We start from the raw sequence: 121,896 nt of genomic DNA, 5'->3' as shown, positions 1-121,896 counted from the left end.
TATTAAATTTTATCTGCTTAGCTTGCTTAATACAATATATTTCGTTCAAGTTGTGTTCTTTGTTGAGAACAGAATCCCAAGGTAGGGCCCGGCTTCTTACAATCTTTTCATGAACTACAAGAATACCAGTTACCCACTATTGCCTAAGAAGTCAGTCCTTTAAACAATCTGCAAATGGTCATTTCTGACTTAAAAAAATAGAAACAGTAGGATGCAGAGATCTTTAAAAATGAATAGATATAAAAGATGAGTAAAGAAAGCTATGGATGTTCAGAAAATCTAAGGGAGAAAATATGCCAATTAATTTAAATAAGGCTTGACACCCTCCTGATACATTGGAATATAACCCCCAGAATCGTGGAACTATTAATATGATGCATCGAAAGCATAAAATTTACGGAAGTTCACTTTGAAGATTTGCTCTGCTTAAAGTTTTGTCATGAGCCTCTTCTGAGGTATATGCCTGATTGGGTTTATGAGTTATAGCTGTTGGATTCAGAGGACTAAAGTGGTTTATGTTGTAATATAATACATTGTTCTTGTAGAGTGAAAGATCCAAACCAGCACCATGATTCCTTGGAGTCATTGACATATTAGGTAAAAATATGACTTTCTCAACCAAATGAGTACTTTTCAAACTGAGATGCCTTTCAGTTATTTGAATGACTAGCATAGCCTGGTCCTCGATAGCCACTAGCAGTAAAACTAAAAGATCGAGTATTTTTTCCTCCCACCAGCCGCTTCTTGGTGTTTTGATGCCTTAAACCAATTCCAGATTCTTGTACTCTGGTCCGTTCTAAAGATGGATCCTTTAGAAAGGCTTGGGCAACCCGGGCTGCTCTCAGCTCTCTACACAAAAATAAGACAATAGGATTAATAAACAATCCAGTGGACCATAATGAAATGAAATGAATGGAATCTTTCCCAAAATTAAGAATGCAGCTCAGTATGTTCAGTTTTCTTAATAGATGCTTCCTCATTCTGGAGTAAAATGATCTCTTACACTAAAACAGAGCTGCTGAATTCAAAATCAGTATGTTTTCTTGTCATGGAGAGTGCCTTGCAATGGAGAATGGCTTGTGAAATAAATGCCAATTCATCCTGTATAACAAGGGCATAGAGTCATGATGCCATGGAAGACTTTGAGGGAATCATAAGATCTCTTAACTCTGCTTCTAAAAATTAACTTTATAGTAAAAGCATTACTTTATTAACTATATTCAAAATTTAGCATTTAAATTCAATATATTTTTGTCCTGTTCTTGCCTGATTTGCTAGATAGCCGTACTCTAATCAAAGAACAAATATGGTCCTTTATCTGCAAATGTGAGTTGCGCCAGCACAAACACTACACTTAATTTAAATTAATATTATTCCCTATATGTAGTTTTTTTTCCTGTCACGTAAAATTAGAAAGATGGTTTGTCAATTTTTTTAAAGAGGCTGTTGCAGACACCTGACTTGCCACTCCTATATAACCAAATGGATTGCTACCATCTCCAGCTTGTTTCCTGCATGTATGGTGTGAAACAAAGCACTTAAAAGGAGATACATAACAAGAACTCATGAAAAAGTCAACAATAAACAACTGTCCTTTCAAAACAGTAGTACTTTAACCTTTCAAGAGAAATTTCCTCTGTGTAAGGTTTTGTTAAAGACTACAAAATCAGCATATTTATATTCTGTAATGGCTGGTGGGATTCAAATACGTGAACAACTGGTTCTCTGTGTGGATGCTGCTTCCAGAAGTCCATTCTGGGCCTGGGCAACAAAAAATTAGCTACCGGTTTTGCCAAAGTGGTGCAAACCAGCTGAATCCCACCACTGGCTGAGAGTGATAAAGGGATCAGGGTATGAAATTCAAATAGAGGTGTAAGTAGCAGCTAGAATAAGTTCTCCAAGAAAGGAGTTAGCTTCCAAGACACTTTGTACACAACTGTACCATTTACACATCTTTCTTTGCTATTAGAAAGCACAGGACTTCACCTTTCCAGCATAGCAGTTTTGAATTTCTCCACATTGAGCTGTTCCTGAAGCTGGGCAGCCTTGCCAAGAGAAGGTCGGAGGAGAGGGTGCTTGGTTAGTGCAGCAGCTGATGGCCTCACTACTGGGTCAGGATGAACCATAAGCTGATATTCCACAAAACAAAGGAGAAAGGTCTTTCACCACCAAATTTTCAATGCCAGCATTCTTCCTGGCTCCCCCAAAAGGACTCACCTTGAGCAGTTCTGTAAAGTCACATGACAGTTGCTGAGGGATACATGGAAGGTTGCCTCTGCGGATGTGGTGCCACGGGGTGTCATTGGCAGGCAACGGAGCAGCACCTGCCGCCAGAGCAATAGTTAAGGCAAGAGCAAAGATGTCTGCCTTGGGCAGATAGCAATATTGCTATGGAGGAAATAAGAGAAAACCCATACACCCATGTCAGGTCACATTCAGTTAAGAAAACAATATTTTTTAAAACTATAATGCATAGGTTTACATAAGTGGCATTCCCACAACATTCTATACATATTTCTAGAAATTACAGTATTGGCTCTGGAACAGAAGATGCATAAGAAATATTTTCTTTAAATATAAATCTGGTTACTAGGTTTTCATTGACATGAAATACAAAGGTCAAACACAAGTAGCAAAAATACTAGAATATGCCCATATTAGCTATAATTCTGAAATGGGCAACTCATTACTCTGTAGAAGTGCAGAGCTACATCAACCCTTATCAGAACTATAAATGATGAGGGATAGAAGAGTGTAACAGTGTTTTGTGTTCCTTTGGATTATAGTCATATTGGCCACATGACCAAGGAAGCATCTTCAGAAAACACTGGCTATAACTGCGAATCAGGAATGAGCACCACTCTAGAGCAGGGATCCTCAATCTTGGCAACTTTAAGACTTGTGGACTTCAACTCCCAAAGCTGGCTGAGGAATTATGGGAGTTGAAGTCCACAAGTCTTAAAGTTGCCAAGGTTGAGGATCCCTACTCTAGAGTCAGTCATGACCGGCTTGGGGAACCTTTATTTTTTTACCACAGCTGAACACCAATTGATTCCTGACCTAGTTTCAATGTATTCTCATTCCATGCTATTAATTTTAATTTTCTTATCTAAATGTACCCAGATAGGTTTCTAATAGCTGCATTAAGCCAATACATTTGGATCTCTTAAGAACATAATGCCTCAATTTTTGTCTGGGGACTTTTATTAAGTTAAGATTAATGTATGAATCTGAGTATAATAAAAGGAATAATATTGGAAGGGTCAGGAGAAGTTTCTTCTGCTTTGAAGATTCCAGTACAACCCTAAAGTCCTCTGAGTTTTACCTCTTGCAAGACTTCATTGGCCAAGAAGCGGCAATCTCCCTCCTCTACTTTTGGATTGGTTATGGATGTCACATGTCCAAGATCCCCTGCCAAAAGAATATTGTCAACAACAGAAATCATTACATGCATTACTGATTTTCAAAGGTTTTATTTTTGGACTTGTCCACTATAAGAACCATGAACATACAGTATGTCTGCCTTTTCTCAATCTGCTGTCTTCTAAATGTATTTGACTTCAGCTCTCCATACAATTTCACCCAGGTTTTTTCCTAAGAAAGCGAGTGCCTAGAATAGCACATCTGAAAGTGCAAGAAGAGCACTGCAGAGTCAGGACTGAGTTTGCATTCCAGCAAACTTCTTAAACAAATATTGGACAGCTCAGCCACCTGGATCCTTTTCTATATAACATTATCCTTCTCTAAACCTCTTCTTATCACAGGCTACTTATGACTGAATGTACAGTATATCTGAATTGCTGTTAACAACGTACTATAGAACACATGCCAAAAATAGAACAATTATCATTTTGGCTATATTTTTATACGGACAGTGATATTAGCTAACAAATTTCAAACATTTCCAGATCACCAGCCTTTACATCTCCCAGCTCTTCTGATTCCAATATTAAATACAGCCAGGATTCAGTCAGGCAGCTTTAATTGTTTACAGTTCTGTTTTCCTTCTCTTGTAATTTAGCTGGGCCTGCAATAGCCCAGGCAAAGAAGCTGATCACATTTAACTAGCAATAACCTAGCTCAAACCCATTCACATATAAATATGGTAGATTAGAAATGTATAATGCAGCCTGCTCTGATATAGCAATTGATAAACATGCTATTGGCAGAGTGTATGTCGGAAATCATTTGACAACAAGTGGTCCCAAAGAAACCAAGTTACACACCAATTTTATATACCACATTTGAAGTAGCAATATCATCATCTTCCCCGTCACTCTCCTCTTGACCAGCAGACCCAGGTAGACTGCGGCATATAAAAATATTGCCTGCAATGAAGAAAGAATTGTGCTAACTTGCAATATGCATTCAGATAACTTATATCAGCTACAGTCAATGTGGCTTACACATTATAAGCATCTGCACATCATAAAAGTGTCCATTAAGAAAAATACAGAAGTATGAACTCTTATTTGTAGTGAAAAATAATTTTGTCCCAAGTGGCAAGATAAGCAGAAAGGATGTGAGCAGAAAGATAGGATATATATTACCATACATACAATAGACCTGCAGATATTCTGTTAGTCTGCATACAGCAAGGTACTAAGTAATTTTTAAAAATAAACTACTGTTGGGTGGTTTATACAGCACATTAAAACCAACCAATTACATTACTGCATAATATTTTTAAACCCATGGCAGAAAGAGACAAGGTCTATTAAGGGTCGTGCAACTTGAATCATAGTCAATGATTTATGAGTGAACTTTAGTTGAGAATCTGTAGTGACCTTTCAGAGCTCTATTCCAGAATGCTTACAATTCCAAATAAATATAAGAGGAAGTCTCAAAACCTTAAGTGTTAATGACCACATGCTAACTGCAACATCAAGTCTGAATTTGGCCTAGTCACTCTAAGCAAAATCCATACCTTAGAGTTGTTGAAAAAACTGGAGAAGGAAGAATTCTATATATCATGATGAGGTTCTGAAGCAAAGGTGGACTAAATAATCACTCTAATGATCTAATTACTTTAATCAATAGAGCATTACTGACCAGACACACTTACTGGGTTTGATATCCATATGAACCAGGCCAGAAGTGTGAATGTATTTCAGTCCCATGGAGACTTGCAATAAAATTTCCTTCAGCTCAGATTCTTTGAAATAATCTGCTGTCTTTGAATTTTCCAAAATCACATCCTGAAGGCTCCCACCTATGGAAAACCAAGCATTCATTTCAATTCAATTCAATTCAGTTCAGTTCAGTTCAGTTCAATTTCTATAGCCACCCATCTCAGTCAATGACTCTGAACAGGTTACAATTCAAAAATATTTTACAATTAAACACTAAATAACATAATAAAGAGAATAAAATATTCATACATAGCAAAGTTATTCTGTGTTCTATCTGATAGCACATAGACCCCCTGAATCACTCATCTGGGGGCCCTTTCACACAGATATTATTACCAGTTTCCACATCCTCAGGGCTGTTTGTTGCAAATCCTGCAGTTATACTTGCTGTTGGGATAACAGCCAGAGATGACCCACACCCTTTCTACCTAATGAAAAAAGAAGTGCAGATGACATCTATTCCTCCTTGCCCCACATTTATCTTCTCGTCTAATACTGCCACATTCAGTTACAAGATGAACAAGAGAAAGAAACCAATATGCTTGCACAAAGTCTCGTGCAAGGGCATCATGGCACTCGGGAGGGAGGGAAATCATGGAGCTCCCATAAATGGGAAAACTGCCTAACCCAAAGTCTTGAATAATTTAACCAATTAAAATTACAAAACAGGAGATTTTATAAAATCCCAGTTTGCGATTTTGAGCATTGAGCCAGAAGAAAATTAGCTTCGATTTGGTTCCAAAATTCTATGTTAAAGTACCCATGAGATATGAAGATTTAACCAGCTTCTCTAAATTCGATTCTTCTTTATTTCTGGTGCTTGTCTAGGACAAGAACTGACTTGAATTTTGGAAACTTTTTTTATTTTTATTTTTTTTATTTTAATTCCATTTATATCCCGCCCTTCTCCGAAGACTCAGGGCGGCTTACAAGCTTAGCAGTAGCCTTCATTCTATGTATATGCCTGCTTATTAGGGCTTTCACACACACCCCAAGCGGCATTATTACAAAGTCAGCTTATTGCCCCCAACAATCTGGGTCCTCATTTTACCTACCTCAGAAGGATGGAAGGCTGAGTCAACCTTGAGCCTGGTGGGAGGCGAACCTGCACTAATTACAGGCAGCTGGTGTTACTTAAGGAGGCATTAGCCCACTGCTCCACCAAGAAACTGAAGTCCAACAAGTACAAAATGCACCAGGTTGGGAAAGGGTGAATAATGAAGAAAGCTGATGTGAAAACGTCATGAAAAGCAATCACATTTGCTATTCTTATCAGGTTTCCAGTAAAGATTTTGCTAGGATACTGAACAAACCGGTTTGAATGTACAACTAAGCTGTGATGTTAGAAAATGGTTTCAGGTAATTACCAAAGAAAAGCAATTTGTTCTAATTAGAACCAATATTCATAATTTATAGGCTTAGAATAGCAGTACACTAGCCAGGTTTCTTAAACGAAAGTCACCTCCATATATGTTGCAGGAAAATCCAACTGATGGCCAAGCCAACAAAGCCATAGTACCTTGATACAGCTTGAGCGAAGGAATGATGCTGAGCTGATTCTCAGCTAGAGCACTTTAAAAGAACTAGCAATTCAGAAGCACATCTATTTTCTCTCATACCTTCTCTCATTACAATTCTTGATACCTGAACTCATTAGTACTAGACTTTTAAAGTTCATAGATATTAAACATAATTGTTACAGCCTCTCTCAACCTGAAATCCTTTGCCCCATTACAAAGTAGTAAACTATAAGCCCCATAATTTACAACTAGCATGGAAGTCTGGTGCAAGACATATGTCATCTTATCCATAAGGCTGCACTGCATGAAAGAATTCATAACGTTTCCTGAGTTTGGCACTGTGAAGCAAAAATCTTCAGAGGGACCCTTCTCCTTACCATTGCAGTGCTCATTCTGTATGATCATGTGATCATCTTCTGCCCAAGCAGAGTAGTAACGGACAACATGGGGATGATGACCAAGTACTGCATGTGCATAGACTTCCCGCAAAGCCATCTGCCTGCAGGCAGACACAGAAAAAAGAGAGCCACAATTCCAACTAGGATACTGTTATGAGATTAGAATTTTGACAGGAAAGGGTTTCAGAAATTGTTCTGGAGATACCTTATATTGGTTCCCACAACAGCCTACACTAGTAGCTGGGTCCAGTCAATTCACTAAGCAAATCACTTTGCTTACTGCAACACAGGAATCCAATTTACAGAAATATCTGTGGAGATTTTCAGTCACCCAAGTCATGGTTGCCCCAAAGGTGCTTTTCCAAAAGGCAACTGGATGTTCTAGTTTTTTCTTTGAAACTGTTTCACTTCTGTTAGATACTGGGTTCATTGCGTAATCGATGACGAGGCAAGTGACTTCAGCAAAGAACATTGTTTATTGCTTTCAGGAACTGAATAGAGAAACAGGGCTGCGAACGCAGCAATTTATACCCTGGCCTCTAGGCGGCGGCCAATAGGTTTAAAGCAACCTATTGCCGCCCTAGAGGCAGCCAATGGCGGCGCTGGAGACGGGTTGTCTGAGGAGTTGTGAGCCGTTAGCCAGTTTCCCGGCTTGAGCAACCTTCCAGCAATTAACCCACGATTGAAAGAAAGCTTGGACAGATGAAATATAAATGGGTAATTTTTACAGCATTGAACATAGATTTAATAGAAGTGCCCAACCTGTCAACTCACAAGCTGGAATAGGTTTTACACAGCACATTGTTAGGGTGAGGGTTAATCTCCAACAGTGAGATTTCAGGTATTTTAAGGAATAAATGAAGGTCTCAGAGCTTTCACTTTTGATTTTAATCTACCACCCCACATTTAAAAATATGTAAAATTGGGAGCAAAGTATTTAATTTAATTTAATTTAATAATTTAATTTCTATACCGCCCTTCTCCCGAAGGACTCAGGGCGGTGAACAGGGCAATACACAATAAAAATCGAATACAAAAATTAAAAAGTCATTAAACATCATGCCCATAAAATCAATACATATTAAAGTTAAAACTAGTTTTAAAAACCCAACCCCATCCCGTCAGACCAGGCCAGCTTGTTCGAAAAAGAATGTTTTGAGATTGCGCCAGAAGGAGCGAAGGTCGGGGGCCATCCGGAGCTCAACCGGTAAGCGGTTCCAAAGGTCTGGTGTGCCCACAGAGAACGCTCTCCCCCTGGGGGTCACCAATCGGCATTCTTTGATCGGCGGCACCCTGAGGAGGCCCTCTCTGTGGGAGCGCACTGGACGGAGGGAAGTTGACGCCGGCCGCAGGTGTTGCCGTAGGTAATCCGGACCCATGCCATGAAGGGCTTTGTAAGTCATAACTAACACCTTGAACCTCACCCGGAGAGCAACCGGTAGCCAATGCAGCTCGCGGAGCAAAGGTGTAACATGGGAGTATCGGGAAACTCCCAAGACAACTCGCGCGGCTGCATTCTGCACCAGTTGGAATCTCCGGGTGGACCTCAAGGGCAGCCCCATGTAGAGAGAATTACAGTAGTCTAGACGAGAGGTCACGAGCGCATGAGTGACTGTGCGCAAGGCATCCCGGTCTAGATAGGGCCGCAACTGGCGCACCAGGCGAACCTGGGCAAAGGCCCCCCTAGTCACAGCTCCAATATGCTCTTCCAAAGACAGCTGTGAGTCTAGAAGGACCCCCAAGTTGCGGGCCCTATCTACGGGGGGTAATAGCTCACCCCCCATGGCCAATGATGGAATGATCGGAATTTCCTGGGATGCCGGCACGAACAGCCACTCAGTCTTGTCAGGGTTGAGTCGAAGCCTGTTCCTCCCCATCCAGACCCGGACCGCCTCCAGGCAACGGGACATCACGTCGAGGGCATCACTGGGGTGGTTTGGGGTCGAAATAAAAAGCTGGGTATCTTTAGCATATTGGTGATACCCAACTCCAAAACCACGAATGATCTCACCCAGCGGCTTCATATAGATGTTGAACAGGAGAGGCGAGAGAACCGATCCCTGAGGAACTCCACAAATGAGAGGTCTCAGGGTCGATCTCTGCCCCCCTGCCAACCCCAGGCCGGAATCAGAGGATCGGAGCGCATCACCGCTTGGAGATAGCGGGGACGCGCTCCCAGATGTTGATACGGCCCTCTGTTCATACACCTGCGGCCATTCCCTACCGCCGTGGGAATAGGCAATCCCACATCCCGCCCCGGGGCCCCGTAGGCACCCAACCCAAGCCCCATCACGGCGCGATCAATCTCAGGCCTGGTCTGAGTAGCGGTTGGTGGAACCCCCCCAGTTTCCAACCCAACCTGTAAACCCACCCCCCTCCCTAACCCCACAAAAACCTTAGCTAAAAAGCGCACTAGAGGACTCTTATTAAATTTATGATAGAGGCTCCTGTCCCTGCCAAACCATCTCTCTGGGTCCCAATAATTGGGCCCGTCATCAAGAGGAGCAATGGGAACAAAGGCGGGTCGCGTCCAGGAGGGGGGGCACCCCTGAGCGCAAACAAGTCTGTATTTACTCTTTAAAAGACGTGTGGCCATATACTTTTTGTATCGATGGACCAAGGAAAAGCTATTTTGAAGCACAAGATGAAAACTATGTTTACAGACATTTGATGGCTTTTAAAAAAGTGTCCTAAATTGTTTAATGTCACCTTTTTTTCAAGGCCCAGTTGTAGTAAACAGCAACATACAGCTGGCCTTGGAAAAAGCTAAACAGTCCAGTTTAATACTTGAATGGGATCCAGGGGTGGGATTCAAATATGTGAACAACCGGTTCTCTTTGTGGATGCCGCTTCCCAAAGTCCATTCTGGGCCTGGGCAACAAAAAATTAGCTACCGGTTCTGCCGAAGTGGTGCGAACTGGCTGAATCCCACCACTGATGGGACCCCTCCAGGAGTTCCCAGGATTATAGAAAAAACTAAGGTTTGTTTTAAAATATCACAGAAGGCTAGGGCAAAGCCATATCAATAGGTTATCAAAAAAACAACATGGATGGATTCAAGAATAAAGCTCAATGCCAGAGAGGCATTTTCAAAACCTAGCTAAATGATACTGATCTGTATACTGTCAAGAAAACATAACAGAAGAAGTACATCTTTCTCTACATAACAGAAGATGTACTGTTTAGTTTCAGAAATTCAGAAGTAAATGTTGTCTGGAAGACATGGTTTTAATCTATCGTTGGAGGAGGAAGGATGGCATGTCCAGAGATATTTATAATTTTACACTGTACACTTACTCATCTGAGGACCCAGCGAGGGGTTTCTTTGAGCGTTTGATGGCATAGACACAACCATCCAGTCTTTTGATGCACTTATAAACAGAACCAAATTCCCCCACACCAATCTTCTCCAGCTCGAGGAATTCCTTCTTGTAGCGGGAAACCATGTTGCTCTCACGCAAGAGGAATCTCTGAGGATAGATGAGAAGGATAGATAAGGCTGCCCTGCTCACCAAAGATCAAGGAGAGCTTGTTGATCTCCTGTAATACAAAATCTTACTTCAGGCTCCTCTATAGTCACTGCCATTATTTACCCAAACCTTTCAAAACTTTATAGTTTCTAGATATAGAGGACTATGTTCCATCCTCAACCTTCTTTTAAGTGTAGTTTTTTGGACAGTTACAGTTACCTGAGTTTATGCAATATATAAAGTAACAATCCATAATTTTCAAACCATAGTAACTGGGTTCCAGAGCTTCTAGCCTGGAAACAGTAGCAACACCATGGAGCATACAGCAGTGGAAAGCGTTTTATGGCAGTCCAGTTGTTTGTGAATTACAATATCAAGCATCCCTAGGAAACATGGCTAAGGAGAAAGATGCTGGGAGTTGTACTTCACTATCTAGCCACAATCAAATTCTAGCCACAATCAAATTCCTGTAACTGTCTTCTATTTCCCATCATTATACTCTGACTAGGATTACTTCAGCATCAAAGCAATCTCTTTTCTACTCCTTTTCTCCACTCTTGATTTCTTTAACTAGCTTGCTTGAACAAGAAATCCAGGGATCTTCAACCCCTGCATATTTCTGATTATTTAATTTTTATTTGGTGCTTTGTTGAAAATACTGTTCTTAAATGAATAAGGTTCATTTAAGGGTTCACCTTAACCTTTTCGTTTTATTTCTCAACGCCAAAGGGGAAAAAAAAAGATGCTAAAGAAGACCAAGTGGTATATTTTAAAATCAGCCTGGTTTTCCACCAAAAGAGGGCAATGTTGCTTTATCCCTTCTACATTTCAAGTAGTAAACAAAAATCCACCTTGTAATCCTAATAATTTTGCTGTGACTCAAGGGGAAGAGAGGATAATAGGATATTTGAGAAGGAGAACACAACAGCAGAAGGTATTTACTGCTCAGTAAAACTGTTTTTCTCTTCCTCACACCATAATACTCTTTAAGGAGCTTTGTCTTCATTAGGTTTTCAATTAGAGACTTTTAATTGCCTAATTTATCCTGCAGTAATTAATAGTCATTTGTAACAATGGTAAGAAAAGAATTCAGGGGTCAATAAACTAGTTTTCTTCCCAACTTCCAAAATCTCTTCTCCTTTAACAGGCCATAGTTTTCCATATTTACAGATTGGAGACAATGTTGATTTCATTTTAGAAGCTGCTAAAATGAGAACATTTTGCTTGGAAGACTAATTAAAATATGAAACACGTGTTTAATTGATTTAATAAAAATGAGGCATAATCAAATAAGGAACGGTTTTCGCAAATGGGATTTTCTTAGCCTTCAGAATATTATTTTCAGTTGTATTAAAATTGTACATATATTTTGGTTTCAAATTGTGTTCCTCTTAAATGGAAGCAACCCTAAACATTTACAGAAAATAACTATACCATTAGCACTAAAGTGTGATATGGATATTAGAACAGTGTCCTTATCACACCTGAAGACAGGTGATGAATTCACAGTACCTGGAACATTTCTGCCCTGCAATTTAGCAGAAGTGCAGATAGCTCCTATACAATGACCATCTGCCACTTGAAATAATTGCCTCATTTCAATAGTTGGGCAATCTCTCAGACTGAAGTCTACAGGTGTTGCATATCATAGTGTATGGATATGCAATGCTTTGGATCTGATTCTAAGTGATATGGTACCTCCTTAAAGCAGTTACGGTATATCTTTTCTCAGGACCATAGGGAGCCATAGGATTATCTACAGCCATTACAAAGACAGACACATTGCACTACTGCCCACTTCGTTTCTTTCTTCCTACACACACTAAAGCACATATTAACATGAATTAAAGTGTAGATTTTCTTTGAAAATGTGTTCCAAATCATGATTTCTCTATTGTTCAAGGGTAGTGCAGATATTTTTCTTGCAAGCAAATTAAATAAAATTGGGTGGTATTACTTATTACTCACCTTGGCAGGCATTCCCAGCTCCATTGGTCCATCTGTTTGGTTGGGATCCTCTCTAAAATGGTAAGTTTAATCACATGTGTTAGTTTCCTATTCCAATGATATTAGGTGTAAACCTTCTAAATATTTAAATATTAGTAGTTTCTATGGATATCATATCTGTGAATTGCTGTGAATCCAGATCATTGGTATATGGTAGCAAAGAGTTTTCAATAATTTTGCTACCATATAATTATCATTAGATTTATTTTTCAGCCAAGCTCTGGTAGCACTATTATTTTGGAGATATGCGAACCTAAATGAAATAATAAAATAAAATAATATGGGGAATGACAGTATGCTATTCTTAGCTGCCTTGGAAGGAAACCTGTCTCCAGCTATGGCATGTTAGCAAGATCAGGTCAGACATCTTTTTTGTCCAGTGTCTGTAGATGTGTGGTAACTCCTGCAGTGAACAGGGGAACACACCGTAACAAACAATAATGAGAGACAATTGTTGTGATATTCAATGAGGACTCAATTTTTTCTTTCTATACTAGGCCAACAAAGCACAAGTGGATCTACAATCAGGCTTAAATCAATTTTATACCCAATTTTTAGACAACCTGGGAATTACAATTCTGCAAAAAGATCTATTTAATATCTATATGAACCTGCTGGGTAAAGTCAATCCCGGCATGGGGTTTGGTATCATCAGAGTATGAATGATACTCAGTTATACATTTCTACTCCATGCCAAGCAATTGATGCTATTCAAGAGCTGTAAGGATCGGGATAAGAAGAAAGTGGCTGTGATTGAACCTTAGCAAGAAGGAATTGTTGTGAGTGTTTACCCCTTACCACCACCACCCCTATCTCACTCCCCCCAAGAGGTAGCAATTTTGGGGTTTTTCAAGAATCATAACTCTTTCTGAAAGAGCAAGTGCCAGCCATGGCCGGGGACACATAAATTCTTCTTATGCACTAATTACATCCAAACTGGGTGGACCTGTTGATGATCATGCATGACTTATCAATTCCCAGTTGGATTGATGCAATATATGGGGCTAGCCTTGAAGATCATCCAGAAGCAACTACTCCAGAATGCAGCAGTGTATGCAGTTTTGGACACTCCAAATTAGACTGCTGTTGCATGAGCTGTACTGGTTCCCAATTGTTTTCCAGGTGCAATTCAAGATGCTGATTATTTAAAGCCCTATATAACAGTGCCAGATCTCCTCCCTTAAATATTGTCATCTCATGGGAGGGGTGTGGAGGGGACGGGTGTGGAGGGGTATCTTCTCTGTATACCTAGTCTTTGGAATAGTCTCCCACTCAAAGAGCCCCTACTCTTTTAGTCTTCCAGAAGGCTGTGAAGATCTGGTTATTCCTACAAGCATTGGGTTATGATAGGGCTTAGTCAGGAAGTTAATAGTTTGGTTGCTTAGTGCAGGGCTGAACCTTTTCACCCATTGTACCACTTTTAGGATATGGCAACATCTGAGTACCACCAGTCGCCTAGCAAGGTGTCAAAAACTTGATGACACCCCCCCGAAAAAAGGAAAAAAGTGATGAAGTACAGGTCCTCGACTTACAACAGTTCGCTTAGTGACTGTTCGAAGTTACAATGGCACTGAAAAAAGTGCCCCCCAAGCCACAGCCGAGCAAGACACCTGCCTGCCTACCCAGCAGTGCTCTTCCTCCTGTCCGAGGTTTTCACTGTTGTGAGCATTTCTGTTGAGGATTGGCAGCAGGGGTGGGGTGGGGGTGTTTGGTTTTTATTCCCCCCCCCTCTGCTGGGTGGTTGTAGCAGGTTTTAGTCACTTCACATGACCCTGGGACACTGTGACCGTCATAAATATGAATCAGTTGCCAAGCATCTGAATGTAAATCACAAGACCCTGGAGATGCTACAACATTCCAGCTGATCAGTGTTTCTTCTGGGCTCAGCAGACATGCCGGGATTAGCACCGAGCTCCAGCTGAAGCCTGGTGCTGATCCTGGTGCTTCCGCTGGGCCCTGACAGCCCTGCAGCTCCAGCCGTCTCTCGCTCAGGCTTGTGCGGTGCTGCCACTGGTTCAGCTCATTCCCCTCCCCTGCTACCACTTTTCTAGGATGGTTGTGTACCACCTGCCAGGTGCCAATGTACCACAGGTGGTACCTGTACCACTGGTTGAAAAGCCCTGGCTTAGTGGGAAGGATTGTCCTGTTATTCTATTTTTATTGTTTATTGTGAACCACTGAAGATCACTACCACATAAATTCATAAAATGAAATATGTGCAATAGAAAATCCCCTTTCTTTGGGGAAAATCATGATTGTTTATACAATGTGATTAACTTGGATAGATTGCTATGGTAGTGGCCTAGAAATCAGGAGATGATGAGTTCTAGTCCCACATTAGGCATAAAAGCTGGCTGGTTACCTTGAGCCAGTCCCTCCCTCTCAGCTCACTCACCTCAAAGAGTTGTTCTTGTGAGGAAAATAGAAGAAGGAAGGAGTATTGTGTGTGTTTGCCACCTTGAGTTATTTGTATTAGCAATAGCACCTAGACTCATGTACTGCTCCACAGTGATTTACAGCACTCTCTAGGTGGTTTACCGAGTCAGCATATTTGCCCCCAACAATCTGGGTCCTCATTTTACTAATCTCAGAAGGATGGAAGGCTGAGTCAACCTTGAGCCAGTCAGGATTGAACTCCTGGCAGTGGCCAAAGTTTGCCTGCAATACTGCATTCTAACCACTGCACTACCACTAGCACCAATAATAAAGGCAGGATATAATTAAATATAACAAAATAATACCATTGTTTGCTTTCCTCTTACCATATTCCTGTGGCTAACTGCAAATTAGTATGGATGTGTGTGTAATTTAGTTTTATTTAATAGTAAAATATAAATATGGTTCCCCCACTCCCCAATCCCATCCTAATTCCCAGGTGGTTTGGCAATTTAGCTTTGAAGTTTAGGCCAAAGGTTTCCAAGAAATATATATAGACATTCTTAACGGGAAGCTTTTGCTGAGTCACACAATTCTTTTTGACATATAGCAAAAGCAACTATTTCAATTAAGGTGATGGTATTGAGAACTTTCTGTCTTCAGAGAATTTTGCCTCGGTGATTTATCCTTTGACACCTTGTAGAATCAAATTAAACGGGGGACTTATAGACCAATCATCCTACTGCATAAATGAAAGATAAATTCAAAGTGAAAATATTAGATGGTTGTCTAGCTTTCTCTAAAAGACATACACTTTATGTTACACCGGTTAGCCCTTCTGGGCCTCTTCATAAACTACAGCAATATTTTTGGGAATATCCTGTCTCTTGCAAAGTATGTTTTGGGGGCAAGAACAGAAACAGTAAGCAAATTGTTCTGAAAAACATGTCCATCATTTCTATTCATCTTGTTGATGAGTCCAACAGGCTGCTGAGAATATTCAATATTTCTTGAAACAGAGATTTTGAAAGCCAGTGGATCACTAATACTTCTTTAATACTAAAATAATATTCTTGAAGCACCTGGATGTTACACAGTGGGAATCGGGACCTGCTCTCTATCCTATTCATAAAGAAAATAGAATAGTTTTCTGTGTTATAGGAAGGCAGATTCCAGATGAACATTAGGAAAAATTACCAAACAGTAAGAATAGTTCAACAGAGGGGAGCTGCGATGTTTCGATTGTGTTGAATATCTCTAACCAGAAACTAGACAACTATGTGTCATGGATGCTTCAATTTAGATTTCTCTTTGGATCAGTGAGTTACATTAAACAATCTAAATTCTAACCTTATGATTCTACAGAGATGACTACCTGATCATCTTATTTTGCATCCTTTGAGAAATATCTTAGGAAGAAAACACTCACGACTCCCCTCTGGCTTTCCTCTTGCCGCTGGGATGGAAGACCATCTGTCGATACGATTCAGGTGTAAACGGATTAATATTAACCAAAGAAGCTGGAGGAGCCTCCTCTGGGTCAGGACAGGAAGTGAATCTCAAGTTCCTCATCCCTTTGGAGGGAAATTTTCCCACAGGTGAAGGGAAAGCTGTCTTACTTAAGAGACTCTAGAGCAAAATACAAATAAAATTGCCCATGGGAAAACCTCTGTAGCATGAGGATTTTACAACTGGTCAAGATCTAATATTCCCAATATCAAAATACATTATGCAGGCTTTTACTGTATTTCAGAACTGTTGCAACATGCTCCACACACCTTTTTACTAAACCAAATTTGATCTAATGCACTCAGGTGGTCTTTTGAGACTCACGTTGGGGGAAAACCCAACATCTATCCACTCTGATCCCACCTTGCAGAAAGCAAAGATTTCCCTCTTCACTTTGCAGAGAAAGAATGAAGAATGTATTTTTTTTAAAAAACAAAAACCTGTAGTAGCGTGGCATCTTCCAAGGAGTCCAGTAATGCCTTCCTACATTCACCCCTACGTGGCTCATTCCAGCAAGGACTTTGTCACTTGATTCTGTTTAATCAAGGACATTGGCTGGAATCAAGGATATTTCCAAACAGAAGGGCTGCACAAACAAAGACCAACACTATCCTTTCATGTCCTTACAAGCTTTGGGGCTTCCAGTGGCCATTGCAATGACATTTCCCTACAGTTCTATGATTATTTCCCTTGTCATGTTGGGCAAGTGCAGCTATTGAAACAAGCAAGAGATAAGATATTGGTTTAGCTGCAATTTTTAGCACTCTTCTATCAAAGGAGATAATTATAGAATAGTTTTAGGGAACTGCTCATAAAGGGATACCTAGACTATTAGTCCACCAGTAAGTATTGGCTATATTGAGATCTCAAGCTGGAATCTTTCCCAGCAATGCATGACTGAAACTCATCCAATCTCTGAATTAAGCTTTGAGCCATTCTGAAAGGCTCTTCATCATCTGCAGCCTGAAAACCAGAGGTCAGCTATGAACCTCAGTTTCCTGTTAAGCTGTTCTTTGTCGGTTGTACAGTTTTAGAAATCAAGGAAAGAAGAATGTCTGATTGCTTATCTTTGTTATTTCACCAGTAAGTTATTTCTGACAGCAAAGCCTCAATCAATGCTCTAGATGTTCATGCAGTCTTTAGACATCCATCCAAATTAGCAGAAAGATAGAATGTGGAATGTTCAAATAGTTCCATTTCACATTTTAAGAAAGCAAAACAGAATGAAATAATGCACCAGGATCATACTCTATATCCTGATGGGAGTCTACATCTAAGCCTGTATGACAAAAAGTCAGGTGCTTTGAAGTATAGCTCTATCTGCAGTGCTGTATTGAGTCATCTTGTTAAAGAATCAAGAATAAAGGTGAACATATTCTCTTGATCCCTAGCTATTCATCCAGAAAAATGTAGGCATTGCTTTCATGAAGATAGGTAGAATGGAGCTCCCAAAACACATTGGTACCTAGCCTAGCATCACCTCTGAAGCATATACTGTACACATTTTTATTTCCCCCTTTCACTGTGGAACAGTGGAACTTTCTCTTCCCTGTTATTCATTTTATCCTCACAGTAATCCTGTGCAAATAATCTAAACAAGTGACAGTGACCAGCCCCATGATTGTGAGAGCAGAAATCCAACCCGTCCAGTTGTTGGAGGCTTACAATCCAAACGTACTGCCACATTTTACAATTCCCGAAGAGTAAGCAAGGGGTAAATTATGTTTGTTTAGCATAACTTGAATGCTGCTCACTACTATGCATACACTAAATATACATGTTATGCAGTAGAGTCTAATAAAACATTGTTCATGCTCTGACAGATATAATACATCATTTAATTAAAATCTCGAAATGTGCCTTTCAGTACTCTTCAAGTAGCAAGCTTAGATTCATCCTTTTGAAGCTTATTATTATGTCTGGGCACACTATTTGGGATTCACCCAAAGAATTCAAAGCTGAACAGTAATGGAGGAATATGTAACCTCTGCCTCTCCTCTAAGGAACTCGTGAAGTCTGAGCTGACATGACCAATTTCACTTAAAATAGCCTATTTGTTTTATGGACCATAAATCCAGAAACATTTAGCAATATTAAGTTTCAAGCATGATGAAAGACTGAAGATAAAGAATATGCTCTTACAGTAGTTGGCTTGGATACTCTCAGAAGAACAGTTTGTGAATTATTATTGTCATCATCACCATACCTTTGGAGTATTCGGGGTATCACAGAGTTGCAGCTTCTGCCAAGTAACATAATGCAAAGGAGTTCCAGGATAATCTTCCAAAGAGACAGTTTTCTTTCGCGAAGATTCCCTACATCCCCTGATAGGATTCACCCAAGAACCTGGGCGTGCCGGAGAGCAATCATTCAATTGTCTCTGAGGGGTCACTGGGAAAGGAGAATTCGTTCTCCAGTTCTGAAACTCACAGTTTTTCTGTGGAGTGACATGCTTCATATCTTCCACTCTTAAGCTAATATCCTCTTCCAACTCACTGTCTTCTCCACATCTGGAAAAATCCAGCTTCTGTATGAGTTTGTTACTGCTGCTCCAATCATCCATTGCAGCTGAAAAAGGCAGGAAGACATATTATGCTAAGACATAATTTAATTAGTGTGCTGACCATGGCTTAGAGAGGCTTATCATGGCTCACATATAGTGGTAATAGATAAGTGCAACAGATACACCCAGTCAAAATCATAGTCTGGATTCAAACATCAAATTATGATTCAATTAAACCCCAAGCAATTGTATTTAAACAAAATGGCTCACAGATTTCAAAGTTAGATTCACAAACCACCTTAAGATTTAACATGTATGAATTCACCCAGAAAGTATTTCACAAAAAGATACGATCTCTGTATAGTAACCATCACAATCCTGAAATCAGATATGCCAAGCTTGCATCCTAGATGATGAGTTTGTTTCTTCAAATCAAGCCCAATTCTTTAAAAAGCTTCTAGTCTCTTCTTCAAGGACTTGGTTAGCCTTTATAATAAACTGTCTTGATTTGTTCCTAATCAGATAACTACTGCTAGCTGTTCAGAGGCAAGCTTTATATACAGAGCACCATTTTGAAAAGGCCCATATTTTGTATTCAGATTCAAATGAACACTATCTGGTATGGTAAATAGCCCTTTAAAAAAGGACAGGCCACTATTTTTCAGTGAAATCATGGCATAATATTCTATTACACTAACATGCTGTGTAGGCTAAAAAGAAAATAACCCCATTTGATAAGTACACTTCAGCACATTTTCAGGTAAGCATGAATGGGATAAGGTATATATGATAAGGTTTGCCTCATTTAAGGCAAACACTTGTCATACAAGGTTTAAGTCATCCAGCTGATATATAAGTAAATTAAAGGTTGGACATAATGTCTTTTTATGTAGTCTCCCAGTAAAGAGAACAAAAGGTTTCTGTAGATACAAAAACATCGAACGAGGTAGCAAATATTGCCTTACTCCCAACCCTTTTATGACAGAAAAACTTATTCACTACCCCAACAGCAGTTGCAGCAACTCAACTGGTACTGAAGTTAAAAGCACAGTAGTATCTATTCAAAGTTATCCTTGAACTTCCTGTTAAAACCACTCATTGGGCCTTATGGATTATGCTGGAGGAGTTTACAAACATCACTTCCTGCATATCCTGTGTTCTCTAAAGTAATTCTGTAAAAACTTGCATTGCTCTGTGAGTCATTCAGAATTAAACAATATTGCAAGATGAGTTGATGGACCTTAAGCAAAGACAAGATAAGGATACCTTTAAACAAAATCACAAATCACTGAACTGTAGCCCTTGGGAAGGGAATCTTACAGTTTGGAACTAGTTTGCAGCTGCCTGCTTCCAAAATATCTTTTACTATTCACCCCACTGTACAGCTCAATAATTTTCTGGTCTCTGATCCAATTCTAACTAGGTTCATCTCTGCTTAGGTGGCATATAACACAGGACTGTAAAATATGTTACATAATAAGTAGTTGCATGATAAGGAGGCCTGTAATCCTTAAAGCGACTGCTCACTATGTTACAGCCATAATGTGGTTTTAGTCATAATGGTTTGTAACACATGTTTTATAATTTAAAATATCTGTGTGAACCCAAGCTGGTGAAGAGATCATTCAATAAACCATGCTTAAGCCCATCCTGAGTTAGGATAAGGGGTGAGCCAGCCAACTGATTACATTTTGGTTCATTTAGTACAATTATGACAGCTCTTTCACCACGTTCAGGTGCCTTGTCAAGCTTGCTTAATTTGAATTTTGGTAAATACTTTTTGTGGCTGATGTTGTGAAACCCGAGGCTGTGTGGTTAGTTTAACGTTATTATGTAAACCCCACGATTTAATCACGTTTAAAGATGCTGTGCCAAAGTACCCAGCAAGTGAGTCCCTGACCGTGTCAGTGATGGATTTGGTTTAAAAAAAAAATCTCCTTGGAGTACGTTGCAAAACTCTGCATGAAGATCCCATCGGCCCCATCTAGTGGTCGTCGGAAACTTGGCAATCCAGATCTGGGTTTCCAGTCCGAGGAAACGCATATGCAAGATATAAATAGTCAGAAATTACATTTCCCTGATTTAATCAATACACCCCTGCACGTTTTTAAAAAACGATGGTCTTAGCGGATAATGGACCTTACAGGGAACTGTTCTGAATTTCAGTGCTACTGAGCGGATTGTCAGCTTTAAATTCTGTTGGCGGTGATTGCTTTTATTAGCTGAAGTGAGGTTTACTTCTGGCCGAAGCTCGAGTAGGATCTTGTTTCCAGCGCTGCAAAAATTTAAAATAAAATAAAAAAATCCTCCTATGCCTTCCCAATAAGCCATGCAGAGGCCCGGGCTCCACCTTTCAGATTCGCCCAGGCTTGCATCCGCTCGCACAAAGGATCGGAGCGCCGGGAATCCTTTTCCAAGCCGGGCCTGTGAATTTCTCTTTCGCGGCTCGGCCGGGGGGGAACCCAGCCAGGCAGCCGGTGACGGGGGAGGCGGAGATCGGGCGATCGCGGAGGCTGCTCAAGCGCCGCCCTTCACCTCCGCGCGCCGCAGCTGGCCGGCCATGGTGGAGCAAGCCGACGACGCGCCGCTCCTTTTCTGGGCCGAGGGCCCGGCCGTTTCCTTGCCGGAGCCCGGGGAGCCCGGCGGCTGGGGGGGCTGCCGCTCCTCCTCCTCCTCCTCCTCGACGTGGAGGAGAGCCGGCAAGGGGGAGCCGGGGTCGGCCGGTCTCGGGAGGCGACTCCAGGAGCAGGAACCGGCGCAGGTAGAGGAAGACCAGATCGTGGCAGTGTTTGTGGTCACTTTTGACTCCCGCGCGGGTAAGCTGGGCAGCGTTCCACCAAGCTGGGGATGGGAAGTTGGATCTCCCTTCGTGGGGAGGGGGAGGACGAGGGATCCCCTCAGTCCAATTCTGCACCCAGAATTGCAGCTAAAGGATGGCTTGTCTTTACAGCAGCCGACTCTCTGTCAGCATTTTCCTAAGAGTCAGGAATTTGCACCAGAGTCCTTTCTGTTGGAGTTCAGATGTCAAGGTTTCCCAAACCGAGTCTTTCTGACCATGTCCAGAGTGCAGCTCTATCTTCCTCCGGATTAAGTTTTTTTTCTCTTTGAGCCTGGGAATTAATGTGCATAAACTACCTTTGATTTTTTCCCCCCAGAGGTTGAGAAACCATGGGTGTCCCCAGCTTCTTCCTGGGTACCTAGAATTGAAAATACATTTGGTGCATATACATTTCTAGCCGCTATGCAGGCAGGGAAATCCTTTGGGTAGATGGCTTCTTTGCGGAATGGTTTTAGATCTGTTTACACAAAGAGAGAATTCTTCCTTATTTTGCATGCATTAGGTGTTGAAACCCAGGACTTTCTCAACTTATTCAGTCCACCAGAAGTTGCTTTCAGACCAAAATTATATGATTGTTCCCTACACATGGCCTACACATTGGCGAGATAAAGTGTCTTGTTTTGGAGTAAAACACACAATTCTAGGCCTCATGTGTTCCATCCTCCTTATTCCTTCTTTCCCCCCCTTACACTTCAGTTTTTAGAAGGGGGGGGAGGTTATTCAGGAACGAGTAGATGCTGGGCCTGTCCAGTCTGTTTGGTTTTTAATCTTGAGATCCATCAGCAGATGCAGGCCAATGGATGTGAACATAGATATGGATACAGAATAGGGTATTTGTGTTCAGATGCTATTACTGCTAATAGTCTCAGTGTGCAAAGAGCGATAGGAAGCTTGACCTTCCCTGTACATTTATCCATATTCTGTCATCTTCAAGTGAAGAGGGCAATTGAAGGTAAGGATGCTTCTTGAGAATCTCTGGAGGTTTCCACACAATGCAGAACCTAGGAAAATCATGTAGATATGTTCCAAGCCCAAGAATTTGTTTTCTGAAGAGCTGTGGACTTTGGTGGTTTACTTGTGGTTTCATCCATACCCTTTTTTTCATTTTTTACACAGCTTCCTGGGTTGGGGTGGGAACATTAAGTTGCAGCCAGTGATAAAACGTTGGGAGTCAATCTTCTGGACATCACTAACATCTCATCATAATTCCTTTTCTCTCTCTCTATCCATGCAACAGGATAAAAGTTGTGCAATAGCACATGTGTGCAAAGTCTTGTTGCTTTCCGTCCTCCCAGTTTTAGGAACTCTGTTCGTATTAGAAAATACTTTATTTACAGAAAGAAAAAAGCCCCCCCCTTCCAATATTTTCCCCTTCAGCTTCTGTAATAGTGAGATGATGCAAACGGTGATTTCTGCCCTATTTTTGCTGAACAAGTCAAGGACTATATAATAAAAACCATCCCTGGTTTGTGGTCTTGACTTGAATAGGAACAAGCCAGGAGCCTTGGCTTGGGTGACAATATTTTGATTCCTAGCTGGTTTAAGTGTTCCACTTGGCAAGAGGAATAGACTACATGAAGGGTAAATCCTGATCCTTTTGGAATCTGTTACCTTTGCAGCCATCGTATGGACTTTAGCATTCTATGGAAATAGAGACCCGTGTATGATGTGTACGGTGAGGTCTTGATAATGTTCACAGGTCACAGAAAGCTACCGATTTGGATGTTTTGCTCCCTATCTCCCAATAGTCTAAAGATCAGTCAGGATGGTTCCTCACTAAAGAAAAGAATCCTGTGTATCCAGAAACTTTATTTCAGTACTGCCTCGGTCCTCATGATGCTGTTGGCAGTGCACTTAGATGCCAATCGTAGATATCACATTACACTGAATCATTCAGTGACAATTATACAGGCATCCAGAAGCAAGAGTATCTGCAGGTGCGCGTGTGGGAATGACTCAAATGGTCAAAGTCTTGCCCTGTTTTATGTGCCTATGACCATTACAGACGCAGAAAAAGGTCACCCCTGTCTGAAAGTGTTGTGGAGCAGCCAGGACGTGTATATGTATTAACTGCTGCTTATATTCCTGAAACGAGCCTTCAGTTTTGAAACAGGTTGTGGGTAAAGTTATCTCTGGTTTCCTTGTAAGAATTAAGTCATCATTATTGCAACATTTGGCTGATGTAATTCTTTTTTGTATTTGCTGTTCTTCAGAACATCTAAATACTTCCTTTTCTTGTATGGGTTGGTTTGTTTTCTACTCTGTCCCCATCTTTTGGCAGGAATATGGATTCCCAGTTGCAGTTACGCTCTTTGCTAACATATATGGCTAATGGGGACTTGACGCCATCATTTTAAAAGGTAGCTTCTATATAGGCTAAAGTTAGGCAACCCTTTTCCAGCCCTCTTTGACCAAAGCTCAAAAAAAAAAATAGGCTGGCACACTTTTTCTGCTATTTCAAGGCAGGATACTGGCCAAAAGTAGTGCAAAGCTTAAATATTACATTAAAAAAAATCAAAAAGAATTTCTTAATGGAAGGGGGTGGAAACAAGAAAATTGTGGCTTTGCCTGCATGTCTGGTTTGACTGGGCATCATCACCATTATTGCCTTCCCCAAAATGCAAAGCATCCCAAACCACTTGGGTGTCTGCCCATTGCTGAGTTAGATGGTTGCTAAAATGAATGGATTTGCATACTAGCCTTATATGAGATACTTACCACTTAAGTAGATCATCTTAGACCTTTGAGTGCTCTTTCATTTATTTATGAAGTCATTCAAGGAAATGGCCATATATCAAACATATTGTCTTCCACTCACCTCATTTGGGAAGCAGTAGAATGGACTCTTGGTTATCAGAAGTTAGTAATAAACATTTCACTTTAAGAGCACTTAGCTTTGCAAATTCTCAGCTTTGCAAATTATAATGATGAAACCTGTAGTAAATGTGTTTGTGACTTCTATATTTTGACTTGGGAATGTTGGTTCCCATTCTTCTGGAATTGCTGTTTGACAACGTCTGAGTGGTGGTAGGGTGGTAGTAAAAGTTATTTTCAAAATTCTCAAAGTGGCAGCAAATATTCCAATTTGGAAGGATTTGATATGGGCCCTATTGTCTCAGGCGATATTTGTATTTCAACAGCTTTTTAAATAAGCCAACCAAAGTTGCAACCTGGACAAAAAAATATTGCTATGAGGCTAGTAGTAAGCATTCTTTCCATTCCTTCCATATGAGAATTTAAGCCATGGGTGGTGTGGAAATTTAGCTTCTTAACTTCTGGAGAATTATTTCTATCAAAAGGGGAGAGGCCAGTTTGACCTTTCATGAGCAGCGCTTTTGTTTGGTAGTAGGAAAGGATTTTTTTCCTTCTTTCATGATAAAAAAATCAAGTGTGTGCCAGAAAAAGGAGATTATTCATCACTTTCCCCCCCTCTCTGAATGAAATTCCTGGTCACCTGTGGTGACCAAGGCAGCTGTTATACACAAGGGCCATTAAGAAGATTCAGATACTAGCAAAGTCTACAGATGTAGGTTTGCGTAACTAGCCAGCTTAATTGGCTTTCCATGCTTTCTTCTGTGCATTTCAGGAAGCTTGAGTTGCATGTCACATTGTGTTGACCTTTATGAATGAAAGTGGTTGGAGAACCAAGCCTAGGTATACTTTTGGGGTCAGTTCTCTGGACCAAACCTGGATGGCATGGCCTCACCACTCTTTCCATTTAAAACCCTTGAATGAGCTTTAATATAGTTCATTCTGGAAAATTAAGGCCTCTCTTAGAACATTTTGCCTGCTGAAAAGTTTTCAACCACTCCCCTGTGGCTACACCAGGGATTGAAAAGGGAATGAGGTACCACTACTAAGTCTGTGATGGCGTGACTCCAGTTTACCCATGTAGATGAAAGATGGAAGAAAAGTGTATATCCAGGTAAGTACAAAAAGGCTCAGGTTTTAGCAAAAGGAGAAGAACAAGAGTTGGTAACACAGGTATGATTAAAAGGGGGAAATCTGAAGAAAAAGATGGGAAACAAGATACAGGAGATGGAGTACCAAGTATTATGCACAGGAAATGACTTGGAAGTATGTAAGTAAGCTGCCTGCAATTAGTGCAGGTTCGCATCCCACCAGGCTCAAGGTTGACTCAGCCTTCCATCCTTCCAAGGTAGGTAAAATGAGGACCCAGATTGTTGGGGGCAATTAAGCTGACTTTGTAATAATGCTGCTTGGGGGTGTGTGTGAAAGCCCTAATAAGCAGGCATATACATAGAATGAAGGCTACTGCTAAGCTTGTAAGCCGCCCTGAGTCTTCGGAGAAGGGCGGGATATAAATGGAATTAAAATAAAATTAAATAAATGTTGCTTATAATTGTAATTTTTGGCAAAACAGTAGAATAAATGAGTTCTTAAAAGAAGTAACACTTGAGAGATTTTCCTGATTGGTAATCAGTGTAGATAGATTTGCTAAGTATGCCCACTTGAATATCTAAATGGCTGTAAGAAAATGCATATTTTATACTATAGGACTCTCATCCCTATTGTATGAATACCCAATGGGCAGAGCCATCCAGATACAAAAATATCAATATATAATAAAAATACAAGGATGTAATTTTAAAAAAAGTTCTTTAAACTTAACAACAAAAGGGCAGTTTAAAATGTCTTCAATTTACAGCCATAATTGAACGCAAAATTTATTTTGCTAAGTGAGAATTTTTTAAAGCGAGCTTTGCCCCATTTTATGACTTCTTGCCACATTTGTTAAGTGAATCACTGCAGTTGTTAAATTAATAGCACAGTTGTTAAGTGAATCTGGTTTCCCTATTGACTTTGCTTGTCAGAAGGTTGCAAAAAGGTGATTACATGACCCCGGAACATTGCAGCCATCATAAATGTGAGTCAATTGTCAAGTATATGAATGTAAATCACATGGGGATGCTGCAACACTCATATGTATGAAAAATGGTCATAAGTTACTTTTTCAGTGCCGTTGTAACTTTGCAACAGTGACTAAGTGAATTGTTGTAAGTTGAGGAATTCCTGTACTATATATCCAACAATAAAAGATAACGAATTTCATTATTAATTTTTATTATATACCAGGTGCATTATTCCTTCCTATTCTCTGTGCTTTTTGCTGATTCTTTGATAAGAGGTGACCCAGGGGAATTTCAGACTTCCTTCCCGTGAACTTTGCTTTGCTAATTCTCCCTGACCGCATATTTGTAGTTTGTTCAAGTTCTCCTATTTCACTTAATTGAAAGTCATGTGGAAGCCACAGATTAGTCACATTTTGCTTTACAAACATATGCTGTATGACTCACAAGTATCTTATCTGTGAAAATGCACTTGACTGGACCCCACTGCTTTTCTTGGAAAAGATGGATTCCAATACCATTTTTACTTGGAGGATATGCAAAGCAAAGATACTGCAGAATGTTTGTTGTGCAATAAAACTACAGATGTTACACAATGGTATTGCAATACCTAGATGCTTTCCTTTTAAGCAATTGATCAATCAGAATGGAGCTCAAAGGGACCTTGGAGATCTTCTAGTCCAACCCGCTGCTCCAGCGGGAGAACCTATACTATTTCAGACAAATGTCTGTCCAGTCTCTTCTTAGAAATCTCCAGTGATGAAGCACCCACAACTTTTGAAGGCAAGCTGTTCCACTGGTTAATTGTTCTCACTGTTAGGAACTTTCTCCCTAATTCTAATTGCTTCTTTCCTTGATTAGTTTCCATCCATTTTTTCTTATCTGGCCTTCTGGTGCTTTAGAAAATAAGTTGACCCCCTCTTCTTTGGGGCAGCCCCTCATGATTTATTTTTTTATTATTTATTATTATTTTATTTTTATTCTATTTATATCCCGCCCTTCACCGAAGACTCAGGGCGGCTTTTACAAACTTAGCAGTAGCTGGTATCTGGTATCATGTCACCCCCCCCCCCCCCACCGTCCTCCTTTTCTCTAGATTAGCCATACTCAGTTCCTGCAACTGTTCTTCATATGTTTTGGTCTCCACGCCTTTAATCTTCTTAATTGCTCTTCTTTGCACTTTTTCCAAAGTCTCAACATCTTTTTTTGTAATGTGGCGATCAAAACTGGGTGCAGTATTCCAGGCGTGGTTTTACTAAGGTTTTATAAAACGGTACTAATACTTCACTTGATTTTGATTCTGTGCCTCTGTTTATACAACCAAGGATTGTATTAGCTTTTTTGGGCTGCTGCCGCACATTGCTGGCTCATATTTAAGTAATCATCCACTAGGACTCCAAGTAACTCTCACAGTTACTTGTTATCAAGCTAGGTTTCACTTAATCTGTACTCGTACCTTTGTTTTTTTCCTGTCTAAGTGTAAAACCTTGCTTTTCTCCACATTAAATTTCATTTTATTAGATAGGGTCTTTTGTTCAAGTCTGTCTTTTTGGATCCTCAGCTTGTCTTCTGGGGTGTTGGCTATTCCTGCCAACTTAGTGTTGTCTGCAAATTTGATGAGTTCCCCTTCTATTCTCTCATCTAAGTCATTTATGAAGATATGGAAGAGTACTGGGCCTAAAAGGGAATCTTGTGGCACCCCGCTGTTTACTTCCCTCCATGTAGATGTAGTACCATTAAAGATTACTCGTTGAATACGATCTGTCATCCAGTTACAAATGTAAATTGGTGATGATGCTGTCTATCCCACCTTTTTTCAGCTTACCAAGAAGTAGGATGTGGTCTACTTTCTCAAATTATGAAAGCAAGACTTGCAGTGATGAAATTTCAGTTAAATTTTCCTGATCAAGCATGAGAAGAGATGGGAAGAAACTAATCCAGAGCTCCTTTGTGTAGTGTTCTATGCAGCCCCAGTGTTATTTATCCCAATTCACTGGCATACTTGAGGAGACAAGGAATTGTCGGAATGTTTTCATTTTAATGCAAGGTTGAATAAAAGTAATTGAGATAGTTCCTCAGATAAACCATCTCTTGCCTCTCTCCTCTCCCCACACAGGAAATAACATCCTGGTCTTACAGTCAAATATGTTTGGGGAAGACCAAGTTGAAAAAAAGTTGATTTATGCCGTATCAGGAGCTCATGGGACTTTTTGCTGCCCCCAAAGTCCTGCAAGAGTCAGAAGAGCCACAATGTGGGGCTTTTTTCTGATTGTTTGGAAGGACATAAGGATAAAACATGTGCCTTAAACCCCATAGAAAGGTTTTGGCCAGGTAGGGACATAGTACTGTCCCCACAGCCTTTAAAAAAACAAAAAACCCCAGCCTCTGGCCACAAAAAAGTTGCCTGCCCTTTTTCTCTGTCAACATACAAGCAAAGTTATGTTTGCAATTAAATTAAAACAAGAACTGACTTGGTTTGCTCTACCTTCTTTGTACTGTATGACTTGGCACGGCTGCCTCTTTTCCCAAGAAGGCCAGCCATCTGTTTAAGGTCTTTGCCCAAAAAGTATCTTTATTTGCATGGCAAGCTGCCTCCCACTGCCTTGCTCAGAAGCAGGAAAGAGATGACGTGGCTAGAAGGTAAGCACAGAGGGAAGAAGAGATACCGATCAGGCCAGCCAAATACAAGAGCAAACAAAGGAGTGACTTTGGGGACAGGGAAGAGATGGAGGGGGCAGGGAGAGAAAACAAAAAGGGGGTAAAAAGAGGTTGCGCTTAACAAATTGTATAGCTTTATTTAGGGAAACAGGATGCATCCAGTACTTCATAACAGAACAATGGAGTTGGAAGGGTCCTTGTTGATCATCTCTAGTCTAACCCACTCCTCAAGCAGAAGACCCTATACCATTTCTGACAAGTGGTGCCCGGTCTCTCTTGAAAGCGTCCAGTGATGAAGCACCCACAACTGTTCCATTGATTGATTGTCCTTTCCTCCATGCAGGGTTTTTTATTATTATCTATAGCAATCAAGAGGGACGCGGTGGCTCAGTGGGTTGAGACGCTGAGCTTGTCGATCAGAAGGTCGGCAGTTTGGCGGGTCGAATCCCGAGTGCCGCGTAACAGAGTGAGCGCCTGTTACTTGTCCCAGCCTCTGCCAACCTAGCAGTTCGAAAGCACATAAAAATGCAAGTAGAAAAATAGGGACCACTACAGTGGGAAGGTAACAGCGTTCCGTGCGCCTTTGGCGTCTAGTCATGCCGGCCACATGACCACGGAGACGTCCTCGGACAAGCGCTGGCTCTTTGGCTTTGAAACGGAGATGAGCACCGGCCCCTAGAGTTGGAAACGACTAGCACGCATGTGCGGGGGAACCTTTACCTTTCTAGCAATCAAACAAGTGCCTAAATTGGCCTTCCCCAGCTTGGTAGAATTCAGAAGTGTTAACTCCAACTCAGCTAATCCTCAGCCAACTGTCTGAGTGTCTAGAATCCAAGTGGCACTTCAGCAAGTGTCAAAATGGAGGAAGGTTTGCTTAAAGATTGAATTCAAAATAAGGTTGATAGGAGTTGGAAAACCTATAATATGAGTTAATGAGACTTAAAGAGGCTTTCCAGCCAGCTTAACTGTTTTACATATCCTAGCTGACTCAGGCATTTTCAAAATAATATGTTCCCTAACACCTGTCTTTTAAAAATACATTTTATATTTAAAAATAAATATTGTTTTATCATTGCATTCCACATGTTTTATGATGGATGGTTTTACACTTGATTATTTAACTTAGATTTATATAATTTACATATATATTATACCTCTTTGGACTCCTGGATATCTAAAACACATCTAATACAGTCATCATAATTCCAGACAAATTAAGTATGATTCTAGTTGAGCTGGTTGGCTTAATGCCTTCTAGTCAGAGTCCAATTTTCTGTAGAGGAGCAGCAAAATCTCAGAGCAAGGTGCTACCACACCCATGGATAAAACCATCATTGTCCCATTTAATTTCCCTGTTCTATTCTTTTATATTTGCTTTTCTTAATATAAACAATATTTAAAATCCTGTTTCACAACAAATAAGCTTCCTTTTCTCCAAGCATGTGGGATGATGTCATCAAGCTGGTATTTTTTCCTGGAGTTTAGTCATTTTATTTATATATATGTGTGTGTGTGTGTGTGTGTGTGTGTGTGTATTGCTGAGATTCCATGTTTGGAAGACAAATTGGGTCACAGAACTTGTCTTCAACACTATTGCTTTCTGTCCCTCTTACTTTTTTTCACTTGAGGGAGCCAGTTCATCTTATCTTAAGGCAGGGCCAGTGTAGGTGTTTTTTTTCTTCCTAATGTTTTCTCTCAAGTGCAGGGTCTGTTTTTCAGATCAACCAGAAGTGGATCCATCAGTTGTGGCAGGAATTGACTGACCAGCTTGTTGCCCAAGCCTTATTTCATGGGCTGAGAGAAAGTGACTAGCCCAAAATCACCTAGCCAGACACTTGAGAATTATTCAAGCAGAGTAAACTTAAAGTTGAATGAAAGCGTAGGAGTACATAAAAATAGAGATCCATTTTAAATTAGAGAAATGGATACAAGTAATCCCCGAGTTACAAGCGTTCACTTAACGCTCGTTCGAAGTTAAATGATAAGCGCCACCTAGTGCTTACAAGCAAGTCCCAAAATTACAAATATTGCAGCACCTTACGAGCAACTGCAGAGGCTCTGCAACGTTCACCCTAGTTATGCCCTCCCTCCCCACCCCCACCCCGGGTCTCCCTAGGCACCAGGCCTTTAATACCCTGCGAAGATCAAGATCCTTCACTTTCTTGGCTGCTCCAGGCCTTCGGTGCATTCGCAGAGAATGGAGGCCTAAAGTTATGCAAGATCACTCGAGATCAGTGGAGCGTGATCTCATGGTACTTTAGGCCTGCAACAGAGAACGGAACTAAAGCCAGGGGACCCTTTCATGTGCCTCCAGAGGCTGGATTGAGACATCAGAGGCCTTTTCTAGACTGCTGCTGCCCAGATATGAGGCCAGGGGATGCTTCCACGTTCCTCCAGAGGCTGGATCTGGATGTCAGAGGCCTTCTCCAGGCTGCTGCCACCCAAAATGGGCCACCGGAGGGCCGCGTAAGCATCCCCTGGTATCAGATCTGGGTGGCAGCGGCCTGGAAAAGGACTCCAATGCCCTGATCCAGCCTCTAGAGGCACATGGAAGCATCCCCCAACCTCAGATCCGGGCGGCAGCAGGAACCACAACAGAAAGGAGATGGATCTTTTGAAGGTGAGTCCAGCGTGGCAGGAAGGGAGGGGGAAGCATGAGGTATCTTGGTTGGGGAGGCCTTGGGTGCCTGCTCCATCACTAGGCCCTCCACAGCTTTCCCCACCTTGAGGTACCTCATATTTACTTAACATACTGCATGCATCTTAATGAGGTACGAGTTTCACTCCCACGAGTTTTCGAGTTACAAGTGGAATGAGCAGTTACACTCGTAACTCGAGGACTACCTGTAATTGGTCTACTCAACAAGCTGAAGCTTAGTGGGAGGGCACAAGTGTTTTCATGCAGAGAATGCAGGGCTAGTCCAAAGACAGGATACTGGGCACATTGTCCTGTAGTTCAGTGGTTCTTAGCCAGGGATCATATTGCACCCTGGGGCCTAGGGTATTTCAAGAGAGCTATAAGTGAAAGTGGGAGGGCCATAGTACATGTCATGGAGACACAGAAAAGCAAAGTATATTACATTGCACATACTGTTGTCGATGCCAGAAAATGCACAAGATGTTATATCAGTATCGTTAATAGGACAGGTGGCCACAGGAGAAAGGTTGGAATGGAGCCATGGGAGAAAAAAAGTTGAGAAACACTGCTCTAGTTGACCTCTTGAATATTAACAGGCCCCAGTGAATAGTTCTGAAATCCTGCCAATCAATGCAGATTATGAACACTCAAATAGGCCAATTATCGGATTCTGCACTAGCTAGCCTCTTTGATCCTTCCTCTTTAACTGTCTCCTAAGACATGTCATGCTGAAACATCAGGTCCTTAGAACAGTATTCCTCAACCAACTATCCCTTTGATGTATTGGATTACAGCCCCATTATCCTGATTTAACAACTGTTTGGAGTGACTTCCCAATGCATTTGGGGAACAATTGAAAATATCTTGAAAAGGGACTTGGGGAAAAAAAAGAAATAGCTTGTTTGAGAGATGGGATAATTCTCTAATATATTCAAGCAGCCTTTGGATATTTTCCCAAAAAACAAGCTAGTGCCCTACATTAAATCAAAACAGATAAATATTTTCATAGACATTTTTCTCTCCATAAAGCAGGAACATTATTTAACTAGGCATAAGAACCCTCAAGATTTATTTAAACGCCTGGAAGAACATGACAGACAGTGTTGTACAGGTCCAGAATGCTTCATTTTAAAATTCCAATCACACATCTTACTCCTCCTCCCTATGATAGATTTGAATTTAATTTCTTTGTTTTTGTGTGTGGTTTTGTGCGTGTGTATAAATGAAGCTCTATAAATCTTAAGCCTCATGATAATTTACTATTAATTGTTATATAGCATTTATATCCTCGCCTTTTTCTGGAAACTCAAGGGAGTAGGGGACTGGAGACTAAAACACATGATGAACAGTTGCAGGAACAGAATATATCTAGTCTAACAAAGAGAAGGACTAGAGGTTGGCAAGATAGCAGTCTTCCAGTACGAAGGGCGATCACAGCAATGAGGGGGTCAATCTATTCTCCAATTCACCTGAAGGAAAGACAGGAAATAATGAGTGGAAGATCATTAAACAGAGATCCTACCTAGAATTAAAAGGAAATTTCTTGACAGAACAATTAATCAGTGGAACGGCTTGTCTCCAGAAGCTGTAAGTTCTCCATCACTTGAGGTTTTTAAGAAGATTGCACGTCCATTTGTCCAGAATGGTACAGGGTCTTCTGCTTGAGCAAGTAGTTGGACTAGAAGACCTCCAAGGTCCCTTCCAACTCTGTTAATCTGTCTGTGTCTCCCCCCCCCCTTTGGCCTCACTATGAGTTGTTTGGATTGAGAAATACTGATCTAAAGAAACAGTGCCTCTATTTCAGATATTAAGATGCTGAGCATTATTTGTTTGTTCAATCAAAAGATCCTACTCATTGCAAGAGAAGATTATTGTGGTATAGTAGTCTGTTGAACTAGGATCAGGAGTTGCAAGTCACTGGATGTCCTTGGAAAAGTCATTGCTGGCCAGTCATAATGTGCTTTGTTTGGTTTTGAGTTAGCATGTTTTGTAAGAAACCACCCATTGTGTTGCATAGTACATGGCTTCTGGCTCACCTCAGTGGATGAACCCAGTCAGTGATGTTTATTCATTGACTTCAGAATACATTCAATATTATGACACAGGCAGGTGACAACGCTGGACATTTGTCCTTTTGGATTCTTCCATATCCATCTTCCCCCATCTCCTGGGTCTTTCCACCAATGGGAAGTATCATGAAAGTTGATTGACTCATTTTAATTAATCTCTGTGATCACTTGGAGTTGAAAGTAAGTTGATAGCACATAAAATGTTTTTGTGAGTGCTTTGGCAGGAATGTCATCTTGAATAATGGGACAGAAATAATTATAGTTGTTTTGTTTGAGTATTGTTTACTCTTATGATTTATAGTCATTTTAAGGTATTTCAGGAAGTTTGTCATCCTGAAAGATGGAATAAAATAAATGATAACGAGGAGTAAACTTGCCTAACCAGAATTGGGATAATATGGGTAGAGGAAGGAAGAAACTTGTACTTGAAACCTTAGGAGGTAGGATAATATGACAGCATAATCCACAGTGATATCTGAAAACAGAAGCTCCCAGAGAAATAGTCATGGATCTGAGGAAGAACTAAAGGTACTATATATGGATTGCAAACAACTGGATAATCACTATATTGCAGCAAAGGGGATACAGAATAGTATGCTGCTTCGCTTCCATCAAATAAATGGTCTTTCTGATTGTATCAACTCGGATATAGGATGCCTAGGAAGAACTGCAGCCTGAAAGGGAGGACAGACGTGCTTTACACGCAAACGTTCCCAGACTTAATCATTGGCATCTCCAAAGTAGTAGTATAAAGATACCCTCCCCACAGAGACATGTAAACTGCTTACATTGATAAACCTATGAAATCCCCACCCCATATATATGGGGACTGCTTAATTTTTCCTTGTAACTAAACATTCATATAGAAGGTTGAATTGATCCTAGATGGCCACAGGAAGAAGAATCAATCAGGAAATCAGTCCAGTAAACCAAACTTTCTATTCACTGACCACGGCTCTGGTTTTGGAGCCCAATATGTACTGTACGTGTGCTAATAAAATTACATTGCATCTTCAAAGCGATTTGGTTGCTTTAGGTGAGCCAGGTTTTGGGCACAGCACCAGTTAACAGACATCAAGTAGTAGGTGATGGGAAAGACTTCTGCATGAAACCTCAGTCAGCAGCCAGGGCAGAAAGCCACATTTTGACCTGAAATGGTGTTTCTTAAGTCTGATATCTACTTAAATTGGAGATGTCTCATTTCGTAAGGCTCCCAAGGGCTGGAATAAATGTAAATATTGCATTTAGCAAATGTCTGGAGGTAAGGCATAACCTCTTAGTCTTCCTGATACTTAGCATAGTAAGGGAACACTTGCACGTTTGAGATAGATGGATGGATGGGTATTGACGCACATTAAACAATAAAACACTTAGGGAAGACAGCAGTGCAATTATAATGACGTGTACTATAACATTAACTCAATAGCCCTTACTGAATTTTTTAAAATGTAAAGCACATTTTCAGAAGATTTAGAGAAATTGATTTATTTATTTCAGGGGAAAAAAAATTCAACTAGAGCTAATCTGGGTGCCCTAAGAATTTTGGTTATGAGGAAGAAGTAGCTATTTCTGTAAAACCTATGAGGAGTCCTTGGTACCCTTTGAGCTTGGTTGTTTTCTTGCAGATGTTTCATTACCCAAACTAGGTAATATCATTAGTGCTATCATCACTAGCATTCATGATGTAACCTAGTTTGGGTAACGAAAAGTCTACAAGAAAACAGCCAAGCTCAGAGGGCACCAAGGACTCCTCAGTTTCAATCCTGAGCTACAAATATCCTCCTTTGGTACAATTTATAATGTCAGACAATGGGGGCTCTGCTTTCAGTAGTTCAGAAGTAGAAAGGCACATATGTGTGATTTTATGGCCTTGGTCTTGTCCTGGATCCATATTAATGTTTTGTTTTCCTCCTTTCTGCACAGGTAATATGGTTGAATGGTCTTTGCCACAAGACATTGATCTGGAAGGTGTTGAGTTCAAATCTATGGCCAGTGGATCCCATAAAATCCAGTCTGATTTCATGTGAGTGCATTGCAGACTTCCTGCACCACTCAGTTATACAGATCTTTTGGCTATCTGGAAAGGGTAAAATGGGTACAGTGGTTTTCATTATTAAGACAAAATGCTCAGTATTAATGTCAATCATATGTATAGGTGACTGCAGATTTGAGGGTGAATGTAGCATGCACAGCACCAAGGACCAGGATTTACTGACCATAACCTCTTACTCACTGCTATGCCTGGTAATATTAAGCCACACTGGGCAGTCTGTATATGTGTGATTTCTTCAGAGTCAAATTCACCTTTCAAAGTGCCTGTCCAGGGCTACCTGAAGGAAGACAAAACAGTCAAGCTGCTAGCTGCACCTATGCCATCAAAACCCCATTCTTCTTAATGTGTGCTATGCATATGAAGCACATAAAATATGGACATGTTGCAGCTACAAATCTTGACATTTTTGATGGTCCCAGTGCCCCTTGTCTCTCCTGGCTGCAACTGTTCATTCTTCTTATAGGAGTGAATCGTAAATTTGGAAAACAAGGTATGTTAAACATTGTATCTGCCTCTGGTAATGTCTATATCTTAGTATATCTTGTAAGACCCAATGTTGGAAGATTGATTTATAAAGAGACAGTAAACATCTCTATTTTATCATATTATAAGTGCAGTTGCTCTCAGAATAGTCTGGCAGCTGGAATACATCTGGAATACAATTGGCATCTGTGCTGAAAAGCAAAAGGGAGTTCTTGACTATTTCCCAGCCATGTTGAAAGCAGCAAAGTGCCTTCCAGATTTGTAAGTTTGTTCAGTGCAGGATCTACTCCAGCAGTGTTTCTTAACGTGTGGTCTTAGGACCCCTGGAGGTCCCCCAAGACCTCTCAGGGGTCTCCATAATTAAAATTATTTGCCTGATTATATTCTCCTGATCTATTAAGCTAGTAACTCTAAAGAAAGACATATAGTTAAACATACAGTTTGGTACAATTTGTAATAACCCCATGCTGGCTCCCAAAGACATGATGATAACCAGCTAGATCTCCTTTTCCAGTCTGAGGAAATGTAAACACAAAATAAGAGAACATTTCCACTTGTCATTGCCAGTTCACCACTTTCTCTACTCCTCTAAGGTCCAATTTGATTTTTCTCAATATCTCAGATTCAAAGATAGCGTAAACGCTTTTCCCAAGGTGCCAATTCCTTCAGTTAATTCTTCCCTGACAATGAGGATGAAGTCCAGGATAGCAGATGCAATTTCTTTTTTCTTCCACTTTCTGACAGATAAAATTGTCAGCAAGAGAGGATAAGGATTTGTTGGTCCTCTTGGTAGAATTAGATTCCTGTAAATGTCAGGATAATTTATATTTCTCATTAACATTTATTGCATCCATCTTTGAAACATCGATCATCTGACACAGAAGGGCCTACATCCAGTATCTTCTGCCTGTCCAAGTGGTCTGTAATAAATTCCCACAACAACATCATTTTTGTTTCTCTCTTCAATTCTTATCCTTTTTTTCAGTATTTCTTTGGAACAGAATAATAATTCTTTTACTAAGTTGCCCACAAGTTGTAGTCGTTTAATGATGGTTTTCTCCATGGGCCTCTGCTATCAATCAATTGGTAGTCCAAGAAAGTATACCTGGTGCTTATTTTGCTACCTTTTAAGTGCCAAATAAAGACTTAACAAAATAGAGTATTTGGGTATTTTGATATCTACCTATCTTCAGGTAGTTCTTGCTTAACAATCATTTGTTTTAACGATCGTTCAAAGTTATGACAGTGCTGGAAAAAGCGACTTATGACTGGTCCTCGCACTTAACAGCAGCCCTGTTGTCACATGATCAGGAGTCAGGCCCTTTACGACAGTTGGACTGTCGTGTGGTCACATGATCACCATTTGCAACTTTCCCAGTTGGCTTCCTACAAGCAAAGTCTTTGAGGAAGCTGGCAGGGAAGGTCCCAAGTCATGGTCATGTGATTTCTCAGTTAACACCACTATAATTCATTTAACAATTTCAGCAAAAAAGGTCATAAAATCAGTTACATGATGCTTAACGCTCACACCTTTTAGTGATCCAGGGAGTCCATATCGTGTGGGTGTAAGTTCAGAACCTATATATCTTATTTGTCTTGGTGAAACTGGTCCCCTGCAGTACTTAAATATTGCAGTCTGGAAGGCTTCTTGGAAGGCCTCTATATAATTGATAAAATAGTTTATTTAATCCTAGAACTGGAGCTAGGATTGAAGGAATAATATTCTTCCCAAGAGGCGAAAAAGCAGCATAAGGAAACTGTGCTAGTGCTGTATTTTAAGGATAGGTTGCAAGTTAGTTCTCAATCCCAGAGTTGAAGAGCAAAGGCATAATTGCTATGTGTGCTGTAAATTCTCTGGTTCTCCCATGACCTGTTTTCATAGTCCTTCTTGATACCATCAGGCTTTGTTATGTTTTTAATCATTTGTCTGCTGAAGCTTTGAAGATGTATCCTTATTCTTTTCTAGTTACTTCCGGAAAGGCGTTTGCTTTGGTTTGGCTTGTTTTGCCAATATGCCTGTGGAGAGCGAATTAGAACGTGGTGCGCGCATGAAATCTGTGGGCATTCTTTCTCCTTCCTACACTCTGTTGTACAGATACATGCACTTCTTGGAGAACCAGGTCAGGTAAGTCCTTAGATAAAGGAAGCACGTGGGGATGGTGTTTCTTCTAACACCTCCAAGTGTCCTACAAGCAGTGTTCAGTTCATGATGGGAAGCCCTGTTAGATCTTCTAGATCACTGCTATGGTTTTGGCTGTGACAGCGATGAACCAATGTTTATTTATTTGTTACCCAAATGAAGGTATTTCCCATAAAATAGAAATAGGCGAAATCCAAGTGAAAATGGGACATAGCCACATGGGGTGTGCTCCAGCATGAATCTGATTCCGAATCAAGACCTGTCTGTGCAAGAGAAATGCCATGTGTGTGATTCTGTGGTGGTGCAGTGGTTAGAATTGCAGTATTGCAGGGTAATTCTTCCGACAGCCAGCAGTTCGATCCTGACTGGCTCAAGGTTGATTTCAGCCTTCCTTCTGAGATTGTAAAATGAAGAGCCAGATTGTTGGGGGCAATATACTGACTCTGTAAGCAGCTCAGAAAGGGCTATAAAACACTATGAAGTGGTATATATGTCTAAGTGCTATTGCTATTCTTTCTGAGGATTTGCTGGGAAACTCAGCCTTTTCCCCTCAAAATTGGGCATATCTACCAACCAACCCACCCTCCCAAACAGAGGGGCTCCATCCAGGCCTCATCTGGACCACTTTGCTGTCAGTCTTGTTATGCAGATAAATAGGAAAGGAATTGTGTATCTGGTAAGGGAGGCTGTATAGAGGGACCACTCCTCAGCTGCTTGTCTTGTTTATTTGTTTCCCTTCCAGGCATCAGTTGGAAATGCCGGGACATTACTCTCACTTGGAAGCCTTTTACGATGACAAGAAAGGGGTCTTCCCAGCAGGCACTCTTGTTTCACAGCAACCCATCCACTGGCTGCCTTCCATCCACAAATATATGTATCCAGAGATGAAGGTGAGAAATAATTGGGACTGTTGAACTGTGTGCATTGGTTTCATTATTATCAGTAGATGTTAAAAAAAATTGGTTTACTCTGGGTTCTAGGGGTATGGGTAGTGTATTTTTCTCCCTTCGGTTATGGAGTTTTTATTATATTGTTTTTGTGCTTCTTGCTGTGGATGCTTATGTTCAATTTTTTTTGTTTTACTGTGGATGTTTCCTCGCATTTTATTTGGTTGGGAGCCTACCGCATCAGACTAATTTGGCAGCAGCATAAATATTTAATGAAATAAAACTCTGGGTGTCTGTTCATCACAGCAGTCAATTCCTTGCTGGGAGTGAGAGAGAACGACCAATTTTTCGCTATTTATAAAGAGAGAGAGAGAGAGAGAGAGAGAGATACCAACCCTGGGTAGCTCCGCAATTCCCAGAGCTTTTGTTGAAATTGCCATTTCTGTAGCCCCTCGCTTCCCTTGTTTCAGCTTTGACCTTGGTTTCTTGCTGTTTCCTCTGGCTGCAGATCACCCATCCTGCAGGCTGTATGTCTCAGTTCATCAAGTTCTTTGGAGAGCAGATCCTGACACTCTGGAAGTTTGCCTTGCTTCGCAAGCGCATTTTGATATTTTCCCCACCTCCCGTCGGTGTGGTCTGCTACAGAGGTAGGAAGAAGGGTACAGTATGTGGTCTTTGTTACAAAATCAGGCAACAGAAAAAAGCATAATTCACCCATTTCATATTACAGAAATTTAAGAAGAGGAAGAGGGAGGAAGGGAAAGAGAGAGAAATGTTTTTTAAGGAAGTTACTCTCTTGCAGACTAAATTATAATAATACTTTGCCATTTTAATTGTTGTTTAATAAAATATTTTCCTACTACACATGTCCTCAAGTTATGATCGTAATGGAGCCTGCCCATAATGTTCATGTGTTATGACAGTTATAAAATATGTGACCTTTTTTGCATAAAGTCATAAAGTGAGCACCATGGCCATTAAATGAACCAGTGGCTTGCTGTGGGCTGGTTTTGCCCCATACTGGAAGTAAATGCTGATTTTTGGCAAAACCTTTGAAAAACGTGACTATGGATTCCAGTTTGCACGTGCGGCACTTGCGGACATGCAGGAAGAGTCCGCTTCCTGCCATCTGATCTTTCTTCCTTGGAGGACCCTGAAAAGGGTTGAAAGTCGCCCTGGAGGGGCAACCACCATGAGGAGGCCCTCCTTGTGATCACGGAAGGGCAGCAGCCCTCTGCTTGAATCCGGAGCAGCTCCTTTGGCCCGAAAAAGAAGAGATCGGCCATTAAGATGGCCGATCATTAAGCCGCTCCCTTCCGAAAGCCCAAAGCACTACCTAGCACTAAGAAGCAATCTGGAGGACCTGGGTGAGACTTTACCTTTCTTATTCCCCTAACCATTTTCCTGTGGGACTTTTCCGAAAATTTCCTCCCCCTCCTTTGAAAGAATGGTGATTGTACACTTAGGGAACAAATTTTTAAAGCCTTAAAAGAAATCAAGGAACTAAGCAAAGAAATCAAGCAATCTTATTTGTACTTATTAAAAAGCTTCTATTTTTGTGGGGATCTATTTTCTGTTTAAACTGTGAATTAAGGAGAAAAAGAAATAGAGTAATTGTACAAAAGCTTTATATTAATTTGAAAAAAAAACTTTACATCTTATTTTATACGCTATTGATGACATCTTGTGGCAAAACGTGGTATAGCAAGTAAACCTTTTTCCTATTGTGAGAGCTGACTGAATAACAGAGCTGTCCTTGACATTATTTTCAAGATAAGAGTGGGAACACCTGGCACTGAAAACAACTTTTAGGAATATTGGAGGTGGATAGTCATTGACTTTTATTAAAATAGCCTCCATGGACGACTTAGCTGTAAACACCAACGTAATGGATGAATATATCCCACCACTTAATTACAAACAGATACGGGACACAATCTTGGCAATAACTGAGCAAATTAAAGCCAAACTGCAAGATAAATCGGACAACTTAAAGTCACCAAATCAAACTTTGACCTTAAATGATGAACTGACAATCCAAAAACAAACAGAAGTGGAAACTAACATTAAAATAGGAGACTTCAAAGAACAACAAATGCAACTTACAGACAACCTTGAAGTCCAAACTTCAACTTCAACTACAAAACCTACAACTCAAAAAAATAATAGCACCCGAAGAAAGCAACATTAAGATTGAAGATATTAAAGTCCTTCAAATACAGTACGTTGAGGATTCAGCTAATCAAATGATAACCATAACACCAGCTACTACTTTCTATTTAAGCCAGATGGAATTGGAAGAAGAAAAAGACCAGACTGAACTAATGACAACTATATTACATCAAACATCAAAAACTGAGCTATTAAAGAAACACTTCAATGATTACAAAGGGGACACTGGTCTCCCTGGATCCAAATAAGGGCTGTAGGAAGAAAGCGAGATACATTTGAGAAGTTAAAGGCACCAATATGGAAGCTTAATTGGCACAAAAAGAAGGCGAGAGCTAGATTAAAAAAATTAAATTTGTCTCTTTTTTGGGATTTGTAAGGATAGAGCTTAAAAAATTTTTTTTAATGGATTAAGGGGAATCTCTAAAAAATATAATCTGATTTTATATTTAGGTTTTAGATCTTTAAGGGAAAACAAAATTAAGCTTATACAATATAACTCTGAACTATATTATAGAATCTGGAATGATATAACAAAAGATAGTATTTTAATAATTGATGTACAGTTAAGATGACATATAACATAGATTAGTTGTAATGATATTGATAGAAATTCATCTTATATTTAACTTTTAAAGGAAAGTTGGCTATTAGAATTGATGTATATTACAGAATTTGGAAAGGTATAACAAAAGATATTTTTCTAATAATTGGTGAATTGTTAAGATGATAAATAGACTTTATTGGTAAAAAATAAGAATGCTTTGAAATGAACAATGTAAGTTTTGTAGACAGGATAATTACTCTTTATTGAAATAGGGAAATGTGGGTTACCCAAAAATTAAGTTTTCTTCGATATATGATAGGCTACTCTAGATTATTTTTTTGTAATTAGGTAAAACTTAAAAACAGAACATTGATATGTATTAGTGAAAATATATTGAAAATTCTTTTACCGGTAATTGACTAGGTCACAATTAGAAATGTATTAATTTAATTAATTTGACTATGTTATAACTAAGGGAATCGGAGAGGGAATCCTTGTTGATGCAACCTGAGCTATTTACAAATAACTTGTTATTTGATATTGTTTACTTTTGATTACCCAACCACCGTATTGCTCCATAAATATTTGAATGTAAATATAAAAAAAATTAATAAAACTTGTACAAAAAGAAAAGAAAAGAAAAACGTGACTATGGGATGCTGCAAACAGTTACCAATGCAACCTGGTTGTTGAATTCCCAAAAGGCGATCCCATGACTACCAGTGGTGTGTGGCAGACTTTCAGAACTTCAAATCTGGGTGATAAGTATCACCCAGGTTGATCTGTCGGAACTTAAAATGGTTACTAAGTGACCAGTCTTTAAGTTGAGGTCTTACATAAGTTGAGAACTGTGTAAGAAAAGCTCATTTGCCAATGACAGATATTCCACACCCAAAAGCACAAACTTTTTTTACATATATCTTCAGATGCAGATTTTCAGAGAAGAGTGGATTAAGGTTTCACTTTAGGTTTTGTGTAATATCCAAATTAGCTGTCAACTCATATGTTTTATAAGTGGAAAACAGAGTTGTTATCTAGCATAGTATTTTTTAGCATGTTGACAATGTAAATGTTATTTTAAACAATTTTTATGTATTTTTAATTTTAATGAAATTGCATTCATATTGCACCTTTGCTCTCGGGTGCTTTAAATCAGAGGTCCCCAACCTTTTGGGCACCAGGGACCAGTTCCATGGACAGAGGTTTTTCTGTAGACCAGAGGATGTGTGGTTTTGTGTGCATCCTGCAGATGGGGCCTTGCTTGTTTGTGCGGCCCAGTTGCTGGCATGCTGTGGCCCAGTACTGGTCCACGGTAGGGAGGATGCCCCTTCCCCGTGTTTTTCTTCACAACAAAAACCCTGTAAGTTAGGTTGGGCTCAGAGAAATGGAATAAGAGAGCCAGTTTGGTCTGGAGGTGAAGGCACCAGGCTAGGAAAGCAGGAGACTGTGAATTCTAGTTCCGCCTTAGCCATGAAAGATGGCTGGACAACGTTGGGCCAGTCACTCTCTCAGCCCAACTCACTTTACAGGGTTGTTGTTATGGGAAAAATAGGAGCACGAAGGTGTGTTGGATATGTTCGCTGCCCTGAGTTATTTGTAAAACTTAATAAAGGCAGGATATAACTAAATAAATGAAATGTCCCAAAGTTATCCAATGGGCTCTGTGGTTTAGTGGGGACTTGACCTTCAGCAACCCAAATCTGTCTAGCGCATTAACAGTTCATTACATTCTTAGTAGATAATTTAACAAGTTACATTATTGGCAAATTCACACTGTTGCCTCCTGAGTTCCTAAGTCATGCAGGCATACGTGGGTGTGAGGTAGAGAAAACTAAATTGTCTGTTTTTCAGCTGCATACGCCGTCAGTCAGTTGCGGCTCACTGAGTTGACATTCTTAACTCCTGAAGAGAGAGGCGATGGGTTCCATGAAAAAAAGAAAAGCAAATCTACAATTCTGGAAAACGAAATTGTTAAATTAGTGTCTCTATTCCTGAAATGTCTTTTTATTCATAAATGCATTTTTAATTTTGGAGCTTCCCTGTTTTTTCCAAAGGCATTCAGTGAGTGCTTTTTTGATTTTGGGAATATCATTTGATTGCTCTGGGTAGGGACATTTCCTTCCGTGGCAGGTTTCTTCCCAGGTTCTCAAAGAAGTTCCGGAAGTCCCATTGCCTATCTTATGCCTTGTTGGTTTCTTCCTGTTCTTGCCTATAGTTTATTGCTGCTGCTGCCTTGCCAATGTCTCCTTGCCGGGTATTGGAGGGACTGTCCCCGAGTCTAGGCCATTTTTCTATGTCAATGTAGCCGACATTGAAATGCTGGAGACTGAAGTATCATATGTAGCCTGTAAGTATATAATGGTCCAGATTTACTTCCTTATTGTATTTGTGGTACCTGGGATCAGTTTGGCTGTTTTAGAAGTTGGACTTCCAACAATTTTACATGAAACATTTATACATTCAGCATAGCTGAATATTAAAGATATTTGAGGAATGTACCCTTTCATTTTGGCAGATAGAGGTAGCAAATCTGGTTCTGTGTTTTGAAAAATCCTACCACTTCCATGCAAGAAGTATCTAAAAATTAGTATATCACAGTCTCTGTATACTATCGCAAGCATGTGGGCCAGACATGTCAAACTCGCGACGTATCGGAGTTTTTTCCCCATTGCCGGCAAAGGGGTGGGCATGGTATCCTTGTGACGTGTCCGGCCCATGGGCTGGCAGTTTGACACCCCTGATGTAGGCTGTCATCAGCCATTTCTGCAGAGCCAAGGACACTCTTTTTTAATGGTTTGATTTTGTCTAGTTCTTTGGTCAAAATAATCAAAATACATGTATTAAGTTTCTGAAAAACTTATAGCAAGGGTGTCACACCGTGGCAACATTAAGACTTGTGGATTTCAGCTCCCAGAATTCCCCAGCCAGCCATTTGGACTTGCAAAACTCCTTGCAAAATACACTAAATATTTGAGCCTGCCCACTCGATTGGTGTTTCCAACAGCCTTGGAGGCTGAATATAAACATCAATGAAACTTCAGACCATGTTCACCGTGGCTGTTTGTATTTAAGTGTTGACATCTCATTGAGTTTGTTGGAAAACCCAAGCGCATTTAACTTAATTTGGATCCAACCCATTCTCTTGTGTTTTTTTCACCAGGCACAACAGAAAAAATCTTTGAAGAGAAGCAGGATCTCTATGATGTTTATGTAGATAACCAGAATGTAAAGACACATCACGAGCATCTGCAACCACTCCTGAAGATTAACAGTGCAGACAAGGAGAAGTATCAGAGACTTAATGATCAGAGGTAGTACCAGAAATTGGTTAGGGCCTTCTCTCCAGGTTTTATGGGGAGCTTGAATGAAAGCCTCTGCTTTAGTTCTAAATTGTTCAAGAGTTTTGCTCATTTCTTTTCAGCATGTTTATGCAGAATCACAGGGAAGGCTTCACTCAATAAGTTTGAATATGAAAATTCTTATTTAAAATGCTACAAAATAACTGAGATTAAGAAAAGTCTAAGCCTAGGTTTCCTTGACTGCAACCTCTGACCAGATATTCACTTTGATGTTGTAATGATGCCATGGATAGCATGTCCAGGAAGTATTGGATCAGGTTGTGGATATTTTGTTTGGATTGCTATAGGGCACCAATTGTGGATCAGTCAATGTGATGAGTATATATGTTTCCCTCATTCAGACAGATGCTGATGTACTCCCAGGAAGTAGATGGTGACTGTAGTTCTTGTGAAGAGGACCTATTCATCTTGTAAGTTGTTGAGATGGGATTCTTCACAGTACTGCTTGAAATTAGTGATGAGCTACATTTATTTGAGATGTTTCCAAGCATTCTTGTGATTATTTGGAGCTTATTTCCTTTGCTCTCCTTTTCTCATACTCTGTAAGTCTCCTGATTACCTAATTGCAGTTGGATCTTCATTGATACTTACCCAATCTGGGGCAGCTACTGCTGAAAAATGTAGTTTTTTCATGGACTTTTGCAAGTCTCACTAGCTATTAGGGAATCCATATTTCATGAGGCCACATATTCAGAGAAGCATAGTAGCATATCAAAGTAATTTTAATTTTATTTTAATCCCATTTATATCCCGCCCTTCTCCGAAGACTCAGGGCAGCTTACAATCTAAGCACAAATGTGCTTAGCAATAGCCTTCATTCTATGTATATGCCTGCTTATTAGGGCTTTTGCCCCCCCCCCCAAGCAGCATTATTACAAAGTCAGCTTATTGCCCCCAACAATCTGGGTCCTCATTTTACCTACCTCGGAAGGATAGAAGGCTGAGTCAACCTGATGCGAACCTGCAATAATTGCAGGCAGCTGGTGTTACTTAAGGAGGCATTAGCCCACTGCTCCACCAAGGCTCTTGACTTGCAAAAGTAAAGATCTATTACAGTCAGCTGAAAGTCTGAACCCTCAAAGTTATACTCCATCTCCTGTAATCAGGTTGTAGCAATGGCTATAATTTATGCTATTGATGGGGCTATGAAAATTGAAACTAAATGTAAGCAGTAAAACACTCTGAGTTTGAAATGTTATACTTTCAGCATCTGCAAGGAAATAAATATCAAGAAGGTTGGTGAGAGAAAACTTGAGAGTGTTTGTTAGCTAGTCAAGGGCTACATGGTTAAAAGTTGACAATCTCTTCATTGTACTTCAAAAACCTGGAAAAGTAGTGACAAGATAATATTAACCTGAATGGTAAATGGCAATACTAGATTAAGAGTAGTTTTGAATTTGGGTTTAAAATAGGGGTCAAACGTCAAAATTGAACAGCCCTCTCTAAGCAGAGGGGGGAGGGTACGGCATCATCTATCTCCAGTCTACAACACAGTCCTTTCAGCGGTTCCAAGAAGGCACCACACACATTTGTACTACTCAGGTGACCCTGATGACAGAGATAAACCTCCAGGTGGCCTCAACAACTCTCTAAAAGAATGCAAATGATCAGTCTTCCATTCCCCACCATCCAGTCAGTGCTGAAGAAGCTTCTTGGATGAAATGTCTTCCAAGGAAAATCAAGAAAGACCAGTTGCCTTGTGAAAAAGCACCTTTGGGTTGAATTTTGAGGCTTTGTGGTGGGTGCATTCACAAAATAGCTGTCATATTGAGTAGCAATTATTAGATGCATTAACTTAGAATGTTCTCTACTATTTGCAACCTATTTAGGACTCATTTCTGCAAATGCATATGATGGTAGGAATAATTAGTGTTTTGCTTTGCAACATGCTAATGTTGTAAAGAATCATTTTAAAGAGTGAAGTGGGACAAAGTGTGTAGAGCAAAAGAACACATCTGAATGTACATTATGAAGGCCATGGCCAGTAGGTAACCCTACCTTTGATATAATGGGAGGCTGTATATGCAAAAATAATTGAAGGCTATCATCAAAAGTCCTACAGAGAAGCAAAGAAAGATCTACCTAGACAATAATTAATGGATTCAGATAGGGTGTCCACTGTCTAAATGAGAATTCTTGAAGAAGCCCCTTGTAATGGGGTATGGGATTTCAGTGAAGGTATTTGTAGAAACCTGTTGAGCAGCATATTCTTCGGAGGCTATTTCCCATAGAGGACAGATGGCTTGTAGTCAGTTTTAAGTCATTGCCAATTTAACTACTGGCCAATTGAATTTTTCCAAATTATGGGGTAACAGAAGATGAATAATATTCAGTCATGGGCCTGGAGAGCAGAATGTCTTTAGGCTTTACACATCTTCATATGTCTTCATTTCACATTATCTCTAAGGTTCTTCATGGAGCAGAACAACCGGATATTTCAGACATTGATGGAGATATCAGCCAGCCCGGACAAGACATTGACAGCTGACCATGCCCGTGGAATGGGTTTGGATCCTCAAGGCGACCGTAGCTTCCTCATGGACCTCCTGGAAGTTTATGGCATTGATGTCATGTTGGTCATTGATAATCCTTGTTGTACTTAGAAGTGGTGGGTGCTGGAAGGGTGAGAGAAGCAGAATTCACACATGAGTGGATGGCAACAACTGTTGAAAGACTACAGGACGAACTGGTGGAACTTGCCAAAACTCATATTGTGAAGTATTGCCTTTTATTTAAGGGAGCACTCTGCAGGAAGTGTTATTTATTTTTATCCAGTTAATAATTGTTTTCAAATGGATCTCAAAGAAGATACTATTCTTCCCTACCCCAGGGGTCCCCAACTTTGGCGACTTTAAGACTTGTGGACTTCAGCTCTCAGAATTCCTCAACCAGCTTCTGGGAGTTGAAGTCCACAAGTCTTAAAATTGCCAAGATTGGAGATCCCTGGATTGGCCAACCATTCTTTCTGTAAGTTCTGTAAAAGGAATAGTCTGCTTCATGATCTTCTACCCCACCTGCTTCTAAACAATCCAGCACAGAGTTATTTTGAGAGAAGAAATCATATCTAATGGCTGGGAATTTAGATGGTTGGATGTGAAAAAAGCACTTTATTCTCTGGGGACCAATGTGAATTTTTCACGCTGCTAGAGCCTTCCTAACATCCTGTAAGTGATAGACCTTCCAATTCCAAAAATCCTTAAAGATGTTTTTTTTCTGTGTCATAATTCCTATTCCTTACTTTATACATATACAAGCATGCATCTGCTCTCCCTATCATGATTCAGTTAAATTAGGATTAATGTCTATGCTCAATTTTTGCCTTGGCAGAAGGAAGACAAGTGGCAGGGGACAGCTTTTTCTCCCATTACTTCAAAAGTAATGTACTTTTTAAAAAATCTCTCACATTTCTTTACTAAACAATTGGGAGAATTACTTTTTTTATCCTAGCTTCATTACTGTTTAATATATTTTGAGAAAAAGGTCTTGCACTATCTCAGCTGTGTCACAGTAACTTCATATCTCAGCCTCCCCCCCAAAAAAAAGCAGTTTAAAGAATTTGAGACCGTGTACTTAACCTGCACTGTTTATTTCTCATACTTGTAATTACAATGAGCCTGCCCTGCCATCTGGATAATTTGATATGTATTATTTTTGGCATAGTGGTGGTTTTGATACACTGGAATTTTGTTCTGTTACACTACAGGTTTAGGTTTTTCATAGGACCCAAGCCTATATTTGTGAGTAATAATAGGATAATACTAAAAAGATAAGGAAAAATAGCAAGGAGTGATGATCGCTCTAGTGCCTTATGCCCTTAATGATGGATAGCATGGTCTAGCCATCATCAAGTGCACATATAAATTTCCGAGAGCCTAATCTGTTTCTACAGCTTCTGGCTGAATACCAGTATTGTGGTTCTTGAGCTCTTTGCAGCTTTAATAATAGGCTAGAATACTCACCTGTTGGCCTCAGGTTCTCCACCTGTTCTCCCTTGCTTAGTCATTTCAGCTGTTGTCTATTAGGAATATTGTGATACTGTCATTATTTTCCTTCTTGTGGCAGAAGCTGTAGTGCTCTAATAAAGTTGGCCTTCCAAATCAGTGAGGAAGTGAAGGACATAAGTCTTTGTGGCTGGTCTGGTCCTGCTAGCACTGACATCTTTACTAACTTCCAGTTAGACTTAATTCGTTGCCTGTTACTGTAGTGTGGCAACTGATTTTTCTTACATAGACTGAACTTTATTGCTCTTTTAAATAGATGGTTTTGATTGTAGAGTCCCTTTTTGCTTTGGAAGGAGAGTTGGATGTTTACGTTTGCTGTTATCTTTGATTGAATAGTACTTTATGATTTATGCAAGCTATCTTTAACAAATTGCTTTCTTGCTTTTTTTTAATGAACAGTCATCTTCTGATATTTTGCCACATAGTTCTAACCTATTTTAGAGAGTGATAGTCAGAATCTTTAAAAAAACCCTAAAAGGCAAGAATATTAAGAATAGGTTGGATGGAGCAGTGGGCTAATGCCTCCTTAAGTAACACCAGCTGCCTGCAATTAGTGCAGGTTCGCATCCCACCAGGCTCAAGGTTGACTCAGCCTTCCATCCTTCCGAGGTAGGTAAAATGAGGACCCAGATTGTTGGGGGCAATTAAGCTGACTTTGTAATAATGCCGCTTGGGGGGGCGAAAGCCCTAATAAGCAGGCATATACATAGAATGAAGGCTACTGCTAAGCTTGTAAGCCGCCCTGAGTCTTCGGAGAAGGGCGGGATATAAATGGAATTAAAATAAATAAATAAATAAATAAATAGAGTCAACTAAAGAATCTACAGGACATCATCACCTTGTTCAATATGGAAGGAAAATCTTCATTCAATATCTTAACCCTTTTTCCTACCTCATATTTGTCTTGTCTATAGGGAGTGGGTCTTCCTATTTATGGATTTAAATAACTTATTTTATAGAATGAAAGGAAAGAATTAGAAGGTATTAAGCTGTTTACTAAGCAAATGATTCTCTGTAATTAGATGTTAAATTGAACCTCTTGATATCCTTTGTTGTGTATGGGATTTGTACATGAACAAACTTTTAAACCGGTATCTTTGCTTCTTGTTTTGCTAAGCTGCCAGAGTATATGCCACAGGAATGCTTGGAGATAGGGAGGTCTAAAATGAGAATGCTGCAAATCAGGATTTTCAGAAATGGGTCTGTTGGCTGAAGAATTTCTACACATGTATAAATTGCCAGGATTGAGAAATATTGCTGTAAAGAGAACAGAAGCTGTGAGACTGAGCTGCACCAGTGCTTCTTTATTACAGCCTAAGACAATGTGTTGTCCATCAACTCATGGAATGAATAGCTGTAAATCTCCAGATATGGAACACATTAGAGCAATTGAAACTGGCTCTGTTCTGTTGGTATTAGCCTGATGGATAGAAAAACTCAGATGAAAACTGGATGCATTCATGGGCATGCTAGGAAAAGCTTCACTATTTAAACATTAAATGATATGGATTGCTGCTAGTAAAGCTAGAGCAGCTGGGCTAGCAAAAAACAAAACGTTGGCAAGATGTACAGACAGAATTGGGTGTGATTGTCATAACCATCTGTCATATGCTACATCTTACTTACTGGGCACCTTTATAATCTATTTCTCCAGCTGTTAAACGGGACACAGAAGAACATCTCATCCTACAGGGTATGTTTTTATTTCCCTGCTTTGAAAGCACAAGCAGGTTCCTGTTCCAGTGGATATAAATATTTGATAATTTCCCCAGTTTTTAAAGAGACAGCATTTCATTCTGCTGCTTCCTCCTTCCTATGAAGGCAAAGGCAAGATCATGGAAAAGCAGAAAAGTTTTGAAGTTGTGGCTAAAGAGTGGAGTCATTAAAAAAAAATAGAGGAAATATGTGGCTTTTTTTTTAACCTGGTGCCTGCTTACTGAACAGAGCTTTGGGCTGAATGTTCAATGGTGGGGATGGCTAATTAAATGGAAAAAAATACTATGAAGGTATGGGACCCTTAATGGGCAATATTTATTTTCCCTGTTATGCCTTTCCCCTTCATTTTCTTATAGCATAATATATGCAGTGACATTCTGAATACAGATGAGAGATTTCTGATGCAACTAAATGGTTGCCAAATTAATAAGTACAAGAAACAGTATTTATTGCCTGATTTAATTTGCATAATTTAGCTAGTCTCTTCTGAGACACAGAAGAGAGCAAGCATGAAAGTATGCAGGAGCTCTATCTGCTGCTGAGACCTCTTTCAAGGTTCTTGCAGGTTGACTTTTTAAAACAGTATTGAAATTCTGCTCATGGTGTCCAATCCTGTAATTTGGAGGGCTCAAAATCACTTCTAAATTCTATATAGATCCTTAGGTAGAAGCGAGTACGGTAACTTATAACCGATGGCCTTCATGTTGTCTCCCTTCTCTCCAAGACAGTTATAAGTGTCCAATAGTAGAATAGCCAATTTTCAGTGAAATAATTTATTTGTTTCTTTATTGAAACTTTTTAAAAAAAAACTAGTCTGAAATTTTGCTATTGAATTTTTAGTCTGAATTTTGTCACCATGCTTCAAGCTGTTTGGGTATTTGTGGGGAGGGGGGGTCAGGATAGAAAAGAGATGATCTCCTCAACGTCCCATTTCCATTCTATTCTTTAAAAAAAACTAGAAACAAGAAAACAAAAAGTCAACTAAAGGCCTTCTGATGATTTTCACCAGATGATGATTTTGGGTTGTGGCTCACATCTCAAAGATTTTACATCCTAAGGCCTTTCCATACAGGTTATTGCAAGGGAGGGAAACTAGTTAAAGATACCCTTTATAAAAATTTTCAGCCATAAGTTGGTACAGTATTAGCCCTGTGAAGAGCAATACAACATTTGCATATGAGTTTTTGAATTACACTATGGAAATGAGCTTGCTTGGTTTTGGTATAAGGAAAAGTCTGGTCTTGGATGTGTGAAGTTGTGCTGGTCTTCACTTTTTCCCTGCCTTCTTTGTGAGTTCAGGAAGAGCACTTTTGTGGCATCTACAGGAAGTGTTGCAATTATTTTTGCCAGGTACTACATGCACAAACCGACTACGACGATTCAGTTTCTTCAATTTAGGATCTTAATATTGTCCCTGTGCCCACATTTAGGAAAGCATGGTCAGGTTGCACCTCCAGCATTATATCATTGCATAATTAATTCACCGTAAATTGAACTAGACTGGCCTCCATATAACAAATGCAGCTTTGAAACACAGCTTTCATCTTGAATACAATAATTGAAAAGAATTCAAGAGAGCAGGTTGCCAGGTGATGATTAATGTGGTTCAGATTCTCTTAACTTGAAAAGCCTTCCTTGGACAAAGCTTGGGGGATGGGGTCAGCTGAAGCCTTCTCACTGTTTTGTGCCCATTGTGCATTGGGCTGCTCTGATTTAATGTTTGTATGCTTTTGCAAACACTGGAAATCTGCCACACCAACTTGATGCTTCATATTCTACACTGATTTGTCTATATAAGCATAGTTCTGTTTTGCCTACGTAAGCATAGGCCCTTAGAGAATGAATTTGTTTATACACAGATACAACTAATGAATGGCTGATGTTCCCTCTATTATACAGAATTAAAGGTGCATTTCTGCTTAAATACAGATTAGATAGCTTAGGTAGAAATTACTATTTAATACAGAGTGTACAATATGCACTTTCTTGCCTATGATATCAAGTTCAATTTTTTGAGTCTTTCATTTAATAGCAGAAGGTTCTAGCACTCTGGGGCACTGAGCCACTTTGAAAAGCAAACATTTGGGTCATAATCACTCCCAAGTACCAATTTTACATAATCCATATGTGTATTCTTATAAGTGTATTTCCTAGCACTGGGCAGTTCTCACACACAGATTATTTGTCAAAATTAGCAAGTGAATTTATTGACTCATCCTTAAAACAAGACTGTATGTTGCTTGACATGACTTTCAGGGATCGTAAAAGCTTGGCTCATTTCACCCATGGAGATCAAAGGCGAACAAAGCTGTACTTTGCTAGAGTGACTCATGGCTAGCTATGAAAAAATAATTGGTGGATTTATTTATAAGGTCATATTCACTATGTGGAACAAACAGTGACATTTGGATGATGTATGTTTGCATCCTTGATCTAAATGACAAAGGGAATCAGTTTCAGCCAGAGAATTATGGATTGCTTAGGAAACTATATAATATAAGGTTGCAATGGCTTCTACCTATCTTTTTAAAAGAAGTTTGCTGCTTCTCTCTCAAAAGTGGATCTAGCCCAGTGGAAGTAAAACTGCTAATTGCTAACTGAGTGGATTTCTGCACGACTCAGAAGATACTGTTGGTGATACAAGACAGAAAATAAGAGTTGCCTGCCCTTTTCCTAGTAGAGTTAGGATGCTTAAAGAAATGCCAGTTGGATCTTCCAACATTATTTTGCTAACAACTCGGAAGACCTAAAGGTGTTTTTTTTGTTGCCATAGTGATTAGGTTGTTTTAAGGGGGTAGGGAAATGGGTGCCTTAACCTTGCAGATCTTTCTGATACACCCCTTAAAAATGCTAACCTTCCCCCCCTCCTTATTGGGGGTGATTTAAGGAATTAAGTGGGTGCCTTAAGTCTGCAAGGCTTAAACAACAAAAGAGCAATGACATATCTCTGGCCACTGTTTTCATCATGCAACCTTTGGGCTAAGAAGGTTCCAATATATTTCCACCATTAGCTGTGTAAATTAAGATTTGGTTTAGGCACTATCCAATTTTTTTTCTTAAAAAAGAAAAATAGCTTTGGGAGTATTGGGGAGAGGATCCCTCCTGCTTCTATGAGAGAACATATATAACTCGTGGCATAATAACTGTAATACGGTATTCCCCACCTGTTTTTAATTAACTCTAGTGTATAAACTTAAGTTTTGAAAACATGTTAAGTGTGAATATGACGACGGGCAGCTAGCATCTTCTCATTAACTTGTGACTAAGCACTTTTCTTTATACCAGTGGCTTCTTTCAGTAAGAGAGAAAGCATTACCTTTGTGGATTTCATTGCTAACGTAGAACCCCAGAAGGACTTGTGTACATATATAATGGTCTTTTTTACTGTATTAAAACTCACTTTTAACACAGGTATCATTTGTGCTGGGTGATTATTTAAAACAGTTTGATAGGTCATGTGAAATTTCATAACTCAATATTTGGTCTCCCTCTTTGCCCCTTTTGTTTTAAGAACTTTTAAATTGCTGATGGTACAGTATAATTGTCCTATCCCATGAATATTAACAGTTATATTCACAGTTATTTTATGGACAGCATATGGATTTCTAGAATTGTGCAACAACGTGAAACTCAAAGCAAATGAACCTGGAATAGTCCCATCAATACAGTCCAGACACGCAGTGTTTTAATGCTGTAGAATAAAACCTGTATTTCTGTGTTATGCCCTCAGGAGCAATGAAAAGTCAAAGTAAACTCACTTTCAACCTTTTTTCATAGATATCTACAAACATATTGTGTACTATCTTAGAAGGAAAAAAAATATGGACAGGACAATTGCTTTCATATTTAATTAAAAAATAGCAGACAAAGCAATAATTAAGCATGAATTTTTCAATGCCAGCTCTCAATCAAACAGGCAATATTTAGTAATTGTTTCACTTAAGCTCAGCAGATGAATAAAGCAACATATTTAGTATTTGGTAGCTTGGAAGACTGAATAGCAAAGTAACTATGATGCACACATGCTGTGCATTATTTGGCAATCTGTCTATAAAGAGCATAAAAGACACAGAACATATGGCCGACACCACATTTCAACCTAACGCCTCAAAACAAACCATTAAAAGTGGAAAATAAACTCCCGTAACAGGTAAACAGGAAGATAATTCTCTGAACTAGCTCCACCCAGTGGCAACAGAAAAATTACTAGTTTTATTTATTAACACAAGAGTCTCTGGCTGACCCAAGGTATTAAAAAAACAAAAAACCTAGCTGTGGCCTGTAAAGACACTCGAAATATGAAATAAACTGCTTCCTTCTGTTCTTACTGCAAACAAAACTCCAGAAGACTGTTATTCCAAACTCAGGTGGCTTGTGTGCCAAAAGAAATGTCCCTTGTCAAATATTAAGTGTCAGAAATCAGCTTGATGGGAGTAGAGATTTGGGGTCTTTTGCGTGCAAAAAATTCCAGATTTGATCCTTTTTTGCATCCTTTGGAGAGTAAGAGTAAAATAATATGTGCTTAATACCAAAGATAGGCTGCCAGTCAAGCTGCTTGTCTAATGATTCACTGATCAGTTATTAGTGATTACATTTTAGATACTTTTCTCTTGAGACATCACTTAATTTTTATCACTTTTCTAAACATAAGCTATAACACTGATGGGGTGCCCATACCTCAATTACTGAAATAGGAAAGGAAGCAAAATGAGGGAAAGTAGGAACATGTTCAATGACCTGAAGTACATTTGCAGGTTACAATTGTAAGTTTATACCAAAAGTGTTTTAACTGGAAAACACTTGCCACAGAGGTAGTTGGGAAGTCATTTTTTGTGAAATAACTGGAACTAGATGAAAAGAAAAACCAACTGTTTCCACTCTTCCTCAATTTCTTACATAGTTTGAAAAAGAAGGCTTTCACCATAACTGAAGGAAAGATGTGTGGTCTTCAGACACAGTTCGTTAAACAGTTTGGGCAGTCATCCAACTCAACCCTTTAATTATAATATACCTTGAATCAGCTGCTTTGATTATGCTATACCTTGAAGCATTTCTTCTTTTTTTCTGGCATCACAGAAGAAATTGAGTTTCCTGGGCAACAGTTTCACCTCCACTGTCATTGCTTCATATTCTTCACTGTCTATAGCTAAAGAGCCTTCTGTATCCTGCAAACATGAAGTGGTCAGGAGATTTTCACACAACAGGACAACAAAGCAGACACACTGCCTCAAGCTACCTCTTGACAGTGGTTTTCCTTAGAATCCAGCGGCACCAGGGCCTGCAGTGCAGATCTGACATTCACGTCCCAAATGTTGTAATGTCCCAAATTACAGCTCAGTTGTATTGCCATGGAACTAAGCATTTTGTTAGGTTTTCCAGCTAATAGGTATCTGGGTTCACGTTTCACTGTACGTAATTTTTTTTTCTTAAATCGCAGTGTGTTGAATAAGCCAAAATTTGGCTGGATTTACGTGACAATCTACACCAAAACCCAATACTTTTCATTAGGACTTTGTGTGATAAGGGACCTAGCCAATGAGACAAAAAATATTTTATGCAAGGATAATAATGTTCAATATATCTGTGATGTGGTGGCACAGTGGTTAGAATGCAGAATTACAGGCTAATTCTGCCAACTTCAAGCAGTTCGATCCTTACCAGCCCAAGGTTGGCTCAGCATTCCATCCTTCTGAGTCAGTAAAATGAGGGCCCAGATTGTTGGGGACAATATGCTTACTCTGTAAAGGGTAGTAAGGCACTATGAAACAGTATGTAAGTTTAAGTGCTATTGCGGTAGCTATATCTGAGTACACATCTTTGGGCCTACATACAACCTAATGGAAAATTCTTGCTAATACAATTGTCCTTCTAAACTAACCTCACCATCTTGCAAATAGAGATCATGGTAAGAGGATCAAATTGGAGGTAGTCCACCATCATTACATTATGCACACATGAAAATGGTAGTTACCAATGGCAAGGATATGAATGCTGGTCAATCAGATTGTTTCAGAGAGACATGAGAATCTGCTTCAAAGCTTACTTAAGCAAAACTCATGTCTCTATTCCATCTCTTTACACAAAAAAGAAAAGCCACCACTTTTCTTATGATTTTCTTAATATTTGATTTCTCACCTCTGGAAGCTGCAAAATGCACTTGCTAGCCTGAAGACATTGACTTCCTTCAGGACACAGGTGGGGGTCCTTCATCTTTTGGCTTCTGTGCAAAACAAGATAAGAGGAACACAGGAAAATATTTATGCCTATGATTTAAAGTAACAGGGAATTCAGTAGCTGGAAAAAACTTCAGAAGCAAATAGTAAATAATAGCAGCCCTTATATTATCAGATGAAGTTAACCATTTTACATTACACTATAAAACTGTAACCTTTTTACATGAGCCATTCTTTCAAAGGTTTGTGACCACTGTGTTCACACATTCCTAAGAGACAAAATGCTTATAAGGACATTTGTGCCTGTAAGGTTTGAACCTAATCTGTGCGATCCAAGAACAGTACTTTAGCTATAAATACTACTAACTCTTGATATTTTTTTGTAGTCATTCTTTTCCTGTCAATAAATTAGTCCTGGGAATTGCTACACTTGGTGCATGAGCCTTGGGGTATCTGCATGCAGACTTACACTGAAGTTTCAGCCCAATGTATTTTGGATGGGTTTAGCATTTAAAGAGTTGTGTCCTTTAAATGAGCTAAAACGTAGTTCATATGCAGGGTTCATCTATCCCTTAAAATGAAAAAGCTGGGGTCAAAACTTCTTTTCCTCATGCAAATGTCCTAACTGAACATAATCAGAAAGTTCTAGCTTTAAAAGGTTAGAAAGAAAATATACATGACAGGAAAGTATGCTAGTTATTTCTAATTAGGGGTTTGTAGAAGTTTTGTATATCTTAATTCTAATGATTCCTCATGGTTACATAAAATTGTAATTCATGAAACTTTAAATCATCATCTGAGCTATGCCACTGAATGCTATCACAGAAAATTTCCAGATTTAGAAGCCAATACAGTTGCCTGGTTAAAGGCATCAGCAATTGCTTTTATATGTTAACAAAGATATTGCTAGACGTGTGTATTGTTATCTGCATGAAAAATATCTATGTGAAACAGCTTTCAGCTTTTTTAGTTGTATGTACATTTCAGAATTGTGCCTATCTTCTTGCTCTTTTGCTGAATATTTTTTAATGAGAAGATTCAAGATCAGGGGTGTTCAAACTTGGCCCTTTTATGACTTGTGGACTTCAACTCCCAGAATTCCTCAGCCAGGCACACAAGTCATAAAAGGGCCAAGTTTGAACACCCCTGTTCTAGATAATCAGGGCAAAACATTGACTTCCACTTTATTTTGCCCACAATTTACCATGTGATTTGTATTCAAAGATACCGTTTTACACTAGTGCAGGAACACATACAAAAATAAAATAGAATAGCTTCTTATATAAAATGTTTAGCTAAGCACTATGTTTTCATGATGTTATTTAGTTGGCACTGGGTTCTAGCTTGACCTTCTTCTGTCTTTCCTTAATTGCTTGTATATGTGAACAACCCATTCAGCTCCTATTCATAGCTCATTACCTGCTCAGACAGCTGGTGAACCAGCTGTGGTACAACTCAGACCATCAAGGCTACATGAACAGATTTAAAAAGTGGCTCCCATAGGGTAAACTCTCACAAACTCACTTGACTTTACACTTCAAAATTGTTCTTGCTAAAGAAGACCCTTCAGAAGGAGTTTGATGGGAGCAGCATTCTTGGAACTGAAGACAAGGCAAGGATGCCCACTTCCATGAGTCCCATATTTGGACCCTATTTCTGTAAGAACCAGGAAGAGCTGACAATTTTTAAATTATAGTATTTCCTCACTATTATTTTATTGTACTTGCCCTGCCTCTCCTTTTAACTACAGGTAGTTCCTGACTTACAACCACAATTGAGCCCAAAATTTCTGCTGCTAAGTGAGACAGTTGGTAAGTGAAATTTGCCTCTGGGTTTGACCTTTCCTGCCACAGCTATTAAGTAAATCACTGCAGCTGTTAAGTTAGTCACACGGTGATTAATGAATCTGGCTTTGACTTCACTTGTCAGAAGGTCGCAAAAACTGATCACATGACCTCGGGACTCTGCAACCGTTACTAATCAATTGCCAAGCATCTGACTTTTGATCACGTGACCATGGGGATGCCGCAATGGCCACAAATCTGAAAAATAGTTATAAGTCACTTTTTTCAGTGCTGTTGTAATTTCAAATGGTCAGTAAATGAACAGTTATAAGTCAAGGACTACCTGTATAGTATTTTGAATCTGGGCTAGAAATGGTCAGTTTTTAAACAACTGTCTGAAATGCAGACAGCATTCTCCCGCTACTCTATACTCCCATGCCCGTTATGAAGTCGTCAAAGAATTTGCTTATGATATTGTATGATTTAAGTACCTGGATTCCTATGCAAAATGCTAGATTTATTACATTTGCAGGATGGTTTAGATGAAGGATATCCTGAACTGACATCCCACTATCCTTACTTCTTCTTCATCATCATCACCATCGTCATCATCTATCCTATGTGTGTGTATATTCATCTAAAGGCAGCAAACATATCTCAACACTTCTGCCTTCTGTTTTTCCCCACAATAACCACTTTGTGAAATAGGATGGGCTGTAAGAGAGCGACCGGCTTAAAGTCATCCAGTCAGTTTTCATGCCTAAGGCAGGCCCAGAGCTTACAGTCTCCTGGTTTCCATGCTAACACCTTAACTACTACACCTTAACCTCTCCATCACTCTCAAAGTTACTTGATAATTACAACTATTTATCATTAGACAGGAACACAATATTTAAGGTATCCTGATGGATATTATTAAAACCCCACTATTTCTAAGTTTTGCTAAGTATATCTCTATTTTTGCTCTTTGCCTTCCAAGAGAGCCTTGTGTTGCATTTCAAGTTGGAAATGGAACCAAGTAATGAAAGTTATGTTTCCAAACAGGTGGGAAATACTGCACTGTTGTCACCAGTTGTTTAACTTCAGGCTATCCCGATCTGTTGCCTTTCAGATATATTGGATTACAAGGTCTGTTGCTCTCAGAAAGCTTGGTACTGAGAGCAAGATGAGCATTATGCTTCAACAGATCTGGAAAATACCAGGTTGAAGAAGTAGGACTGGGGTTTCAGTGACCATCAGCTATGAAAATTCACTATCTACTTTTGACCAATCTCCCTCAGCCCAATCTACTTCACATATTCTAGGGATAAAAATGAAGGTGCAAATACTATTAAGAGCCATAGTGGTGCAGTGGTTAGAATGCAGTATTACAGGCTAATTCAGCTCATTCCCAGGAGTTCAATCCTCATTGGCTCAAGGTTGACTCAGCCTTCCATTCTTCCGACCTTGGTAAAATGAGGACCCAGACTGCTGCGGGCACTAGGCTGACTCTGTAAACCACTTAGAGAGGGCTGGAAAGCATTATGTAGCCGTATAGAAGTCTATGTGCTATTGCTACTATGTACACCAATGCAGCTCTGGCCTTGCAAATAAGGAACTGGAGAATTGTTAAGGAGGAGCTTGCGTGATTCTGTTATTCTACCCTGTGATAAGAACATTTTGGAATCCGTGCCATGTCAGTTCCTTGACCTTGCCCACCTAAAAGGAGTGAAACCTAGAGCTTCTGGGGAAGATGTGCTATAAGTCTAACAAATAATAAAAAAATCTGTTCCTGTAATGAATTTTTTGGCATGATAGAAAATCCCAGAATCTTTTCTTTAGTTTTAATCACTCCTTGATTAAATTATTAATATTCACAGAGCAAATAAATAAATGAAATTTATGGCTATGATAAAGTATATATGGACAGGTTCTCTATTATTCATCCTCTTTTTATGGCTATGATAAGGTACATAAGGACAGGTTCTGTAATACTCACCCTCTTTTTACATAGTCTCCCCTACTGATTGTATCTGGTTCAATACAGATATTCATGAAGTCTTCTTCACGCTGAAACAAGTATTTCCAAAAGACAGATGTTAGTACTAATAACTCAGCATCCCGTAAATATTTTAGACAGATACATATCTCTGAAAATATTTGCTTTTTCCTATGAGAAGATAGTCTAACATTTACCCATATATGCATTAAACAGACAAAGTCAGCTACTAAACGCAGCAGAAACTGTAGAAGGAACTTAAATAAACTATTAAGGATAAAAGTAAAAAGGGACTGCCTAAAATCAAGAAATAAAAAAGCAAATCTGAACAAACCATTGAATTTGAAGAAAGGCAAAGCCATGAAGACAAAGAAATGAACAACAAAAAAATTCAGAAAGATATTAGAAGAGCCTAGAAGCAGTATTACAGTAACATCTATAAAGACATCAAAAATGAAAACACTGAAAAACAAGGAAACTCTTCTAAACAATCTCAGAATTCAGGACAAGGTTCCAACCTTGAATTGGTATGCCAAGAACGCCACCAGACAGATGGGAACTCATTCAGAGGAGATCAAACAAAGATGGAAAGAGTGTGCTGAAATTCTACCATATATAGTAGAAAAGTCAAAATTCAAGATATCTTAGAAGATAGTCCCTATTACGTCAACTCCCCTCCGCCCTGTGCGTGCCCACAGAGAGGGCCTCCTCAGGGTGCCTCCGGTCAGGGATTGTCGACTGGTGGCCCCCAGGGGGAGGGCCTTCTCTGTGGGTGCCCCGGCACTTTGGAACCAACTGCCGGTTGAGCTCCGGATGGCATCAGACCTTCGCTCCTTCCGGCGCGGGCTGAAGACCCACTTATTTGAACTAGCTGGTCTGGCCTGATGGGGAACATTAGGGTTTTTTAATGGGTTTTTTACTGTTTTTATTGTTATTGTATTTTAATCGGGCATTTGTTTAATTTCTTTTTAACTTTTGTATTGTTATTTATATATGCCCCGTTAACCGCCCTGAGTCCTTCGGGAGAAGGGCGGTATAGAAATTGAATTAATAATAATAATAATAATAATAATAATAATAATAATAATAATAATAATAATAATAATAATAATAATACTAGAAGATGAAATTAGACAAACACTTATATTACCAAATCAGAAGGCGACAGTTATTGATGCAATATTTATAGAAATATGGCGAGCAACAGATGAATCTGTAATGGTATAACCAAACTGCCAGCAAATCTGGAGAAAGAGACAGTAATCAACAGATTGGAAGATAACACTCTATATACCATATAGAGCCGTGGTGATGCAGTGATTAGAATGCAGTATCGTAGGCTAAATCAGCTCACTGCCAGGAGTTCAATCCTGACCGACTCAAGGCTGACTTAGCCTTCCATCCTTCTGCGGTTGGTAAAATGAGGACCCAGATTGTTGGGGGCAACACACTGACTCTGTAAACCGCTTAGAAGGTGCTGTAAAGCACCATGAAGTGGTATATAAGTCTAAGTGCTCTTGCTCTTGCTTTATCAAAGAAAGATGACATATCAGAGTATGCAAACTGTTGTACAATAGCCTTAATTTCTAACAAAATAATACTTGGGATCACCAAACAGAGGTTAGAGCCCTACATGGAAAGAGTGACGCCAGATATTCAAGTTGGCTTTAGAAAAGACCAAGAACATAAGATACTACTGCTGATGAAAGCTGAATAACTGAAAAAGCCAAAGACTGCCAAAAAGAAGTTGGTATGTGCTTCACTGATTATAGAAAGACTTTTGATTGTGTCAGTCATGTCAAACTGTGAAATGCATTTAGAAAAATGGGAATCCCAGAAAATCTTATTGGCCTTCTATGAAAACTATACACAGGTCAGGAAGACACAGTCCAGATGGAACATGACAAAATAGAATGTTTTCATATCTACAAATGAATGGAATAAGACTGTATACTCTTGCCCTTTTTACTCAATCCATATACAGAATATAAATAAAGGGAAGCTGGATAGGAAGAAGATGAATGTGGTTTGAAGGCTGGAGAAAGAAACATCAACAATCTGCACTGTGCTGATGCACAACTTGATAGCTGAAAATGCAAATGATCTCCAAGCTCCGCTAGTAGTAGGTCTGAGTGAAAAAAATCAATCTCGGGTAAACATAAAGAAAATCAAACTAATGACAACAGATTCAGCAACCAGGTTTAAAATTGGCAACAAAGACTCTGAAGTGATGGATAATTTCTGCCTTTAAGGATTGATTGTCAATAGTAAAGAAACGTACCACAGAATAGCACCTAATGGTCAAATTGGGGAAAAGTTGTTAAGGGGAATTGCACTTCTATTTTCTTACTTTCAGGTCAAGATTCTTGTTTTGAGTAGTGACAGAGAATTCAAGAGCAGACAGTGGAATTTCAAGCCAGGACTCTGGAGTCTCCTCCTTTGGGATTTCTAAGGTCCAAGAGAGAAAAGAAAATTAGGGGAAATGTTAGACAATGCACCACTTTATTTTGTTTGTTTCATCATTTTGTCCCTATTTTATTTATTATTTACGTTAAATTTATTTGCCGCCTATCTCACCATAGGGCTGCTCCGGGTGGCTTACAATAATAAAAAGGGGAAAAAATGAAATGCAGGTAAAACAGTAGTAAAATAACAGCACAATAAAATAAACAATGATTAAGGAACACAACAGAATAATGTTTCAATATAAGCAAAAAAAAATGGATAGGGGGAAAGCAAACAACAAGGAGGGGAGGCGAAGTCTGCTATCAATCTAGCAGCCCCCTCTACTGTGGTTCCCATGCCAACCAGCAGGGCCAGGACTTCACACTGGGCATATTTTGCTTACCGTACCTTTGGGAGCAGGTGTCCAATAATACGCAAGCCTCTTGTAAAGCCTAATGTGTAAAGGAGGTCGAGATGTCTTCGGCTCTGGCTCCTCCGGTGGCCTTGGAATAGGGCCCAAATAGGTAAGGGAAGCGAGATGTTTCTGAGGCCACTCCTTGGAGTTTGGCAAAAAAGGAAGGAAAGCATCAGTATTAACAGAGTATGACAATGTATGAGCATTCCAACGCAGAAACAGACTGAAGAAACTGGTGGCCATAAAACAGATAAAGAGCGGTGACAGACAGCAAGATAGGAAATCACGGATAGGAAAAAGGCTATTTTCCCCATTCAGTTATTCCACTGGCTACTCTCCATTCTGATCTAGGGAATAAGGTCCTGAGGGGAGTGGTAGGGAGGGTAACATTAACCATCCCATTTTCTGTTTCTGCCCTTGCCAGCTATTTGCAACTGAATTATTTAGGTCATTTCCCACTGAAGGTCAGGGCTAGGCAACCTTGGCTCTTTTATGACTCCCAGAATGGCTCAGCTTGGAAACCTCTCCATTTCTCCTCAGCATGGCTGGCTCAGGAATTCTGGGGGTTGAAGTCCAGGAGTCATAAAAGAGCCAAGGTTGCCTAACCCTGGCATAGGTCAATCATAAGCCCTATCATGTTTCACAAGGAAGAGCAAGAACATGCAGTCTTTAAACACAGCATCATCCCCCCGCCCTGCCAGAGAAAGCAGGATATGAAACAGCAAAAGTTACATAGGAGTTCAAACAGTAAAATGGACTGTGGCTATGGCTACCTTTTTAATAAACCACATGTACTGATAAAACCATGGAACCTAGGTAAAAAATACATGGCCAAAAGCAGCAATGTTTTCATCTCAGAATTTCTGAATAAGAAATAGTGGCATGCAGAAACTTAATTTACTCTCCTGTTTCAATAAATGAAAGGATTTAAAGATTACACCCGTTTTAATACTGATCATAAAATTATGGAATGTAAGCACTGAAAAGTCCCTTAGAGATTATCCCTACTGTAGCATCCTCACAGATGTCCATTCTGTCTCCCCTTAAACATCGTCACTGATGGAGAATCCAGCACTTTTTTCATTATTAAAAAGCTCTTTCCATTTAGAAAATTTTCCTGAAATTCAACTGACATCTACTTTCTCATAATTGAATCTCACTGTTTCTTGCCCCCTCTTCTGGAATTATTCTAAGCAAATCCTTTCCATCTCCTACAGGAAGCTCTTCTGATTGTTGAAAATAGCTATCACATTTCCCTGCAAACTTCTCTTTTCCAGCTAAACATATTCCCAAGCTTTCCTCTTAATTTTTTTCCCCTTTCAAGCACCTTATCATGCTCCAGTCCAATATCCTATCTAAAATGAGACAGCCAGAATTGGACACAATATTTTATGTGTATCAAAGAAGAACAGAGAACAGTGGCTTCTCCCCTCTATCCTATGCACATATATTTTATTTTTCCTATTCAAATTAGGGCTTTGTATTTGTCCCTGCTGAAATTCACCTTGCTGGTTTTTGCTTGATGTTCTACCTTGTCAAGTTCCTCATGAATCTTGCTACGTACTAACTAACTCTTTAACTTTGTCTCATGTGCAAATTTGATAATCATGTTTTCTAATTTCTCATCCAAATAATGTATAAGTATATTAATAGCATTGGGTCTAGAAAAGAGCCTTGGGGTAAGCATGCCGCCCTCCAGCTTGACAAAAAGCCATTGGATAGGACTGTACGTCTAGCTCTGTATTTAGCTAAGGATAGCATAATCCAGTCCACATTTTGTCAACTTCTCTATTTCCCTTGTTGAATAGGATGGATATGAGTAATATATTTCTTTCCATGTCATAGCTACAAGCAAGCTGTGGATTCTGTGGTTTAAACCAAAGCAGGTAACATTTGTGATCCTTGGAGAATAGCTAGATTTCAGTGGCAGAATTGTTAACAATCAGCAATTCTGCTATTCGGAGATGGGGAATACATAATTACTATAATGTAAATTGTAGAATAGGCTTTCCTTCCCCAAAAATTCAGAACGGAAATTTTTGTCCATTCCTACAATTTGTCCAGTCCTACAATTATATGTGGGATGCGGTGGCTCAGTGGGTTAGGATGCTGAGCTTGTCGATCAGAAGGTCGGCAGTTTGGCGGGTCGAATCCCGAGTGCCGCATAACAGAGTGAGCGCCTGTTACTCGTCCCAGCTTCTGCCAACCTAGCAGTTCGAAAGCACGTAAAAATGCAAGTAGAAAAATAGGGACCACTACGGTGGGAAGGTAACAGCGTTCCGTGCGCCTTTGGCGTCTAGTCATGCCGGCCACATGACCACGGAGATGTCCTCGGACAAGCGGCTTTGAAACGGAGATGAGCACCGGCCCCTAGAGTCGGAAACGACTAGCACGCATGTGCGGGGGAAACTTTACCTTTACCTTTACCTTACAATTATATGTGACATTTTGTGTCCACCACAGCCTTCACCACAACTGTTAAATATTAATCCTAAACCATCGTAATCTAACCAAACCTTTTCCACCTTCTGCTCCCTGTTCATCATTCCAAACTACTATGGCTAGTAATTGCAGATATTGTTGTTCAAGATGAGAAGGGGCAGTGAACGAAGCGAGTACCAATTGGGGATAGATGATCTCCATCAGGTCTTTGAATCATGCCTATCACTCAAGTTGCAGCATTTCAAAAATATGGAATGTTTTATTTGTTAAGAAATCAGTAGAAGAGCATTGACAGAAAATATGTGTCTCCTTTACATTATAATCCTTCAATATTTGAGAACTTTAAAATTACAGCAATTAACCCTTGTGCTCAATTTGAGACTGGCTGGCTGTAAGAGGCAGATTATCAACAGTCCTCTACGCTCTATTTATAGGCATCAACTGAATAGGGTGGATTATTAGCATTACAAATGCCTCAAGAGAGGCACCGCACTAGAGGAAGACAGCAGAGTACAGTGGATTTTAATGGCTTTCACTGCATCACAGCATCCCTTTGCTGATTTCTCTTTGCTGATTTTACTCATAGTGCAGCAGTATTTTTTTTTTAGTTGCATTCCATGATTTTGTTTTATAAAAGGTCGTTGCTTCTGCCACTACCTGCTTGGCAAAATATACATCAAATGACTTCCTATCAGTTCCATCTTGAGTAGCAATTTTTAGATCTGTTTAAGGTACCTAAAATTATACAGTCACAAACAATCCAAGTAGGATCGTACGGCATGCACAAATGCAAGAAGCTGCCATCTAACAAGGATAACGAAATCTCAGACCTGTTATCAATTATCAGCAAAAACAAAATCCTTCTCAAAGGAGATACTGAGACTGAATCTGGAACCTTATTCTTCCCTCCCTCCATCAAATTTGGAAAACACACAACTCCTTCACAAAGGGGACTGTGGGTGGTGTATGCAGCCAAATATACGTTATAACATTGACCTGGATGCAATACTAGAACTGAATTTACATATGAGAAGATTCAGGACAAGGAAGTACTTCTTTATACAACAGATAACTGCACTATGGAAGCTGAAGCTGGAAGTTCCATAGTGCAGTTATCTGTTGCATACCATCACTACCACATTCAGCAATGATGAGTCAGGCTATGGGTGGGTTACTAGTACTAATACCTGTAACTCTTTCCTGAATCACAGAGTTTGTGTTAAATAGCTTCTAAGGGCTGGAGGGAGGAGGGGAGGGGAGGGAAGGGGAGAAGGAACAAATGTCCTGTTATCCATCGTTGTTATTGTTTAGCTGACAGAAGATTAGATGCACATAAAATGACTCTTTTTTAGTTTCCAATAATAATAACAACAACAACACCCCGTTTCCCCAAAAATAAGACATGGTCTTATTTATTTATTTATTTTTGCCTCCAAAAGAGGCACCAGGTTTTATTTTTCCCGGGGGGGGGGGAGTGTCTTTTCCATGGTCTCACCTTGCGGCACCGGCACCAACAGCCCCGTCCAGCTGGCCCACTTCTTCTGCGGTCGAAGGAAATGCCTCTGCAGCTGAGAATGGAGTTCCGCCTTGCATTTCACCATCAGAGGCCTTCTGGAAAGGCCTCTGTAGTTGAGAAGCCGTAGCCTCTGATGGTGAAATGCAGGCCGGGGGGGCGCCGCAAAAGAAGTGGGCCGGTGAGGCGAGGCAGGTGTCGATTCATGTGAGGCCTGGCTGCAACAGTAAGCGGGTGTGGGGTGCGTGAAGCAGCTCCACCACCCCCCACCAACGCAGCTTGAGTTTTAGGCATGTGCCTCACCCCAAAACTAGAGCTTATTTTGGGGATAGGGCTTATATTAGGCCCACCCCCCAAAATAAAAAAAAATATCTTACTTTCGGGGAAACACAGCAATATTAATAACAACAACAACAACAATAAAAATGGGTGATTGATACTAGAGTCCCTTTACCTTTAATGTGTTAAAAAAATGGGCTGCCTGGATTTTCAGAGGCCCAAGATACCAATATCTGGAACATAACAAAACAAAAAACGTGAAACTGAGATCTAAAGAAAGCAATTAGCATTTTTAACACATTTTTTATTTTAAAAACATTTGTTACACTTGTACACAATAATGAGACAATAAAAAAAGAATAGTGCAATTGGTTCTGGCTTCAGGCTAATGCAGATGTGGCTTAGTAAAATCTGGCTTGTCTAGAGGTCATCTGAATATAGCAGTCTAAACATGTCATACCCAGCCTAGTCCGCTGAACTACAGTACTTAATTGCATATTGCAGTATTTCTCAACCTTTAACTCCCAGAATTCCCCAGTCAGCTCTGCTGGCTGGGGGATTCTGGGAGTTGAAGTTCACAGATCTTAAAGTCGCCAATGTTGAGAATCACTGACATATTGCTATTTCTATACTAGTTGTACAGAATGAGGCTTTCCATCCTGCCTTTACTTCTTACTAAACAAGGGTACTGAGATGGTAACTTCCGGCTGCAGAAGCCATACAAGGTGTGTTCATATCTTAAAACTTTAATCAGCTTCTAAAAAGTGTAAGAGTTAAGAGAAGTTCAGGGGAAAAAAAGTATATTAAAATAGAACAAAAACAAAAAACAACAGTTTGAATATGTCTCTCTCAGAAGATTCACTTAATCACCCTGCATACAAATATGCAATGTCCTCACATCAATTCTAAAAGCAGCTTATTGTGCCTCTTTCCACATCTACCGGAAATCAAAAGTTATCACAGGCTAAACACAAGATAGCTCACTAGAAAAGAAGTACCTATTTCTTCAGAGGAGCCCTTAGGAGGAAAACAGTAGAGAACTGTACATCTCAGTCCTGGGAAAGAGATATCCATTTAGATAACCAGTACATACATGTAGAACTCTGTATGAGTTTCCATGTGACACCTATAGCCTCTCACTTATAACACTATACTATATTGTATGGGTGACTATATATCATTATCAATCCTGTCTGCTTCAAAAGTAGATAATTCTCCAGATGACCATGGATGATACCAGTGGATACCAGATGATTTTGTGATTACAGATACATAGCAGAAACCACAAATCCATTTCACGCAGTCCATGTCAGGTAGCTTTCTATGAATTTAGGCAGGCTCTTAGTAAAATGCTATCACTCAAACTATTTCTCAAGAGAGGGAAGAGCAGTGCCTTGAGAAGAAGGAATCAATAATCAGAGCTGCAGAGCTATGGCCAAGAAACTTACGGAATGGGAACCAGAGGTGATAGAAATCTTTCAGCTACTTAGGCTAGAATAGATTGGAAAGAATAAATTTGGAACAATGTCTCAATGGAAGTAACACACAGGAGAAAAGATAGACACAAATACAGGCTCCAGGCAAATATTTACTTACTTGCTGACTTTTGCTCCAGCATCTCTGTAAGACCCCCACCGTAGGCCGTTTACAGCAAATACTGGCTGTTCTTTGTTCCCCTTTCCATAAAGGAAAACACAAAAAGAGAAATCTTGTTTTATACAGAGGCAGCCAGACCTTTACATTACATTAATCTAGTGATACTAGCATCAACAGAATAAATATGTATGGCTTTTATGCAAATAAAAATACTGACCATTCTATGTTACCTTGACAAGTCCAATAGAAAAGACTGATAAATTATAATAAATTAATGCAAATAGGGTTTAGCTCCATCTTTGCAACTGGCTGCCATTTAATTTTGTGAGCAAAAAGCAACACAGATTACTTAGCAACTTTGCTTGATGTGCCTTGCTGAAATAAAAGGATTCTCTTCCTCTTCTTCCTCCTTCTTGCTCCTTCCCTTCCCTCTCAGGCTACTATTTTCACTGTATGAAGCAGGTAAGCTAAAGATACTACTAAAGCTTTGATTACAACTAAAAAATCAACCACACAGAATATAACAGAAAAAGTGGAACAATTAAATACAGTATCATGACAGAAGATTCAACTGATCAACAAACACAGTCAATGGAAAACCCAGAAAAGGGACTGACAATATGGAAATAGGAAAAGACTTTCTACATAAATTAGAAGGAACCTGAGGATCAAGAAGAAGAACAGACTGAAGAGAAGACAAACAATTCAGGACAACTACATCGAGATGGAAAAATAGAGAGACTATTTGTTAGTCCTCTCAAAAAAATGGTGACTGAATGGCTTTTTCTACGTCAAACAATATATATATATAACAATACAGGGAGATTTGTTTGATGACTCAAAAGCATGGACATGGAAGACAATTTGGCAAAGAAAGAAAGCTACAATAAGACTGAAGAAATTCGGGGTTTTGACTTACTCATGAGAATTAAAACAGAATATATTCAAATAGATAAGATGTGTACTTTGAATATTAGATACTGTTATTAGTAGAGATAAAGAAAACTTTAGTCATTTAAAACTTAGAAGTATAAATATTAACAGTTAAATTTGAATATTGATTTGCTTATAAAGGTCAAATGTAAAGGTAATTAAGATATATATAAACTAAAAACCTATTGATGAATGTAATAAATATGTTTTTGTAATAATAAAAAATTATTAGCTTAAATATGAGATAGTAGATATAAAGAGAAAAAGAGAGGAAATATTAAATGTTGAAATAAGAGAAATTTGGGTTATTAAATTTAAGATATTTACCAGAAAATAAGAATATTATATTGTATTATTAATTAGTTCATGTAGATGGTGAGAATTCAAGTAGATAAGACGTGTAGCCTGAACATTAGATCTTGTGATGAATTGTGATAAAGGGAATTGGGGTCATTTAAATCTGGAAATTATAAATATTAAACATTTAATTTAAACATTAATGGGAAATTAAAAAATGGGAAAAACTAACCAGGACATTGTCTAAAAAGATTGAATATAGGATATGTATAAACTAAAAATTATTGATAAATGTAAGAAAGTTATTTTTTATTTAATTGATATAATAAGAATTGTATTAATTTAAATATGAGACAGTAAATACTAAGAGGCAAAGAGAGGAAACATTTAATTTAATAGTTTGAGATCTGTACTAAACTTGTTTGTATGTTACTGAATTATTGACCAACCCAGCCACCATGTTGCTTTTCAAATATTTAAATGTAAAACTGGAAAATCAATAAAATTTTCTTTAAAAAAAAAGATAGCGAGATATGCTTCACAAAGTGAAATCCTTGTGTGTTTTGGCAGTGGACAAAGTTATCTGCACCAATAACCAAAAAATTAAAAGCAGAATTGCCTAACTAAATAATCAATCAAATACCTTATGCTGTCTATGTGAAGGCAACTGTATTTTTCATATCTATATCTATCTATCTATCTATCTATCTATCTATCTATCTATCTATCTATCTATCTATCTATCTATCTATCTATCTATCTATCTATCTATCTATCTATCTATCTATCAAATTTGCATTATAATAGTATGTTAAGCATCCCTTAATAATTCCTTTGCAATATATTTCTTTTGTAGACCTTAAAAAAGCCATTTTATATTTCCTGGCTCTATCAAAACAAGTAATCACAATGGCATATGATCCAAAATAAGAATTTGCAGGTGTAGAAACAAAATAACTTTTCAAAAATATAACATTTGCAAATGAAATATTGCTACCTTGATCTGCAATACATCAAGTTGAACTCTCTCTCCTCTCAGTATGGACAATGTGGCATCAGTGATACATCTTAAGGAAAAAAAATAGAGAATAATATAGAAGTCAAGCAATAGTGTATAGTCCTTACACATATTAAAATCTATCTCCAGTTAAAACATCTTCTATAGCATTTCTGGAAAAGTGTTATGCTGAAAAGTTTGCTATCAGTGTTGATGGCCTTAGGCTCAAGTGATTGTCAGCCAAGCCTGATATAATTAGCATCTCCTAACCTAGTAACTTCTAGAATTGTCTGCTAATATATTTGAACAAACAAGCAAACAAATAAAGGTGTTGGAACTTAACACTTACCATTATGTGGTATGTAGGGACTGCAATGCTCTTTAGAAGGCCAGATCCTGAAGCTAAAACTCAAATACTTTGGCCACCTAATGAGAAGGAAGGACTCACTGGAGAAGAGCCTAATGCTGGGAAAGATCGAGGGCAATAGAAGAAGGGGACGACAGAGAATGAGGTGGCTGGATGGAGTCACTGAAGCAGTAGGTGTGAGCTTAAATGGACTCCAGAAGATGGTAGAAGACAGGAAGGCCTGGAGGAATGTTGTCCATAGGGTCGCGATGGGTCGGACACGACTTCGCAGCTAACAACAACAACAGGGACTGCAAACTTTCCAGTTTTGCAAAATAGTTTGGTGAACTTCAATACCTTGAACTTCAGTATCATTCTGGAATGTTTGAAAGGATTGGGAATTGGAGACTGCTTCTTTCTTGAGTCTAACTGGACTTACGTTAGCACTGTTTCTGTAGATGTCCATGAAGATTCTCAGTAATCAAAGTCATGGTTGTCCCAAAGGTGCTTTTTTCCTTTCTTGTTTTTCCTTTGAAGGTGTTTCGCTTCTCATCCAAAAAGCTTCTTCGGTTCTGACTGGATGGTGGGGAATGGCAGGATTTATACCCCCTGCAGACAGCTGGCCATTTGCATTTTTTTAGCAAGTCGTTTAAGCCCCATTTGCACTATTCAGGTGACTCTGACAACACAGGTAAGCCTCCAGGAGCTTCAACAACTGATTAAAAGAATGCAAATGACCAGCTATCTGCAAGGAGTACAAATCCTGCCATTTCCCACCATCCAGTCAGAGCTGAAGAAGCTTCTTGGATGAGAAGTAAAATGTCTTCAAAGAAAAAAATAAGAAAGTCCAGTTGCCTTGTGAAAAAAGCACCTTTGGAACTATTTCTCTAGGCATCTTCATTGGCATCTTATTTTCCAAAATTCAAAAAAACCAAGGACAACCTCGTGATCAACACAAAGGGAAGGCTTTAAGAGGCCTTGATGCTTTCCTATTCTAAACATTAGTAGGCTCCAGACAGAAATACCCTCCAATTGCTGGGAAAACCGTCAAACCCAAAGCCTGGTGTGGACCAATTTAGTTGCTCTTTTCTTGTAATGGTATGTGGGAATGACCTTGAGGGACAAGAGGAAGAGTCAAAACCAGACAATGGTCAGACAAGCAGCAGTTGAGTCAGTAGAAAAAAAAATAGGTCTGTGGCAAATGTCTCAGAAGTTGACCCTCCCTAGTTTCTTGGATTACAAAGGTGGTGAGAAATATACTTTCAGACTTGCAAATTTCTGTTAATGTAACATTACAATAAAGCAGAGGTAGTGTATTTAAGAAGAGCCTAATGCTGGGAAAGATTGAGGGCAAGAGAAGAAGGGGACGACAGAGAATGAGGTGGCTGGATGGAGTTACTGAAGCAGTAGGCGTGAGCTTAAATGGACTCCAGAAGATGGTAGAGGACAGGAAAGCCTGGAGGAACATTGTCCATAGGGTCGCAATGGGTCGGACACGACTTCGCAACTAACAACAACAAGAAGTGTATTTAAGGTGTGCTTCTTGTCTGGGCTATCTTGCAAGGCTGACATGTCTCCATATTTGTGGCATCAGCCAACCCCAGTCACCCAGAAGTGGCCTGTATCTTTTTCCCACCATTGGACCATGACCATGTCAAAACTGAGTTGCTCTGACATTTAAACCAAACTTAATGTTTTTCCCCCCAATCCCCAACACATTGGGCCTGTGATTATTTGGACAAGCCCATGGTTGCTCTGGTGGCTGCCTTGAAATCCTGAACAGGGTAGAACAACGGCTAATGACCCTCTTTTACCGGTCTACTATAGAGAGCGTCCTCTCGTACTGTATTGTGGTTTGGTATGCTGGTCTGACAGCCACGGATAGGAAAGCATTACAGAGGGTGGTAAGCACAGCACAAGATATTGTGGGCTGTCCCCTGACACCACTGGATAACATTGCCAGGGCTCGCTGCCTTGGAAGAGTGAGGAAAATTCTCAGGGATGACTCACACCCTGGACGGTATCTCTTTACTCTCCTACCATCGGGTAGGAGATATAGGTGTATAGCCAGCCTTACCAACAAGCTGAAGAACAGCTTTTATCCATGGGCTGTTAGGCTTTTGAATGGGAAATAATTTTATAAACTTTATGCATGATTGACTTGCAAGGCCGGTGTGTTGTGCAATTAGCTCACACGGTGTAATAAGATGGAGGGTTTATGTCACTGTAAGTTGGGGGTGGGGGCATGAAGGGAGGCTCAGCCAATCTCAATGTATACATGGTTGTACTTTGACAATAAAGGTTCATTCATTCAACTTTCTCACAACAATTCTAGGGACAGCAGATTGAAATCACCCAACCAATCAGCCTAGGTGCCTCAGCTGTCAATCCAGAGGTGAGATTGAACAGTTAGGCAGGGATGCCACTATGCAGCTGAAAGGACCAGACAACACAAGGATCTCCAGCTTGTTCTAAGTCTTCCCAATCTAACATCAGATCATCTGAGTCTAAGTGTCTGTCAGGGTTGCCTGATAGAGAAGAATCATTCTTCTACACCAGGGGTAGGCAACCTCGGCTCTTTTATGACTAGCTTAGCTGACTCAGGAATTCTGGGAGTTGAAGTCCATGAGTCATAAAAGAGCTGAGGTTGCCTACCCCTGTCCTACACTGACATCTTGGAGTTGAGGCTGATGGAAATCAGGTGGATCTTTTTCAGACATCTCCCTCCATCTTTATTCACTTATGTCAGTAATACCCTCTTTATCCCTAATCAAATCATGAATGACATCAGCCTTATTACAAAAAGAAGTGGCATTAACTTGAGGAGGGCTTCAGCAAGACCACCAAGCTGGGATCAGAGTGATGGAAGGGGTGGATTGGTTTTGTAAAACATGCCAAGCAAAAACCAAATAAAGTGCATTATCACTTAGTGTGATCTTCGTAATAGATTTTAAGCTGTTCAGATGGAGATTTGTATCTTCATTAAGCAACAGATAGGAACGCTTTCAGAGCAACCGATTTCATAATATTGCTAGAAAAGTAACAGAGTCCATATACTGTATCTGCAAAACACTTTTTAAAATACAAATAGATTAAAAATGAAATATACTGTTTTAAGTACTGAAAAAGTAAATGGACTTTCAATCAATGAATTCATACTTACTGGACTTGGTTATCATTCTTAGTATAAAGTATATGACTTAAAGTGCTGCTCTTTCCAAGAGGAATGAATCCAATGGGAATTTTACTGAAAGCTGCCTGGGAACAAGAACAAAACAAGTCGCATCAACTTAATTCAACTCCCATTTTTCACGGAGCACAATTTTGCTAAATATCATCTCCCCCTCCTCCACTTTTTCTCCATGGAATGGAACAGGCAGGCACTTCCTGAGAGACTGTAGGAAAGAATGGCTCAGAATAATGGATTATTTTGACAGCCCTCCAAGTGTTAATTGGTTCCAAAGCACGCTTTGGTAATCATTAGGCGCATTGTTATGAAAAGCTGGCACACAGGCCCTAATCAACGTATGATTCCATTAGGAACCAGCTATCGATAATAAAGTGGAAGGTAGCATCTGGGCCATAGAGGAAACATTTATGCCTTGTTGGTATCCAAGCAAAGTAGAGACAGAAATAAACACTGTAATTCAAAGCATCTTTCCCAGTAAAAAGAAAGTTCAGCAGCCCCCTGGCAATCAAACTGGTTGAACATGAATATACAATTAACCAACTCTTTTTAAACACATAGATTTACAAATGGTCCTTTATCTCTGCCAACTGGAGAAGAGGGAAAGAACAGAAGGGGACACAGTATGGATACAGAAGTGATTTGATTAAAAAGAAAAGAAAAGAAAAAAAATCACATGATGAGTCATGGCTTAGAATTTGAAGTTTCAAATGCAGTCCCGATTTCTCTGGATATACAGGTAGTCCTCAAATTATGACCACAATAGAGCCCAAAATTTATAGTGCTAAGTGAGAAATTTGTTAAGTGAGTTTTGTCCCATTTTATGACTTTTCTTGCCACATTTGTTAAGTGGATCACTGCAGTTGTTAGTAACACGCTTGTTAAGTGAATCTGGCTTCCCCGTTGACTTTGCTTGTCAGAAAGTTGCCAAAGGGGATCACATGACAACTGTCATAAATACGAGTCAGTGGTGAAGCATCTAAATTTTTGATAATTTGACTGTGGGATGCTGCAGTGGTCGTAAGTGTGAAAAATGGTTATAAGTCGCTTTTTTCAATGCTGTTGTAACTTCGAACGGTTACTAAATGAACTGTTGTAAGTCCCCTTACAGTATCATAAGTTGTGCTCTTTGAAGAGTTATAGCAAATCAAGTTTAATAACCAGGTAACCATAGTATCCTGAGTCTCTGCAGATTATTGCAGCTTGTGTCACCCTTTCTCAAAAATCTAATTTATTTCATTATGGTTTTTCATGATTTCTGCCTACACATTTTTCTATTATTAAGTTCTCTACTGCAGTCCCCTTCCTCAATTGACTTTCTCCTCCTACCTCACAACAGGGGAGTCTGGATTTCTTGTCTTTCTGACCAGGGAGTTAATTAGACAGGATGTTACATGGGACTAGGATCTGCAGCATTTGCAGAATACCATTGCACAGAATAGTTTTGGGCTACACTGAAATAATATTGTGACATTTTACTATACAAGGTACAGTTGAAAAAAATGAGTGAATATTTATGAGAAATACTTTTAATGCCAACCCACTAAAAAAGAAAGTAAGATGTGCATTTGCTCAGCACCGGTAGAATGAAGAAACACCACTAGACAAAGAGATAATCAAGAAGATATTGGACTGGGCTGAAATGGACAGACTTACACTGAAGATCAAAGGGAAAGAAGATACAGAATATTTTCAAACATGGAATTTATTTCATCAAAATAAAAAAAAAGTGGTAGCGACTAAGAATGTAACTTGTATTATTAAGCAAACAAATTAACCCAGACAACATGATGTTTATTAAGCACTACTCAAATGTAATAATAGAAAATTAATAAAAAAAAATTGGAAAAAAAAGATGTGGAGGAAGTTCCTAAGCAGTGACAATGTACAATTTGGTACCTTCACAGAAATAGGAGAAAGGACAAGATACGTTTTCCAAGTGGCTGGGAAAGTGAGAAGAATATGTATCACCTCTATCATATAGCATCAAGAACATATAAGCACCAAACAAAATTAGCGTATTTTTCGGACCATAAGACGCACTTTTCCCCCCCCAAAGTGGGGGGGAAAACAAGGGTGCGTCTTATGGTCCGAAGGTGATCCGTATGGCCAGCCCCAACCTCCGCAAGTGAAAGCAAGGGAGATTGCAATTGGCTCCTGCAATCTCCCTGCGGCCCGGCTTTCTCTTGCAGAAGGCAGGCTGAAACGGAGCAAGGAATGCGAATCGCCCGATCTCGCGCTCCTGCGATCTCTGCTCGGTTTCAGCTTCTCTTTGCTACAAGAGAAAGCAGGCTGAAACAAAGCAAGGGAGATTCCCTCGCTCCGTTTCAGCCTGCTTTGTCTTGTAGCAAAGAGAAACTGAAACCGAGCAGAGGAGATCGCAGAAGAGCGAGATCGGGCGATTTGCATTCCTTGCTCCATTTCAGCCTGCCTTCTGCAAGAGAAAGCCGGGCCGCAGGGCTGCCTCCGTAGGTACTGCTCTAACGCGGAGAGGGAAGGACAAAGAGGGAGGGAAGGAAGAAAGAAGGAAAGAAGGAAGGGACAATGGGAGAGGGAGGGAGGGAGAGGGAGAAAGAGAAAGAGAAAAATAGAGAGAGAGAAAGGGAGAGAGAGAGAAGGAGAAAGAAAGGGAGGGAAACAGAGGAAGAGGGAGAAATAGAGGGAAAGAGAAAAATAGAGAGGGAGAGAAAGAGGGAGAGAGAGAAGGAGAAAGAAAGGGAGGGAAATAGAGGGAGAGAGAGAAAGAGGGAGAGAAAGAAAGGGAGAGAGAGACAAGGAGAAAGAAAGAGGGAGGGAAATAGAGGAAGAGGGAGAAATAGAGGGAAAGAGAAAAATAGAGAGGGAGAAGGAGAAAGAAAGGGAGGGAAACAGGGAGAGAGAGAAAGGGAGAAATAGAGGGAAAGAGAAAAATAGGGAAAGAAGGAAAGGGAGAGAGAGAAAGAAGGAGAGGAGAAAGAAAGAGGGAGGGGGAGAGAGGGAGAGAAAGAGAAGGAGAGAGAGAAATTAAATTAGTAACATGATTGTTAAGTGAATCTGGTTTCCCCGCTAACTTTGCTTGTCAGAAGGTTGCAAAAGGCAATCACATGACCCTGGAACAATGTGACCATCATAAATATGAATCGATTGCCAAGCATCCGAATGTAAATCACATGACCATGGGGATGCTGCAACGGTCATAAGTGTGAAAAATGGTCATAAGTCACTTTTTTCAGTGTCGTAACTTTGAATGGTCACTAAGTGAATCATTGTAAGTCGAGGACTACCTGTACTTTATAATTTTTTTCCTTTTTGGGGGGGGGGGTCAAGTTTTTGACACGTTGCTGGGTGACATTGCCTTGTCCTAAAAGTGGTACAATGGATGAAAAGGTTGAAAAGCCCTGTTTTAGTATACTGGTACTATTTGGTTCAGAATATTTTTTTTCTTGTTTTCCTGCTCTAAAAACTGGGTGCGTCTTATGGTCAGGTGCGTCTTATGGTCCGAAAAATACGGTAGTTTGTGCTGATGCGAACTCTGATCAAGCTTATTGAAATGATAATCCTCACTTTTTAAGATCATCCTATAATCTTTGGTAAATTAAAGCAGATACTAACTTGCACTAAGGCCATTAAAGCTACCTAATGAAGATTGGTTTATACCTTAAAAATGTTTTTTACTGCCACTTGAATCTCACTTTTGCATCATAATAACGCAATAGAAAGAATAGGATCTATCCAAAAGGATACCATGCTGCTTCTTAACATACCGTTCTCAAGACACAAAGAGTTGTTGTGTAATCCTGCCATTGATGGCAATCCAGACATACAAAGTAAATACTTCTCAAGTGTGAAACAGTGCTAGAGTGATAGAAACATATTCTCCGTCACTCTGTCACTGACCCGTTGTTTATTTATCCAAGAATGTTTTCACTGTGTAGGTAATGTGGAATAGATGGAAGGACTTCATAATGGTCTTTGGTAAGCTGCCACAACATAATTTATTTAATTATTTGTATCCTGCCTTTATTATTTTTACAAATAACTCAAAGTGGTGAACGTATCCAACATGCTATAACTTTGGGGCAGTTTTTTCCCCCCAACTATATTTTTTTTAAAAGAACTGAAATATGATTGTTTGCATCAATTCTAAAATATAATTTTTGTCTTTCCATTGATCATACCTCTACACAGCAATTTTTTAGTTCTAGTTGATAATGATCCCTTCAAATATTTGACTGAATCATTAAAATGCCTCCTCCTCTCTGTTGGGGGTGGGGGGGTGGGTAAAATTCTAGTAAAACATGGAATAAGTTACGTTAATACATAAGCTGAAATTCTTGATATAAAGCCATATATCCTCCAGTTTCTCGACTGATATTAGAAGTGGAAGTCACTCAGTAAGATTATTCCAATCCAGATTCCCTTAATATATATTCAGCATATAAGTTAAATTAGTGGAGAAGATACAGCCTTGTTACATTCCTTTGCCAACCTGGAACCATTTTGTTTTGCTATGATCTGCCTGTATGGTAGCTTCCTGTTCTGATTATAAGTTTCTCATGAGTACAACGAGATATTCTGTGATTCTGTTATATTTAGTTGAAGCTTATCAAAAACTGATCAACTTCAAAACAAAAGGCTAATTTTCCATAAGATAAATAGTTTCCACTTTGTTTCATTTCAAAGTGAAGATGATGGCTCATATAAAAGCAATGCTTCTGCACATAGAAATACTAGCATCTGGGCTCCATTTGTGTCTCCCTCACATGTGGAATGTAATTCTATGATAACAGCCTCCGCTTCCATCATTAAGAATCAGGAAGACAGGGGACAAATTTACCACTTCAGGTACAATTGATGAAAAACTAGATGAAACACCAAAAAATTAGTAGGGCTTACAATTTAATATTAACAAGTAATAATTACCGACTATAAAAATTACAGGATGGCTAGAATTTTGGAATTAAATTTGCACTAGAAAAATATACCTTACCTCATCTGTTCTTCGGAGGAGCCCAGTTATAACCTGAAAAGAGAGAAAAGGAAGGAAGGTGTCAACGCTGCTAACATTGAATGTTATTGCTTGACATGAGATGAAGAAGTAGCTATTTCATATGTTAAACTTGTGTATTGCTTTAAGACTTGTGTATTGTTTTAGTTTAAAATTGGTGGGAGGGAAGAGTAGGAATGCACTTTGAAGGCCATTTGTCTCTCTAAAGAAGATAAGACTTTGGCGGTTCTTCTAATGGAAGGGAAGCTGATTCTTTAAATTAATTGGAGAATATGATTAATGACAAAATTAGAAAGGTGGAGAATTGTGTTTAATTATATTGTGCAAGGGGCGGAGATTTCAGATTCCAGCTTCCTTCGAGCAAGCATTTGCCAGTGTATTAGGCTAATAAAGGACTTTTAAGGTAAACAATGCCTCAGAGTCACTTGAAAAGCCCATACGTCGGAAACTTGACAGAAGGAAGGAAGGAAGGAAGGAAGGAAGGAAGGAAGGAAGGAAGGAAGGAAGGAAGGAAGGAAGGAAGGAAGGACTTTACTTTGTATATTTTTTAAACACAAATATGCACACACATGAAGAAGAGTTTTTGAACATGTCTTGTGTACATGAGCCCATAGGTTGAGATAATCTGCATACTTAGAGAACAGATAATCTCTTCTAGTGATAACTTAAAAGTTTACAATCACCCAAAGCTTCCATATAACTTATGATCAAAAATTAAAAGTTTTTCTGTTTTCAATATAGATTAGGTGCTGGAGAAAAGATGGGTAGAAAAATTCTTACAGTACCTCTTGCACTGTTCCATCTCCACCTGCAATGATGATCATATCAGTGTTTTCCATCAGCTCCAACAACTTCTTTGCTTGCCCTTCATAATCTGTCTGAGTTAACAAGAAAGGTCACAGAAACACATTGCATTTAACGCTCTTCTGCTTCAAATGAAAAGCCATGCAATATATTCTTTATACAACCTTCACAATGCTAACTCCGAACAGTTTTAACAATTTCACCTTTTCCCTTCCTTTCGTTTTTAACAACCTCATCACCAGACTCAAGCCTTCCAAATGAATATATTCTGAAAGAGCCAAAATACCATTCTTAACCAATCTCAAAATACTTCGTAGCAGTTCTGAGGTGGGGGTGTATTCTGCTTCTTAAAGCAGAATTACCAAGTCTTCTGCCTGCATGTTGGGATAAATAACTGATACTCCAAAATACTATATTATATCTATCCTTAAAAATTAAAGACTTACCGTATATACTTGAGTATAAGCCGAATTTTCAGCCCACTTTTTGGGCTGAAAAAATCCACTTCGGCTTATACTCCAGTGAACAAAAAAAAAGAACTTACCGAGGACTTGCGCGCGGCCGAGGCTTCGGTGCTTCCGGGATCGCGCGCACCTCTCCCAAGCCGCCGCCGTCCGGAGACCTGCCGAAGTTTGGGGAGGTTTGGGGAGGTGCGCGCGCACCTCCCCAAACCTCCCCAAACGTCGGCAGGTCTCCGGACCTCCGCGCCCTGCCTGCCTGCTTCTTTCCGCTGCCTGGCTGCCCTACGATGTAACCCACTTCATGATAGAGTGCGACGCCTGCAAGGACTGGTTTCATGGCAGGTAACACAAAGCGGTCATTCTCGCCTTTCCCTCCCCCCTCGCCCGCCCGCTCGCTTTTTTTTTCCTCTCAAGCATCACTGGACTGGGCCAGGGAAATCAGAGAGAAGCTGGGCGTGCAGCGTCACGGCGACGGCTGGAAGCCTCGCCCAGCTAGAGACAGAGAGGAAGGAGGGAGGGAGGGAGGGAGGGCGCGCGCAGGCAGAGAGGGTTTGGTCAGGGTGGCGGCGGCGGCGGACACGGGGAGCTGAGGCGCCATCCGGTAGGTAGAGGCCGTTATGGGAAGGAGGTGGGAGAAGGGACGTGTGGGGGAAGTACGGGGGCCGTGTAAACGGAGTATGTGCGGCGCCGCGCGGGTCTGATAGAACTGGGCCGGCAACAGGTGCTTGTGAAGCGGCTGAGGGCTGGCTAGGAAGGGGGCGGCGGCAGCGGCGCTGGCGCTTTGCGGGTGGGACAAGGCTCTCGAGAGAGAACATGGTGGAGGCGGAACCGACCCCGCCGCTCCCTGCAGGGGAGAGAAGCCGGGCAAGCGCTGCTCCAGTCCTCGCTCTTCTTCCCTCTCCCAATTTTGCCTTCCTCTCCAAGATAAGTTCGAGCGGTAGGGGAAAGTTAGAGCCCCTTTCTGAGGCCGCCCCTTACTTGGGATTGTTGGGCGAGAAGGCGACGTGGGCATGGAGGAGGAAGTAAGTCGCGCTTTACTCGTCACTGCGGGGCGGGGAGAAAAAAAGTTCTTGCCGGCCGGACTTGGATGGCGGCAGCGGCATCAGCTGGGAGCCGCAGCCCCGCCTAGTCCGGCGGAGCTGAACCAGCTCAACACAAAGCGATCGGGCCTTTCCTCCCCCCCCTTTCCCTCCCCCCTCCCGCTCTAGGGCAGAGATCCCCTTCCTATCGCTCGGGGCCTTTCGTCTCTTTGGCTCGCCAGGGCTGGAGCGGCGAGAGCGAGCGGCAGAGGAGAGATGGTGGGCTTTCCTTTCCTTTCCTTTCCTTTCCTTTCCTTTCCTTCCCTTCCCTTCCCTTCCCTTTCCTTCCCTTCCCTTTCCTTTCCGTTAGAGAGCTACCTTCATGATTACAATGTGGAGTGGCCGACTGAGGCTGAAAGCACATTAGGTAGCACTTGAGACATGCAGGCAAATCCTGCTAAAGGGCTTTTCCCCCCCACTGGATCCGCGCTCCGCAAGCCTCTGCCGCTGGCAGGGCGCGGATCCAGCCGGCGGCAGAGGCTTGTGGAGCACGGATCCAGCCTCCGCCGGCGGCAGAGGCTTGCGGAGCGCGGATCCAGCCTCCGCCGGCATGCAGGAAAATCCTGCTAAAGGGCTTTTCCCCCCCACTGGATCCGCGCTCCGCAAGCCTCTGCCGGCGGCAGAGGCTTGCGGGGCGCGGATCCAGCCGGCGGCAGAGGCTTGTGGAGCACGGATCCAGCCTCCGCCGGCGGCAGAGGCTTGCGGGGCGCGGATCCAGCCGGCGGCAGAGGCTTGTGGAGTGCGGATCCAGCCTCCGCCGGCGGCAGAGGCTTGCGGAGCACGGTTCCAGCCTCCGCCGGCGGCAGAGGCTTGCGGAGCGCGGATCCAGCCGGCGGCAGAGGCTTGCGGAGCGCGGATCCAGCCGCCGGCGACAGAGGCTCGATCCGCTGTTCTGCAAGCCTCCGCCGCCGGTTAATACCCTGTATTCAGCTCTGGGAAGTGGGGGGAAGGGGGAGAGAGGGGGAGTTTGGGAGGAGGGGGAGGGGGAGCTCCACGGTGCAAAAATAAAGCCCTGCCGCTCTTCGCGTTGCTTGCCCGACTGGCTGTCACGGGACCGCACGGATCGCCTCGCTCCCACCGGCAGCTGATTCCTTCGAGTTTGGTCTCGAGCGATTTTGCATTTTCTCCAGTGCTGAAAGCCACTCGGCGGATCCCAGCCTCGGCTTATACTTGAGTCAAGAACTTTTTCCAGTTTTGGGGGGTAAAATTAGGGGTCTCGGCTTATACTCGAGTCGGCTTATACTCAAGTATATACGGTAGCTTTTACCTTAAAAAGATATGGTTTATTTTTTTAAAAAAAATAGTAATTATCAACTAGAGAATTTATTTTCCTTTTTCCCCTAGGAAAAACTGGGTTGTGGCTAAAATATACCAAAAGAGGGATATTTTTTTCCCCAGGAAGAGACACTGCAAAACTTTCTTTAGTCTTTACCTTTACCACAGTCACATCCAGACCAGATAAGTGGAGAATTGGGGCTGCGTTCTTTTCAAAAAGAGTCCTGGCTTTGCTAGAAAGGAAATAGTGCAGATAATGTAGGAGGCTTTTATTCAAATCAGTTGTGTTAAAGCAGAAATGTCAAATTCTTAATAATAATAATAAATGCAATGTGCAATATGTCCCTAGCAAAATGTAGCAGCCAAGGAAACCAAACAGAAGCCATCATCTAAGAGAACCGGTCTTGTTTTATCAGTTAAACCCAGTAGCTATTTGACATTTCTTTTTATATGTAAAATGAGTCATCCGTCTATAGCTCTAAAATCCCTGTAATTCACACTTCCCATCAATAAAAACAAATCTGTGGGAAAGGAGATTAACAAAGAAATGATGACACCAAACCATACATACTTAATTTATTAAATTATGGTTTTATCTTGTCCTAAGAGTATCTTACCTTTTGGCACCAGGGACCGGTTCTGTGGAGAAAGGTTTTTCCACGGACCGGAGAGTGCGTGGTTTTGTCTGCTGCCTGCATCCCACAGATGGGGCTTTGCTTGTTTGTGCAGACTGGCTGTTGGCATGCCGCGGCCCAGTACAGGTCCACGGACTGGGGATTGAGGACCCCTGTCTTAGAGAATCAGTTTCACGTAGTAGTTAAAGCATCAGGCTTGAAACTGGGAGATTGTGAGTTCTAGTCCTGTCTTAGGCACAAAGCCATCTAGGTGACCTTGGGCTAGTCACTTTCTCTCATACCTAGGAAGGTGACAATAGCAAACCACTTATGAAAAACCTTACCAAGAAAGCTGGAGGGGTTGAATGGAAGAAAACAAAAGTGCATCTTAGGACACCATATCTGCTCCTTCACTTCCTCTCCCCAAAGTCCACACAATTTTATCCTAGTAAACTTCTTGATGGGAGATAAGATAAGCAAACAGAGTGAATGCCCAAAGTCATCCAGTAATCTTCCTATATAAGCCGGGATTTGAATGTGGATCTTCCTAGTCCTAAAACAATACCCTCTCTGTGTTACTGTACTACTTTTCATTAGTTTAAAATGAAGATTAGATACTCTTAAATATGATGATGTGAGGCGTCTCTCCTATTCTTAAGAAGTTAGGTTAAATTTTCAGTTTAGCTAAGTAGACAATCTATTAAATGTCAATCACAGGGGCGATACAGATAACACAGATGTGGGATGTGCACAATGTATAGCCCACTTAAATTTTTGCTGAAGCTTCAGAACAAAATTTAGAGTTCTCCCCATTTTCATTGTCTTTTAACTAATTGGTTGGGAAGGATCTTGGCACATTTTAGTCGCCAAATGCTAAAACCAGTCATATTAGAAAAGGCAACGAAGACCAGAATTGGTGTCCTAATAAAATCTTTCTGCTGACACCAGTCCCTCTTTGAGAAAGAGGGGCAATTCAGAAATGCAAAAAATAACTAACTCTTATCATTTTATCTAGTCTTATCGTAAGACTCCTGCACAGATGCCTCATTAAAATACCTTTTGCAGGTAATCCTTGCCTTACAACTTTTCATTTAGGGGTCATTCAAAGTTACAATGGCACTGAAAAATATGACTTACAGCCAGTCCTCACACTTATAACCATTGCACCATTCCCCACAGTCATGTGATCAGAATTTGAATGCTTGGCAAACCAGCATGTATTTATGATGTTTGCAGTTCCTGGGGGTCAATCCCAGGATCACCATTTGCAATCCTGCCAGCTAGGTTCCAACAAGTCAAGTCAATGGCAAAAGCCAGATTCTCTTAATGATTCACCAGATCTGGCCACATGATTCACTTAGCAACTGCACTGATTCTGATTTATTTAACTTGTTAACAAACTTTTGAGATGAGTTGGGCATACCTTTCTCGCTACAGTTCTGACTCAAAAACATAAACACCTTCCATGTAGCAAAAAGCTAGAAAAAAATTACAGAAATCTTGCATTCTTGCCAATACCAACAGCTACCAATGCCCAAATTTTCTGAGTTTGTTTCTCATATCCAGTACAGAATGCGAGTACTGAGTTTATAAGAAATGTGTCGAGCCCTTCGGGCTCGACATACTTACCGGGAGAGGGATTCAGCCGCAGCCCGCAGCCCTCAGCAACAGCCGCAGCCGCGCCCGACAGCTGATCAGCGGCCGTCAAAGACTCCGGGCGTCCCGCAGACCCCAGCTGACCGGCGGGCGAGCGGGCACGCAACGCCGAGAGCCCAGCCACGCCCACACTCATCAGCTGTCCAGCGGGCGAGCAGCCGTGCGACGCCGAGAGCCCAGCCGCGCCCACGCCCTCCAGCTGTCTGGCGGACGAGCGCCGGACCCGCGGCCGTGCTGCGAGCTGAGAGGCGGGGGAGGGCGGTCGTGAGTGGCTGCAGGGAGGCTACGCCGGGGCAGCCAGCCGGGAGACGGTCCGCGCCGGCAAAATCAGCTGACAGGCGGGCGGAAACTGTTACCGGGGCCCGTGTCGTTCAAGCAGCTGAGAGGCGGCCAGGGATGGCTGCTGACGGTCGCGCAGCTCGGTCAGCTGAGCGACGGCCCAGAACAGCTACAGATGCCCGCGGAAGCAGCACAACACTTTCTGGAGCTGACGATGGCCTGGCGGTTGGTGCTAGGGGCGATGGTCTTACGGACCCGGTGGCTGTTACTGCGGGCACGCCGGCAGCAACGCGGGGTGCTGAACAGCTGCGCCCGGACCTTGGGGGCTGCCAGGGGGTCATGGGTGTGGCGCGGGGAGATGCAGTGGTGGCGGGGAGCACGCTCAGGATGTTAGGTGGGGGGTGGGCGTGTACTTACCTTCACGCTGGGAAGCACGGTGCCGGTGGAGGGAGCTGGGCGTGGGTTGAAGGAGTAGGGGGGTGGAGTATTTACGCAGGCCAGGCGGATGCTGGTCTGCACGGGGGAGGGGTGGGGCCTAGGGGTGGGGCTGCTACCTAGTTACAGGTATGGAATAAAAGGTGCGTTGAGGGCGTGTGGCTCTCAACGCTGACTTTATTAATGCTTGGAGATCCTGATATTAAAGGTGCTCTCTGCAGTCATCCGTGCTTCGTCGTGGTTTTTCCTGAGTGCCTGTATTTCCCCGGCGGAGACGAGGTTTTGACAAAATGTTTATAAACTCCAGATTTCTTTCTTGTACTTGCCCTGTTTCAAAGGATGACTATGAAATTCAGTGGTAGTCTGTCGTATAGATAAATTGGTAAGAAAAACGTCTGCTAGTACAGGAACATTGGGACAAGTCAGCATCTCGAATACTGACTGAGAGGTCTATGGTACTTTCCCATGCATAATTATCTAGGGTATCATTCCTATCATTCAAAGAGAAGATCTTGAATATTTTTTCAGACTTTCTGGGAGAGATCTCAGGTTTCTCTGTGTAAAGCTACAGAACCTGCAATAAAAGTGACAGTCTAATCACTTATGTACTTGCTGGGTTGATTTGTTTTGAGAAGCAAACTAACTCATTGTGGAACACCAGCATTAGATCTTTTTTATTAGCAGGAAGGTGAGGGAAACAGGAAACTATATTTTCCCAACAAAAACATTAACAGCTACTAGACAGAATTGATGGAGAGGCATTGTCACAGCCAACTGAATCTCCAGGGCAGAAAAGTAGACTACAAAAGAGGTATGGAAGATGCTGAAGAAGAAGAAAAAAGATGGGAAGAGAAATTCAGCTAGTTCTGATTCCCAAGTGAAAAGGAAGTGAGTGGAAACAAAACCTACCCTTGCATGTAATGGCCAGACTCAGCTAGAAATTATTCTGATGGGGTGTCTGCACAGATGCAATACCCTTGTGCGTGATTCACAGAGATTGTGATGAAAAATCATTGTTATACATTTGTGTTTGGCAACAGTAGGAAACACAAGGCTAAATAAGGCTAAATGAAGAGGGGGGAAAAAAACTAAAGGGAAAAAAAACAGTCACAACTTTGGAAACTTCTGCAGACTTGTTGGATAAGAGAGGGCATTCCAGAAGTACAGTATGTCAGCAAAAAACTAACCAAGGTACCATAAACCTTCATGTAATGAATGTATGGATTGATTCTTAAAACACTTATAACCCGAAGGAGAGCTAAGTTGGTAGGATGCAGGCAGACAGCTCATGAACCAAAATAGAGAATCAATCAGGAAGACAGCAATTTAGGTGCCTGTAATATAATACAACGGATTCATGGAATACTTAATCAAGAGAAACAAAGCCTTTCTGGAAAGCTGGGAAACAACTGAAGAATACAGTAAAGAAGGCTTGAATATAGCGTTTTTTTACTTGCGTGTTCCTTATGGTGAGTCACTCATTCAGCTGCCAAGAGACTATATTATCTTTCTTCAAACTCACTTGCATAGAAATAGCCACTTTATATGACTGAGAGATTCTTAGGTTTAGGGATAGAAATGTTTAGAGCGATTGTATTTGCATAATTTATTTTTCTTATTCTGCTACTGCATTTACATAATCTTTTTTTGATTGTTCTGCTATTGCATTTACATGATTTATTTTTGGTTATCCCTGCTGCGGAAAAAAACTCCAAAAGATATATAGTTTCCAAGAATATTATTCCATTCAGAGCCCTAAATGAATGTTATACAATGGCAGTTTAGAAATGGTTTAATTATATGAAAATAAAGAAACAAAAAAAACCCCAGGAGGATCTGTAGTGAAAACTTATGAATAAACCAGGCAAATTTTGACTTCAGAAATATTTTTCAGTCAACCTATTTATTTTTAAGTCGTACTTTCTACATCTTTTACAATGATAATCTTGATGACAACCTGGACTGTGTGGGCATTTAATTTTATACAGAGCCAATAAATTAAAATAGATAACCAGTGGATCCAAGATTACAGATGGCCATGTACTACCAGGTGCTTGATCTCAGAGCTCCCAGGGTGCCTTTGGACCAATCACTATCTCCCAACCTAACTCATGCCATTGATCTATTGTTGGGATAAAATTAGTGTAGACACCCAAATTACCTTGTAGTTTCAGAGAGAAAAAGAGGGACATAAAGACAATCAGTCAATCAATCTGCTGGAAAATAGACAAAACTGGCAAACTGTAGAACAAAACCAGAAGTCTGAGCAGTGGTGGCCAAGAAAATATGAGCCCAGAGAAAAAAGCTGCTTTGTCCGAGTTTGTACAATCACAGAATATGATAAGTATGATTTTGAATCCGGCTCCTAGCTATGTCGTTTCAAATTATATTTGGGTTTACATCCACAAAGGAATAATTCTCTAGAATGTAATGGACTGTTTTTCCCTTGTTGATCACAAATAAAGATATTGATATTCTAAAAGCTAGGAAATCAGAAGAACTATCTGAGCCCTATCAATTCATTTGCTATGAAGGAGTTCTTTGCTTACATAGAAGTTTTCTAAAATCTTCTATAGATAATCCTTGGTGAACAATTGTTATTGGGCCTGGAATTTCCATCAATAAGCAATAGGGTCATAAAGTGCAATGTCATGTGACTATATTGCTTAGCGACAGCAAATCCCAGACATCCTCATTGAGCTGTTAAGCAATTACTGCAGGTCATTAAGTGAGGAGCTTCTAACCCTGTCAGCTTCCAATAAAGTCATTGGGGAAGCTGGCAGGAAGTTGCAAGTCCATAATGTAAGCAAGCTGATGAGTGGGTAAAATGGCTGCTGCAATGTGCCATGAGTGCAACTGGAGCAGAGATGGGTGCTGCCGGGGGTGGGAGGATGCGCAAGCAGCTGCTATGGCTCCACATAAGCACAGCTGGGCCAGGAGTGGCTCCTTTTTCAAACTATCTCTTAAATGAATTGGGCCTTCTTCCCCCCCCAAAAAAAAATTGTGCAAGTGTAACAGGAGAAAAAACAGCAACATTTCCAGCAGTGGAGAAAATAATTATAATCCCACTTATTAAGGAAGAACAATCAGTTTTTGCACAAGGGGCTCTTTGGAAGTAGTCTAAGACAGGGGTCTGCAACCTTGACAACTTTAAGACTTGTGGGCTTCAGCTCCCAGCTGAGGAATTCTGGGAGCTGAAGTCCATAAGTCTTAAAGTTGTCAAGGTTGCAGACCTCTGGTCTAAGAAAAGAGACTGAATATTTGTGGCATACCCATTTTGTATGGAATAATATTTGGAGTGTTATTATATGACATGCTATATTTATGTCTTGGTTATCCAACAATCCTAACCAATTATCCTGCAAGTAGCATACATAATCAGTTCTCTGAAGTTGTGTACCCACACTTTTTGTGTCGTGCAAAATAAAAAAAAGACTCTGGAACAAGCCAGGTTGCCTTGGATTACATGATATAGGAAGCTTGACTAAGTAACTCATAGGCAGTTCACTTGTCATTTTCACTCATGACCATACTCAGAAGGTAGAACACAGAATATAGAATAATGGTGTTGAAAGGGACCTTGGAGATCTTCTAGTGTCCAGCTCCCTGGTCAAGACCCTCTACCATTCCAGATGAATGGCTGTCAGGTCTCTTGTTGAAAACCTCCAGTGATGGAGCACCCACAACTTCTAGTGACAAGCCATTCCACTAATTAATTGTTCTCACTGGCAAGAGTAGGAAATTCCTCTTTAGTTCTAGGTTGGATACTTTGGAGAATAGGTCAAACCCCTCTTCTCTGTAACAGCCACTCAAATACTATGTTATCATATCACCCCTAGTCCTTCATTTTGTAACATTAGACATACCTAGTTCCTCAATTGTTCGTCATATGGTTTAAAAATTAGGAAAACCAACAAAAATAAAGAATCATACCCTTTACAAGCTGCAGGGTTGAGAAATACTGTTGCTTTCTTTATCTGCATATTGGAAGGAATAATTTGGTTGCCCCATACCTAATAATAAAGAGAAAGTGATGGTTTACTGTTTCAGAATAATTAGTATTTTTCATCTGGATATTGAAAAATAATACTCTATTTTGGTAATTATTGCATACCTTCCCACTGAAAGGAACAAACTTAAAGAAACTTGCAACAGGCAACTTCTAAAAGTGCCTCAGATATTCTGAATTCTAAACCCCTAGCTAAGTAACACAGATGTTTTTATTTTCAATACTCAAAACCAGGTGAAATTTTACAAATATTAGGGGATAAAAACGAAGCAATGTGAGCCACTATGGTCCTAGTCATTAATAAAAGTATTAATTAGCCACGGATTTGGGATTTTGTTCACCCATGGATCAACCCAACTGTAACTGCTTTTAATCTTTAAGGTGTTTGTTCAAGATATCATATTCAACTTTAATTTATATCTCTCTGAGGGGGGTACTTAAATTTGATAAATATGAGGGAAATTCAGAAATAAACCTCCATTTGGTTATCAATGACACTCACAGATATAGAACTTTTATTATACACATTAGAAAACTACAATATTACATTACTTTTCGACATAATCGCCATTCAAATTGAGGCACTTGTCATAACGTCTTACAAGGTTTGAAATTCCTTAGAAGTAGTCGCTTGGCACTAAATCTGGGCTCTGGGGGGGGCGTTGATCAAAAACATCCCAACGGAACTGCTTCAAAAGTTCTTGGGTGCATCTAGCGGTGTGCAGGCGAGCATTACCGTGAACCAACACACCGGAAGTGGTGCCAATCCCGCCAAATGTGAAGATGCCAAAGGAGTACTGCTAGGGAAGTTCATGGAGCCTGGTTCGACCATCAATTCAGAAGTCTACTGTGAAATATTACGAAACGAGCCATCCATAACAAGCGTCAGGGCATGCTAACTTCCGGTATGGGGTTGGTTCACGATAATGCTCGCCCGCACACCACTACACACACCCAAGAATGTTTGAAGCAGTTCCGTTGGGATGTTTTTGATCACACCCTCCTATAGCCTAGATGTGGCGTCGAGCGACTACTACTAAGGAATTGCCCTCGTAAATTAAAATAAATAAAGCATTATGGCTGTCATGCATGTGGGTCTGTAAAGGTCTTTATAACTCACACAGATGCAATTAACTGGAATGTGAATCTTACAAATTTTATTAATTTATGGTTGTACTACTGTAGCTATCCCCATGTTGTGCCCTCGCGATGTGATGTGGATTTTGTACTTCTTGGGAACTGAAGTCCTAGAACATCTAGAGGAGATAAGGTTTATGAAGAGACAGATTTCCTGTGATCGATCTCTCCTACTACGATGCAAAGTATGCAATAAAGCTAACCCCCTGGAAATTAAACTGCTATCAATGACCAATGAATATTTCTCAGTTTTTGTTGTAATGAGATACAAAATGAAGCACCCGTAAGATCTTTGAAACTTTTATACATATTTTTCCCCCAAAAGAGCATTTATGAAGATTACTGAGACTATTAGAACAGAGAAAGATAGAAACCTGATAGAACAAAGATGAGAATCACATTCTATTTATTTTATTCAATGGGAACAAGAAAACAGAAGGTAGCTGAGAGCTAATGATTAAGCATGGCAAACAAAAGAGAAAATCGAACAGGCATGTTACCTGAAGAAGAGATGGAAAAAGTAAGTAATTATCCCTACCACTTTTGATTTCTTGAGGAAAAAAGTAAAAACTACGTTCTACATTCACAATACTCTTGATTTCTTACAGTTGTTAAAAAGATGGAACATCCACAACACGGGTAGCCCTAAATGTACAAAGATTCAGATTAGCTTTCTAGACCACGGGTCGGCAAGCCGCGGCTCCCAGCCGCCCGGTGCGCGCGCAGCTCTTCGAACGGGCAGTGGTGCGCGCGCACCTCTCCAAATGGAGAGTGGCACCGCCCATTCCGAGAGGTGCGCGCGCACCTCTCCGAACGAGCGGAGGTGCGCGTGCACCTCTCCAAACCTTTGGAGAGGTGCGCACGCACCTCCGCGTGAACGGGCAGCGGCGCCACTCTTTGGGAAAGCTGCCGCGGCCCATTTGCAAGCTCTGCAAACGGGCCGCGGCAGCTTTCCCAACAAGCGGGCGCTGCCCGTTCTGAGAGGTGCACGCGCACCTCTCGGAATGAGCGGAGGTGCACGCGCACCTCTCGGAATGAGCGGAGGTGCACGCGCACCTCCGCACGAACGGGCAGCAGCGCCGCTCTTTGGGAAAGCTGCCGCAGCCCGTTTACAGAGCTGCCGCCTTCCTCCAAAGGCGGTAGCTCTGCAAATGGGCCGTCGCCGTTACGCAACCGGTTCCATCATACATTAAAAAATGGCAACTGCGCGCGTCCGCGCATGCACAAGAAAAACATTTTGCGCATGCGCAAAACGTTTTTTGTGCATGCGCGTGCATAGACGCACACACACGGCTCCCACTTTTTTGTGTGTGTGATGGAACCGGTTCCCAGTGGCTCTTTTCCTTTTTCAGGTTGCCGACCCCTGTTCTAGACAAATACAATGTGAAAAAAAATAATAAAAGGGAGAAACCCTAACACAACTGGAATCTGCAGAAGACACAGCCTAAAATGTATCTTACTTTACCATACACACTGCAGACAGAGGCATAACAATAATAATGTATTAAGATAGTATGCCGCCAACCTCTCTCAATGACTTTGGGTGGTTCAAAGAAACTATTGTACCCTTAAATCAATAAAAGATAAAAGTTGGCAAGCACAATGAAGTGAGGAATCTCACTGTCATGCCTCCATCGGAGCCTGAATCTGCTGAGGAAAATGAGCTGGACCCTATGGAGGTCCAGAGAGAGATGTCTGTGGTTTCAGAGGACTGTGGGGAACAGTAGGCTGAGGCAGGCCAGGGCCTTTCAGGATTGGGACAGGATGAACATGAAAGACAGAGCTCAGGCGATGAGCAAGGGCTACCCCCTACTGATCCTAGAGCTCAGAGAGTGGAGAGAAGGAGGGAACAACACAAGCAGGCTCAACTACTCAGGAGGAGCATCCCCCCGCCCCTCTCCACAAGGCACACCTGGAGACTGAGACTGTGGTGAGAGGCGTTTGTCTGGAAGAAACGCTGATTTCTTGGAGTTTTGTGTGCTGTTGCTGATCTTGGAAACAACTCTCTGATCTCTTCTTTGGAGTTTTGATTTCTGCTTGGAAACCCTGAAACTCTGACCACTGGACTGGCTGACAAACTTGATTTGTGTTCAAAGACCTCGGATTGTATCTTGGCTTCTCTTCTGAAACTGCTCAGGCAAGCCTGTATTTCCACAAACTCGTTAGATTTTGGATGTATGTTTCATTCCTTGTTATCTACGTGGCCTTCAGTAAATTACTCTTCTAAGCTGACTGTATGTGAAACTACTTGCAGCCAGAGGCTGCTGAAGGTGTGTGTGTCTTACTTTGTTTGGGGGTTTGCCAGAAACGTGGGAGCATTTGGGGAACACTGGAGCAAATAAAGGGCGGTTTGAACTGCCAGTTGACTGTTTTGCCTCTGTGCTGTGCCCTGGGTCATCACACTTACTGTCCCTTGCTGAAGGCCTTGTTGATTGCTCTTTTAAACAACAGCAAAGTAGGGGCCATCTGGATTTGTGGGGGAGGGAACCTTTTTCTATGAGGCAATCCTACTACAGAGAAATCTACATCTAGAAATGTAATAAGCTCATAGTAGCTACCTCTCATTCAACTAGTGTCACCAATATTCATCACCAACTATAGGGGAAACTGAGAAAAGGACAAAGTGCAACTTTGTGCAACAGCTATTTTTATATTAACAAAGGTAGAGATTTGTTAATATCAAGGTTACTATCAACTGTAAGGTAAAGGTAAAGGTAAAGGTTCCCCCACACGTGTGCTAGTCGTTTCCAACTCTAGGGGCCGGTGCTCATCTCCGTTTCAAAGCCGAAGAGCCAGCGCTTGTCCGAGGACGTCTCCGTGGTCATGTGGCCGGCATAACTAGATGCCAAAGGCGCACGGAACGCTGTTACCTTCCCACCATAGTGGTCCCTATTTTTCTACTTGCATTTTTATGTGCTTTCGAACTGCTAGGTTGGCAGAAGCTGGGACGAGTAACAGGCGCTCACTCTGTTACGCAGCACTCGGGATTCGACCCGCCAAACTGCCGACCTTCAGATCGACAAGCTCAGCGTCCTAACCCACTGAGCCACCGCGTCCCTTCTATCAACTGTACTGAGTACCAATAGCCTAAAAAATATCAGTTCCCCCAAATGCCTATGAAGGCATACCCTTCTCAATTATCACAAATACCTGGAAGCTCTTCACCACTGATTTACGCTTTGCAGAATTTGAGATATAATTAGGTGCAAAGCCTAAGCTCTGCAAGAAGAAGAAAGCAGTGCTTGTAGTATTTGAGCAACTGAATACTGACATCCCTGTTGATAGGCTACTCACGTAGAACGGACCCACTGGGAGAATCTCCAGAATCCTGTACAAGTGAGATAAGGAGGGAATTTTAATCTAATTTGATCTTATTAAATGGTATTACCTGGGCTTCTTGGCATGCAGCTCTCCTTAGCAGGTTATCACTGTAACAGGGGAAGAAGAGAAAAGACAAAAAAATAGATATTAAATAAGCTAAATTTAGAGAAGGGAGATATATGCATGCATTTTAAAAAGGATTTCTGCTTTGGCAGACATAAATCTTAAATCAAAACTTTTCAGAGGGACTATGGATTAGGAATGCATACCATTTCCACAATCCTAATCTTGATAATATGATATTTGCTATTAATTTCTGTAGTTACAAATTTATTAAAAGCATATTGTGACCCCTGCACTAGACTACATGGTGGATTAATGTTTTATCCACAGCAGCGATCAAAGTAACAAAATTCTCCATTATGTAAATAAATATTATGGGTTTTGGGTTTTTTTAAAAAAACGTCTCCATAAACTGCACAGCTGGCCAGAAAATTTGGCCATTTTTTCCTGACACAAAAGCTGGTGATGTATAGCATCAGAACCACTGTTCCTTTTTTTATTTTTGCTATCCCCCCCACTTCCTTCAACCTGTACAAATATACACAAAACAGCACACTAGGCATTCTGAATTTGAATTTCTGAAATTAGGCATATGCTAACTCTCTCTACTTCTCCTAACATTTACCAAGGAGAAGGATGTCAAGAGATTAGCATACATTTGCTTTCATTAAGAAGTTTCATGACTAAATGGTGTGCAGGGAAGGCATACTCTGGGCGGGGGGGGGGGAACGGGAGACAGTGAGCCAAATTTAAAGATTTAGTGTGTTGCATGCTTGGACAGCAAGTTTCACGCTTCAGCTAAAGCAACCTGGTTTTGTAGAGGTTGATATAATGGAATTTACTTTCTCTGTCTATCTTGAAGGCATGTTTTCTCTACTTCCCCATTTGCTGGAAGCAACAGTGATAATTAGATGGTAAATTTAATAAACAAACAAATGGAAATTTACTCCTTCTGTTTTTAAATATTTTAGTTGTAATTTTATTGTGCTGAACCAATTATTTTTCTATCTTCATGGTTTTGGATGGAAAAATAATTGGTTCAGCACAATAAAATTAAGAGATAGAAAATAGAAACACTGCAACTTTATAACACAATATGTTAATGACATAATACAATTTCAAAATTAATCATAAAAGGGTTATCAAAAATGTTTGACAAGATTGCTCAAAAGTGTTAACATCCCTTTATCAAATAAAACAAAATAAAATAAAACAACCCTGCACCACCAATTCAATACTGACATACAACACTATCAAGCCTTGGTTGCTGTAAATCACCTCTATAATTTGAGCTCAGAGGTCCTCAACCTTGGCAACTTTAAGACTTGTGGACTTTGCTGGCTGAGGAATTCTGGGAGTTGAAGTCCACAAGTCTTAAAGTTGCCAAAGTTGAGAACCCCTGTTTTAGCCAACACCTTCTAAATAGCAATAGCACTTAGATTACATACCGTACCGCTTCACAATGCTTTTAGAGCCCTCTCAAAGCGCTTTACAGAGTGAGCATATCCCCCCCCCAAACAATCTGGGTCCTCATTTGATTTCAGCAGCCCTGACCACAAAATGCTACAGGGATTCCTTAAAATGTTATGTAGCTGAAGCAAGATGACAATGTCAAACTTTTATATCTGTTAGGACATTCCTATTTCAATCCCCCTTGCTTGAAAAACTCTGAGTCTGAAGATATCACTTTCAACCCCAAGAGTGAAAGCCAGTGGGTAAAAGTCCAAGTGGTTCCTAATTATGTTTTGCAACAATTGAAGTCAGGGACACATAGATCAAAAGGATTTGCTCCCTTTAAGAAAGCAGTCCTCAACCTTTGCAGCTTGGCGGCCTGGCTGGGCGGGGGGTGGGGGGGTGGGAAGACGGGAATCAGGCCGTACAGTGGTGGGCTGGCCGACACCCGCATGCAACTCGACTTGCACAAGTTGAGCTACATGCCCGTGTGCACATGTGCTTGCCTGCCACTTCCACAAGTCCATTTGCATGCATGTGCGTGCTGGCCCACCCTTCATGTGGCCCAGTTCCAAACAGGGCATGGCTTGGTAGTGGACCGTGGCCTGGGGATTGGGGACTCCTGTTTTAAGAGATTTAAAAAACCATCCACTAAAGGCCATATATTAAGGATTACGCTTCGATCCAAGCAACCATGAAGATGCCTTATATTGTTTGTAACTTACTTTGCATCTTCTCTCCATAGCCTATTCGTTGGCACCACTCAAAATTAGTTCGATCAAACAACTTTTTATTCAAACCAAGTCACTTCCTGCCATAGTAACCTTTTCCAGTGGTAAGATCATTGATTTACAATAAAAAACCAATCAGGAGAAATTCAAAGTAAGCAACAAGATAAGACACTCAATGGGAAACCTTTAGTGAAAATAATGGGGCAAACAGAAACAAGCTTCCTAAGCAAGAGAATGTATAAATAATAAATTACCCCAATTAGTCCTAATTGGAATATTTATCAAAGGATTCCTTAGAGGTTTTAGAACTTCTCTTAATGTTCAGAGGAATACATGTTAAGAAATAGGGACACTTTATACCAATAGTAGACTTTTGATTAACTGAAGTCATTTTATTGGATATTATTTAAAAACCAGCTCTAGAACTGAAGTGGACTGGAAGGGTAAAAAGGTTAACATACAGAAGGGAGGTGAACCCCTGCAGCAGACCAAGGAAAGAAAGCTCGGCTACTAAAAATAGAAACCTTACTTTTCCCAAACTACTGTAGTGCAGTGGTTTTGTCCTATATGGAGGGGAAGAGAAGGAATTTGAGCTTATTTTCCCTCAGCCTAGCACACAAGTTCCCTTCCATGCACCATCCAACATTTTCTTTGGCAGGCAGCTCTTTTGCTCTGTCCACTTAACAACCCATATGGTCGCTTAACAAGCACAACTGAGAGAGCCACAATTGTGGTCACTGAGCAAAGTGGTCACGTGAGCATGTTGCTTAATGACAGCCATGACTTATGACCAGAATTCCAGGCCCAATTGTGGTTGTAAATTCCCTACCAGTATGAAGGTAAGCAAAATATAACCATAGGAAAAGGGGGTGGGTGGGTTTAGAATGGAGGAAAACCCTTCCCAACTGTTACTCTGATAGCAAAGCACTCAGGGAATATTTTTTTTTCTTAACATGAATTTTAACATTAGGAGCTGTGGTGGCACAGTGGTTAGAATGCAGTATTGCAGGCTAATTCTGCCAGCCACCAGTTCGATTCTCACCGGCTCAAGGTTGACTCAGCCTTTCCATCCTTCCGACATCGGCAAAATGAGGACCCAGATTATTGGGGGCAATATGCTGACACTATAAATTGCTTAGAGAGGACTGTGAAGCACTGCGAAGAGTTGTAGAAGTCTAAGTGCTATTGCTATTTTTCCCTAGTTTACAAACTAATCTGGTCCATTTCCTAGTCTTTCTTTTGCCATCATCTACTCCTACCAAATATTACTCCCACTCTATTCAGTTTATGGAGGATGGCAGAGAAGATCATCGGGGTTGCTCTTCCCTCTGTCATGGATATTTACATCACACGTTGCATCCTTAAAGCCAGAAAAAATTGTGGCTGATTACACACACCCCTCATACACACTCTTCACTCTTTTGCCATCTGGAAAGAGGTACAGGAGCATTTGGGCTCGGACGTCCAGATTGTGTAACAGTTTCTTCCTACAAGCCATTAGAATTCTCAACACGAAGAAACTAGAACTATAAACACTTGTATTTGTAGTTTTTTTAAAGTTTTTAGTTTAGAGTTATGTGTAGTTTGTGTTCCGTCCTGGGGAAACGTTTCGTTTCACTGTGTACTGTACTGTATATTGTTGAAATGACAATAAAGTCGTCTACTACTACTACTACTACTACTACCACACTGATGGACAAAGCTCTGGCCCCCTTTACATAACTTCTTGCCAATATTTCCCAATAATGTAGTGAAACCAGGTAGAGCATGGCGTCTGGAATACTTCCTAATTCCATTACAAGCAGTGGCCATAGGAGACTTCTGTGTTTTCTTCTGTGCAATGAAGTAAACTGTTTTGAGTGTCTGTGTACGGATGTGCATGCACACTTGCATGTTTTTATTCTGCTCTTAAATTACGTCTGTACATATTTGTATGCACTGAGAAGCACAGGGCATTTATGCTCTACTCTCATTCAGTAATTAGCATGGGGGCAGGGGCTTAGACGGAGCAGTTGCCAACACTACATGCTATTGATCAACTGTGTTTCCCTTATGGAATATAAGGGGGGAGGGTCTCTTCAGCCTCTGGCTGGATCTGGTCCATTATTTAAATGTGATTGGCTAGCTTCTCCCCTGTAATGCAATATGGGAACGTTCTTGGGGAAAGAGGTGCTGCCTAGGAAATAATCGAGACAGGAGACAGAGGAGCCCCCAGTGGCTTAATGGTCAGAGAAAGTAAGTTAGACAGGACCCTCCCTCCTAGATGAAGCAGTTAAAAGTGGCAGCAGGAGGTTTTGCATTTTTAGACTTGCAAGGTTCTGTTAATGTAGCCTTACATTAGGTGATCTAGATTTAGATCATCTAGCGTTTACTACCTGGTTTTACTTGGAAGGACTGACATCTACCCAGCACCAAATTTGGTACCATTTTGTTGTATTTGGAGAGAGTTATTGCTCTTTCTAAAGAGACCCTTCCATCATCATCATCATCATCATTATAACATTTACAATTACAACAATAAAAAGTAATACAAACTAAAATGAAAAAAATAGAAAATCTCGAAAATAAATAAAAAATACCGTACAGAAATAAAAATGATTTTCTCCTTCATCACAAGTGTACACAATTTTAGTATACCTTCCCTTAAAAGACAGCAAATATCTCTTTTTCTCATATCCCATTTCTTATCCTATCCTTTAAAATCCTTAAATCCTTGCAATTTTAGACCTGATGTCAGCAAAAGTCCATTAACGGTTACCAGAGATGACAATATGTCTATTTTAACCTACGGCATAACCAAGATGTCATTTAGGGTTGCTTTTTGATGGGGCGAAGGGCAGTATACCTCATTTCATTTGGAAATTGGATTTCCCAGTTCTATTTGAATCGGCTCTCTTGGCTTTGGGAAAGCTAATCATGACAGCTGCTCAGAAGATCCAGTATAGAAAAACAGTACAGATTAACACGAGCAGCAACTTCTTAATTCCCTCCCTTATTAAAAAACAAACAAACAAAGCATTTAGCTCTAGCTATCTACCAGACCCAATGGGGCTTTCTTATAAATAAAGACAATGATGCTTAAAGGCCTCTTTGCAGCATGCCTGCCTCCTGTTAAAAATATTAAAACTATTTTAAAATGAGGTAGAGAGACTGGTATTCCCTGAGCACCATACAGCCTATTCCTGTATTATTGCATCAGGAACAATTCAAGCATTCAAGCTAAGTCCTGAGAGGACAGATTGAGGGAAACAGGGCTTGTTTAGCCTGGGGATATTACAGTATGCTTCAAATACCTGAAGTGATATCACACAGATGAAGCTTATGATGTGTTCTCTATCATCCCAGAGCACAAGACATGGAATTTAATGGTTTAAAATCTTTGGAAGATGTAATGGAATGTGTGGATGACCTTGGGGAACAAAAAGGAAGAGATGCTGCTCAAGAAATAACCAGAGAAGAGGGAGGAGATCCCAAGCGATTAGTCAGAGAAAGAAACTTTTAATAGGACTATCCTAATTGATCAAGCAGTTAAAAGGCACAGACGGAAATTTGTACCTCCAAATTTGCAAGACTGATGTCAAATATCCCAGTTAAAACAGACAGAAAATGATCTAGATAAGCTAATTCTACTTTATAGTAAGGCTACATTGACAGAATCTTGCAAGTCCAAAGACACAAACCTGCTTGATCAAGTAGGATGGGTCCGTCCCAATTTTTTTCCTCTGATATAGTTAAGCCTTTTGGGACTCTTCCATCTTGTCTGGTTGTTTCCAAGACAGCATTCCTTCCCCTTGTTCCCCAAAATCATTCACATATTCTATTACAGAAGGCATATTTGAGATAATGTTAGAAGAAATTGCCTAAGTAAAAGCAGTTCAGGCAACCAACTAATAGAGGGAAGTTGGCCTTTAATGGATATAACATTGTTTGAAACTACTACCGTATGATTGCATGCAAATATTTTAGTAGCAAATACATTGAATTACAGTACATGGTTCTGAAGTCTCCCTTTAAATTAATGTATCTAAATAAAGATTGTACCCTTTAAGTTATACATTATTCAGTTCTGACCTTAAATCTAATTAATGTTTTTAAAAACTCTTTTTAATCTAAAATGCATTTTCTTTCCTCATAATAATTTTCCATCCTGATTCTTGAAGAAAAAATATGAATAAACTAAGTTCTTAAAACTTACCCAAAGATGTTTCTCTCTTGCAATTGCAGCTGCCTGCAATTAGTGCAGGTTCGAGTCCCACCAGGCTCAAGGTTGACTCAGCCTTCCATCCTTCCGAGGTAGGTAAAATGAGGACCCAGATTGTTGGGGGCAATAAGCTGACTTTGTAATAATGCCGCTTGGGGAGGGTGTGAAAGCCCTAATAAGCAGGCATATACATAGAATGAAGGCTACTGCTAAGCTTGTAAGCCACCCTGAGTCTTCGGAGAAGGGCGGGATATAAATGGAATTAAAATAAAAATAAAAATAAAATGAAAATACAGTCTCTTGCTGACCCAGTTGCTTAAACTTTTTATAATTTTATACACAGATTCTCAGATTATACACACACAAGCAACTCTGCAAAGTCTTTAAAATGCTCTGCTTTCTTATGATATTCAGAAAAGCTATCAAATCCAGTTGGTGGAGAGAAAAAAGAGGTCATTCCTCATTCCTCTACCCATTTCACTGCTCTGATTCAAAATATTCCTTGATTACAACAAAGAGCAAAAACTAACTAGGAGACAATAATGTATAGCACTTTTGCAACTTCTGTTTGGCCTTGAGTGTTTTTTTTAATTCAATCCAATCCAATTATTAAAAGATTCCATAATTACCAATGTTTTCCATAAAGCCAGTTTCCTCCCCAGGTAACCAGGCAGATCCCAACTGTAGTCTTCTTCCAATGATTTCTGAGGGCTTGAAGCATTGTGATCACCTTGGCCATGTTTATTCTATAACATAGTGTACAATTCCAATGTGAAAAAAGACCTCTGTGTGGAAAAGTATAAAAAAGAAAGATGAATATTCTTAAAACTAGATAATAGATTTGAAGTTAGTTAATCAATGTATCACCATATAATCTTTGCAGCAGGTGGTATGCAGTGATCTGTGAATTCTGTTTGCAGGTATGACAGGTTTGAGAACAATTCTAACCATCTTTTCGAGGCCTTGTCTTGGTTTCAACAGTTCCACAATGACTTCCATTTCTTGGCAAAAAATTTTTTACCATTGATGTAGCTAGCAGGAATTTGTCCCTTGATTTGTAAGAATGAATGATCTTCATTTTCAATTGATCAGACATGCTTACAGGACCCATGTTTGTTAAAAGTAGAAAGAACAATCATAACCTGAAAGAATAGAAGAGTCAGAATGGACCTGTAGAATTTTGTGGCTAACTGTAAGCCTAATCAGTCAATTAACTTTTTAGGCCTTATTCATAGCATCACTGGGGGAAAAAAGTAGTGCTGAATCACCTGGAACAGTGTTGAAACTTGTACAAACTGCCACATTCATTGTTTTATTTTAAATTTGTAAACTATAGTACCTACACACACTAACCAGAAAACATGTTTTACAAATCATAGTGACTGGGTTTATTCAACAGACTAAGCCAAAATTAAACAAGTAGCATTTTACCTTAGTGCAGGGGTCGGCAACCCAAAAAAGGAAGAGAGCCACTGGGAACCGGTTCCATCACACACACATAAAAGTGGGAGCCGCATGCGTGCGTCCATGCACGCGCATGCGCAAAAAAACGTCTTGCGCATGCGCAAAACGGTTTTTCTTGCGCATGCGCGGACGCCCACGGTTGCCACCTTCCTGTGTGTGTGATGGAACTGGTTCCCAGTGGCAGCGGCGCCGCCGCCTTCGGCAGCCTGTAAACGTGCCGCGGCAGCTCTCCCAAAGAGAGGAGGGCGGCGGCCTGCAAACGGGCCGCGGCGGCTTTCCTCCTCTTTGGGGGAGCTGCCGCGGCACGTTTGCAGGCTGCCGAAGGCGGCAGCTCTGTAGGCGGGCCGCGGCAGCTGTTGCGGCCTATGGGCGCGACATTCGGCAGGGCCCCTCTTCGCAGCACGGCGCGAGGCCCTCACCCCCCACGGACACGCCCTCCTCGCCACGGGAGCCACCCCCGCCATCCTCGCACACCACTAGCGCAGGCCCACCTCGTCTTGGGGGCCTGCCCTCCGCACGTCGGCTGCATCCTCCGATCGACCGACGCCGCCAGGGAGACTGCCCGGTGTCGGGCTCGACACGCCCGACACCCGGCGAGGCCGCGGAGGGACTCACCGGGTCCCGTGACCAGCTGCCGGCATCTGTATGCAGCCCCCACATTACTGCGGCCTTCCACCGAGCCGGGGAAGAGCGCGGCCGCCGGGACGACCCAGCAGCCACCGGCGCCTCTCTCGATGCCCCAGCAGCCACCGGGGCCTTCCGGCAGGCCGGGGAACAGCCGTGGAAACGCGCAGCCGGCTGACATGACCCAGCGCCGACGCAGTGGGCCGAGGAAGAGCGCAGGAGTGGGGCAGGAGCGAGCGTGCCTGTCCTGCTCCTTTTCTCTTCCAAGCGGCGCTGAGATCTCGCTTTCCCCCCCTCTTCCTCCCTCTCTCGTGCTTTACATACACACACACACACACGCACGCACACACAAAAGCACAGAGTTCCCCTTCCCCCTTGTACAGGAATGAAAGGCCCCCCGAAGGAAGCCCGGCCTCTTCACCGGACCGATCAGCTGAGGAGGTTTTTGCAAGCGGGAGACGGGCAGAGCAAGATAGCCAGAGACTCTTCAGACGGCGCCGTCTTTTTCTTCCCCTCCAGCTGAGTCTGGCGGCCGGGAACTCTGCTTCCCCTGTTTGGCGGAGCGGACTCGCTCGCTCCGAAGCGAAGTGGCGTCAGAGCCAGGCTTCAGCAGCCTGCGCGGCAAGGAATACCCTGTGTGGCCGCGGCTCTCGGGGAAGCCCTGGCTGTCCGCTTCCTCGCTCCACGCTGCCATTCGGGGCCCACGCGTTCCCCGGGCAAATCGCGGCGCCCAGCAGGCGAGGAAACACGCCCGCTCCAGTCGCCCCCCCTTCCCTCAGGAGACGCAAAGCAAGTGACCGCCCGGAGCGCGGGCTCTCCGGGAGCCGCCTCTGCTGCCCCAGTCCTTGCGGTTCCCGCTTGCTCGGTAGGGATCTTTCCCGGGACTGGCTTTTCCCTGGAGCAGCCCTGGAGCAGCCCTGGAGCAGCCCTGGTGAGCCAAAGAGACGAAAGGCCCCGAGCGATAGGAAGGGGATCTCTGCCCTAGAGCGGGGGGGGGGGGAGGAAAGGCCCGATCGCTTTGTGTTACCTGCCATGAAACCAGTCCTTGCAGGCGTCGCACTCGATCATGAAGCGGGTTACGTCATAGGGCAGCCAGGCAGCGGAAAGAAGCAGGCAGGCAGGGCGCCGAGGTACGGAGACCTGCCGATGTTTGGGGAGGTTTGGGGAGGTGCGCGCGCACCTCCCCAAACCTCCCCAAACTTCGGCAGGTCTCCGGACGGCGGCGGCTTGGGAGAGGTGCGCGCGCACCACTGCCCGTTCGAAGAGGTGCGCGCGCACCGGGCGGCTGGGAGCCGCAGGAGACGGCTCAAAGAGCCGCATGCGGCTCCGGAGCCGCAGGTTGCCGACCTGTGCCTTAGTGCAATGTATAAACTCTGTAGAATGAAGCATGTGTCAAAGAAACTGTAGGGTCAATCTCACCATGTTCACCAGCATTCTCAGCAACTTACTCAAATCTTTTTCCTCCTCCCTCATTACTCAAAATCTGCACTATGGAGATATGGCTGTTTTAATGCTCCAACACAAGCATTTGAGTAGGGCAAAATTAACAATTAACCAGTAGAATGGCTTGCTTTCAGAAACTGTGAGTGCATTGGGTTTTTTTAAAAAAAAGATTGGACAGCCATTTGTCTGGGTTGATATAAGGACTCCTCCTTGAGCAGGGGGTTGGACTAGAACAGGGGTAGGCAACCTCGGCTCTTTTATGACTCATGGAATTCAACTCCCAGAATTCCTGAGCCAGCCATGCTGGCTCAGGAATTCTGGGAGTTGAAGTCCATGAGTCATAAAAGAGCCGAGGTTGCCTACCCCTGGAGTAGAAGATCTCCAACTGTTATTCTGTATGTTCAATATTTAAAAGGTCCACATATTGGCAAGTGACTTGCCATTGACTTCTTCCTAGGGCTGAGAGAAAATGACTGACCCAAGGTCATCCAGATGGTCTTGTGCCTAAGGCAGGCCTAGAGCTCCCAAGTCTCCCAGTTCCTGGCTTGGTGCCTTAACTGCTTTCAAATCCTTTAATTCTAACTTTTCCTATTTCAGATACTTCTCCATAGATTAAGCAGCTTCCTTTTATTATCAGAATTAAAAGTATATTTGCCAGCTCAGGTTAAGGGTACGTGTGCAGGGGGCAGCTGGTTCATCTGATACACTAAGATAAATTATGCTAGTTATTGTACAGTACAAATCCACCCAGGACAATTCGTTGCTGCTTGTGCGTCTAAGGCACGGGTAGGCAACCTCGGCTCTTTTATGACTCGTGGACTTCAACTCCCAGAATTCCTGAGTCAGCGTAGCTGACTCAGGAATTCTGGGAGTTGAAGTCCACGAGTCATAAAAGAGCCGAGGTTGCCTACCCCTGGTCTAAGGTAAAGCCAACTCAGAGTTTGTTTAACAAGTTTAATAAGGATTAATTGGCCAGCCCCAGATGCTCATTCTCTGCATCACTGCTTTCCGATATGCAAGCTTCAGCTGCACTGAGTCCACCGCGTTGATCGGCATGGACATCATGATTCCATATTATGGAAAGTGCAGTCTTAGCCCACGAGGAGGTTCCGGGCGGAAAACCTTCCCTGCGCTGACCAGGTGATCCACAGCCAATCGGTGGCGACGAAGAACCCATTCGAATCTTTTGGTTGCAGATGCGGCGATTATAAATAAAAGCCGGAAGATAGTGGAGACCGCCTCCGCGGGGCTCACCTGAGACGAGGAGCCTCGCAGTATCGCCTTCGGTCTTTCCGATACACGGGTAACCTCCACCTTCCTGCTTTTTTAGGGGCGGGGCAAGCTGCTCTGCCCGCTTGCCGCGGAGCCAGGAAGAGTCTCTCTTTTTGCCTTCCCGCTGACGTCGCTGCCAGTTTCTGCTCAGCTTCTCTTTGCCAGCTTCCTGGTGCTGCGCTTAGCTTTGCTTGCCGGGGAACAATGGATAGCTTCGCCTTGGTTCCGCGGACAGCCCCAGGTCACCCTTGCCTTTAGAAAGGGCGCAAGGAAAGAGCGGAGCTGGATTGCTACTCCAGTCCAGTCCTCGCCAGTTTTGTTGAGCAGAATCCTTCTGGGAGATGCTGTGGTCTTTTCAGAAGGGAAGAAGAAGGTTAATAAGCTCCCCTCCTTCGCGCTCTTTCGTATTTATTTATTATCAGAGGTATACACTACCTTTCCCGTTATCTACCTACTTTGGGCGGTTGCCTAATTCGTTATAACTGCATTTTTTTTTACATTGATGGCTTCTATGCAGCATTTGATGACTAAAACATTTTAATCTTTTCATCACCTAAAATGAGTAACTTATGTTCTAGGGCACAGACATAAAGGGGTGTGTGAGTTGTGTATCCCACAGTTTCTTCAAGAAAATGGATTTTTCTTGAAGATGTATGTAGTTAATTTTGATCAAATATCATGTTTGGTCATTTATTCTACATAAAATGCTTATTCAAGATTTTCAAAGCTTTTGGAGTATCTTATAAAATTGTCACTACTTAAAAACAAAAACTAGCACCAGGATATTTTATCCCACTATACTGTGCAGTAAAAGACAGGTCCTAATATGCCATAAATTAGGCACACAGTTTTACAGAAGTAGAACTCTGTCTTAAGTTCCAGTTTGAAATAGCATTGCCCAACATAACATTTGAGATCAGATGGTTTGGTGCATACAACTTGCTTCTATTTAGTGACCTTTTGCAGATGATGCAAAAAGACAGCTATGCATACAATTCTCTTGGAACTTTTATTTTGTCCATTTTCTAACAGTTAAATTATATTAATTAAATTGTGTTACCCAGATCATTCAAATCTGGTTTATAGAAAATTCCACAGGTAAAGCACATTATCTCTGGAAAGGTTTCTTTAGATAAAATGCAACATATTGCAAAAACACATAGTGCAAAAATATAACTGGCAATTAACCAACAGCTGTCTTCCCAAAATAGTAGTATATCTCAGTCATTTACAGTATATACTTGGGCTTATAGTCCATTCCCAGTTTAAAAATAGTCTGAATAATTTTAACATTCTGCTACAGAATGTTTTAGGGACGCGGTGGCTCAGTGGGTTGGGACGCTGAGCTTGTCGATCAGAAGATCGGCAGTTTGGCGGGTCAAATCCTGAGTGCCACGTAACAGAGTGAGCGCCTGTTACTCGTCCCAGCTTCTGCCAACCTAGCAGTTCGAAAGCACATAAAAATGCAAGTAGAAAAATAGGGACCACTACGGTGGGAAGGTAAAAGCGTTCCATGCGCCTTTGGCGTCTAGTCACGCTGGCCACATGACCATGGAGATGTCCTCGGACAAGCGCTGGCTCTTCGGCTTTGAAACGGAGATGAGCACCGGCCCCTAGAGTCGGAAACTACTAGCACGCATGTGCGGGGGAATCTTTACCTTTACCTTTTACAGAATGTTAAAAAATAACAATAGCCCATGAACAACCGTAATCATTGCAGTCCTGATATCTGAAAATCTGGTATTATCATATAAAAATCTTCAACCAGGAAGGCCATCTTCTTATAACAGCTGTACCTCAACACACTTTCAAAGAGCCATAGTTTGAGGACTTTCTGAAAAATCAAAAGGGTGGAGACCAATTTAATTCTGGATAAAATTATGTTCCAAAGAAGGGGAGGTCATGACTGAGAAAATTTGTCTTGTAGTCCCTGAAGATGACAGACCCTAAAGGGACAGACCTTCCTACATATATTTAATTATTTTTTTATGCTGTCCATCTCATCTATGAGACAATTCTGGGCACCTTACATATTAGAAAAAGAGAACTAGAAAAGCAATTGAATATTAAAACTGCAGATTAAAAATTTAAAACTATACAAATTGTTTGATTAAAAAAACCCTTTTAATGACCCTGTACTCCCTATTTGGGGTAGAGTTGGGGCAACTGCTTACAAATGGTTTAATAGCTGGGCACAAAACTACTGACTCAGGAATTCTGGGAGTTGAAGTCCATGAGTCATAAAAGAGCCGAGGTTGCCTACCCCTGTCTTAGAGGCATACCTTACATATGCTGTATTTTGGATATGCACCAAATACCTCTTTTCTACTTCTTTGGCTCTTCTTTCAGACACCCAGTGGAAGTTATTAGCAAAGCAGCATGGGACCAGACAAAAGAGAGAATTACGGTAATAAAATGCCCCCTTTGGATTCTATGCTGCAGTTTTATTTGGAGGCCAAAAGGAGTGACTCCCACATTTGCTGATCTTCTGAGAATCCATTTTGGAAGTTGCTGAGAATAGCTGCATTATCCTTTGACCAAGACATTTTAAATAAATGGGGAAATAGTTGTTAAAAATCTCCTTTCTGCTTCTCTCAAAAATGCCCAATATTCAGGTGTTTCCCCTTGTGCTTTCTTGCTTTTGATTTTATACATATTTAGCTTCCCCCCCCCCTTGTTGGCTGGGAAAATTTCTCCCAAATGAAAACCTTTGCCTAGTTTGTAGGCAAAATAAAGTAAATTCAGCAAGGAAGGTGTAGCTGCTTACAAAAGACTGGTTGCATTAATTCAGCACTTGCTCTGGTCAAGTACTGTGGTCATTTATTTATTTATTGAAAATATTTATGTGGCTGTCTAACTCACAATGTCTCCACGCAGCTTTCCACAGTAAAATTTCACAGTGTAGGAACCCATAAACCACCCACCAACCCATAAATATCACTGTGTGTGATTATGAGTATCAAGCATGTTTTGTTTGTGCAGAATCGCCTGAAACGGCTGTGTGCTTGCCTAGAAATTGAATGTCATTGCAAACAAAATGCAGGAATGGTATTCTAGTAGATATGGATGGCACCCTTCGCCTATGAGCCTGCAGCTTCCAGGTATGTCCTGAAATGCTTTGCTGCTGCTCTATTAGCTCAAGTTGAATTACCGTATGTGTAATTTTAAAAGATTTCTTTATAAGTTTTTCCCAATCTGCTGGCCCCTCCAGTAGTTTAGAAGTTGTGACTGCAGGCTTCAGAATTCCCAGCCAGGGCTATTTCCTTTCAATTCAATTTGAAACAAAACACATACTCTCACAGCCACTGGCAGACGTAGAAACCCAAGAACCTTTTTATATATCCATCACAAACAGTGAAGCTTTTCCTGAACAGCCCTACTTCTTGAATGTGTCCCTCTGACCTCAGAAAATGAATCTGATGTGGGAGAAACAGAAGTTCAAACCTGTATACCAAACCAAATAAATAAAGCATAAATACCAATGTTTGTATGTATGTGTGCATATTCTCATGAAAACAAATTGTTAGTCATAAAACATTAAAGGTGCAAAGAAATATAGATTTAGATATTAGAGAGATAATAAAAGTGATGGGAAAGCAAAGACATAGATGTTGTGTAGCGGGTTCTTTGGCGCAGGAATGAAGACAAGGTAAATTATAGGAAAACTCATGGTTTATTTCATGCAGAATCAGAACTGGGAAAAGGCTGCAACTAGCCGCAATATATAGTCTAGCCCCTAGGCAGCAGCCAATAGGTTTGAAGCAACCATTGCCACCTAGGGATAGCCAATAGCAGCACTGGAGACTTGTAGTCTGGGTTGCTGGAGAGCCGTTAGCTGCTCCAGCAACCCAAGTGGTATTACTAATGAGCCCAGTACATAACAATAGATATCATTAGAAGAAAACAACATCTGAACAGGCCTGGCCTTAGACTCCTCTGTTTAACTTAAGCTATTACCAGATCCAATCTGAATCTGGAGAGAGAGAAATTCCCTGTTAATGGACTCCAGCATGAGCCCCAAAGCTTTAGTCCCGGTAACCGACTCAGATTAGATCCTTCAACATTATGCTGGTACATCTATATCTTTACCTTCATTCCCGAAGCTATTACCCTTGTTTCTATTCCCTCACCATTCTGACCTCATTAACAAGTAGATCCATTATCCAATCAAATGAATTGCTATTCTGATTAAATGCACACTGATTTGCATACATCTATATGCAAATATAGACATTGCATGTCCCTCCCCCTTTCACCTCCAGTTCCATAATAAACCATCTGGTAATAAATATATTCTATTTGGCACAGGACTTTTTGAGGCATGGAAGAAATTCCTCCTCTTCCTCCTCCTCTCCTTCCTAATTTTAAACCATTTGAGTATTATACTGAAAATATTATAATGACACTCCAAAGCTAAAAATACCAAAATTCCTGTTTGTTCAGAAGTTGACAGAAAAACCCCCTCTAAAATCAACAAGGAAAGAAATATCCAAAATAAAGATAGCAAAGCAGCACCTTTATTATTCTATCCGCAAAAGAATTATCATGTATAAAGATTAATTTGGAAAATGTGGATGTGTTCAAGTTTCCAGTATTTCTTCCAATTAAGTGCAAGACAGAATAAAAAGAGAAATGTGGTGGGTAGGGAAGCCATATATGCACAATCTTGGCACCATTGATTTAAATTTGCTTAATCAGCTAAAGCTTTGGTTGATTAATCTGCCAATTAAGAAGGGTATAGTCAGTCTTGCTATTAAATGTAACTATTGGCTGCTTGGGTGAGGGATATTTATGGTCCCCCCCCACCTGCGCCTAGGGAGGAGAAGTAATGGACCACTAGATGGCACTCCATTTCAGACTGTTATGGAACTGAGGGCTATCTTCGCTGTCTTTCCAGTTCTGCTCCTTGACTAACCTCTTGAAACATTGTAGGTTGCTGAAATATCATTGCTATTCGTTTGTTTATTATGAGGGGAGAGGGCTTCTTGTCCCCCTCCATTCCCTAGAATAAATAATTCTCTCCTAATTCTCCTTTCCCCCCCCCCCTCTGTGACTTGTGCAGGTTGTCAAATTTGCTTTGTTGTCTTCCTTTTACCATTTCTGCCATTTCTCACTCCTCGTGCTAAATGGAAATCATAGACTAAAAGGGTCGAAGGAAAATATGTCATTAAAGCAGAAAAAAAATTAGAAATATATGAAATTGTCTTGCATTGTCACACATCATACTAAAGCAAAGGTGCAATAAAGTGGTCCAAAACTCAGAGTCCTCCCTTTTTTTAAAAAAAAAAAAAAGAGGTTTGCACAGGTTCAGAGGGCATCCACAAAGGCACCTATCTCATCCCTTAAAATTCCTGAATCACTTCCTCAAACCCACCCACTTTTGAAGAATAACCCTCAAGATGCCAGGTGTTGAGTATGATACGACCTTCCAGCTGTTAGAAGATGCACAATTATTCATTTTGGCATGGTTTGTTTTAATCTTGGTATTTTAGATAATGATGCTAAGCTCATATATCACATCAAACTATAAATTGATTTACAGGACAATTTAAAGCATGTGCTCTTAGAACATGCTAAGCCTGTCTGGGTAACTGTGGTTTGTTGCATGTACCACAGTGGAAGCAAAATGAAACCAACCACATTTTGGATCTAGGTCCAGATCGTCAACCTGATTGATCACTTGTTTTCAGAGGTTTACCATAGGTAAAGAGAATGTCTAGAGGTGATATGATAGCAGTCTTCCAGTACTTGAGGGGCTGTCACAGAGAAGAGGGGGTTAGCCTATTCTCCAAAGCACTTGGCAGGAAAAACAGTAATAGGTGGAAGATCTTTAAAGAGAGATCCAGCCTAGAACTAAGGAGGTATTTCCTGACTGTGAGAACAATACATGGAACAGCTTACTTCCAGAACTTGTGGGTGCTCCATTGCTGGGGGTTTTCAAGAAGACATTGGACAGTTATTTGTCTGGAATGGCATAGGGTCTCCTGCTTAAACTGAGGGTTGGACTAGAAGACCTCAGTGGTGGGATTCAAATATGTGAACAACCGGTTCTCTGTGTGGATACTGCTTCCGGAAGTCCATTCAGGGTCTGGGCAACAAAAAATTAGCTACCGGTTCTGCTGAACTGGTGTGAACTGGCTGAATCCTACCACTGGAAGACCTCCAAGGTCCCTTCCAACCCTAATATTTTGTGTTCTATGTATGTCTCATTGAATGATTTTGATCCCTCTGAGAAGGTTGGAGAACAGGAGAATGCATGATGGAGTCAGCTTCATTTCTGGCATGTAGATTCTTAAAAGTTTCATCTCCTTCTCTAAGTATCTGCTCTGTAACTTTGGTAACCATAAACATTTTGCCTGGGCTGCTGGGAAAAAGCTGGTTGAAAGCAACATTGTCTCCCCATGCTTGCTTTCTTGTTAGCCAAAAATTCTTTTCTTTCTTTTCCCCCCATGAAGCACATTTGAAGAACATTCCTGTACAGTAATGTCATCTTGGAGCAAGCAGGTTCTTTCAGCTTAATTTTTTTTTAAATCCCATTTATATCCCGCCCTTCTCCGAAGACTTAGGGCGGCTTAAAATCTAAAGCACAAATCAATGTGCTTAGCAATAGCCTTCATTCTATGTATATGCCTGCTTATTAGGGCTTTCACACACACCCCAAGCGGCATTATTACAAAGTCAGCTTATTGCCCCCAACAATCTGGGTCCTCATTTTACCTACCTCGGAAGGATGGAAGGCTGAGTCAACCTTGAGCCTGGTGGGACTCGAACCTGCACTAATTGCAGGCAGCTGGTGTTACTTAAGGAGGCATTAGCCCACTGCTCCACCAAGGAGCAGTGAGAGAAAACTTCTCTAGAAGTTCTGGCATTAGGCTATGGGAAAAACGAATAGAGAAATGGGCCTCTTAGTTTATGATTTCAGTGCGTACCTATCCCAATCAACTCAAATCTTGCATTTTGGAGCTTGAAAATCAAATTAACTGTGTTCATGAATCTCATTAAAACATGGCTAGTTGGGTTTCTCAAATACCCCATGAGCTGGACTTGTGTGATTTAAACTATGACATAAACCACAGTTTACAAACCACAGTGTTGGGTTACCCTATCCCTACTCCTCCATCTCATTATGGCTCAACAAGTGGAAGTAACTAATTTTATTGTTATGCTTCTTCACTTATTTGTATCTCTGTGGATTTCTTAATTCTAAAACTTCAGGCACTTAGGAACATCCACTGGTTTGTTACTATAAGAAACAGCCTAAAAGCCACAAGGTTATTTTCAGATTCTAATCCATATGGCAGTAAAATGCACAAACCAATTCACAATGTCTACCTACTTTCTGACAATGCCTCCTACACACCATAGTGTTATGGCAGCTGGCCAGCCATTTTCTTAGGTGACTGTGAGCTAATAATAACTTGTAATGGTTGTTCTTTCCTCAGTTAAAAAATCATTGAAAATCTCAATGGATCAAGAAAAGGGGCCTGATCTCTCCACATGAGGAAATGGGCCAGAAATATCTCTGCAAACTAAACAGTGTTTTTGGAACTAGAGAAGAGTTGCACCGAAAAATGATCTCTTTTCTGCGAATTGGATGCGGGTTAGTGGATCTGTTACCTTGTCAAAGTATGTGCTGTTAGCTTTTATTATTGTCATTTTGGTTGGTTGATACAGCAAATATCTTCCCATAGGCAAGTGAATCACAAAACTCCTGTGTTTTTTGATCAGTAAGCCCTTAAGAACAATTGGGCTGAAAGATGCTAAGAGGCCTCCAATCCAGCATCCTATGGCCAGTTCCCCATGCAAGTGCTGAGCTGATCTTTGTGAGGCTTGAAAAGGTCTTGAGAAGCAGGCCTGATTTAAAGCTTCCCAATGTTTTTCCAGAGGAAAAGCTGTGGGATATAGCAAGAATGTCTCTTTTTTCTGCCTCTTTGTGCTTGGTTCGCCTGTCTCCTTAGCCAAGTCACAGCGATACAGTACTGTATCTTGCTATCATCTCCCCTCACATGGCTAGTAGGTTTGGGGTTGTTGTTTTTCTTTATATTTCCTTCCCTCCTGCCCCCCCCCCATAATTCTCGCAACAGAATAAGGCATTTACTGTTTTTCCGTATTGCTAGAGGTAGTCAGTTTACTCCACGGGTGTCCGTGCCAGCTGGGAATTGGAGTTGAAATCCATAAGTCTTAAAGTTGCCAAGGTTGGACATCCTGGTTTAGTCCTTCTCCTTCCACAAAGGAAGAAACAAAAGCCTAGCAGGCTCAGGATTTTCAGCCACAACTCTGGGCTGATCAACTCAGTCTTCTTGTTGCCTGCATTTCACCAGCTGCCTCCTCTATAGTCATGACTCCCATTAATGAATGCATTGCTATGGCTCAGGGATCCAGCCAATCTGGTTCCCATGTAGGCAAAATCTAAAATGCAGGTCCAGCAGGCCAGCCAAGCTGAAGGAGGAGGAGGAGGAGGAACTAGAGTTGAACCAGTTGTTGCCATCAGAATGGATAATTCTTTAAACTAGATAACCCTCTTTTTCTTTCCCCTTGACTAGCAGAAGAAAATGTTCCCAGCTCAGAGGTCAATGGAGGACGATCCTGAGGATCCTTCCATAAGCAGGATAACATGAAGCTGATTAAGATGGTTTGAGTTCCTGGTTATGTGGAAATGTCCTGTATTATATAGCAGTCAGCCAGATGCATTCGGGAAATTTAGAACTGTAAGCAAGGAGATGCTAGTTATCCTCTGCTGTTGTTCCCAGGCAGCTGATATTGTCATATGCTTCAGTGACTAAGGAAGGATAAATAGCCCTCTTACTAGCAGCCCCAATTGGAGCCTCATTGAATTTTCACTTCCCTTTTAAAGCCATCTACTTTTACTTAAAGCTTTACTTTTGCAGCCATCCAAAGCAATTCAGAAGTGATTGGATAAAAATGAAGGTGTTTTTTTCCCCCAGAGCCATCCCTGTATTTGGACAACACCCACACTTTCAGATATTATTGAATTATATCTCCTGGCCCACATGGTGAATATAGGGATGCTAAGAGGTACAGATGAGCAGGCTTTGGTTTAAGGGCTTTGTGCAGTTGCCGTCATAGATTAAATTCATAATCCATCTGTTGGCAGCATTTCCAAATAAAGCATTGTTGCAGACTGAAATCTAAGTTCTGTGACATCTTTTTACATAGGTGTTGAGAAAGAAAATAATTGAGAAATATTTAAGAAGCTGATTGTTGCAATTTTAGAATAATAGAGTAGTAAAAAGTAAAGAAGAATAATCATTATTAATCATTTTGCTATCTATAGGTATGTGATAATTAACCATTAATAACTTCTATATCAGTATCCATATCTATCTCAACTGTATAATTATTTATTCCAGAACTTGTTAGACATTTTCCTAGGTCTTGTGTCTTTTGTCTTGGTTGTCAAACTGCAAAGAGATGGTTCTGGGCAAGGCTTTTGGTATCTTGAATTTATTACTTTTCACTCCAAAGCATGATCCTTGATTACTGATATCCTAATCAGTTTTTATAACTGTGTAACGTTATCACCAGCCATTTGGCAATTCACTTACAATGCATAATTCATGTCTGCCATTAGCATAGTTGTGACTTCATCCCCCTAACTAAATGCTCTAATCGGAGCTGCTGCAAAGCAGAGACATTTCATTAGTGACTTGTTCATTGCCCATCAAGATAAAGACATGGCAATTGATTGAATTATTTAGGAAGACACTGCAAAATTTACTCACTCTCTCATATGGGAAAACGCATCAACAGAGAGAGAACAAAAGAGGACACATCTCAATGTATATATATCAAAGCACATTTAGGGGAATAATTACAATTTAATTAGAAATGTAACACTTATCCCCATGGTAGAGAAGTTGCAACCTGCTCAAGCTTGTTCCTATGTAGTTGGCTTCCCATACAATATTGATCTACCTGAAAATAGGATCTATTTTATCTCTTCTCTTGCAAATAATTAGTTTTAAGTATTGTTATTAATTTTAATTATTAGAAATTAATTAACTTCAGTTATCTTCATCCACATGAGGGATTTGCACTGCTCTAAAATTAACTCTATCCTATATCATCTCATGCCATTGTTTATGTGTAGCAGCTAAGGTGACCCTTTTTTGCCTCAGGTTCTTAGACTTCCTGAACATTTGTACAATTGCCCCAAAGAATGCTGTTCCCGCTGAATAGTTAATAGAAACCCTGAGGAGGTGTCCTTGTAGCAGAGATGAGAGAAAGTTCTAGTATGGTCTGATGCCAAAACAAAGTTGCAAATTGCAGGTGCCAATTTTCATTCCCATTCAAAAGGTTTTGTACAATGAAATTCTCTTTCTGCTTTGCACCCTCACTTTGTAGCCTCACAAGGTTCTAAATCTGGCCAAGTGAAATCCTGTATATTTCAAGTACAGAGTATGCCAGCATGATATCTCCTGCTAGTCAAGGGCAGAACATAGCTATTGTCCCTTAAATGGAAAGCTCCTTCAAGATGGCATTTAATTAATGATCTATCTATGGCTCTTTCTCCCTCCCTGTTATCTTAGGAACCACAATGGTGGATCTCTAGAAAAGCAAAACACAATAACAAGACTATAAAGAACAAATGGATGATGCAAGAGCAGGTTTTTCTCATTGTGGAAATAATGCTTTTTACTTAAAGATGTACGTTTTTAAAAGATGAAGATTGCAGGATCTTAGAATCAGAATCCAGCTCAATTTTAAATTGGATTTGATATTCTCAGAAGCGATATGTACAAAAGATTGCCTTTCTTGATTCAGATGCTTGATTCTATTAAATTACATTACACTCTCTCCCCTAAAATTTTAGCTGGACGTATTTTTTAAAAATGTGGGTTTTTTAATGCCAGGAAACTACCCTGAATTTTAGTGGTAATTCAGAAGAGAGTTGTGAAAAAAATGTGGGGGGTGTGTGGGTGAATGGTTGTCACATGTGATTTGGAGATCACAAATGGCCAACATCTGTCCTGAATGGTGGGTTTCCTCAATTTTTCAGTCTGTCACAGCTGGAATCAATTTGTTTGTTATAAACATATGCATATGTGAACCAAATGATTGGGACATATTCTATCCCTGCAATCAAAACCAGGTGAGTTTTGAAGCTTCAAGTGTGTTCATGTGGTTCTAAATTGAGCAGACAGCTGTGCAACCAAAAGGAGGCATTCAAAGGGAGGGAAGAAGTAGTTGAACTTGATTTAACATTCAGATTTTATGCGTTGGTACCAAAACTAAGTGGCATTAATACTTACATGTGCTGAATATCCAAGAAGGCAATATTCTTTATCCCAGCAGTAAACATAACATTGGCAGACAGCAGTATGTCTTCCAAATGAAAATTGCCTGGAAATGTATTCACCCTATGCAGTGTTGGAAAAGATTTTTTTTTTAAAAAAAGTAGTGTTTGCAGTATACCAAACAACATTTATTGCTGCCATCAGTTGCTGAAATACATTTGAATCAATCTTTTTCCCCAGCTGTTACAAAGTCAAATTGAGTTGATATTGGGTTCTTCGTGGTTGTTGTTTTCCCTAAACGTATCAGGTCCACACCAACACTATTCCCTGTGGTTTATCACCATTGCCTCAGGTAAAGTCTCTTTTTTTAATAAGAATTTCCTGAAACAAATGCTGCATATGAGCAAGCAATGAGTTCTACGTATAAAAGCATTTTAGAAGAAAGCTAAGATAGAAAAGGAATTTTGTGTAATATTCTGAATGCCGTAAAATTGGGAACCACGCTGCCTTTATGTAATTCCTTTGTGCTTGAATGTACCATTTTTCTCTTGGTATATTGAACCGAGTTTGTAATCTAAACCTCTGCCAGAGACATGGCCGAAACTGCCTCTGCATTAAGTGTATTTCACTTCTGCACCCAGAAAATCCAGGGATTCCCTGCCAGGAAACTCAAAACACCTCAACCTGCATAGATTGTACAAAGGAATAAGTGTACTGTATTTATTTTAGATACCATATTCCCAAATTAAAAACCTGTCATAGATGTCTATGTGGTCACAACAAACAAGAAGGAAAAACTATTCAAATAACAAATTAAACTCTTAAGCAATCAAAAAAGCATATGATTCAAGCTTCTTGGGTGAATAAATGAATCAACGGGCCTACGAATGCTAACTTTAGTGAGCTATCATCAAGTCAAGTTCAACTCACGGATAGACAATGCACCTGGATTTACTTGTCCAGAGAGACTTTACAACCACCACAGGGAGGAATGTTTTTGAAGGCTAGCACCACTGCAGAGAAGATCTACTTGCAAATCACTGCAAGATGGCACTTCAAAACATAGTAGAAACAACAGGACCTTCCCTGTGGTTGTTAGTGATTGTCCAAGTCTACTACTGAGATTGAGATTGAAGTATTAACTACTTATATTTGAACTGGCAGAAAATAACATCATTGGAAAACTAGCTATCCCCTATGGCAGGGCTTTTCAACCTTTTTGCCCATTGTACCATTTTTAGGATATGGCAACATCCAAGTACCACCAGTCACCTAGCAAAGTGTCAAAAACTTGATGACCAAAAAAAGGGGGAAAAATGATGAAGTACAGGTAGTCCTCGACTTACAACAGTTCGCTTAGAGACTGTTTGAAGTTATAATGGCACTGAAAAAAGTGCCCCCCAAGCCACAGCCGAGCAAGACACCTGCCTGCCCGCCCGGCGGCGCTCTTCCTCCTGTCCGAGGTTTTCATTGTTGTGAGTGTTTCTGTTGAGGATTGGCAGGATTGGGGTGGGGGAGGTGTTTGGTTTGCAGTAGGTTTTTGGTCACTTCACATGACCCTGGGACACTGGGATCGTCATAAATATGAATCAGTTGCCAAGCATCTGAATGTAAATCACAAGACCCTGGAAATGCTGCAACATTCCAGCTGATCAGCACTTCTTCTGGGCTCAGCAGAAGCACCAGGATCAGCACTGAGCTCCAGCTGGAGCCTGGCACTGATCCTGGGGCTTCCGCTGAGCCCTGACAGCCCTGCAGCTCCAGCCGTCTCTCGCTCGGGCTTGTGCGGTGCTGCCACTGGTTCAGCTCATTCCCCTCCCGTGCTACCTCTTTTCTGGGATGGTCGTGTACCACCTGCCAGGTGCCAATGTACCAAAGGTGGTACCCGTACCACTGGTTGAAAAGCCCTGCCCTATGGCAATCCCTATTCTGCTTCCATTTGATGTTATTCCTGTGGCCTAACTCTGTAAACCCCAAGCCACAAATTCTTTCCTATTTTCAGTAGAGCTTCTGTCACCACACTGGCTTCTTTGCTGACCGCTTGGAAGGTTGAGGCTGATAAATCTTGCTATTACCATAAGATAGATGCATAATAATAGAGTTTGTTGGGAAATTAATTGTAATTGTTAATAAGAAGCTATGAAGCACGACTGGATTCAAGGATACAGTGAGTAATATTATCGATGCAGGTAATGTAATGCACATTAAAATCATGCACCTTTTTATTCTATAGCAATCCCGCCCAGAGAAAGGACCAGCTTTCTCCTATTTTAGGATTGATACAAAGAACAGTTGTTCTGCTTCTCACCCCACATTCTTGGTATCTGCACCTTCTTTGCACCTGAAATATGTGATGTAATATGATGATAAAGCAGCAGTGAAGAAAATAACCATGCTTCCAAGTAGCTAAACTTAACCTTTTTCTAAGGTTTTGGTTTACGTAAAAGCAGGACATAGATTTGCACAATGGCTGCATATGGACATATGTATAAACCCTCTTGAGAGAGAATTTAAAATTAAACACATTTCAACGTGAAGACTATGATCAGGGGTTCTTGCTCAATTTATTGTCCCCAACCTTAATGGAGGGGTGGGCATACTAGAAAAATTGTGAGCACAACATGAAGCCTCTCACAACTTGGATTGTGCAGGGTGTGATTACATTGTGTGTGTGTGTGTGTGTGTGTGTGTGTGTTCACAAGATCATTCTTGACTCCAGACTAATCTGATTTCATCTGATTTAAAAATTAAGGAAGAATATTTAAGGCATATAGGCCAAGGCTGGCAAACGAGGACTGAAAATATATCTTTCATCTCTCTCTCTCTCTCTCTCTTTCTCTCTCTCTCTCTCTCTCATCTATTTCTTTATCTCTTTCTTATCTCTATCATCTCTATCATCTGTTTATCTCTATCTATCTAGCTGTCATCTATCTAGCTATCTACGATATCGAGCTATCTAGCTATCATCTCTATCATATATTTATATCTATCTCTATCTGACTACTAGATGACAGCAAAGCGTCTGGTATATCTCTGCTGGCATCTATGGATCAACTGGTTTTTTGCAACTCACATTCCCTTAGCTTTTATACAGACTAAATCACAAGCTAACCAGTTATTCTATAGTTTAGCATGTCTTGCATTTGTTTGTTTGTTTGTTTGGTTGGTTGGTTGGTTGATTGATTGATTTCTGAACCACCCATCTCCTTCAAAGAGGGACTCTGGGAGGTATATAACAAAGTATTAAAATATTTAAAAAGTATATAAATGTTAAAAAATTTAGAGAGAGGCAAAGATAATAAAACTCTATTAAAATTGATTAAAAAGGTGAAGGGAGGTTCTCAGGGCTCTAGCGAGCCCCAAAGCTGCAAGCTTCTCTGGACTCCCCACCCAAGGATGCAGAGCCATGTTTTAACTCCTTTTTGGAAGGCCAGGGGAGTGGTCAGAAAATCCATAGGGCAGGCACAACAGCAGAGAAGTTTCTCTTCCTGGACCCTGCCAGTTCTTTAGCTGCCAGACTCTGCAACATACCTTCCCAGCCTGATTGGATGGGATGTAATGGGATGAAGATGGCACCGTAGCTAGACTGGCCTCATGCCAT

General features: G+C 40.8%; 3 protein-coding genes across 5 annotated transcripts; 1 reads left to right on the top strand and 2 right to left on the bottom strand.

Moving 5' to 3' along the window:
- Positions 1 to 650: 650 nt before the first annotated feature.
- On the bottom strand, positions 651 to 18,978 carry WEE2 (WEE2 oocyte meiosis inhibiting kinase; the record flags this gene model as incomplete). Its single annotated transcript, XM_081330764.1, has 11 exons — positions 18,619 to 18,978; positions 16,333 to 16,532; positions 12,489 to 12,540; positions 10,348 to 10,520; positions 7,030 to 7,151; positions 5,066 to 5,212; positions 4,227 to 4,328; positions 3,326 to 3,411; positions 2,218 to 2,388; positions 1,987 to 2,129; positions 651 to 849 (listed from the first exon to the last, which is right to left on the bottom strand). The coding sequence occupies exons 1-11, from the start codon at positions 18,973 to 18,975 to the stop codon at positions 651 to 653; spliced, it is 1,752 nt and encodes a 583-aa protein (XP_081186890.1). The 5' UTR covers positions 18,976 to 18,978.
- A 2,497-nt stretch (positions 18,979 to 21,475) lies between these two features.
- On the top strand, positions 21,476 to 52,427 carry DENND11 (DENN domain containing 11; the record flags this gene model as incomplete). Of its 2 annotated transcripts, XR_014026843.1 has the most annotated exons (10): positions 21,476 to 21,731; positions 35,914 to 36,013; positions 38,493 to 38,651; positions 39,409 to 39,556; positions 40,062 to 40,200; positions 44,485 to 44,616; positions 45,430 to 45,580; positions 45,970 to 46,038; positions 48,036 to 50,139; positions 50,436 to 52,427. XR_014026843.1 is itself a non-coding variant. In XM_081330761.1 (9 exons), 9 exons carry the CDS (start codon positions 21,476 to 21,478, stop codon positions 48,229 to 48,231), a joined length of 1,350 nt encoding a protein of 449 aa, XP_081186887.1. In that variant the 3' UTR covers positions 48,232 to 52,427. The 2 variants fall into 2 exon arrangements, 1 of the variants encoding a protein (XP_081186887.1); XM_081330761.1 differs by having other exon boundaries at positions 48,036 to 52,427.
- Positions 46,122 to 103,016, bottom strand: AGK (acylglycerol kinase). Of its 2 annotated transcripts, none has more exons than XM_081330763.1 (16): positions 102,864 to 103,016; positions 95,855 to 95,894; positions 91,254 to 91,333; positions 84,494 to 84,569; positions 81,503 to 81,595; positions 80,700 to 80,732; positions 75,707 to 75,801; positions 72,198 to 72,267; positions 69,971 to 70,050; positions 68,550 to 68,607; positions 64,134 to 64,281; positions 63,631 to 63,728; positions 61,281 to 61,351; positions 57,481 to 57,565; positions 56,357 to 56,510; positions 46,122 to 48,243 (listed from the first exon to the last, which is right to left on the bottom strand). In XM_081330763.1, the coding sequence occupies exons 1-15, from the start codon at positions 102,971 to 102,973 to the stop codon at positions 56,376 to 56,378; spliced, it is 1,272 nt and encodes a 423-aa protein (XP_081186889.1). In that variant the 5' UTR covers positions 102,974 to 103,016; the 3' UTR covers positions 46,122 to 48,243; positions 56,357 to 56,375. The 2 variants fall into 2 exon arrangements, with proteins under 2 accessions (XP_081186889.1, XP_081186888.1); XM_081330762.1 differs by having other exon boundaries at positions 48,169 to 48,243; positions 56,387 to 56,510.
- Positions 103,017 to 121,896: the final 18,880 nt, after the last annotated feature.

Source organism: Vipera berus, assembly GCF_964194415.1.
Source record: "Vipera berus genome assembly, chromosome: 6".
Lineage (NCBI taxonomy): Eukaryota > Metazoa > Chordata > Lepidosauria > Squamata > Viperidae > Vipera > Vipera berus.
The sequence above is the reverse complement of the archived record's forward strand: the minus strand, read 5'-3'. Positions and strand labels throughout refer to the sequence as shown.

Coding starts and splice junctions, on each gene's coding strand:
- AGK (XM_081330762.1), bottom strand. CDS start 102,973: ATGGCCAAGGTGATCACAATGCTTCAAGCCCTCAGAAATCATTGGAAG. Junction 95,895..102,863: donor TGGCTTTATGGAAAACATTG/GTAATTATGGAA, acceptor CCCCTGTTACAG/TGATAACCTGCTAAGGAGAG. Junction 91,334..95,854: donor CTGCATGCCAAGAAGCCCAG/GTAATACCATTT, acceptor CTTTATTATTAG/GTATGGGGCAACCAAATTAT.